This window comes from Mchenga conophoros, linkage group LG15 (genome assembly GCF_057382185.1).
Source record: "Mchenga conophoros isolate Kocher_MC1m ecotype Shallow Benthic linkage group LG15, M_conophoros_male_GT1.1, whole genome shotgun sequence".
Taxonomy (NCBI): Eukaryota; Metazoa; Chordata; class Actinopteri; order Cichliformes; family Cichlidae; genus Mchenga; species Mchenga conophoros.
Window position 1 is genome coordinate 35,814,094 of NC_140540.1, and position 144,179 is coordinate 35,958,272.

The 144,179-nt window shown below is 40.7% G+C and overlaps 5 protein-coding genes across 5 annotated transcripts in view; all 5 read left to right on the forward strand.

Moving 5' to 3' along the window:
* The window catches only part of ccdc124 (coiled-coil domain containing 124), an 8,878-nt gene extending 6,877 nt beyond the window's left edge, over positions 1 to 2,001 (forward strand). Inside the window, exons 4-5 of the mRNA XM_085247851.1 lie at positions 57 to 162; positions 1,425 to 2,001. Coding sequence (XP_085103977.1) covers positions 57 to 162; positions 1,425 to 1,629 — 311 coding nt within the window. The 3' untranslated portion in view covers positions 1,630 to 2,001. The remainder of the gene's footprint in view (positions 1 to 56; positions 163 to 1,424) is intronic.
* A 3,916-nt stretch (positions 2,002 to 5,917) lies between these two features.
* On the forward strand, positions 5,918 to 16,914 carry kcnn1b (potassium intermediate/small conductance calcium-activated channel, subfamily N, member 1b). Its single transcript, XM_085247622.1, has 10 exons — positions 5,918 to 6,112; positions 8,327 to 9,421; positions 9,604 to 10,017; positions 10,201 to 10,296; positions 10,716 to 11,134; positions 11,304 to 11,445; positions 11,654 to 11,764; positions 13,053 to 13,180; positions 13,331 to 13,400; positions 13,651 to 16,914. The coding sequence occupies exons 2-10, from the start codon at positions 8,342 to 8,344 to the stop codon at positions 13,933 to 13,935; spliced, it is 2,745 nt and encodes a 914-aa protein (XP_085103748.1). The 5' UTR covers positions 5,918 to 6,112; positions 8,327 to 8,341; the 3' UTR covers positions 13,936 to 16,914.
* A 748-nt stretch (positions 16,915 to 17,662) lies between these two features.
* On the forward strand, positions 17,663 to 29,381 carry uhrf1 (ubiquitin-like with PHD and ring finger domains 1). The gene is made up of 17 exons (XM_085246302.1): positions 17,663 to 17,815; positions 20,299 to 20,461; positions 20,638 to 20,904; positions 21,680 to 21,831; positions 22,542 to 22,757; positions 23,238 to 23,353; positions 23,485 to 23,671; positions 23,808 to 23,931; positions 24,039 to 24,146; positions 24,281 to 24,385; positions 24,612 to 24,718; positions 24,818 to 24,980; positions 25,090 to 25,227; positions 25,554 to 25,653; positions 25,826 to 25,974; positions 26,376 to 26,474; positions 27,759 to 29,381. The coding sequence occupies exons 2-17, from the start codon at positions 20,309 to 20,311 to the stop codon at positions 27,903 to 27,905; spliced, it is 2,331 nt and encodes a 776-aa protein (XP_085102428.1). The 5' UTR covers positions 17,663 to 17,815; positions 20,299 to 20,308; the 3' UTR covers positions 27,906 to 29,381.
* Positions 29,382 to 29,822: 441 nt separating this feature from the next.
* kdm4b (lysine (K)-specific demethylase 4B) lies at positions 29,823 to 74,235 on the forward strand. Its single transcript, XM_085246427.1, has 22 exons — positions 29,823 to 29,979; positions 32,628 to 33,068; positions 33,431 to 33,606; positions 34,355 to 34,469; positions 34,903 to 35,096; positions 43,471 to 43,520; positions 49,869 to 49,972; positions 51,314 to 51,451; positions 57,455 to 57,651; positions 57,725 to 57,972; positions 58,145 to 58,386; positions 58,803 to 58,923; positions 60,528 to 60,688; positions 60,819 to 61,017; positions 62,608 to 62,684; positions 63,014 to 63,069; positions 63,247 to 63,355; positions 68,264 to 68,452; positions 69,463 to 69,639; positions 70,100 to 70,219; positions 71,833 to 71,925; positions 72,041 to 74,235. Exons 2-22 carry the CDS (start codon positions 32,655 to 32,657, stop codon positions 72,584 to 72,586), a joined length of 3,726 nt encoding a protein of 1,241 aa, XP_085102553.1. The 5' UTR covers positions 29,823 to 29,979; positions 32,628 to 32,654; the 3' UTR covers positions 72,587 to 74,235.
* A 1,509-nt stretch (positions 74,236 to 75,744) lies between these two features.
* Positions 75,745 to 87,508, forward strand: LOC146558806 (uncharacterized). The gene is made up of 2 exons (XM_085245916.1): positions 75,745 to 75,805; positions 86,769 to 87,508. The coding sequence occupies exons 1-2, from the start codon at positions 75,745 to 75,747 to the stop codon at positions 87,506 to 87,508; spliced, it is 801 nt and encodes a 266-aa protein (XP_085102042.1).
* Positions 87,509 to 144,179: the final 56,671 nt, after the last annotated feature.

Sequence of the window (144,179 nt, forward strand, 5' to 3'; positions counted from 1 at the left end):
AGATTCATAGATGATCTAGATTTGTAATTGTGCCATGTTTAAATTTCTTCCCACAGAGAAAAGCCACCTGGAAACTCCATTGGAGGAGAATGTGAACAGAGTTATCCCTGAAGAAGGAACCGTGGAAGCCAGAACAATAGAAGATGCCATCGCTGTTCTCAGGTATTAATTATGTCCAGAGGTGGGAAAAGTACAGATATTCTGTAATTAAGTAGAAGTACAGATACTAGTATTAAAAAATACTCCAGTAAAAGTTGAAGTACCGGTTAAACTTCTTTACTCAAGTAAAACTAAAAAAGTACAGGCTTCGAAATGTACTCAAAGTAAAAAAGGTAAAAGTAGCTCCTTAAAGAACACTTCTACCATCTACTTTTATACAAAGCTAACTGAACCTTGTTCTGCATTAATGTGACAATAAAATAATATTAGTATGTAGGAAAACAAACTTAATTTTAGTCTAAATTTTAGTTCTAATAAAGGTATTCCGCTCAAATCAGTTAAGTAGAACATCAGGAGAGAAAAAGAGGAAAAATTTTAGAGGGTGACTTTGCTTCAAACAGGAAGAGCAGGTAGAGGTTAAAGTAGATCCAGCAGGTTGGGGAACCCTGGAATTGTTTATAGAAAAATAATTTCTACACACCTTACACACCTGATGTTTCATGAGTTGTCCTGACTGATTCTCATCCTCTACACTGACAGTATTCTGTTTACGCTGTCGCTATATTAGACGCAACTTACGGACACCTGCAGTCACTCTGCTGTTGTGGCAAAAAAGAAATAAAAACACAACCCACTTTAACCCCGGACTACTGAACACAGTTTTGCCTCTTTCGTCTCTTTTTATGTGACATCCTTTGGTGATTAATAAACGAACTAGTGCTGTCAGCGTTAATCTGGCTAAAATGACGTTAACGCCATAACCGCATTAACGCAGCAAATCTCCGTTAGCGCGGATCGCCCCGTGCGTGAGGCTGCACGGCCCTAATGCGTTAACGAGCTCGTTAACGTATTAGGGCCGTGCAGCCTCACGCACGGGGCGATCTGCGCTAACTCGATAACAGAGATTTGCTGCATTAATGCGGTTATGGCGTTAACGTCATTTTAGCCAGATTAACGCTGACAGCACTAAAACGAACATGACTGCCTTTCATGTGTTTAGGTTCAAATCGGTTTGATATTTCGAGGCCTTCAGTGATGTGTAATAATAACTCTCCTCAAATGCTTTAAAGCAAAAGTAATGAGCCTGTTTTAAAAATGTAAGGAGTAGAAAAAACAGGTACCTGAAAATTCAACTTAAGCACAGTAACAACGTATATGTACTAACCCTACCTAACCCTAACCTCTGATTATGCGTGAGGCTTCCTGTTGTACTTGTGCAAATGTTAACAATACACAATCACTCAGTGTGTCTTCCTGTGTTTCAGCGTGGGGCCCGAGGACCTGGACCGTCACCCGGAGCGCAGGATGAAAGCGGCATTTGCCGCTTACGAGCAAGAAAACATGCCTCGTCTAAAACAGGAGAATCCCAACATGAGATTGTCACAACTGAAACAGCAATTGAAGAAAGAATGGGCAAAAGCACCAGAAAACCCCCTCAACCAGCGCTTTTCCACCTACAACACAAAGTGAAATCGTGTTCACTAATGAAAACTGTCTGCCTATACACACTGGGGACTTCCATTGAAAAATTAAATAATTTCTTTGGGGGAAAAAATGAGTTCTGCTGACGAGAGCTTCACCGTTATCAGTCTCTCCAGTGCCACAGGACCTGACTTATTTTTTCATTCACTAACGAGGAGAGACTCATCATGACCCATCAAATAAAAACTGATCCTCATGTTTGTGCACACAGCCTCTAATGAGGCATCTCAGCATCTAATAAATGTAACTGCTTTTCTCTCTCTCTCTCTCTCTCTCTTTTTTTCCCCCTAGCACTCCTGGCAAGGTGGGAAGCCAGATGTTTTGAGAATAACTTATTAAAGTTCACTGCTCAATCATCAATATCTGTCATTCTTTGTAAATGCAGTTCATACTGTTAGGAGGCACATACGTTGTTCCATATGCTGAAGTTGAATGCTTTTTGGCAAGTGCTGTTGTGCAATACATATAAACGTCAGAGAGCTGATATTTGACCTCACTGAGATGTCGAGTTCTAGTTTTGTACTCGCCAATGACGAGTACATTCTTTGGGAATTAGATTTTTTTTTCTTTCTTTGCGTTGGAAAGTGACTCACCAGATTCTTCAGAATCTAGTGTATCAAAGTTTCCACGTATGTGGGTATGACGAGGTCTCACTGCTGTAAATTTTATAATCGGTTGGAATGTCCGTGTTCCCTCCAGCATTTTGTGACCACATGAGCTTGTTTGGCCATGAATCCTTCAGGTGGACTTTAAGCAGGGCTTGGAGGGTGGAGTATCAAAAAATGTCTTATCTGTACTGTCCGCAGCTGTCACCAAGTGGGTATAATCTCAGCCTTAGTATTGAGGTGTCTACAGATTAAGAGACCCCTGAATACAAGATAAGATAATGCAGTGAAAAGTACTTTATCCCAAAGATGGGAAATTCCGGCGTTAGAGCAGCTGAACTATCAAAGGTGCATAGACAGGAAGTGAGATTTCTACCACAATATCCCCACTGTGGTTCAGATGTGTAAGAACACGGCCTGACTTTGCATTTGCTAAAAACCTACAGGATGGTGAAGTGGTTACAGAGATCAACTGTAATAACGCCCGCTTACTCCACATGCTATCTTTTTTTGGCTCTGTGATACACGACCAGAATGAGGAGTGGCTATTGCACCATCACATACAGCACCAATCTAATGGCAAAATGTTGAAACATTGTTATGTTGACACAAGGATGGTGTCTTCACTGGCTATTCAGCTTTACCGCATGTAATGTTTAACTGGTTGTTGCTTTTATTTTCAGGCGTCTATCGCATTGCTTCGATTGTAACTGCTGAGAGTCAGACTGCTGTTGGTTAAGTTTTTTTTTTTTTAAATCTAGGTTGGAGCAGTGTCAGACTGCTCCAACCTAGCAGTCTGACAGTCTGATAAGGGAGAGACATTAGAGGAGTGACATGCATTAAAGTTTCAACCAGCTGGGAATCAAATGGGAGTAAGTGTTCAATGTGTACCCATTTGGTATGTAGCCTAAACACTCACTTGGAGTAGCTCCTTATGCCCCTCCAGGTGAGCTAATAGAAGGAAAAGAACATTAGCCAGTTGTCTACCAGGCTGAAAGTTGCTCAAAAAAAATTATTGGTACTTTTAATATTATCTAATAAGACTGAGATATAGAATTTAGTCATTTTTTTAAACCTCCTCAGACTTTGGTCAACAGCGGGTGCATCCCTTATCTATTCTGCCAGACCTGTTGGCTGGAAGCCAGCAATGACTTATTCTTTCTTTTACAGAAGAGAGAGTCTGTTGTGACCCCTGAAAGCAGAAGCCTCAAGTTATCATCAAACATGTAGAGCTGTGTTGGTGCGAATATTGTGGCCTCATGCTCATGTGTGTATGTAACTGATGCAGTTTTGCTTTTAGTCATCATTTACAAACCTTCTTTTCAAATAAGTCGTTTAAAATGCAGAACAGCAATGGCGTGTGCAGAGGGGCCTCTGGTAGTGCCAATACAGCTTCAATTTATTATTAATTAATTCCCAGAGGAGTTTCTACTGTCCAAGTTTTCTCCACTTTAGGCCTTTAATCTCGTGAAAAAGTATTTATCTCCTTCATAATCTCTTAGTTTTTTGCATATTTGTCACATTTGTCACATTTCTTCTTAACCGGAGAAAATACAAAATGTTTTTAATCCTGGCCTGATTTCTGTCAGACCTGTTAAATTAAGAACTAACTTAAATAGAACCTGTCTGACAAAGTGAAGCAGGCTAAAAAAGGTCAAAAATCAACACATCATGCCATGAGGCATGCAGGGGTGGGGAAACTCTCAAGGGCCGGTGTCCTGCAGGTTTCAGATGTGTCCTTGATCCAACACAGCAGATTTAAATGGCTAAGTTACCTCCTCAACATGTCTTGAAGTTCTCCAGAGGCCTGGTAATGAACTAATCATTTGATTCAGGTGTGGTGACCCAGGGTGATATCTAAAACCTGCAGGACACCAGCCCTTGAGGCCTGGAGTTCACCACCTCTGATCTAAGGAAACCCCTGAGAAACAAAGTCACTGTCATCTATCAGTCTGGAAAGAATTGCAAAGACTTAGTTAAGGTCGGAGTTCATGATTCAACAATAAGAAACAGACTGGGCAAACATGACATCCACGGGAGAGTTCAAGGAGAAAACCACTGCTGACCGAAAAGAACACAAAGTTTCATCTCACATTTGCCAGAAAACATCTGGATCATCCCCGAGACTTTTGGGAAAATGTTGTGTGGTCTGACGAGACAAAAGTTGAACTTTTTGGAAGGTTAGAGTCCCGCTACATCTGACATAAAGCTAACACAGCATTTTCTAAAAAGAACATAAAACCACCATGGTGGTGGTGACTTAAATCAGACGGAAGCGCTTTGGCAAGACCTTAAAAGACTATGGAGGATTTTCATGGTTGGAAATCGTCCAATGTGCCTGAATTTAAACAATTCTGCAAAGACGAGTGGGCCAAAATTCCTCCACAGTGATGTGAATGGTTCATTGCCAATCACTTGATTGGAGTTCTTGCTGCTGAAGATGGCACAACCAGTTATTAAGTTTAGGGGAAATTACCTTAGGTAGGTTTGGATAACCTTTTTACCCTTAAATGAAATCGTCATTTAAAGACTGCACTTTGAATGTATTCAGGTTATCTTTGTCTAATATTAAAATCTTAAGTTTGACAAATATGGAAAAAATAAGAACTCGGGAAGGGAGAAAATACTTTTCATGCAACTGTGTCCATGTATCAGTTGTTGCTTTCAGATGACTGTGGCGGCCATTTATTTGGCCTGTGACAGCAAGCAGCGCTCCTGCGGTCACAAAGGTTTTCTCCAGCACAGCAACATTCACGCTGAGCTGCTGAGGCAGCAAGCCAGAGTTCGTCTGATGCCAGGTGGATGGACAGTAAGCGCAGATAAAACAGAGCTGAAGCTACCTAAATATAAGTATTATATAAACTATAATGCGTATTTATATTGGGGGAATGGGATTTTCGCACATAGCTCTCCCACAGACTGTAATAAATAAATTTTTTGGGCAATGTTGTGTGTGCTTATAAATGACAAATTCTTCACATTGAGAATTATCAAAACTTTGCAGGTTTTTATTTCTAAATACAAACATAATAGGCTACATACAAATACAACATCAATGTCTATAAGCAACACCGGAGAGGAACAAGGTCAGAAAGCAACACCACTCCTGCCAAGTAAATTTGGACGTTACACTTCTCCACATGTATATAAATATACTTTTATTATAAAATTGCTCGCGCAGTTTCATTTCTTAGATCTTTTCGTGCCCCATTGATGAGACGTCGCCCTCGCTAGCTCGATTGATTCAGAACCAGATTTAAAAATGGGCACTTTTGTTCTGCAGGCTCTTCTGGTGGACGAGATAAGAGAACGTGCGAAGGCCTTTGAACCAAAGAGCTTCAATGACAACTTCAACTGACCTTTTATATTCCGCTCTGCATTGAAAGCTACAATTTCCTTTTTGTTTTCCCCTGTCAACCCAGCAGCCCACTCCCATTTAATGTCTTTGAGCTATATGTGTGATGTTCCGCCTTAACACGCCAGTCTGATGTTCCAGATTTTTTTCTCTAACCTGTTGCTGCACCCTCCCACTCTGTGTCTTTGCTTGGCAACCCTTTACCAGGCCAGCTGCTGCTGCCCTTTCCTTTCTTCGTGTTGAATTCTAATCATTACTTTCAAAGGAAAGCGTCTCTAAAGCTCCTTTATCGAGTGTTTGTACCGGGAGGAGGGAAGCCGTGTCCAACACCCACTCTGACTGCTCCTTTTCTTCTTAACACTTGTGTTCTGCAAATCAGGAGCACTTTCCGTCTGTAACCTGCTTCTTCAAGTCTGGAAAAAAAGTAACGTATGGAAGAAGATGGTAAGGAGCACTTGTGCACTAAGTGCTCTCCTGGAAATGACTGGCTGAAGTCATAAAGGAGGTAAAGGTAAGCTGCTGCAGATGCCTTTTGTTTATAAGTGACTATTTATTATATATTCAGAGGTTTATTTAAGGGTCTACCATTTGATTGAGTCTGTTGATGGATAGTTGGCTGGATGGATATGCACATTTTTGTATTGTGAATTTAGATTTTATTCAATTAATCAACAAAATCATATCCTTAAAAATTTGAAATGGTCTAACTTCTTCTACAACTAAAATTCAACCCTGTAAAAGGAGGAAAAAAAGAGAAAACCAAACCCTTAAAGATACTAATGTAACTCCGAATCTATATCTGTAGTTATATAGCTATAGTGTAATGTAGTGTGTGAGTCTGCTCAGTATTATTATCTGAGGCTTTCTGATTTTGATGCACAGTAAATAAACATGAGCGGGGGTTCACATCTGCTTGTGACAGATCCTTAGAAAAAACACAAACCTGTGACTGAACATGTTTTTTTTTAATCTAGTGTCAGATTGCCTTGAATAACTATTTTAAAAAGCAATAAGTTTTAAAAAAAAATCTATTAGACTGAATTTGAAGATTTATTTTTGATGAACTTTTTTTCCTTTCATGCTGAACAAATGGCCTCATTAAAGCTAAAGATTCCTAAATGACAGAAGAGTTGTGAAACATCTTATTTCTGGAGTCAGTCGGTATCGATTTCTTTGTGGAAAGTTCATCTACTTAAGTAGCCTATGGTACTTCAGGATTGATTATTTACACCTTATTACTATGCTGTAATTTTTCACAACCACTCAGTTGTATACAATGTGAAACTTGCCACATTAATTTGACAGCTTTAGTTATTTCTCCGTGGTTGTAGTGCAGAACCACCTTCAGCTGAAATAATTTGAAGTAATCATTTATGAGTCTCTCACATCGCTGTGGAGGAATTGTAAACCCATAATTCTTTACATTGTTGAGTCACTTCATTGAGGTTTGCCTTCATTTGTTTTCACTGTGTTCTCTTAAGATCCCTTGACAGCATTTCAGTTGGGTTGAGGTCTGGATATTGACCGGTGCATTGCAAAATCTTGATTCTTTTATTTTTTGTAGATTTGCTGCTGTGCTTGTGATCACCGTCCTCTGAACGATGCTGTTTCTGTGAGACAGAATTTGTCCCGTTTGTCACCCCTCCACCAGCATGTTTGACAGTTGGTGTGAGGTGTTTGTGTTGGTATGCTGTATTTGTTTGTCTCCAATTGTGGTGCCGTACATTATGGCTAAACATGTCTACTTTGGTCTCGTCTGTCCAAAAGACTGAAACTTTCAAAAAAGCTACGCTTGTTCAGTTTTTTCTAATTGTGCACTCTAACGCAGGGAAACTGTCAAACTCATTTTACACTGAGGCCCACATACAGCCCACTTTGATCTTAAGTGGGCCGGATGAGAGAAACTTTCACTTTCTGTTGGTGTAAAGACGTTTAACTACACATCTTATCCCTGACATGTTTAATATAAGATAAAGACGTGCATTTTCAACAGTACATCTCAGTTTTCCTACATGATTAAATTGTAAAATTACAAAAATATTTTTAGTACATCCCTACCCAGACTGTCCTATATTTATAAAACGTACATTTTTGATTTTCCAAAGCTATCCAGTGGACCAGATTGAAGTCATTGCAAGGCTGATTCTAGCCCCCAAGCACGATGTTTGACACCTCTGCTGTAACATTTAACATGCTAAATGAGGCCTGCGCATTGCGCAGTCTGACCTTTGGCACAAGACTGTAGATTATAATGTTCTGTCAACACACACCTGAATACTCCAGACCAACAACCTGCCAAAACATCTGCTTTTATAGAGGTGCTCACACTTACTGATGAGTTAATTAACTGGATTTGATTAAAAGCATCTTTCTGTGACTTACTTTCCAATTGCTATGCAAGCAGTAAGGGGGTAATTAGTTAACATGACTGTATAAGTAAGTCTGACCACTTGCAACATTCAAATCATGTTCACATTGAAATATCCCTCTTCATCTGTCCATCCACCCATACATCCATCATATCTGTCTTCCTGCATAATCAATAATGTTTGAATGTATGAACTCCTTCTGCAGTTGAGTCTTTTCACCACTTCTTGAACTTTGTGGGGGAAAATAAATAAATAAACCAAAGTGATCAGTGTAAATGTTTTCAGTTATATTTCAGGATCTTTGTTTCATTTCTTGGTGACATTTCAAAAATGATCAGTGTATGGTGTCATTTCAGCCCTGCATTGATGCCATGAGGCTGATTCTGGTTAAACCCACCAATGCAACGCGGCGCCTTGACTCAACAGGTGAAGTCTTCCACGAAGGTGGCCATGAGCATTGTACCTCAGGATGCCCATCCCCTCCCATAAAGACCCCTGAGGGGAAGCATGATCCATACAGAGGAACCTCGGTTGAGACACCTTTGACCCCACAGGAGAAAAGCCAGTGCTGTGTCTCATCTTCACCCCATGAAACATGCAATGGACTCGGCCCTCCAAGAGGTTCAGCCCAGATGTCGCCACTCAAAACTCGAAACCTAACCTTATCGCAGCTAAGCGATGAGGACTGGCTGCTCCTTTGTGGCCATGTTGGCAACGCAGGAGATGAGTCGCCCTCAGCAGAAAGAGCAGGCACCAGTGTGGGACATCCAAACCACAATGACAGATGTAGATGTCCCGGTCCTGATGCCTCTAGTTTTCAGCCACAGTCAAAACAGGACAGGGTCCAAGACTGCCTTCCCAGGGTAACAGCTAAGAGAAGCCTTTTATGTTCACCACATGTTCAGCCTTTCTCTCCCAGCAGCCACATTTCAACTACTTGCCAGGTTTTACTACAGCAAACAAACCAAAGTGAGCTTTTGAATCCTGCAACAAACCGTCTCAAAGATCATTTCATGCCTCAGTGCACTAACCAAGAAGGTGGAAAAGAACAGCCCTGCAATCATTATAAACTGAAAGACAGCAGCCAAGCAACAAATTTGTTCAACATTCCTCTAGACTCAGTCGAGTGTAAACAAAAACTCCAAAAGCAGCCTCATCCTGCTGCTGGTGCAGATGTCAACTGGAGAGACCTTTTCGGTAAAGAGCCGCTGTTAGTTCAGCAACAGCGAAAGCAAGAGTTCCACTGCCTGATCGCAGGCGATCAAACATCTGGAGATCCGTCCACCATCTTCAAGTGCCACCACCTCCCTCACGACTCCCTGACAAGCCAAATAAAAAGATCGTCTACACCAGTCGGCAACAAAAGTGTCACATCTTTCTCCATCAGTCAGTATAGTTCCCTAGAGATTCAAGATTTAATGGATGAGAAAACAAGACAGCGACAAAGTCAGGTGCATGTTTTGATTCGGCTGCTTTAAACGTTTAGTTTTCATACTTAAATTGGAACCATCAAAAGTAGGTTTAGCTAACCTGTGTGTTTCCATACCATGCCAATTCTAACTGAACCATACACTGTAACATGCTTTCAGATATATTACATGCTTGTTGTTGACAGTCTTATTTTATTTTGCAGACAGTCTCTCAGGGGTCTAAAGTCTCCCTTCCTAAACACACTCCTCCGCCTCCCGAAGCCTTACAAAGCAGTGGCATACTTAACGGGGATGCAGTCCGACCCCTGAGCAGCCATGGCACTTTGAGATCTAGTTTTTCAGATCTTCCTTCAGGCCAGCAGCCAATCCAGCTTCTTCACAGTGCCATCCTGGAGGACGCCTTTTCCAAAGTCATCCGAGAAGACTCCAGTAAGACCAACGGTGAGGAAGGTAGCACACCACCGAAGAAGACCAAGGATATCAGCTACAGGCTGGGTCAGAGGAGAGCTCTGTTTGGGAAGCGCAAACAACTGAGCGACTACGCCTTGGTCTGTGGGATGTTTGGCATTATTGTCATGGTCATCGAGACGGAGCTGTCAAGGGGATTTTACACCAAGGTACACTCAGAGCAGAAACACCAGTGTCTCCAAATAAATGTGTTTCAACAAACAAATGAAAGCGGCGTCAACATAGTGCCATTAAAAGTTTTAACTTTGAGGGCCCCCTAAACAGTTTTACTCACAGATGGTCTTCTTTTTATTAGTTTAATAGTTTTGTGTCATTGTCTCTACCATTTACAGGAATCCATGTATTCATATGTTCTAAAAGGCCTGATCAGCATTTCTACTGCTATTCTGCTGGGACTCATTGTGATGTACCATGCAAGGGAAATCCAGGTATGAAGAAACAAACCATGACTTTGCCAACATGAGCTGCGTTATCATTTGGATCAGATAATTCACGTGAAGTAAGGAAACTAGTCTTAAAACCCCCTGAATTGGAGCATTGGTTTAGCTCAAGGGGTTGAGCAGACAACCCACATACCTGAAATCTCCCCAGAGGCCATTTACTACGTGTCTTTATCCAAGCTCTTCTCTCCACTATCCTATAACGATAAAAGTTAAAATACCCCCAAAAATATATTTAAAATTGTCTCTTTGAGAAACACCAGAAGATAAAACATTCATTTTCATCTCGTCAGAATTATCCAAATTAAGAAAACAAAACAAAAAACTGTAATCCCAACAAAACGAGTTCATCACTCATTATTCTTTCATATTCACGGTCTAGAAATGTTGCTACTTTTCTTCAACAGCTCTTCATGGTGGACAACGGGGCTGACGATTGGAGGATAGCAATGACTTTTGAGCGACTTGTCTTCATCGTGTTGGAGCTCCTCATCTGTGCCATTCATCCAATCCCAGGGAAATACGTGTTCACCTGGACGACTCGACTGGCCTTCAGCTATGCAGCATCGGTGGCATACGCCGACGTAGACATCATCCTCTCTGTGCCGATGTTCCTTCGCCTCTACCTGATTGGCCGGGTCATGCTGCTGCACAGCAAGCTGTTCACAGACGCTTCCTCTCGCAGCATCGGTGCACTCAATAAGATCAACTTTGACACTCGTTTTGTCATGAAGACCCTAATGACCATCTGTCCTGGCACAGTGCTGCTAGTCTTCAGTGTGTCCTGTTGGATCATTGCTGCGTGGACAGTGCGTGTTTGTGAAAGGTATCTTAAAGGTTTTTGTTTTTTTTAAAAAATGTGTTACTTAAAAATCATCAAGAAGATTTTCAGCGTTAAACAAATGCTGGATAAAAATGAAAGAAACTTAAATCAAGGGTAGTCTCTCCAGCTTTAACATAAACTGCTTTTACAGACAGGTGTCATGTTTAAATAGGTATCACGATGCACAGGAAGTAACCAGCACTTTCCTTGGAGCAATGTGGCTCATCTCCATTACCTTCCTGTCCATCGGCTATGGGGACATGGTCCCTCACACCTACTGTGGAAAAGGGGTTTGCCTGTTAACTGGAATTATGGTGAGTTTTATACCAACACAGTGCACATGTAGAGAAGAGGCAGATATGCAAATCACTCACAGTGATTTTTTTCTGAATAACCCCAATTAAATATCTGTTTAAAAATCCTTTAAAATCCTGGCCTACGTGAATGATTGGTGTGGTTTTTATACTAGCTAACTACTAACTAATAACACAGTCATGCTAACACTTCTCTTCTTCTCATCAGGGAGCAGGTTGTACAGCCTTAGTCGTGGCCGTTGTCGCAAGAAAATCAGAACTCACCAGAGCTGAGAAACATGTCCACAACTTTATGATGGATACCCAAATCTACAAAAAGGTGTGTTCTTACACATGCAGTGATTGGACTTTATTTTTAATATTAAGACTACATGATCAGTCTTAAAAGTAACAGCACTTTCTCTTTTTTAACCATATACACTACTGCGCAAAAGTCTTGAGCCACCCTCAATTTCCTCCAATTAGATTTTTTTTAAAGTTGCTCCAACGAGGTGATTCCCAACAATCCCAACAAGGCGATTACTGAAAATTTGTCATGTCTTAGCATGGTATGAAGTGTGAACTTAAGTTTTTGGGATAACAAAAGAACAAGTGGTAGGCCTAAAAAACAAAACTAACAGATGAAATGTATCTCAAAGCAATGTCTTTAAGAAATAGGGCAAAAATCTAGGAAAGAGCTCAGGTGATATTCATCTAGCCTATCATCTAATCATCTACTTTTAAGTGAAGCCTCAGAAATGATCTCAGTAGAAAGGGGTTTAATTGCAGCTACCCGTAGAAGTCTTTCTTGAGGAAGAGAAATGAGGAGAAAAGACTGAAGTGTAACAAATTTAACAAGAACTGGACTAAAAATCAGTGGAAACAGATTTTATGGAGTGATTAACCCAAATTTGAAATTTTTGATTTAAAGTGTCATCGATATATTCAGCAGAGGTCAGTAGAGAGATACAACAGTGAGTGTCCACAGCCATCTGTTAAGCGTGGTTGAGGCTCTGTCATGGCTTGTGGCTGCAATTCAGCCAGCAGTCTTGTTAAAACTGATTGAATTATGAAAGGCAGAAAAGTACCATCCGATTTTGATACTATCTGGAAAGCATGTGATTCATTTTTCAGCATGACAATGATCCCAAACACAATACAAATGCACTAAAAAAAAGTGAACAATAGAAGTGGAACAATATCATACTTTGGCCTCCTCAGAGCCTGGACCTCAACATTATTGAAACAGTGTGGGATCATCATGATAACAAAAAGCAGCCAACATCTAAAGGAGAGGTTTAAAAGTCTGTCAAGAGGCCTGGAGAAATATTTCTAAAAGATTCTCAAAGAAGATGTGAGAAAGTTTGCCTAAAGCCAGTTTAATCTCTGTTGTAGAATTAGCATTGTCATACTAAATGTTGACTTTTCAGGTCATTAGAAATGTACAAACTCTGTTTATTCTTTAAACACTGCATTTCCGTGCAGGTTTTCACAGAAAAACATAAAGAAATGAGGGATTGCTCAAGACTTTCCTATAGTACTCAGGCTCATTTTAGTTTCTGTTTGACTTAAGCTTCATTTATGTCTCTACATTTCTGTTTTGCCTTTCCATTGACATACTTCCACAGATCAAGAACACAGCAGCAAATGTGTTGAGAGAGACATGGCTCATTTACAAAAACACAAAGCTGGTCAAGAAGATTGACCATGCCAGAGTACGCCACCATCAGCGTAAATTCTTGCAAGCCATCCACCAGTAGGTATCGTTATGCCACCATCAGGGGTTTCAGTAAATGCTGTTACAGTTTAATTTGTGGCTCTGGATTATGTGAATTAGGATTTACTGCATGTTGCATTTATATTATTGTAGCACAAATGTGACTATAGTTTTGGTTTACAACTTTAGACTGCGACGAGTGAAAATGGAGCAAAGGAAATTAACTGACCAGGCCAATACAGTTGCTGATCTTGCAAAGGTTTGTGCAAACGTTTTTATTTGCCTCAGTTTTACTAATATATAATAGGAAATTTTACCCTCTGACTGATGCTGAGAGTAATTTGACACAAGGAATTGTAATTTTTATCCAGTATGAACCACATTTTGCCTCTTTTTCATTATCTTTTCTGCATTTTATGACTTTTATAATAATCTAAACAGTGAGAAACCCTGACTTGCTTATCTCCTGATACTTGAAAGTGACCTCAGCATGTTGGTGATGATTTCAGACTCAGAACATGATGTACGATCTGGTATCAGAGCTGCAGCATCGAAGTGGTGAGCTGGACAGTAGGATTGTGGCTCTGGAAAAGAAACTGGACTCCATCCTTCAATGTGTGCAGTCGCTGCCCGTTGTGCTTTCTCAAGCAATAGCAAAGTTACAAAAGGATTTCCTGGATGACTTGGCTTGCCATGTACACTTCCTATCATCCTCCCTGAGCTCTGAGTGCTGCTCAGTGCCGGCCAAGCAGCTTTGTCCAGGATCCACTGCACCGGAGACACCATACAACTGAATGGCCGTTCCTCAGTGCTTTTCCTTTTAGTGTGCAACCGTTTACAATACTGGGATGGACTTTTTCAACAAGAACTCTGCTACGTGTTTATGGAGTCATACACATTCACTCCTGGGAGTTGCAGCTGCACCACCAGTGTAAGGGGAAGACCCTTTGTAAGGGGACTTTAGAGGAAAAGGAAAAACATTATTCCTTCATTTCCTCTCCCAAGAGTGGGGACTGTGCAGAAGACAGAGAGATGTTCATGAACGATTAAGAAGTGAAAAAAAGTTTTTTTTAAAAAAAATGCTCATTTTGTTTATTAAAATTAAATTCTAAGACACTCAAATAATCTAAAAGAAAAAAAGCCCTGCATTTCATGGGACACTGTGGTAGTCTCTCTGTGCTTCTCATACGTGATATAGTAAACAGCTTCTGAAGATTTTTAAGTGATTATTTTCAAAAAGTGGCTCAGCATGGGTTTATTTAATGAACTAAACATTTGTAAAATGGAAATCATTACAATGAAAACCGATCAAATACCATGAATAATATTTACTCTAAAACTAATCTAATGACCTGGTTCACAAAGTTTTCTAGAAGCATGTTTGTCACACTTAAATATTTCAGATCATCAAATTTAAACACAAATAGAGACAAAATGAAGTTCCTAAATCAAGGTTTTTATTATTCAGGGGAATAAGTGTGGTGTATCATAACTTTGAAAAGCTGAGTTCAATTTCTCCTGCCAAACCCAGGCCTGATTATTGCCACACCTGTTCTCAATCAGAAAATCACTTAAATAGGATCGCCATTAGTGGGAGTGGGTGGCCAACCAAATTTACCCCAAGAGCACATCTGTTGGATTGAGTGACGACTCGTCCAAGAGTTGACAAAAGACCACAGAACAACATCCAGAGAACATCAGGCCTCGCTTACCTAAGTTATGGTCAGAGTTCATGACTCCACCATAAGAAAGAGACTGGGCAAACATGGCCTGCATGGCAAAGTTCCAAGAAGATACCTCTGCAGAGCAAAAGGAACTTTTGCCAGAAAATATCTCGATGATCCCCAAGACTTTTGGGAAAATACTCTGTGGACTGATGAGGCAAAAGTTAAAGATTTTGGAAGGTCTGTGTCCCATTACATCTGTCTAAAAGCAACACCGCATTTATGAAAAGGAATATCATAGCAACAGTAAAATATGGTTTTAGGCCTTTTTGCTGCCTCAGGGTCTGGAAGATTTGCTGTGATAAATGAAACCAAGAATTCTGCCATCTACTAAATCATCCTGAAGCAGAATGTCCAGCCATCTTTTTGTGACCTCAAGCCTAAGCGCACTTGGGTTCTGAAGCAGGACAATTATCCAAAATGCACCAGCAAGTCCACCTCTATATGGCTTTGGAGTGGCCTAGGCAAAGTCCTGACTTGAATCTGATTGAGATGCTGTGGCACGACCTTAAAAAGGCAGTTCCTGCTCCAGTATGGTTGAATTACAACAATTTCGCAAAGATTAGTGGGCCAAAATCCTTCTATAGCACTGTAAAAGTCTCATTGCCAATTACTGCAAACACTTGATGCAGTTGTTGCTACTAAGGGTGGCCCAACCAGTTACTAGGTTTAGGGGACAATAACTTTTTCACACAGGCCCATGTAGATTTGGTTTCGCTCCCTAATAATAAACACCTTCTTTTAGAAACTGCATTTTGTGTTTACTCATGTTATCTTTGTCTAATATTTAAATGTTTCAAGATCTGAAACATGACAAAAAATATTAAATCAGGAAGGGGGGAAACACTTTTGACACCACTGTAGGTATATAGACTAAATTTGATTTAAAAAGGGTAGAAAAGTTTGTTGACATTATTTTAAAATATTATTTAAAAAAAAAACGATTTTTCCTCCCTGTAATCATACTGATCCATTCCATAGATTCTCAAACTGTGTCAATAGTGGTTGCTATAGCAGTGCAACATCCCACTGAAACCAGCAACTGGTGGCAGCGCAATGTTGCTGAAGAGGGAATGGGTGCAAATGCAGAACAGAAATGAGCTATAAGAGAAAGTTTAAAACACCTGTGACTACAGTACAATTCAAGAACTAGGGTAGTAAGTAGGGTAACATTCTGACCTCTTAAATGCAAGATTTTATCTGCTTCTTTTAGAGCAGTTGGCTTTTAACTGACTGTCGTTATCACAAAGTGCAAGTAAAACTTTCACCAAAAATTCAGCTTTGTATGCAGGTGTATATCTAACACTTTTCACATTTCTGGGTCTTGTGGCAACGCATCTTAGATTTTTAAAACATCTGTCAAAATAAAGAATCTTCAAAGTAGTCAATTTTCTTGTTTTTATCACATTCAAAGGAGGAACTGGTTCCAGTTGTGTTAACTTCTGCTTTCTGTTTTTTTTTCCATGTATAGTTTCAGTTGCTTTGCTCGTGTTATTTACTTGTTCTGCTGGTTGTATTGTGTTTTCCTTATGGCTTGCTTCACTTACCACCCTTTGTTTTTAAAAAAAAATCCCCCCTCCCCCCCTTTCCCCTAGCATAGTGGGCCCTTCTCTGTATGAAGTTTGACTGCGGCTGCGTAGGTTCTCACCAAGTACTCTGGTTTCCTCCCACAGTCCAAAAACGCGTGGGTTGGGCTTTATGATTCTAAATTGTCTGTATATATAAATGTAAGACTCTGTGTCAGACTGGCAGCCTGTCCAGGATGTACCCAGCCTCTGCCTTGTGATAGCCTCATCCCCCTACAACCCTGAACTCGTTAAGTAGAAGAAACTTGATGGACAGAAATAATTATGCCCGCTACTGACTGGAATTTATTTATATTTCACATGTATTGTAGTTTATTTTGCAACCTGCACATAGTGCTTATTTTTTTTTTAATAGAAATATCTAATATGTGGTAATAAAGATATTTGTCAGCACTGCATTTTTTCCCATCTCATTTATTTAAAGTGATTAAAAGAGATTTGGGTTAGACAATAAATCGTGCCTTAACGGGAACTAGGAAAAATAAATAATCTTGAAACATTAAAATAAATACTTTTAATTGACTATTAAAGATTGACGTCATGGCCATATACACAGATCAGTTGGTCAGAAGGTGACCTCAAACGCATTACTCCATACTGAACAAACATAAACCGCGCTTTAGGACGGAGTTTATTGCACAGTGGAGGCTATTTACGTGTCAAGTTCAAAGGCAAACAAACAGCATGCCTCAAGTGTGCGCAAAAGCACATATTCCTCCCACATACACTTGTCATTTTCCATGCTTTCAGGCGCTTTAACTGAGTTGGTCTCATTAACTTTCGGCTCCCGCCAAAATGAGGGGGAGGTATCTTAATTGCACATCATTAATTAAGCTGAATCATAGGAGTCTAACGGGTGGTCTGCTTATTAAAGTCCACCAAAAGGTTCAATGCATTTAGTTGATTAGTTTGAAGACTGGAAACTATTTCTAAACACAAATACGAAGCCGTGATAGTTCAGACACAATCAAAAAGCTCTATCAGTGAAGTTGTTTACCAGAAGCACCATCTGTCTCTCCGGGATACCGGTTTTACATGGCGCCGAATAATCTCGCGATAAATACTCGGAGGGCAGTTGTACTCACGAGATTGTCGTTTCGCGCGCTGATGATAAGATCCAGTCACATTCCAGATTGACAGCTCTGTTACCCAATGGACACGATGTGGTTAGAGGAAAGTAGCCAATGGTGAACCTGAAGTGCGAGAGCAGGCGGGATATCAAAGTCTTGAAGAATAAGTCATTGATCAATCTCCACCAAGGCATAGAATTGGTCGTGCCATCCCTTCTAAGGAGTTAATTGGGGAAAACGTGCACGTTTTCCCTCAAAAGTAAATTTCTTGTTTTTGCTTGGACGGACAAACAGGTAAAGTGAATTTCAGCGTTTTTTAATTACTTTTTAAAAATTGTTCTCATTGATTTAGTCACCCAGTTGCTAGCAAACTGAGGTTAGCTAACTTGGCAAAGTCCTACCTCCTTTCTTTTTGGCTTATTGCACCAAGTTACTCAACCAGTCAAGTGTAAACGTCAAAATTAGTCAAATCTGATAATCTTCGGGACAGTATTAGAGCTATTGACTGTACTCTGGCTTCCTTTTGCTAATATAGTATTTAAAAGCTCTGCAAAATAAATTGTAACGTGGTTTGCTTTAAGCACTGATATGGGTGGGCGATGAACTTGTGAACTTTTAACTTGTTATCCTTCGGAACGTCCACATAATCTGCAAAAAATGTGTAAACCGAGTTAGCTTTGCAACTTCACTGCTTCTCTTTAAGAAAAACAAATAAGCTAACGTCGGGCTGTTTATTTTCCTGTGTGGCTGGATTGGTGTGGCGTGACGTGAATCTCATTTTCGTCAGCATCGTTTAAACGTATTAATTTGCGCAGGCAAAATGGTACCCCTTGGATGGGAACAAGTAGTTTGTTTTCGAGGTTTTGACTTATGTTTTGTTGACTGCGGCTGGTTTATTTCGAGCCAGCAGAGCGAACAGGATCTCAGCTGAGAGCGCTGAAGTAAACGCGCAACCCCCGCTTAGCTGGCCCCTTGCTGTTTTGTAACAACAAAGGACGACATATGCGGATAAAAAGCCACTGTAGTATTATAATAATCGGTTTAAAAGTACATGCGAGTTGGTATTTAGGTATGTTTCATTGTCAGGGAGCGAAGGCACATTGTTGGCTAGCGCTCCCTCGCGTCCGGATGTGCTTTTAAAAGAACTGGGAGTGGCCTACAGCTTAGTTTCCCGCACTGTATTTAAATCAGCCCGTTCCCTCCCTTTTCTCATATTCTGTTGAAGTGACAGTGCTGACAGCAGTACAATGCACTGAGTAGGGAGGGGAGACGGTCATATTTCTGCTGCTGGAGACCGTTTCGTCTTAATTTGTTGTGATCACTAAACAAAAACAGCCAATCCTAGGGATGTATTTTGCAGATGTAGTGTTTTGACAATCTTCCACGCAGAGCTTTTTACGATGCAAATTCTGAATCACTGCAACTTTCTCAGTTAGATGAGAATTTGATTATCATATAAACTCGTGAAAAAAAATATTCAGCAATGCGAAAGCAAACAAAAACGTAACATACAGTAAGAAAATCAATTAATATTTAGAAATAATTATGAAACAAATTTTTATATGACTTGCGTAATCTAAAGCACAAGTGATACTGCATATATATATATATATATATGTGTATGTATATATATATGTGTATGTATATATATATGTGTATGTATGTATATATGTGTATGTATGTATATATGTGTATGTATGTATATATGTGTATGTATGTATATATGTATATGTGTATGTATGTATATATATATATGTATATATATATGTATGTGTGCGCGTATTTATTTATTTTAGGGGGCAATGGTCCTGATAAGGAAATACTGAATGGTAATTTCCATATATGCACAGAACATGATAAGATAAGATAAAACTTTATTAATCCCTCGGGTGGGTTCCTCTGGGAAATTCGGTTTCCAAAAGCACAGCACCGACAGAGGTTACAGAATTTTATATATATATATATATATATACACACACATATATAAATACAGAGATAGTTATATTTAAAAGGGGAAATGGTGGGGTTATTGTTTAACTTTACAGCAATGTATTTAGCAAATGAATAAGGTCCTTACTATGTAGAAAATGCCAAATTTAACAGCACCATCTGCTCCACTGTTTGTATTCTGCTACATGTGCTGCAGACAGTTGTGATCAATGTAAATAGTCTCTGGGCGCTCTCTGCTGGATAAACGAAGTAGTTGCGTTGATTCCAAAAATGAGCCAAATCATATTTTTGGTTCCTTATCTTATAACATATTTCTTGATATAATATATCTGTTATATGCTGATATCAGTCTGGCTGTTGTCTGAATAAAGCTCAAGTTGATGATAATTGTCTGTCTTCTGATATGTTATACAAATGCACATATCAACAATTTGGTTTAGAGCAAACACATTCTTTATTAATGAATGCAGCTAGCAGAGAAAATGACTGTCATAATTTTTTTTTCTCCAGTGAATGGTGAAACCGAAAGTTTGGTTCACACCTTCAGATCTTTCTAGATAAAGCTCAAATATGTACCATGTAGTACTATTCACTATGAAATGCATTTAAATACAAATGATTAGCAGATATGTTTTGGTTTTTCATTTAAACTTCACTGCAGAAAAAACGAGCATGGCACTCCTCTCACATTTCTATTTGTACTATGACAGAGTGTGTACTACTGCTGGATTAAAAGATGAAATGAAATCTTTCAGGAAAGACTTGTTATTAGTGTGCTATTGAAAATAACTAGCTATAATGGGAGTGGTGTTTGATTGTTGACACAGGGCAGCTGCAATGTGGATTCAAGTCCGCACAATGGATGGGAAGGAAACCCATCGGGTGGATTCCCTGTCCAAACTCACCAAGGTGGACGAGCTGCGTCTCAAAATCATGGAGATCTTCAAGGTGGAGCCAGAGAGACAGAGACTCTTCTACCGGGGCAAGCAGGTGAGCCAGCATGGTTGGTGTTAATAAATGACTTTATTACATTTTAGTGCAGTAGCTGAAATGATCTCAGTGATGGTTGTAGCTCAATTGTCAGCCCTGCTTTAGCATTTAGTCACAGACAAAATGTAAAATGCTATAAATGATATCTACAATTTTTTTTTTCCTGTTTATATCAGATGGAAGATGGCCATACTATATTTGATTACAATGTAGGCCTAAATGATATAGTGCAGCTGCTTGTTAGGCAGCAGTTGCCCCCTGTTGATGTCGTCAAGAGCAAGGACAAAGAGGCAGAGCTCTCAGACTCTGATTCTGGCTGCGGCTCAACCCAGAGCGAGTGTGACAAGAGTTCGACTCATGGCGAGACAGAAGGTCAGACGGCGGGAACCTCTGCACAGACAAACGCCCCAGAACTCATCGACCCTGGATTTGGACTTTACAAGGTATGCGCTAAAGACTGTGGTCACATTGAATGTGATGTGTATTACTTCCTGTTTAAGCCAGCTGTGGTAGGGTGGCGATACAATGTAGAACTGCTACCACTGTGATGTTGATGTTTCTGGCTACAATCTTAAAAAAAAAAGTGATAGGGATTAAGAAAAAACAAACTCAAAACACAATGCAAAGAGAAATTGGATAAGATAAATTGGGAATATGTAGCCCGAAAAAGTCGTGTAAGCAATGACTACTCCAGATGTTTGTTTAAAAAAAAAAAATATATATATATATATATCTTTTTTTTTTTTTTTTTTTAATATGCATTCTGTGCATTTATGCAATATTATATTTTACTTTATCTTATCAGTAAGAGACTTCTGGATGCAGTTTAGGATTTGCTGTCTTCACTTTCCCTCTGATGTGATTGTGATGGTCTTCCAAATTGTCTACAAAAGTAGGCAGTTTGGATGACATGTGCATGGAGTGGATGGAATGAGTTCTGTTGTCCAAGCTTCAAAAAGGGCAGCGTGCAAAGGTTTCATTTTTACAAGACATCAAATGAGCCACTTTGTAGTGAACTTAAACTATTTTTGGGTGGGGAATAGTCAAAAGACATTTTATGAATTATTCTGAAAAAGTGACTGCAGTTTTAAAGTGTCAAAAGTTTGCTAACTCTTGGTGTGTGTGTGTGTGTGTGTGTGTGTGTGTGTGTGTGTGTGTGTGTGTGTGTGTGTGTGTGTGTGTGTGTGTGTGTGTGTGTGTGTGTGTGTGTGTGTGTAGATCAATGAGCTGGTGGATGCAAGAGACTTGAACATGGGAGCATGGTTTGAGGCCCAGATTGTAAACGTTACCAAGACTACAAAGACGCCCAAAGAAGAGGCTGCAGAGGCAGAGCCAGCTGAGGATATACTGTACCATGTCAAATATGAAGAGTAAGAATCATTTTTCGTACTAATGACTAATTTTTTTTTTCTTTCCGCCCATCACATCACTGTATCAACGCAGTATTTGTCATGTAGCAGCACAGAGCAGAGTTTCTGTACTAATGGTCATCATTCAGCAGTTTGAGCTCTGATTTTGGTTTTAGTGGGTCAGGTGTTGTAATTCTACAAACCAACTTGTTGCAGCAGTGAAAATGTTAATTGAAAGATCTAAGAAGATGCAGCTAAATATCCTAACAAATACATTGACACGATGTAAGCTACTTTAAAAGCTCTTCTCAAACACACTGGAGATGAAAACTGATGGTCCTGTTTAAATTTGATACTGCGAGCAATGCAGTTGTTACATTGAAGAATGTTTTTTTAAAAAAATTTTTACGGACTCTGAACTGTAAGTTCTCATTTTGCTCAGTGAGACTGTACAATGAAACAGGTTTTCCCATTTGTTAAATAAGTACAATATATATATAAAGGGAAGGCATTGCTCTGTTGATATGTGCCCTCATTGAAAGGTGCTCTTGTTTATTAGATGGCAAGCACATTAGTGTTGGAGGGAACATTCATGTGAATGGTGTATTGGTTCAAACCTGCTGCAATGACTACTGGTCCTTACTATTCAGACATGTTTTTTATGTTTTGGCCATGCTGCAGCACTGCTTGTCTTTGAATTGCAAAATCATTCATCGTTTTTACTTTCACAGCTATGCAGAGAATGGTGTGATTCAGCTGCTGGCAAAGGACGTTCGGCCACGTGCTCGTACTGTGTACCAGTGGCACCAGCTGGAGCCAGGAATGGTTGTCATGCTTAACTACAACCCAGATGAGCCCAAGGAACGTGGCTACTGGTATGATGCTGAGATCCAGAGGAAGCGGGAGACGCGCACCCAGCGAGAGATCTATGCTAAGATTATCCTTGGGTAAGGCCATCGTTGCATACAAGTTGGAGTTGTTGTGCTTTGTAGCATCTGTTACGACTTGTCACATATAAGAACATTTCACTAGGTCTGTTGTAACAGTATCTCATAGTTTGGTTTTTGAATGCCGCAGCAGCAGGTGTGTAGAAGCTAATTTCCTGCTGTGGTATCAGTGGATGCCACTGAAACAATTTTTGACAGTTTAACCAACTGTGTGTATGGTCGTTTGGAGGATAAATGGCTTTCATTAACATTACGTCTGATTATTGTATCTGATATCAAACGGGTTTAGTTTTGTGTTGATGACGACCTAAAATATAACTAACCTTTTTGTACATGCATCGGAAGCTTCCTGTTATCCTCATGTTTGTCATTTCTTTTACCTTCTGTTTAAGCTTGGACAACATGGAAAGCAGGAGGAAGTTAGATTATATTGTTTGACTATTCTAACAGGCTCCTTTATGTTTTTTGTTTAAAATGTAGTGATGCTGGTGACTCTCTTAATGACTGCCGCATCATGTTCGTCACTGAAATCTACAAAATTGAGGAGCCTGGCTCGTTGGGTGACGCCCCTGCTGGATCTGAGAGTCCACTAAAAAGTGGGTTTAAAAACTGCATTTAAAATTGCAAAGATGTGTAGCAGTAGTCATAATCTAGAAATCTGAACTTAACCTTTCACTAAGGAATGTTGCAGAATGAAATGCATAATCAAAATGAATGCAATCTTCAGGATCAAATGGACCTGAGTGCAAGCACTGTAAAGATGATCCCAAAAAGAACTGTCGCTGGTGTAACTGCCACATCTGCGGCATCAAGCAGGATCCTGACAAACAGCTGCTGTGCGATGAATGCGACATGGCCTATCACACCTACTGTTTGAATCCTCCACTCACCACCATCCCTGAGGATGAGGACTGGTAGGTAGATTCAGAAATCCAGCATTCATTTAAAATTGAACAGAGCCACAAAATCATCAAATGTTAGAATGGAAGACTTAAAAAATTATCATCAGTGTGTCAGGCTCGGGTTTACCTTTTACTTTACATTTCGCAGGTATTGCCCAGGTTGTCGTAATGATGTCAGTGAGGTTGTGCTGGCTGGAGAGAAGCTGAAGGAGAGCAAGAAGAAAGCTAAGATGGCTTCTGCTAGCTCCTCGAGCCAAAGGGACTGGGGCAAGGTGAGTGCTAACACAATATGAATCTTAAACTTATCAGCTTTTTTTTTTCCTCATTATGGGAATGACAATTACACATCATAAATGATTTGCCTTATCTCCTATTTTAGGGTATGGCCTGTGTCGGTCGAACCAAACAGTGCACCATTGTTCCATCCAATCACTACGGCCCAATCCCTGGCATTCCTGTCGGTTCCCTATGGAAGTTCAGAGTCCAGGTCTGTTTTGTTTTTTTTGTTTGTTTTCTTTTCCTTCCTCACTTCATGGCTTATCATCGTTTGTGATGACTTATTCCTGTACCTTGGAATAATAATGGTATAATAATAATAACTGTTTAATTTCCCACCCTTAGGTCAGTGAATCTGGTGTTCATAGGCCTCATGTAGCTGGAATTCATGGCAGGAGCAATGATGGTGCCTATTCTCTGGTCCTGGCAGGAGGCTATGAGGATGATGTGGTATGTTTTTGTATGTTCTATAAAGAAAAGCAAAGTAGTGAGAACATGTTACTGGGGGGGGGGAGCTTGCTGTTTGTTGTTTTGATCAAAATGGTGTCAAATAATACTGCTTTTCAAGTGTTAGCAGTTATATTTGAAAACACTGTATTTATTTTATGCAATAGCCTGATGAGAAACTTTGTGAAGTTTAGTGTTTTTAATATCTTTGGTGCTTCTTAAACTATAGGATGATGGTAATGAGTTCACCTACACTGGCTCTGGTGGGCGAGATCTGTCTGGAAACAAGAGGACTGCGGAGCAATCATGCGATCAGACACTTACACACATGAACCGGTATGACAAGGCTATAAAAACTTACTGGTGTTAATTTTCAATTTGTCTGCTTAGATCTTCCTTTGCATATGTAAATCATCTGTTTTTGGGCCTCATCAGGGCGCTGGCTCTCAACTGCAACATCCCTGTGAATGACAAAAATGGAGCAGAAGCCAAAAACTGGAAGGCAGGCAAACCAGTTAGAGTAGTACGCAGCTGCAAGGGACGCAAGCACAGTAAATACTGCCCCGAGGAAGGGAACAGATACGATGGAATATATAAGGTATGAAGGAAAACTAGAATTTCTTTTTTGCCTTTGGTAAAAAAATCTGCAGTGATTTCACAATATTGCAACTATTTTAGTTTTACTTGAGATCTTTGTCTTACTTTAGGTGGTGAAGTACTGGCCAGACAAAGGAAAATCAGGCTTCTTGGTCTGGCGGTACCTGCTAAAGCGTGATGATGACGAACCAGCACCATGGACCAGAGAAGGCAAGGAACGTATCAAGAAACTGGGTCTCACCATGCAGGTAGAGATCATTAGATTATATTGTCCATACAATTTTTTTTTTTTTTTTTTTTTTTTTTTTAATTTCTTTACTTTTTGTTTGTTTCTTTTCAGCAATGGTGGATATTTTTTAGTCCTGGTGCTGGATAAAATAAACATTGTGTTCTTCTGTATTTTGTTGAGAAAATGAGCTTCTGCATTACTAAAAATATTAAGTTTAATGTAATACACTTAATGTAGCCTTGTAAATAAATGCATTACATCTTAGATGTTTTCAATTCATTAATTACCTGCTGACTGTTACATATTGTTGTAGTGTAAACTAATAAACTACTTTTATTGTTCCAGTATCCTGCAGGCTATCAGAAAGAGAAAGAGAACAAAAATGAAGTGGAAGAGGAGGCGACACCCAGCAAGGCTAAAAGGAAGAGAAAATCTCAGGGCAGCGGTATGTTGTTTGTCTATGTGGAAGTTGCTAATATCATAACTGTGCTTTGTTTTTGGAAAATGTAAAAAACATGATATTGCTCATGTATTTGACATTGTTTTTATGTAGCAGCTTAACTAAAATTGCATCCTAGAAGCTGCTTATTAATGGAAAATGTCTTTGTTTCTCTTAGAATCCTCAAAGACCCCACCAGCCAAAACTCCTAAGAAAGTCAAGGTAGAGATGTACAAGCTGTCCCAGGAGCAAAAGGCACTCATCAAAAATGACAAGCTAAACAAGAAGCTGTGGGATGAAGCCATGGAGTCACTGTCACTTGGACCGGTAAGAATATCTGTACATTTGTTCAAATTACCACAATGTTTTAATAGTGTTTTGTTGTCGTTGTTGTTTTTTTGTAAACATTTACTGAATTTACTATTTGGGAAAGTGCTTGTATGAATGGGTGAATGTGCTTTGATGCTCAAAGTAGAAAAGTGCTTTATAAAAACCATTCACTTTACCAATATTATTGGTTTGTGTGACAGTTGGCTGCTGGGTGGAACCTCTTAGTGCAACATTTTAAAACCACACTGTGCTTTTGCAAGTGTAATCACTTGCAAATTTCAAACTTATGTGCATAGTAAATGCAACTTGAAATAAGAAGCCTGTGTTCCTCCGTAAAACAAAAACCACTGAAACTGTCTATAAAACTGATCTAATTTTTATTTTTATTTTTTCTGCAGAAATTCTTGAACAAAGTTGAAGAAGTTTTCCTCTGCATTTGCTGCCAAGAAGTGGTCTATCAGCCCGTCACCACAGAGTGCCAACACAATGTCTGCAGGGTAAGAAACTACTAATGTCCCGAATCTAGAGTTGTTGCTCTAATAAATTTACCACTTGGTAATATTTATTCTGTAGTATGTTGTAGAGATCATGTTTAAATTTTGTGTGATAGTAGATACCAGTAACAGCTAAAACTGGTTTATTTTTGCTAGAAATTGGGTCAAGGTCATTTTTAAATGTGAAAATCAGTAAACACTTTATTCATCTCAATTTTCTATCACAGTAATACAAAATCTTCAAGCTTCACAACAATATACTAGGCCATTAGGAGACATGAGTAACTAGGTTGGTTAATCATTTGACCTTAACCTTTATTGTTAGTGTCCAAGGTCAAAGTTGACCTTGGAAAAAATTCCAAGAAATCATGTAGAGTAATATATCAACTGCTTTACTACACACTTTATTTTTGCAATTTGATGCCCAACGATATCCGTGACTCCATAACAGGCCGACATCATCACCTTGTAATGGGGGGAAAAAAAACAGACTGACTGAAGTATGTTAGCCCTTGCCTTTCAGGGGTGCTCTTGTTACTTTAGCTTTAAACCTTTACATATTAACTTTTGTATTCCTCATAGTTGTCACGTAGTAAGCTACTTAACAGAATAATGTTGTCAAATAAAGCAGAATGCAAAGCATTTATTAGTAATGGAGTTCACAAAGTTTTGTTGCACCTAGTTGTGATATTTTATGGATTCATTCACTAATGGTACCTCCTGTAGCACCATTGCAGGTTGAATTTCTTCAGCTGCTACAGGAGGTACATCCTCTGCTGCTTTCCTGATAAGGGAGCTGATTAGGTTGTGTGTTTAGGTCCTGAGAGATAATTGTTCCCAGAATAGGAAAGTGTCCACTGGCAGCGATGCATGATGATGGGCTGGATTCTTCCTGAAGTCCTGTTATTGCCACAGTTACTTTGAGCTCCTGGTTGTTTTCTCTGCACCAGGTCACTAGATTGTCAGACTCCTCTTTATCAGAGCCTGATTAGGGTGGTGTCGTCTTTGAACATTAGAAATTTGGCAGACTGGCTGGAGGTGTAGCTGTTTGCCGTATGGAGCGAGGTATTATAATGGGGTTTGCTGAGAATGTTGAAAGGCTCTATATGGATGTTTTTAATGAGTGATGTTGTGAAAACTTATTGTATTGCAGTGATAGCATTGATTGCTTTGGTGCTTAGAGTATCTTTTTGATCTACTAACACCTCTGATAAATGCATCACAAATTGTTATTTAACAAAACCTGCTATTGTTTAACAAGAACTTGTTCTACTTTTTTTCCTTCAGGAATGCCTTCAGCGGTCCTTCAAAGCAGAGGTGTACACCTGCCCGGCCTGCAGGCACGACCTGGGCAAGAACTACTCCATGTCGGTCAACAAATCCCTGCAAGACATTCTAAATCAGTTTTTCCCAGGGTACAGCAACGGGCGGTGATCATTGGTGCTACTTACTCAGCCCTCGAGGAAATGAGACGTAAACTGTAAGGGCCGTTTTCAGTAGAGGCAATAAAGAATCAGTTTCTTTTAATATATTCTATGATTATAAAACTGCAATATTTGTGGACTTCAATAATATCATCACCTTGGATCTGCAATGATGTGGTGTTAAAAGATAAATTTAAAAATCCCTTTAACTGGCTGTACCGTTACTCCATTAATACCTTCAACCTCGACTTTTTTTTTCTTTTCTTTTTTTAAATTCCAAGTGCTTCAGTCTATTTCATTAACTAATGCTAATGTTATCCATGATGTAAATTGTATCATTTTAAACTAAATATCTGTGTTTAGCTCTTTTAAAAGAGGATGTTAAGTGGTTAAGCCATTCTGTCCAACTTGTTTGAAGATTTTTTTTTTTTTTTTTGTAATTATTCAAGGATTTTATTATCATCCAGTCTGTTCTGCTTTGCTGTGAGGTTGGCCCTCATTTTGGTGCAATTTGTCTTAATTCTGATCACGCAGTTGAGATTTTAAAAAGTTTGTGTTTGTTTTTCCTGGCTTGATTACATGATTAAAATCTCACTGTTTCTCTTGGATATAGATGATATCCAACATTCAAGAGCAAACTGACCCAGATCAGTTTTGTGTTCCTGCACTTGAGTCTGAGGCCAAGTAGCCTAGTCATCAGATGTTGGATTTTCTAGCTATACTAGTTCCCTGAATGTTTTGATACAGGAATGTTTCTAGCTGTATATTAAGTTTGTAAAAGTTCTTATGAATTTGATAAAACATTCAGATGCCAAACGTGATAGATTACTAAAGAAATTTTATCCTCTGGCATAGATTTGGATATCCCTTGTTTTGAAAAGATTCACTTTATTAAAGTCCAAAGAAAAAGCAGTGCTTAACCAAGAGTTTAATGTAGAACTCCCATCTATCAAGCTCTCTAGATGTCCCTGACACGTAAATGTATTTGTCTAGAAAATTGTATTTTTCTTAAAGTTTAAAAGTGTACTTTTCATCTTTTTATAATCTTATTTCTGCCATCTATGTAGGGGGTGTTCAGTCAGCCTTTTGTGTCTCCAGTGGTCACCTGTGTTATCTGACCTCATTTAAGGAAAAAACCAAACAAAAACAAAACAGAAAATGCTTGATTTACATGTTAAGGAAATTCCACATGCTGATCCTGAAATTCAACTAAACTGAATTTTACTGCCTTTTGTCTTTTTTATAAATGCAGTTCAGTGAGTTTCAGCAGCAGTGTGTTATTTATCCACGTGCCAGCACTTCGGGTTTTGATGGAGATACAAATATTTGCATAGACTGGGAAATGTATATTTTCTGAAATTGTATAATTTTTTTTGTTTTGTTTTTTAGTCTGTAGTTTTGATATGTAGTTTTAGAATTGCACATATTTTGTGCAGAATTTTTGTCAATGCATTTTCAGTGTTATTCAATAAAGTAAAAAATTTGACACGTGTTTTTGGGGGGAAATGTTTGGGGGGGGGAAGGCACATATTACCCTTTTCACAGTTTTTAGTTAAAGTAGGAATTTAAATGAAAAACAATGTTCGAAATTGATATGTGACTTTACATTTAATTATAATGTCATGGTGGGAAGCTGTCCTAACACTAACATTTACAATTTAGATATGAAACTTGAAAAGTGATACAAGTGTAGTCAGGACGGCTGAACGTGTTTACCCCTGCTCTGAGGGTATTTTATTTTTCTCTTGGCCAACGGAGCATAGCAACCTTGAGCAAACCCGGCAGTGTGTACGTGCGTGACGTACACATTGGTTGCGTGAGAGCCACGGAAACCATGGAATAGCAAACGTCTGATTTAATTGGTTACTCTGCGTGTCGGTAACCGAGTAAACCAATCATACGTTTCCTAGTAACCGTCCATCACGTGTTTAAACCACTCAGAAGGCAATTGGTGAAAGTAGGCGCGTCCTCAACGACAAGCCCAGCAAGCTAATGCTAGAAGAAAATCGATCCAGGGAATCTGTTCTAAACGAAACTAAAACGACTGAACGAAACAGGGACAGGGCTATAGTTTGCCGCAGGAGGTAATATTTCCTTACTTATATTTATTTTAGTAAATTGCAGAGACCATACTCTCGTCTATTCACGGAGTGTGTTCCGTCGTTGTTGTTTTGTTTTTTTCCTTTCTAAATGCAGATATGGAAGTAGCTAAGCAGAAGCTAGCCAGCGTTGGCTAGGAATACATTTGCGTCAGGACACGATGATATGTAGCTCCTTAAAATGAAATGGTTGATATGTGCCTATGTGCTGCTGTTGCATTAAGCGATTATACAGGCAGTGCAATTTACGGACCTTAAAGAGCTTCGGCTGGCTTTCTTTTGTTCACTATGTGGGTTAAAATGCTAATAGTTATTGGCAGTTGTGCAGGGCTATGGTCGCCTTTAGCAGTAGCTGCCAATAATAAGTTGATACTATGCAACCGAGCAGCGCCGTTTTACACTTACAAAGCCGAGAAAGACCCACCTGGGTAACTGATATATTTTATGAGTTTTACCCTCTCGAGGGGGCTGCTTGCTGCACAGTTGAATTAAGTTTTAGGCCTAAATGGAGTTAAAGGCCCCTGTTTGTTGTGATGAGCCAGCTGGGGGTCATGTGGCCTCCATTCACTTTAGTAGGTCAGTCTCAGTTAGAAAGAGGGTCCCGGCGTCTAAAGCAGTTAGTCATTGGAAAGATGTAATAAATCCCTTTCCAATCAGTCAGAATTAATTTTAAAGGTAAAACTAGTTTGAAATTGTTGCTCTGGGCTTTGAAGAAATGAATGCTTTGAAATGTGTTATGAAATGTCTCGGTCACTGAGTAGTTGTATTTACGAGGATTATATGTCAGTTTCAGCAAAGCAAACTTAGTTAGCTCTTATCCTTTTTTTTTTTTCGTTAATTTCAAACTTGGCTGCGCTTAAGGCTACAGCACATTTCTTCATATGCACTGTGGGCTTTTGTGCTTCATGCAAACGAAGCGCAATTTGCATTATCTCGTGTCAGAAAGTCGGAGTGGGAAGTACACTACTGCTGTTTTAACCTCGTGGGCGTAAGATCTGTTTGAAGTTGTGAATGAGGATAATGCAAGGCACATTTAGCAATGCAGCAGTGTGTATCTTTTAGTGCATGTGCAGCGCTGAAAATGGTTACTGTTCCTTGACCCACCAAACATAAAGCTAAAACGCTTCTATAACTGTGATTGAACAGTGAACATGCTGTCTGTAGCGCAGATGGGGACAGTCACTGCAAAGTTGTGAAGTGAACTGCACACGTGTTGTTCACAGTGCCACAGTTGATCTTCCAGCAGATATTAACTTCCTATCAACAGGGTGTTTGTTGATAGCCTTATTAGGTAGTTGTTTGGAGAAAAAGAAAAATGTTTGATTTATGCACCTTTTAAGGAACATGGATGCATTGATCACTGATATTGTCTTATGTTAATATGTATAACATGATTAGATTAATGAATACGGAGTCACATAAGTGATGGATCAATTAGGATCAGGTTATTGTTATTCTAAATGCAAAAACTCAAATCCTTATTTGTATTTCTTTATTTTGATCCTAAAACGTCACACTTGCACAATTACTGGCTGGATACAATTTTCTGCCATGAGGCAGTGATGGTATTGCATAATGAAGGCTCAACCAACCAATGAAAATATTACTTAAAGGTTTAGTTAGTCCAACAAAAGTCACAATGTCCCGTCAGTTTATCCAAAGTCTCACCCGTTAATGTTGTCTAGCCCTGCGGCAGCGACTTGCAAATTGGAGAGGTGGTTGGGGGAGGTACTGTCCACCAATACAAACTGCTTAGGTACTTTAGGCTCTGTCTATTTATCCACTGCTGCTGATGAGAGGGCAGTGAATGATTTTTATCTTATTAAAACAAGTGAATCTAAGTGGACTGCTGGCAGCTTAATAGGTAAAGCTTTTAAATGATGTTTTAAAATGGTTATAACATTAAGTTAATTAGCTAAACTGAAGGCTGTAGGTTTTGTCTTACACAGAACAAAAAAAACAACAACCCTAAATCATGGTATTAAAACTTAGCTTGAAAATGTAAACAGTGGTAATTAAAAATGCTTCTGAATATTCAAAAACACTGATATAAAGTGAAAGTGCTGATGAGAGAAGATGGTTTAGAGTGAGTTTTTTGAATGAAGTTTTAGTGCTTGCTACTTTCTGGTGTTTATGTTCACATTTGGATTTTAAAAAGTCTGTGGTAAGCCTTAAGAGAATGAGAGCCATTGAATTTGTTTGACACAAAATTTGACAAGATGCAGAAGTGACACTTCTAAAATGTAGGTTAGGAAGTGCCTTCAGTAATGTTATGATCAAGGACACCCCTATTTGGTGAAGGAAGTGGACCGGTCTGCTTTTTTTGTGTTAACAGCTGTGTAGATTGCACTAAGATTGAGTTGTTTGGTCTTGTTTATTTTTAAAATCAATCTTTTAATTTTCCATATTTTTTTTCAGTATTTAATTTTTTGTTTTTATTTAAATGTACAAAAATAATCACACATTGTAGTCAGAAAGTTGGATTTTTCCTTTTTAGAAAAATATTTTTAAAACATAGATTCCTTTTCTTTCACTTGCAGTTTTGTCTAATTTGCCTTTGCAAAGTTCTCAGTAATTTGAATGTATTTGAGGCAGACTGTGTGTGCCCTGAACACCACTGATTTCCTCCTCAGGTTTACCTGCAATCTTTCCAAGAGCCAATGGCTACCGACATGCCCATGGAAGATGTGTTGGGTCCTCACCCCGCCCCAGCCTCTTCCACTCCTCCTGACCCAGTGTCTCCCCCTACTCTCAGCTCAAATGAAGCCCAAAACCAGATTCCCACTCTGGAGCCAGCAATAGCTGAAAACCTGAATAAAGTGGTAATCTCTGAACACAATGCTGCTCCACACCTCAATCCAGTTCAGCCTGCAGACCCAAATGTGGCCCCAGAACTTGTTCCAGGTGCGGAGGTGTCTCCCGTACCTTTGCCGGCCCCCCTGCCGCCAGCTGCTGCCAAGAACCCCAGCTGCAAGATCATGACTTTCAGGCCCACAATGGAGGAGTTCAAAGACTTTGCCAAATACATCGCCTACATGGAGAGTCAAGGAGCTCATCGCGCTGGCCTGGCAAAGGTGATTTCAGGACACAGGCACACACACATATATGTACCCACATATCCACTTCAGTCTTCTTACTAGATGTTTTTTGTTTTGTTTTAGTGAAGTATTGCTGTAACATTTTGAATCCTGTGCATCTCTTTTAGTTTCCTACCTGTTTTTGCATAGCCAAGGTTCAATCTAACATCATTACTAATGTTTAAAATGATCAAAGCATGTTAGAAAATGCTTGTAAGAACCATTTATAGTTTTAAGCTGATATCAGCAGAATCCACCATCTAAATTTCCAAAGGTTTAATCTGCATACTTTGAATTTGAATAGATTTTGAATCTGCTGACCTTGTAAAGGTTAAGTGTCTTTTTTTTTTTTTCTCCAGGTGATTCCCCCTGCGGGATGGAAGCCACGCAAGTCCTATGACACAATCGAGGACATGGTGATTCCAGCTCCCATCAGCCAAGTGGTGACGGGTCAGTCGGGTCTGTTCACCCAGTACAACATTCAGAAGAAATCTATGACTGTGGGTGAATACCGCAAGCTGGCCAATAGCAAGAAGTAAGTCGGTCCCAACCTCAGGGGCTTCATTCGTAAATGATTGCATACAAATGCAGTATCTGACGTGATGTTTTGCACGATAGTGTCCTTGTAAGCTTTGATGGTGCAATTATTGCTCTTACTCAGCATGGTTTAAAACATGAATGTTACTAAATATAGTGCAACTACGATGATGGAGAACATAAATAAACAATAAAAGTGCATTCTAATATTTCACACTAAATCAGGAATTGTGTTATTTGTACCTACAATTGGCATCAGGGTGCCAGAAAGAACAGACAGGTTTTCTGTTTTAAACTAATACTGTTTAACACCAGTGCACAGTATTTTAAAAAGCTGAAGGTTTTGTTTGTCCTGATAACCATGAGTTTGAAAATAATACTGTCTTAAAATAAGTGAAATGGGTCATGGTGGGTAGTGGTAGCTGTGGTGCTAGTGACGGTAAAAAGCCAGTTCAAACTATATTATGTTGCTGTGTTGTTGTTTTTTTTAAAATTTTATAAACATTTTCTTTATAAATTGTCGTGTAGATGCTATAACTATTAAGGCAGAAGAATAATGTAACAAATGAAAACCTTGGCACTGTAGCAGAACTACTACAAAAGCTCAAACTCTTATATACATTGGACTTAAATTATTTTATTACAGTCTATTTGCTGATTGTAAATGTTTGCACAGTGCTTGTTTGAGGGTTTAGTTGAAGGGCACCACACTGCTTACAATACAACCTGTCCTGTTCTGTTTGCAGGTACTGCACGCCACGACACAAAGACTTTGATGACCTCGAGAGGAAGTATTGGAAGAACCTGACGTTTGTGTCACCTCTTTATGGTGCTGATGTGAGCGGCTCCATCTATGATGAGGTGGGTGAAGTTTGTCTGGATAATGACAATTTTTATTAAGTTTTTAAAATATTCTTGAATTTGTTTTTGTTTGTTTGTTTGTTTGTTTTTAAATAAAAATAAACCACTTCTGGCCTAATAGGTTTATAGTAGTTTATTTTCCATCAATGGGCAATTTTCAGGGTTGTTTTTTTCACCATTAGTAGTATTATTATTATTATTATTATTAGAACTTAATTAAAATGCACCATGTAATTGTGATAGAAAGCTGCTTTAGGAGTTTACAACTTTTATATTTCAAGATTTTTGCTGCTGTTGTAACTTTCAAAATCGTGCTCAGTGAGTAATATGACTACAGCACCATCTGGTGGTCATTGATGGAGATTGATGGACTGATGAAAGTGTAGCGTGCAGGTTCCCTTGTACTTGATATTCATAATTGCATGCTCTCCAGAACATTGAAGAATGGAACATCGGCCATCTAAACACACTGCTGGATATGGTGGAGCAGGAATGTGGGATCGTCATTGAGGGTGTCAACACTCCATACTTGTATTTTGGCATGTGGAAGACAACCTTTGCTTGGCACACTGAAGACATGGACCTCTACAGCATCAATTACTTGCACTTCGGGCAGTCAAAGTCCTGGTGAGTCACTTTGTTTTCCTGACCTTCTATGAATGTGACACAAATTGCCACTTGAAGTTCCAAGTTTATATTCTAATTAAAATGGGTGTACATACATACATACATACATACATACTAGAGATGGCACGATACCACTTTTTTATGTCCGATACCGATACCGATATCATAAATTTGGATATCTGCCGATACCGATATGAATCCGATATGGTGTTTTTTAATCAACAAAACTGTTTTTTAAATATCTTGCTGCATTTTGTATAAGTTCATACTCAAGTTTAAAACAACAACTACACTAAAGCTATTCTGTTATACCTGTATGCAAAAAAAAATATTTCATAGTACAGCAATACTGATCAATCTAATAAACTTAAACCTACACCATCCTCCCTATTCTGGTATTTTAAAGAGTACTTAGCATAAATATTAAGCAACCTAACTAATAGGGTTCCAACTCCCAGCAACAACAAAAATAAATAAATAAAAAATAGGGAACCACCCCTCACGCTCCACCTCATGATGCTTAATCGCCGTAATCAACCTTAATTTGATGCAGTGTGAAAAAAAAATGCACAGAAATCAATTATTTTTCAAGAAATATTAAATAGATTCAACATCTTTCTTCAACAAAATTGCAGACTGCACAGATGGTACCTTCCCAAAGGAAAAAGTAGTATAGCTTACTAGGGTATATTAGACTTAATAGTTACTATATACAGTAATGGACTTCTATTCATTTTGCATCAAATTAAAACTTTGGCTGTCAGATAATTATTTATTAAAAGCTAGACATTTTAAATGAGAATAAGAAAGAAAAGTATGTCTTTGTGCCCCCTTTTCCTTGTTAATGCCCTATCGGCCCCCCTGGCTAAACTTTGCTAGATCCGCCCCTGCACAGTTACCAGCCGTCAGCTACGTAGAAAAAGATCCTCGAGTAGAAAGTAATATTAAATACATTCTAACAACAGCTGATCAAGCTTAAACGTGCTGCTGTTGTTCAGCCGCTGGTTTCCTCTTTCTGGTGCAAAGTGGGCCAAAAGCAAACTAGAGACACGGACTCGCGACAGAAAAGCCGATCAGCTGATCGTTAAGCAGTTTCATGATTGAAGTAGCAGCAAGAAGAGGCAGTCGCTTGTTAAGCTTAACGCAGGAATGCTTTACAAACATTCAGAGATGGACTTACACACTTGCTTTACTTCTCTCGGGATAACTTTGTCGGAGATGAAATGCCGGGTTGCTAGCGAAGCTCCAAATGCTATCCAGACCACCACAGGTCCCGCATGCCACAGCCGCTCTATCACGTGATGCATACTGCTCCGACGTGCTAACCTGAGGTGAGTTACGGCGTGTTGCAAGTTTTGTGAGGTGCTTTCGTGATATTTAATGGATCGGATTACATTTTTTATTTTTCTCCGATATCCGATCCAGTAATTTAGGTCAGTATCGGACCGATACCGATACGTAATATCGGATCGGTCCATCTCTAATACATACATACATATAAATGGATAAGGTCCCAGATCAAAAAGATGAAGCCATTTGTTGAAGTGTCTTAAAGCTGTATTCTTTCTCATGGCTAGCACAGGACGGTGACTTTGGTTTTGAAAAAAGAAGTCATATTATAGTATTTTTAGGATCAATTCTCATTTAATCTTAAGCAGAAAAGAACATAAAAAGCACAATTAGAATAATTTTTTATTATTTTTTTAAAGAAAAGTGGAAATTAAAACAAGCTGCCGTAATAAGTGACCCCATCAGCGGTTAACTGTTTGTACCATCTGTCATTCTTTTTTGTTTTTTTAATCTTTAATATTGCAGCAGTTTTATTGGCCATCGAAAACAATGGCTTGTGTGTCTGTTTCACTTAATGCAGGATGAGAGGGACACATTTGTCATGCAGAAGTTTGCATTTGAAGCTACTGCTGTTTCAGATGGCTTCACTGCCAGCCAGTTAGCCTTGGCTGTATGTCACTGAGTGCACTGTTTCAGTGTAACTGGGGAAACTTGCCTCCAAACCACAGCTCCTCTACCTCAGTTAAGCTGCTGCAGGCTGTGAATGTGCTAATAGTTCTGTAGCCAGGATCACACTGTGATGGAAGCAGGGACTGAGAACATTTGTGTATTTTTATCAGGAAATGGTTAAACATAAATTAATAATAATAAAAATACAGATAACTGGAAATGCTGGATAAAAATAGAACATTTAATCCACAAAACAAAATTTATGACAGTGATCAGAATCAGAAATACTTTATTTATCCCCAAGGGGCAATTAAGATTACTATTCAGCATCACCATAAAGTGATGCTTACTAAACAGTATTTAGAGTTCAAAGTGTGTGTATAATTTCTTACAGTTTGTGTGGGGACTACAGAATCACTTTACTTCTTCGTGAGTGTACCGCCACATTACAGAGTGATGCTTCTCTCACCCCATGAATGATCTTTAAGTGCAGAATGTGCTCAGCCAAAGTCTTGTCAAAGCCCATTTCTCCACCGGCTTTCTAAAAGGCGGTGAAACAGCGAGTTTCGTTTAAGGCTTGTCACGAAATGAACATTGTATAGCGACAGCTTGTTCTTATTTAAAGTGACAACAGTGACAGCATAGGCTGAAAGTTGGATTCTGCTACCTGAATGCCTGAATTGTTTGCAGTGAGCTTTGCGAAGGACAGAGTGAGAGGGTGCTTTGCAGATTTGCAGTCATTTGCACGCTAATTTTCACCTGATTATGTAAATGCAATGCTTGTCCTGGATAGCTCAAATGTGTCTATATTTACACATGGATGCCTTATAACTTGAAATTTGTGTCAAAGTCTTCACTACATCCTGTTTATTATAAGTGTGGACAGTAATGATTGGCAAAATTTTCAACTCGTTTCACTCCTTAATCATTCTTTAGAGACACAACTTGTCTGCCTTTATCTGACCTGATTTTGGGTCCAAACTGATGTCTATGTACTAAGTCTCCAAAGCAGAACATAGCAGTAAAAACTGATGCTGGGGAGTGATTAGAATATATAGCGTAGTTTAGTTTTTTAGCTGTCCTTCCTCCCTCTTCCTCTTTGGTTCTGGTATCAGGTTAGCTGTGTGTAAAGTTAATCACAACTGCTACTGCGCTCGTTGCAAACCATTAGCCACGACCCCTAACTGGTCCCGGCAGATGGCTGCCCCTCTCTGAGCCCGGTTCTGCTGGATGTTTCTTCCTGTAAAAATGAAGTTTTTCCTTCCCACTGTCGCCAATTACAGTGTTGGGTCTTTATGTTCCTTAAGGTGACTGCTGTTTTGATTTGTTGCTATATAAGTAAAACTGAAATTAATTAAACTATGTTTTCATTTAAACATTTTTTTTGCCAAATCATTCATCTCGATGAAATTGACTAATTATGTGGTTTGGACTCAAGCAAATACAAATTGAAACTGAAGCTTGACTGATTGGTAATGCCAAACAATAACAAAGTAGTGTTTCTTTCTGTTCAATGCCGGGTAAAAAATGTTATTTGTTACATTTTGTGTCAACAGCAGGCACAAAAGTTATTTCTCTTTATAATTGCTAGTTGTCACTTTATCTTATTCACATGATTTATTTTTCAATTTCTAGTCTGATGCGGTACTTTGAAGAATGGTAAATTAAAAACAAAGATATAAATTTTTGTCTCATTGTACCTTGACATTTGGGAGTTGCTTAAACTCTTTATAGAGCCTGTTGTACAGGAGAGGTAGTGCTGTGATTCAGATTTATGCTTTTCTTGCCTGCTGTCTGTATTTCCTTCTGTCACATGGTTCCTGAGGGGAAAATGTTTTTCTTCTTACCTTTTCTGCTCCTTGATTGTCTTTTGTGTGTGTGTGTGTGTGTGTGTGTGTGTGTCTTTCCCTCCACCTTGTTTTCCATCCATATCACTGCAGGAGGGGAGCAGTGTCATCTCAGCTTTCAGAAATACAGTATTGCTTCTGTGTATGTGTGTGTTTGTGGGTTTTTATTGTTTTAAAGATTTCCTTCTCTGTTTTCTTTCTCACCTGTCTTCCTTCTTTTCACAGTATGCTTCCCCGCCACCTTTTCCCCTCTCTTGCTTGCCTCCTGAAGTGGTATACCATGTGTCTATGTGTTATAGCTCCCCCTCTCTGTGATGTCACCTCATTAAAATCATCTGTCTTGTTTTCACACCTCCGAGTGAGCATGAGTATATTTCACTACGACTCAGTGTCAAAGTGCGTGTGGTCTGACAGATGAAATTACATTCATCGAGCTGCAGTGTTCAGTCTGGTGTTACATGTTCTGGACCTCTGGCACTGCTGCATTGCTTATGGAGGTCTGTGTATGCAGTATTCCTTTGTTTGAATACACCTCCACGGTGTTTATTAAATTGCTAAGAAGGTGTGGTGTTTCTGTCTTTCTCTTGTATCCGTGTTTAAAGATTATTATGGAAACAATTGTTGGTTACATATTTAGGGCTGTTTCATAGATTTTTTTTTTTTTTTTTTTTTTTTTAACACACCAAAGTCGTATAAATCCTTTTACAGCCACTTGAGGGCAGTGTTATTACTGTTGTCGTCTCCCTATCTGAATTTATTAAATTTCAGTAATGTTCTTTGTGTAGCCAGAGAGGTATGCAAATCATAGCCAATGTGAGACCAGTTTTGCTCACTATAACAGAAATGAACTGGTTTTAATGTACAAGACATATTTTAGCAGAAAGAAGTTTTTTGTTTTGTTTTTAAAAAGACTGCTTCTTCCTTTTGTGGTCTTTTTAAAAACGCTTTCTGTAACTGTTCATTATGAATCCAGCATCTGGTTGGGGTCTATTCCACCTGTCATAGGCCAAAAAGGTTACAGTCTATTACAGAGCTAATACAGAGAGACAGGCAACCTTTCACACTCACATTCACACCTATAGCCAATTTAGAACTACCAGTTGACCTAACCTAAATGTCTTTGGACTGTGGAGGAAGCTGGAGTACCCAGAGAGAACATACATAGGCACGGGGAGAATATGCAAACTCCACAGAGTCGGATGGTGGATTCAAACCCAGGACCTTCGTGCTGTGACGGATTCTGTTTTATTTTTTATTTTTTTTAACCATTATCAAATTGGGTAATCGAGAATCTTGTAATTAAAAAAAACAAAAAACAACAACATTATTTTAACATCAGTCTGACTAATTGATGCCCAACTAAACAGATGTACGAGTTTTATTTCCTCTCTCTTTTTCTTCTCCCAGACTTTTTATGCTTTTGTTGAATTCTCTTGTCTAATTCTCACCAAGCCCACCCACCCGCACTCTCCCCCCACTGAAACTGAATCATTTTCACTTTTATACTTGTGTGTGGTGGGGTAATTACAGGCTGTTAAACAGAGCACGGTCCTTTAAAACACACACTCTCTTTGTCTTTCACTTCCTCTCCTCTCATAGTGCAGCCGATTGTGAAATTAACTCCGTTTCCCCATGCAACTCTGCTCCCATCAAAGTCAGACCCTACCAAAACTACTAGTGCCAATCGCACACATTCTAGTGGATGTGTGGAAGATCTCACCCTTAGCTGCCAGTCACTTTCTTCCCATCTTTATCCCTCCATCATTCTCTTTTCTCTTTTCAGTGCTGAAACCCTGTCAATCATCCATCTACCCCAACACACAACAATAGATATGCTGTCAGTTAAAAGATTAGCCTCTGAGCATGCAACTAGAAGATAGGGAAAGGCTGACGAAAGAGAATTGAAAGGGATATTTTGAAGTGTAGCCCAGCTGCAACTTCCCAGGAAGGGTGGAGTTCATTATGAATCCATCAGTTTTCAACCTCCTCTGTAGTCCGATGGTTTTGAAGCATTGTCGTTTGACAGTTCCCAGAGGAGAGGAACGGGGAGCTGAAAATCTGCATAGAAGTTGAAATGCAGCTGCAGTTCGGATGTTGAGTGGGGTGTTCTCAGCGTTGACTTGATTTTTTTAGTAGCTGAAAGTTCCTTTTTAACGGTGCCATAGTTGTTTACAGATTTTTAAAGAAGTGTGTGTGCAACATGTCTGCAGTAGCGCACTAACACATGCATTGGCACTTCTCGGGCTGTCAAGGCTCCCCCCTCTATCTCTACCTGCCTGGAAAGGTGTCCCACCTTGGGTAAATAACACTCTTCCCCAGAGAGGTGTAAAAGTTCAAGCCTTCATTTGCCGTGCGTTGTTTTGTGCGTTTCTCACCGTGCCAGCAGAGTGACATACGTGTTGTTGCCATGGAAACCTCAGCCTTCGGATGGAGGGGAACAGGAGGACTCACGCTGATCGTTTGATTTGTTTAGTTTGTCTCTGGGATGGAGTTCTCTGAAAAATGTACATATTTGCACAGAAAGCTCTGATGTGATTTTACCTCACGCAGAAAAAAAAACAAAAAAACCCAAACAGCTTTTAGAGGTGGACTCCAAAACTTCGGTTTAGATGTAGTTGTTTTCTGTGTTCCTGAGTTGGAGGAAAAGATCGATATCAATTTAATCTTCAGCTGAGAGGTGTGGGGATGTATTTAGCCTAGCTGAACACAGATGCTGGAATTACTCGAAGCTCATTTTGTTTTCGTTTTGCTGTTCGTTTTACAGTTTGTTTCTTTTATTTCTCCTTTTTTTTTTTTTTTTTTGGAGCTGCAGCTAAACTGCGTTACAATGCTGCACTCAGTTGTATCCGTGTGTATACCGTGCTCGCTATATGACCCAAAACCCGAGTGATATATCTGGTCATAACTCATAAGAATTCCTGCAGAGCTTTGTGACAACATTAGCCCATAACCCAATGTCAGGTTGGAGCTAAAATCTATGCATAGCTTTTAGTGTTTACAATAAAACACTGAAGGAGGCTGCAGCTCCAGCTACGGTCTAATCTTTTGTCTACAGGTGGCAGTGTGGCGCCATGTTTCATGGCGTCTCTGACTGGAATGGACTTTCTCTTTATGCTTCCTTTTATTAATTATTTTCATTCCTTCCTCTCTGTGAGTCTTATTCTCTTGTCCATTCTTGTCTCTCATTAGGTGCGATGGCCTCTCACCGTCTCTCTCTTTGTTACTTCTTTCTCAGTTTGTTTCAAACATCTCTCTTGTTGTTAAGGCTTCTGTAAGAAAGCAGAGATGTAGGCTTTTTTTTTTTTCTCCTCCCCCCACCCATCTTCATTTCTCAAGGTCTATGGAGGGTTAAACAATACCGAGGATTTAATTGCTGTAATAAAGAGTATGTAATAACTTCACAAATGAGCAGATTATAGTTTAGCTCTGCTCCCTTCCTCCCACTCTGTTTTAGAAAGAAATTTGCTTTCTAAGTTTAGCATATGACAATTGGTGTAATGCCACGTACTTTGCAGTGCCTACCTCATGTATTATCAGCACGAACACTGCCAATAGTAATACCTCGCTCTAGCACAAACACCAAGGCCAAAGGGTTACTGTTACAAAAGGATGTAAAATATTGAGGTGATTTAAGAAAAACAAAGAAACAAAAAGAAGGGCTTTTGCCAAATGCACAGATATGTCAGTTACAAAAACAAGAATTTGTTTTAGGGAGGAATAGTGACGGTTATGTCATGGGCAGTTTCATCAAACCAGTAATTGCTGAGAGGTCAGAAATAACCTAGCACTCCCAAAACACTAATATCTCCTGGTCCTGCCCTTCACCGCTCATTTGATCTTTTCCACTAACCTCTCCTTCCCTCCCAGTCTCACTATAAATATTTTTAATGATAATTGTTTTCTTTCGCTGCTACAGTGTTTAGATATTGACATTTTTTGTTCAAAGTTTTCTTCTTAATTGCACCAAGTCAATCACTAGAGTAATGCACATATAACCATGAGCCTCCGTGGTGTGTTTCTGACAGCTCTGACTCTAAATCGTATTAAAACCGTAACAGGTTGTGTGTTTTGTTGTTTCCCTCTAGCATCTTACCCTGTGTGCTCATCTGTTTGCTTTTAATACTACGGTGAATCTCAAGTCAAATTGTCACATGGCCACATGCTTGCTGTTTGACATTTTAACACGTGCATTGACTTTGTATACTATAATATAAATACCTGTTAAATATGCTTTGTGTTCATCTTAAGCAATTGATGAATGAATTAAATCATCAATGAAAATAATGTTTCTGTGATATATTTAATGCTAAGAATGCAACCCAGCTTTATCCACACATCTGCTTTATGAGAAGACCTGAAGTTGCAGATTCACCTCAGCAAAACTGCAGATTCCTTTTAAGCTGTTAGTACAAGCAAAGTGTTCACACTAGAGATGTAAAAATATTCTGTACATCTTGATTTCTTTTAAGATAATTGGAAGAAAGAGAAGGTGAAAATTAGGTTAAAAAAAGTTCAACACAAGTCAGAGGTGTCTGACTTTTTGTCATCTTTTCCTCTTGTCTCCACAGGTACAGTGTCCCTCCTGAGCATGGCAAAAGACTAGAGAGGCTGGCACAAGGTGAGGAGCTAATTTCAATTAAAATCCATTTAAGTTTGTTTATTCACCACTTCAGCACGCTTTCCTGCCTATCTCTTTCACTCACATGCGTTAAGTGACAGAGCAAGTGCTTCCGCCTGTAGAGCACACGCCATTAAAATCATACACGCGCTGCACACTTAACACATCCCCTGAATACACACAAGCACACATTCAAAGCACGCTTATTGCCCCCTCTTGCATCGTTTAATAGAAAACAAAGCGGGACTTTTGAGCTACATCTCACCTTCTCCTCTCCCAACCGCAGCATGGACGTCATTGTTTAGCACTCACAATAAACAACCTTCCCGCAGCTTTTCCTCTGACAAACACAGTGGTCCTTACCATCAACAGTGTGGCGCATATGCACTGAGTTAGTGAAAAACTTTGATAATGCCACTTTGCCACAATATATAAAATTATATATTTTTGTTTTTTGGTCACTTGGTTGTGCTAAAATGGAGCAGCAGATGAAAGAGCAGCTTGAAGCACTTAACGTGTGCAGTCACTCATGCTAAAAAGATGAGGATGGATGCTGAATTTTATAGTAGAAGCTGTCTGAAGTGACACCAGCAGCACCTGTTTGTTCTGCAGAAGTAATGACGGAAAACTTGAAAAACTCACACAATCAAGGCCAGTTGTTCTGGACTATGTTTTGATGAATGTTTATTATCCCGAGGAGGAAGTGTTGGCTGTAGATGATTCATGAACGGTCTTAACGCCTGTCAGAAATCTGTGGAAAAGTGAAAACGTCAAACATATTTCAACTAGGGTGAAAAAACAAAAAGTAGAACAATTTCTCAGCATTATATTCTTTGTTGACTTTTATAGTCAGCGCTTTGACATGAGGATTTCATCTGAAATCTAGAAATCTTGTCTAAGGTGGATAAGAGGCAGTGAAGTGATACCATTCTGCCATCTTTCTTTGACACAAGATGTTTCCTTTTGTTCCCCATTCTTTTCCAGTACCCATGTTCTCCTTTTACTCTTATTCTCTGTTTTGATCAGTGAGGATTAACCTTAGTATCGAATGTTTCTTAGAGTGAGGGAAAAGATATCGAGGTGAGAAGAGAGACTTGCTTTAAATAGACACACTCTCCCAGTTATATGCTAGTTATCACTCTTGGGTGGAATTTAACTATGTACCATTGATCTATGTGCAATACATGGAGTTTGTCTCTATGCACAAAGGAAACAAAAGCATTCAGACAGTATTTCACTTCCTGTGCTTATAAGGAAAAACTGTTATTGATGAACTAAACTCAAAAAGGTTCGGTCACATAATAGTGAGGGGCTGAAAGACAGCTCGAGGAAGCTGGTTTTGCATTTCCAGGTCTAAAACCTTTTCCTGTGGGCTACACACACACGAAGTTAAATAGGTTTCCTTATAAATATGCAGAATCTGTAGGGCAAGGAGTGAGATGCTTTGGGCTTTAGAGTCGTATTGACCAGTCACATTTGAGCAGCCTGTGGAAGGAAGTCCATGTGGAGGGATAAGAGGAGCACATTTGGCAGCTGTAATTTTGAAAGCATCAGCTGTCACGCTGCAGTAATTTAGCTTTTTTTTTTTTTTTTTTTTAAATAAGTGTATCTATATTCATATTGTAATCAGTGACTGACACACAGGGAAATGGACAGTCTTGGCCCAGATGTCCTTTATCCATACATCTGCTGGTTACACTGGTAAAATGTTAAAAATGACATTAAATGCTACTTTTAAAACCACCCGCAGAGTAGCCTGGCTTTGGACATTAAAACTGAGATCCCATTAGCGCCAGCTTTTATAGCAGGGTGTTCAGTCATACATTGCAGCTTAGCTGGCTTATCCAGCACCTGCCTCATTTGTAAAATACAGCTGCCGAGGGTGAGAGGAGAGCTCACTCCTGGAAGTCAAAAACATATCAGTGTTTATGTTCTACTTGTTCAGCAGTTTGCTAAATTGCTCTGAGGCACTTTTTGGAGAGGATTTTAATTCTTATGTTTTTATTCTCATTTCTTATCATTTCACCAGTGGATTTTCTTGTGGTGTTGGCCTTTAATTAAGCCTCGCCAAAAATTCCTCTGTGGAGGAACTCCCTGGCTATCTGCACAGTGCTGTGCCAGCGTTGGATAGGGGTTTGGTTGTAGCCGTTACTGCGCTGGTATAAAGGGAAAACACTTAACCAATCTACTTAATGTGTTTATGGAGCGTTTGCATTAAAATTTCTCCACAAAAGAAAGCTGGAGAAATAACCAAACATGTTTGACTTTGTGTTAAAGTTCTTCTTATGTACTGCTGCTTAGGGCAATGCAAACTGGAGTGTCAGGCTTATGTCTATAATGATAGCTCATTATCACGAAAGTATCACACAGGCCACCTGCACTTATTTTGTGGTTTTGGCTGTAAAATTGTAAATTGAATCCCATCTTTTAGAAACTATGTGAATTTTCTCTCTAGCCCAAAATGGTTGAGGAGTTACATTAATGTAAAATCTAGCCAGAGCTGATTTTTCTGTCTGCGTTCAGACCGTAGTACCTGAATCTTCTTTTGCTACCATGATACAGATCCCTGTAAAGCTTTTGTTCTCCTCTCCCCAAAACCACTTGAATTTTTTTTCTCTAGCACAGTTTGTAACAGAGTTACGGTCATTTAAAGAGTGTTTGTCAAATGGGCCCACCACTGGGCTTCATTCATGCAAAAACTTGCTCTTGTGGTTTGAAAACGACATGAAAAAATCCACAGAAGAATCTAAGATTAAAAAACACCTTGTAATTATTCCAAATCCTAAGTACAAATCAAAGAGAGCCTCATTCTTAAACACCCTAGTTCTGTAATCTCTCAAGTAATACTTTTACAATTAAGTATTAAAAACTAAATAAAGGGGGAAACCCTGCAAACCCTACCAGTACTAAACACAACTGCAGCTTTGGCATCATTTTATTCAGTTGTTTCAGTTTCACAGCCCTGGTGTTCACATTGACTTACTGGCCCACCTAAATAGAATGGAGTCCTAATTACTGTTATTACTTCCGTCTGTGCCTTTTCTAAAACACCAGTCAAAAAGTCTGCTGTGAGATGGGCCCATTGTATTGACGGCTTTACTCACAGACCATGTTGAAGTCTTTGCTGATAATAAAAAAATGGGCATTTTGTCTTACTTTTATCTGCCTGGTTTGGCAGTTTTAGGACAATACTTGGGAATTATGCATTTCAATGTATGCAGAATTGTTTAATGTTTTATTTAAATAACCTCAACATCTCTGATCTCAAGCAACATGCTTTCTAATTACATTGTATATGTTGATGCTCTTTCCTGTCTTCCTCTCTTCTTATCTAACCAGCTGGCAGTAGGAGGACACCACTGCCACCGTTATTTAACAGGCTCTCACTGACCTATCAAAGCCATCCTCCAGGCAGCCAACTGTTTATGGGGTCCTAAAAAGACAGTTATGAGTGTTGCAGGGATGCTAAATGGGACTGGGACAATGGTTACTTAAAACCTCCTCTCCAGACATTTGACAGGGTAACAGACGTCACTCCTATCACTCCTCATTTCTGCCACGGCGGGAGACTTTTCGGTTAAGGTGAAGAGGAGGGGAGGGTGTAGGGTTCGAAGCAGGAACTTAATTTTCAAACTCTAAAGGACAGAATGAAGCCTTTAAGTTAATATTACCCCATGGAGAGCTCAGAAAGCCAGCTGCATTTTAATGGGGATTAATACGCAGGCTCTGTCGGCACATTATTCACCTTTATCAGCTCCAACGGGCAGGCAGGCACTGGGAGAGTAGAGAGTCCCCCTCTCCCTCTTTTGCTTTGTAGGGTGGAACAGAGGCTGAAACAATGCAGTGAAAATGAAGGATGAAATGGGTGCTGATTATACTGTCAGTCACATTAAAGTTTAACTGGGTGGAGGCATGGATGGACCCCCCTTTGAGGCACTGGTGGGTACATGCAGTAAAGGGGGTGGAGAGTGAGCGATGGAGGAGAAATTCATTCTTTTGATTATGCAGAGTCTGTCTTTCTGTCTCCAAGAGCAGAAGTGAGCCTTTGTTTTAGAGAGTGAGTCGGGGCTTTGAGATCATAATATACCTCTGACATTTTGGGCTCTCAAAGCGGGCGGCGTTTTTAAGGAATTGAGTTTGTTTTATAATACAAGATGGGTATGATTGGTAAATTACTCCAGCTGGAAAAGTCCACATTGATACAATAGCAAATGCAGTTTCACATTTCCTTTAGTGCAGTTTGAATCCTCTCATAAAGTACACTGACTTGCAGTAACTTTTATTAGTGACGGAAACATCGGTAATTAATGCACAGCTCATTGTATTGTTTTCGGATTAATTACACTGCAGTAAACAGATGAGACCATGGTTTAAATAATCAGTAGCCTCTGACTGTCACTGTTGTTAGTGCTGCTGCTTCTGCAAATTAATAACATGTTTTAAATAACCCCACAGGTTTTCCTTGTTTCTGTTTGCATTGGTTGCACTGAACTGGATCACAATTTTACAGAGAGACAGCACCCAGCTTCACTTTTATGCTGTTGCATCCCTTTACACACAGTGACATCCATCAGATCTCCCCAGAAATCCAACCTGGAGGCCCACAATCAGTGAATTTTCATGCACTGTGGTAATGTGATTATTCCACACTTTGGGCAGTGAATTAATTTCTGCCCATGTCAAGGGGAAACCGGATTTCCTTTTCCAGGTTGTGGGATTAACAATAACAAGATAAATGGTTGCATTTCAACTGGAGATGGCTGTTTATTTGTCAGTGTCGAAATACACTTATGGGATTATATTACACATATGAAGGGATCATAGAAATCTATTCTCCAATCACTGTTGTATAGTAATCAGGCTAATGCAGTACATTCAAATGTGTTGATTTTCTCCTTTAATTACTCTGTAATCTGTTTTTTGTACTTTACACAAAGCAGTTTGTGCAAATTAATATATTCAATCTAAATTCCAGTAAAGGCTGACAAGCTTCTTGGTAATGGTTTATGCTAGATTGTGGTCGTAATACTACTGCAACATACTGTTAGTTTCTAATTCAGACAGAGTGTGATGAAAATATTGCATCACGATCGGAGAGTGATTCCATTCATGTCTCGGACACCCGCATGCTTCACAGCATAACCTAATTTTAGGCATGCTATTAGGGTGCTGTAGTGATTGAGAACAGAATAAGAGAAATAATTAGGTTTTTTTCCTCCTAAAAATCAGAGTAAGCAATGATGCTATCAGTGTACAGTAGCTTCATCTGTAAATTTTGTCACCCATTTCCATGCAGTAGTTGATGTATTCAGTTGCCGTGTCATTTTAAGTTTTCTTCTTCTCAAAGAAGTTCACTTGTGCCAGCTGACAGGCAGGGGACCACAGGGGCATCATGATGACATCTGGGGATTGTTGGCCCAGGAAATGATTATGATAATTAATGGCTTTCAGGAACAAGTGCTGCATTGGTGTCAGCTCTTAACCGATGTCCTTGAAATTACTGTTCATGCTCAACACTTCATTGCTAGTCAGTTTCTCTCATAGTCACCGCATAATTGCTTCCGTTCGTAAAATCGGTGACTCGATGATTCAGGCTTATTAAGTGGATTTAAAAGAAGTTTCTGGTGAGAACAAAATCCATTTTTAACATGTACCTGATGGCTTATGAGTGCGGTTGACATATTGTCTTTAGTGTTGGTGTACTTCAGTAGGCTGATGTTTTGGCTCATCCACCACACCAGATACCTGACGATAAACAAAACAACCAGCTGATCTAAGCAGAGTTGAGTCTAAATGAATGAAACTACACATAATCAGTTTTTTTTTTTTTTCTGAGCATTTATTGTTTCCTATGTATGAAAGAAAAAAGTTGCCAATCACCAAATATTGGTATATGGGTTTCGGCTTTGCTTATTAATCTTCTTCTCTCACTAACTCTGAGTTTAAATCCAGTTATTCTCCTGTTGCTACAATATACAGATTAATCGTTTACATAAACATAAACTAGCAAGAGTAAAAAAACAAAACAAAACGTGGGCTGTTTTTGAGAGGCCTGCAGCACTTTCTCAAAGTCTTTAATCTGTCTTTTGTGGTGATTGAACAAAACTCTGTCATGGATACAGATTTTGCTGAATGTGGCTCATGAAAGAAACACAAAAAGATAACATAACATTGCTTTCAGAGGTTGATGATAACATGAACATATATATACATGTATGTATGTATGTTTACATATGTGTGTGTGTGTGTGTGTGTGTGTGTGTGTGTGTGTATACCCTACGATTGTTGTAGTAAGATGATGTTGTGGTTGTCAGTAAAATGCCCTATGCTCACTCTCACCCTCTGCAGGCTTCTTTCCCGGCAGCTCCCAAGGCTGCGATGCCTTCCTTCGCCACAAAATGACACTGATATCACCATCCATCCTGAAGAAGTATGGCATTCCCTTTAACAGGGTGAGTAGCCGCTGTTTCCCTACACACACAGTATAAGGTATCCATGAGGTAATAAAGTAATGTTAACAATTTCTGTGTTAACTGTCATACAAGCTTCTTTACCAGTGCTGGCTGAAGTAGCAATAGAGTCCCTCCCACCCACTTGCCTTAAACTGGCTGACACTGTTTCACCCTTTAACACCATATAGAAGAAAGCTGTTTGCCCTGACTCTAACGTCTATCTAAAGTAGGCAACCATTATAAAATGGAATAAAGCTGTACCCCAATGCTTAAGCACACACGCATCTTCAGCCTCATAATGATCAGAGTGGAAATTGTGATGCAGATATTGACATTAAAACAATGAGGAGATTTGAAATATTTAGTATCAGAAGATGGGAAGTGGTGCATTTATTCCCCCAGTTCTCCAAGTGTGTCTTGCGTCAGCTGGAGAAGAAGTGGGCTTTTATTATTAACTTATACTGGCTCTGAAAAATTAGTTTGAGTCAAGATATTGTGTCTGTCGTAGCAAATTGTTGGGGATCATTTCACCTATCGGTTATTGTTCTGTTCAGCAGTTCAGTCTTCAAATTATGGCAGATTGAGGAAGGGGGAAAAAACGCTGACATGGAGCAGGCATCTGATGTTCTCCAGAGTCAGCATAAGGGTTCCCCTCTACCCCCATTTATCTCATTTCTCACCCCTTAGGACATCATTATCACAGTGAACGTTTGACTTGTTACACACCTACAGTGTCTTTCCTGATTTGAGTGTAAAAATAAAACTTGTGTTCTTGCAGTAGAAAAAAGGGACTTTTGATATCTGAACCACTGCCTTTAGTTGAAGAAGTTTATCTCCCACTTTCAGCCCCCTACTTCCGTTTCTCCTGTCACCTTATCTGGCTTGATGTGTCTCTTGATTGCCAAGATCCATGCTTTGTAAAGAAGTTGAGATCCGCAGTCAGATATATAGGGCTTGGGTTTTAGGGCCACACACACACACACACACACACACACACACACACACACACACACACAAGTGGTTAAAATGTGAGGACAAGTAGAGCACATTTGCAGAATAACACTGAGCTCATGGGAAGGAATTCAGTACTCGGAGCAGCAGCCATGTTTAGTCGAATTAAGTTAGAAAAACAGGGACAAGATGTTTCTAAGGATTCAAACTCAATGTTTATCCCTCAAACCTTAAGTCAGCGGTAGCCTTTGTGCAACTGGTGGTAACAATAAAATATAGCTGTAAGAAATAACTGGTAAATAGATTAATGCCTTCCTTGTGCACAGAGACAACTGATAAATTCAGCCTTCAGACATTTAAAAAAATGTGTTTTCTTGTCTGTGTGAACAGATAACTCAGAATGAAGGGGAGTTCATGATCACCTTTCCTTATGGCTACCACGCCGGCTTCAACCATGGCTTCAACTGTGCAGAGTCCACAAACTTTGCCACGCTGCGCTGGGTGGACTACGGCAAGATGGCTACACTGGTAAGATGAGACTGATTGCAGAGAGGTTAAGTCACCGTAACAGAGAAATTTCAGTCTGCTGTGTTAACGTGTCAGCAGTGATGGGAAAAAGTGATTTGGGGGATTTTGAAAACGTTTGAAATGATCTCACAAAAACATCCAAAACAAAACACTGATCTGGCTAAAAGAAAAGCAGTGATGCTCATTAATGATCATGTTAACTTTGCAAACTGGGCACTCCATCTATATAACACGTCTATCCATTTAGAAAATAGGTTTTTATCTAAATTTTGTCAGCACTTGTTTGAGACGAGGTCTGAAGGCCAGTGTAGACACTCCACTTGAATAGTTTTGATCGGATGTGTGATTCAGAGGCAGCTTTGCAGCCTTCCTGCTCTGGGTGTTTGCTTCTTTGAAGGGATGAAGTAATAGATCATATCGAAATATAAAAGCAGCGTCTGGTTCTCTGCTGCACACCATCTGTTACCGACACTAACTGTACCCTTGCATCCTTGCACTGACGCAAACTGCCTCTTTGCCCGTGGGCTGTTGAGCATGAAATTGACAGGGCATGGGTTGGTTGTGGAAGGGAGCCCAACGACAATGTCCTCTGGAAGAAACTCCCCTCTTTTCTTTTCTCTATACATTCCATTTCATGTTCAGTCCTCTGTCTCTGTCTTTGTGTGTGTGCATGCCCCTTTTCCCTGGTTTCTCTCTACTTGGCTGCATGTCAGATTTATGAGGTGCCAGTTTGCAAAAGCACATCACCCTCCCTTCTCGCTCTTTCTCATTTTCGGCCTTCCTACTGTACCCATGTGGCCACTTGTAATTTAAGAACCAGTAGTCGAGGCTCCAGCAGTCTTCCCTTCACCAGTGCTCAAGGGAGCATCTCCACTGCGCTTGTCTCAGTTTGTTAAAGAAGAGTTTTCCATTCAGCACGACTAATCCGAGTCGACAAATCGACAGCACAGCTCGGCACGTGGAGCTGGAGGAATGTGGAAAAATACAACAGCTCGACCAACGAGCAGGGCTCTTTCTTTCTAGCCAGATTTCTCTCTCACTCAGGCGTCTGTACTCTTTGGGTGTAATGGTTATAAAGATTGTCCCAGAACTTGTGCTGTGTAATTTACAGCTCAGTAGCAGACGCCTCATAGTGAATCATTTGGACCAAGCAGATGAGTCTTTGGCTAAAATGAACCAGAGACCAGGACCTGCTGAAGGCGTTTCTTTGCCTTTTTGCTCACTGCACAGATCTTGCGCTGAGCCTTGTGAATAAGTGGATCCTAAATGCCTGAAAAAGTTGAAAGGTTTTTCTATATTTAGGTTGTCCCTCTGTATATAGAGGCGTACATCCACAGGGCCATAATTATTCGAATTTCTTTTCCTTTTATTCCCCAAATATCCTAAAAAAATTCAGTTCTTATATTCTCTATATTCTGTATCTTGATATAGATAGTAGTTTTAGATGGCTTAACTATCCCACCTTCTTCCTGAGCAATAATAGTCTCATTTTCTCTTAATCTTTCTCTTAACTCCGCCATCTTTCTCTGTCTTTGGCTTAAGCAGTCATCCATTAACTCATCTCCCCTCCCCTCCCCGCCTTCCCCCTGCTGAGCCCTAGTCTGTCAGCATCAAACAGGACAGTGAACGATGGGGCTCGGTATCGAATCTGTCACTGTTTTCGGGCTGGTGGCACACGACAGACTGAGAGAGAATTTGGGCGTGCTTCATGTCTCAGTCCTTTTTAAAGACAAGCTCCTTAACTGCTGACCCATCTGTTTGGCTTCCTAAGTGAACACATCTGCGGTCAGAGCAGGTCTATTGTCAGCATTCCTTGCATGTTCTGTGTGGGGTTGTACTTCTATTGTTTAAGACGTGACAGTTCTAATTAACCTTCTTCTCCACCTCTGGCTGTGCGTTAGGTGTTGGCCATTTAATTTTCTTTCATTTTTTTTTGCATTTAATGGATTTAGTACCTCATTCAGAGCATATCAGAAAAGCATTGAAACTCAAACAATTTCATTTGAACCATAGATCTGAGTGTGGAAATGGCTAGCTTTCTTTGAAATGACAAGAATAATAACAGCAGAAATCAAAAAGAAAGGTGTTGCATGACTAGCTACAGTAGGATTTTTCTTTTTTTCCCTTCTTTTGCACATTTAAGGGAAGACGGCAAAATGTAGACTCCACTGACGAATTGAAGTCGGTGAAAAAGATTCTTCATATTGTTATACTTACATTTGCTGCAGCATTATTTTTCTGAATGTTAAAAGTTTGTCTTCTGGGGTTGTTGTATTCTTGGTGAAAGCCTCTCTCTGCTCGTTTGGTGCTCAGTCACACTTTGCTAATGTTCCTCCAGGCTTCCAGGGTGATATATATATATATTTTTTTTATATCCCCCCTGTCTAGGAAATGAACAAAAATCATCCTCCCAGGTCCCGGGCTAAATCACATCACTTTTTCATCTAAAGATTCAACTACAGATGACTCGCTTCATCTTTTCTGTATTTGTTTGCAGGCTTGTCTGTTTTTTTGTTTTTTTGTTTTTTTTTCTATGAGACCAGAGAATATGTTTTTATTAGTCGTATTCATCAACTTTGTCCATGATATAGTTCAACATTTAGCATTTTTTGTGCTACATTTATTAAAGAAAGGACTGTGTCAGTGTTAATGTAGCAAACACTGCCTGAAACAAAAGAAGAAAAGAAGTGTTCATTAAGATGCAGACTAGATTCTTGACACTGAGCAACAAAATCAGGCCAGTCATTAACAAAAACAATCAGAATTTGTCCACAGAGTTTCCAAAATCAGCAGTAAATTTAGCTCATATGTAAAACACAGACATGTTACTGAGATTTTCATTATAACATTAGGAAGCTGTGTCAGTGTGGGCAAGGTGAATTAAGATGCTATAACTACAATTACCCTAATGCTGCTCATGAGAAACAACAACAAAAATCTCTTTGCCATTTTGCATTGCTGTGCTAAAGTAATTTAAAATTAGTTTAATTTTTTTCACTCTGAACAGCTTAATGAACCTTCCTGCTGCTGAGATTTCTTTCTGCCCAGATGTTGAGGAAATTTGATTAATTTAACCATAGAAAGATCATCCATTTCTAAAACTCTATAGTCATATTTGACTTTATATTTTTGCTACTTTATATATAGCTAAAAAATGCACAGCAGCCCGAGCTTCGACACTCATGCTGAATGTATATTTGCTGCAATGGCAGTTAGTACAATGTAGAAGCAACTACATGCAGGAGGACATACAAATGATTTTTTTTTTTTTTTTTTTTTTTTTGGTTTATTTTTTCTGACTTTAAGGACAGTTTTTACTCTGGAGGATAATAAACCCCTGACTTACGGCCACACAGATTAGTGAAGACCATTAAATATCGCTGAGAAATACAACAACTTGCAATGTAATCATAAACCTGGCTCGTGCCACTTTACAGTTGTTTTACCACAGTTCCTAATGAACGTTTGTACTGTTTTGTTTTAAATCTTCTTGTTTTGTTCAGCATGTTAAGCAGCTGATCTCATCTGGGGATGTATGTGAGGAGATAAAGAAGGAAAGGAGGGGAAAACTGTGGGAGTGGGAGAAAAATTGGAGCAGTTTAGTCTTTAAATGTGTTCAGCATTTTTATTTCTTGCTAACTGAAGCAAACAAACAAAAGAAAACACAAAAAAACACCAAAGTAGTGGTTTAGCTTTGTGTTGCTGTACTCTGTTTTCTCAGCAGGTGGGTGATCTGCAGCCCTGTTGTACAGCACATTCAGAATTTTGCATTGAAAATGTTTTTAAATACCTTTGAAATTATTCTCCATTCCTATTAGCATCTTGAAGGTTAGTTTTGTTTCATCAGAAGAATGAACAAAATAACTGGATGCTTACATTTTCATGCAATCTCATTTTGTTTTATACTATTGGATATACTGAGAAGTATCCCTACACTGAAGAACTTTGAAAAATAAAGGAAGACTGAAGCAAGTGCTGTGCATCCACAGTGAGTCCCCGGGCTTCAGGTTTTCTGTGGCTCCTATAATTAAGCTTCATTAGGAGCCCAAGTATACTTCAGGGCTCATTGACTCCCTGCCTCAGAGTGGGTTTTTGTTTTCTGAGATCTTGTGCATCTCCAATTGAGTTTCATCTAATTAAGTTTTTAGATGATAATAAAGTGTAACTCATCCTGGCCCTTGAGGATGGCAACGATGTCCATAACCTCTTAACACCTTCCTAAAAATAAAACAAGGCGCTGACTCTTTAGCAGTGAAGAATGCACATTTTGCTAGGTACAATCAGGGTAAGAGCAATATTTATCTCGGTGGCTGTTTTTTGATGGGGTTTTTTGTTAGTCACGTCCTGTTCCCAGTAAAAGTTTCATTGTGGTAAAAATCAGGTGTTCCCATGCTTGCACTTGCACCCCCTCTTTTTTGCCCTCCCATTCCCCATTCCATCACCAACACAGTATTTTAATGTCTCTGTCTGTCAAGTGGTGTCTAGATGAGATGTAGGCTGGAAATTGTTTTGCTGTGGAGGTGTGGGCTGTTGTGTTTCTAGTAATTGAGCACAAGGCTGTCAATACAGATCAGGAAATAAAAGGATTTGAAAGAAACACAGCAAGCGAGGCACAAAAAATATCTTCATATGTCTCCTTCCTCTTCTTTTTTTCCCTTTCATTACACCACCCTCCATTTGTTTCCTGTATTTCAAAACTTCATTTTGATGTCCATGCCATTTTTCACTCCTGCACCACTGCAGTTTTTTAATGCAACAGTTCCCCTCTCTAGTAAGCTCAATGATTCAATAGTTCTGATGACTCAATGGTTCTGTCTCGTGCCGTATTTTAGTCATTATCACGTTTTAAGGTATCTCAGGTCAGTGGTTTATGTACAACACCACAGTGGAACAGCTGGTTGTTTACTGTATATTTAAAGCCTGTTTGTCAGGTGTGGCCTTTGTCGCACAGGCCTAGAGACCTGCCGGCAACTGTCTGGCAACCACTGGTCGACAGGGAAAAGTGTGGATCCTGTAACTGGTGAGTGGCTGCTGGAGGTTGCTCGTAGTCCCTAAGGCATTGTCCTGTACTGAAAACCTCCTGACAACTACTTTGATTGCTATCATTGCGCTTACTAGATTGCATGGGAGATATGTCTGAAAACAAAGTTGTGAAAAGTGAGGAAATGCCATTGTTTGCAGACAAACTGGCATCTTTCATGGAAATTATGAGTGCTATTAACCAAAGTTTTTTGGTACAGCACCATCTTTGTGACCGATCCTCTACACAACCACTTGCTAACAGGTTGGGGTCTATACATTTTTCCATAGAAAATAAAGGTTGCTGGGAGATCGCCACCTGCAGATCTCTAGGCCTGTGTACCTGTGACCATTAAAAGCAAGTTAGGTCATTTTGTAGCTGTATTGGTAATCCTGATGGCCCTTTTTGATGCTCGTGTGTGTAAATTAACTTTGTTTGTGGTCACTGTGACATAAAATCTGCATGCCTTTTGAGTCAACAGTCAAATTGGATATAATGTACTTAAAAGGTTTGCTGACTTCTCCCCAAAAAAAGGTTTTAACAAACTTTTTTTTCCTCCAGAAGCTAAAACTTTACAACCATCTTTGCTCTTACAGATTAGATTCAATTCAGCATTGTTTGGGTGACTTCTCTCTCTCTTAGACTGTCTCTGGTTTTAGTAATTTACAGAGATGGAAGTAAGAGATTTTTATTATCTAGATAGACTAATCCCCTTTGTAAAGTTTGATTTGTTTACTCTGAATGGTTACCTCTGCTTTTGATCACTCCTCACTTACTCTTTTGAGTTTTCAGAAATCGGATGTGTAATATAATCTGTAGTCCTACGGCTGTGGGGTAGTGGGTTCTGAAAGACCTTAATAGAGATGCTTATCTAGAATTTCACACCCCCCCCCCCCCCCCCCCCCCCCCTTTATCACACAGAAGTCCCATCTTTACAAAAGGTATTCTCTACTCTAATGTAGAGCCTTGTCTTTTCTCTCCAGTGTTCCTGCCGGAAGGACATGGTGAAGATCTCCATGGATGTGTTTGTGCGCCGCCTGCAACCCGTGCGCTATGACCTGTGGAAGCAGGGTAAAGACACAACAGTGCTGGACCACCTGAAGCCCACAGAGCTCACCAGCCCTGAGCTGGAGAGCTGGAGGGAGCATCGCGTCGCCCAACGGGCAAACCTCCTGCGAAGGTTTGTATTATGAAATTCTTCATGTGTTCAAAAGTAAATATGAGGGTTTTACTTAGCTGTCTAACTATGACAGGGCCATGCAGAAGATGAAGCAATTCCGTCGTCTGAAGCTCGAGGAGGTGAAAGTCCTGGCAGAGGAAGGCATTGAGCTGAATGCTGTCGAGTATCAGCGTCAGGTTGAGGAGCGTGAGGCTCAGCGTAGGAAGGAGAAGGAAGCACGTCTTGCCCGAGAGGCCATGATAACTTTGGAAGCCCTGGAGCGCGAGGAGCAGCAGGCTGCTGAGGCCGCCGCTAAAGTAGTAGAGACTCCAGCTGCAGAGGGTGAGGCAGATATGAAAGCATTTCTTTCAGTTCTATCCTCAGTGATAGAATCTTCCACTTTAAAAAGTCATTACTCAGGCCACACGGTAGTTTTAACCTCATTGCCTCATACAGACATTTTTAATGAGCCAGTAGCACTTCTGACTTTATCTCCTCATCTGTTATTTTCCAGGACAAGAACAAGAAACCAAACCACAGAACTTGACAGACGACATTGAGAAAAAGAAGCAGAGAAAGCCGAAGAAGATCTCCAGTGGCCAAAATGCCATCACTGGATTCGAGGAAGCGTTTAAGCAGTTTGCTACATCTGACGACAAGAATTCAAAGAGGGACACGGCTCGTCATCTAGACACTTTGTCCCCGAGACACAGCGACATCTTAGCAGACAACAAGATGGATGTGAGTGCCACCCAGGTGAGTCCGATCTTGACTGAAAGTCAATAGATTTGTCCTTTACTCTGTCAGACAGGTTAGCTCTTTAAGCGTTTGTAATCCCCACTTGGTGGCAGTTTAATACTTTATTTGCTGTGAGCTTACATCACAATAGAGTAGACTCTGAATTGGCTAATAAAACACAAGCTAATTAAATCTAAAAAAATCCACAAATATTTGCTGTAATAATCCACAAATGTAGGAAAAAATGTTTTTGCAGCTGTAGTCATTACTTGTTTTTCCATTTCCTTTTTATCCATTCTGAAAAACAGCAGTTTATTAAATTAATATCAAGTTTGAACATGTTCAAATTACTTTTTATTTGGAGATAAATATTTTAAGGTTAAACACATTGAACAAAAATAAGACACACACTTTTTAAAATTAATTTATTTTAGGCAACCTATCCCAAGAGGAAAATACCTACAGAAATAAAAAAGAGTCGCCGCCACCCCCTCAGCAAGCCACCCACGCGCTCCCCTCTGTCCATTGTCAAACAAGATCCAGCTAGCGACAAAGGTATGTGGATATCCGTCCTTCACTTCAGTTATTTATTGTAAATATTCTGCTATTAAAGTCTCAAACACTTGTTCAGAAACTTCTCTCGCAAGCTGCTAGTAGATCTACAATTTTATCTTCCTGGATGTCAGTTGAAACCTGTGCTGTGCTGTACTTGCTGTTTTCATGTAGACATGAATAAATTGTGGAGGGAAAAACAGCAAATAATACAATAATATGTTTGATGTAAAGACCAGAGGGAGCCACAGAAGAAAAGAACAAAAACTGGATTTTCAGGAAACAGATTTGTTGTAGTTACTTCAGATTTGGCACAGGTGTCGTCTCTACGGCGTCGTGGTTTACACATTCTAGTGAAAGCTCCACAGTTTGATCCCGGGAGGAGGCACATATCCACTGCGTCAGGAAAGGCATCCGGCATAAAAATCTGCCAAATCGAACACGCAGAGCTACCTGCTGTGGTGACCCACCGTGAATAAGGGAGCAGCCCAAAGTAGTTAGCACTTCAGCTTTGCGACAGATTTGTTTACTTGGACTCAGAGATGAACTAATTAGAATTTGAAGGGTGCCGCAAACCCACAAATTTAGACGGCATCATGAAATTTCACAAATATGTCAAGCATCACAAAGAGACATGGCATGATGTTTATATATATTTTTACCTAAATGGTAATTGGCCATCGTCACTATAATGGTGTAGTGTTCTACAAAAACACCTTTTTGGCCATAACACGGGAAGCAGGGAAGGAGAAATCGGAAATATTGTGATCATTTTCAGTGTTTGAATTGAAGTTGCTAGTCTTTGGAACCCATCTAATAAATTCCTAGTAGTCACTACATAAAAAGCATTATGAGTCTGGATAGACTGCACAGCCAAAGGTTCATCCAGCTCTTGTACATAAAAACGAATAAGATACTATTGTTGTTGTTTTGTTGTTTGTTTTTCTTATTGATTCGGGGGAAGAAAAACAAGCAGGTCTGAAGCTCCCCATGGAGATAATGAAATCAAGACTACTCTCTCTTCAGTGTTTTTCCTTTCATTTTCTGACTGACACTTATTGATCAGGGGATCATGACTTCCAATTACCTGCTTTCAAAGTCACTTTGAGTTGGCAGCAGGGGACCCGACTTAGGGTTTGTTCTTTAAAAGGGTGGGTGGGGTGACAAGGAGAAAAAGAAGACTTGTGGTGAAGGGTGGAAGGGGAGGGGAAAAAAACACTTAAATGGGAAGCTTGTGAAAATATCTTCCTGCCTTCGGTCCAGGTCTGACAAAGTGTTTGGATCAGTAGCTTCAAGGCATCACTTTAAAATTGATTCCTGACTCTGGACAGCATATTATTGATGTCAGTGCTGTTTGTGTTCATCAGCCAATTATATCAGGAGTGGTGTTGTTATTGTGCAGGACCAGAATGTGCTGTTCCCGTCTCTTGGCGAGAGCTCCCTTATGAAAAACATTCTGGAGCTTCTCTCAAAATGCTTGACGTGCATTTTAGAGAAAAATAAAAATCATTAGCGGTAACAAATCTCTCAACACGACTGCAGTATGTGTTATCCTCCCCAGCTCCGTCTAACAAGCACACTCATGCATTTGAATTCTTTACCCACAGATATGGCCTCCCCCATGCCAATGGATAGCGACATGAAGAAGCAGGAGCACCTGTGGCAGAATCACTCACCTAACTTCCTGGCAGAGAAAGCCTTCAATGCTGCAGTAGCTGCGCTCAAACCACACTGTGCTGTCTGCTCACTCTTCTGTCCGTACACAAAGGTAGGTACACTCCAGGCACATAGGAGTGGTTCATATAACAATGGCAGGTCAGACCCATTAGAACAGACATAAATAGTGGGCAACAAACTAACATTTAACTTGTCTTTTTTCCTGATCTTTCCAACCACAGAAAGATGTCTCCACTGATAACGAAACCCTGGGCGCTTCATTTCCCCGTCATGGCAGCTTGACTCGTCCACTGGTCCCAGAGATGTGCTTCAGCGTCGGAGCAGGAAACACGGAGCCACCACCCACCAACTATCACATTGGGGAGGATGGAACCAGCCTCCTGATCTGCTGTTCATCTTGCCAAATGCAGGTTCATGCTAGTAAGTATAAAACTGAAAAGATTTTGGCTGTGTTGGTTTAACATTGGGACACGAGCTCATTTGTTGTACCCTCTGTGTGATAGAGAGCTTACTAGTACACCTGCGGACATCTGTACTAGTTGATGTTTTATTAGATGAGCAATAAAAATAAATCTGATGGCAACACACTGCCTCTGTGCTAGTAATGAAATTTAACACTGTTGTTGCAACAGAAAGCTTTCCAGCAAAGACAATTTTAATATGGCTTTTGATTAGAGCCAGTTAGCATTTGTATGCCTGCTGAGACATCGGGTATCTAATGGACACAAGAATTTGATCTTTTGACTTGATTTTCCACGTGCACATTCAATCAGTGGGTAAAACACAAATCTGAAACTGTATAATAGATGTTAATCGTTGTAAAGTAAGGATCTGTAAGTGTGGAGACTTCTTTTCCCCCCTCAATACTTTGTAGATTTCAAATTCTTTTTCCTCTCTGTGTTGTCAAAGAGCTGAATTTGATCCAGTTCATCAGCATTTAATTCATAATGCGGAGAATGTCTGTTTTATAAATTAATGCCAACACGGACCAGCAAGTTTTACACATAAACTTCAGTCTATCTAGTGCTCACAACATTTTCTCACACCTGAGACCCCTGAGAATAGTTTCAGGAAAATGGGCAGAGGCACAGAGGATGAGACTTCAATACAGCAGTGCAATAGACTGCTCAATTCCCTGTTGCCAGACTCAGTGAAGCTTTCTAGTGTAACTCTTCTCAGCTCTGGTTAAACTGGCTAAGAGGCTGACAAAGGTCATGCAAAGGTGTCTCTAAAAACCAACACACCATACACTTCCCCAGCTCATATTTACCCTGCCTTTCCACTATATAGTTGACTTTTAACGGCATGTTGCTTCTGTCGAAGCGAAGCATGAAAAGACAGGCAGTTTGTTAAGATTCTGTAAGACTGAGTCATCCCAGGAATCTCTCTGTGCGTGGCTCTTCTTTTTATTGCCAAATGTAAGGACGTCTATCTAGACTGAACATTTTTAGTAAAGTTTTATGCTGTAAACGATGCAGATGAACGCATTGACTCATCAAGTGTGTCGCTAATCAGCCCTTCCTGGAAATGTATGCATAAATGGATGTTTTGTGCCACATCACAACATCGACCCTCCTCTCCTCGGTTCTTATTATCCAGTTCATTAGTTATCCAGGGACGAGTTTGACTCAGTCTGGGGAAACGGCGCAGATGTTCGTAAGAGAGCACGAAGCAGAACGAAATCCTGTCAAAACACCTTTGCTCCTCATTGTGCTGGAGTAGACATCTGCCTAAGAATCATTCACACGTGTACAGGTGTTACATAAACCTGCATGCCCTTTTCTTCAGAAGCTTAAGCTGGAGATGGTGATGGGCTGAAAGTGTGAACAGAATGCTTAAAAACATGTTTGGTGAGAAGTAATTTGCAGAAATGTGTACAAAATCTGTTTAAAGAAATAGAAAAAAGGCGGTAATGTTGCCATGCGCTGTCATCACTGAATATCGATGCATTGAAATGACATGAAATGATGAAATGGATGAGCACAGTCAGTAGCATCTCTTCTCTAACAGGTTGTTATGGCGTGAAGCCTGACTCTGTTGGTGATTCCTGGATGTGCTCTAGGTGTGCAGCGGGAGCCTGGACAGTGGTGAGTGGTGGCTGCAAATGAGCCAATCCCATCCCACCCCCACATAAAATAAAACCACTTCAGGAATAGCAGTTATTCTCCAGAACTGCAGGTTTAGTTGAAAATGTTTATTAGATCTGACTTGAATTAGAGCCTCTGAGGACACGTTGACCCTACATCTCTTCTTCTAATGATTGCTGCTAGGCAACATGACATCAATCACAAGTCCAAACCAAGCTTTGTTTAGAAAAGACTGATTTGGCTAAGGTGTGGGAGGAACGGTGTCAATGTGTTCTCCGTTTCTATACTTAATCCTCTTTTTCTCTGTTCTCGTATTATCTTTTCTTAAGGAGTGCTGTCTTTGTAACTTGAGAGGGGGAGCTTTGAAGACTACCACAGACAACCGGTTAGTGCCACGTGTTTGAGCTGATGGAAATTCACAAATTACAAAAATAACAAATAATGGTTCATCAAGCTTATACTCAGAGCAAAATAAAGATTTTCATATAAAAAAAATCTTACAGTGAATCTATATTTCCCTGTTTTGAATTTGTTCTCGCCAAACTATTCATTGCTTCACCAGGTGGGTTCATGTCATCTGTGCTATCGCCGTGGCTGAAGCTCGTTTCATTGATGCCATTGAGAGGGGGCCAGTGGACGTCAGCGCCGTCCCAGAAACCCGCAAGAATCTAGTAAGATCAGACGGTGACAAATAAGAGAGTTACATGTCTCTTTGTGTTGTTATGTAAAGTGAAACGGGCAGAGAGCTACTTTGAAATACATCCAAGATTTTTACCTAGTTTCTTTTTGGCGAAGGTTTATGCTTCTTAGTGTACATTGTGCACTGTAGCTGTTTTGCTTATACTGTTTAGGTGAATTTCAGGCTTTTTTTTTGTTTGAATGGATAGATATTTTTTTTCCTCCTCCTCCTCCTTTTTTGGAAGCCAGGGGTGATATAGGGTAAAAACAGATGTGCTGAGGGGCATGGCTGAATAATCAGCTGTCATTTCTCGCTGTGCCAAACGAACTGCATCGATCTCGTGGGTAGCTCCCCTTCTCCATTCACCCAATCCTACTTCACAGTAAGTAGCAGTGCTTGCTGGTGCATTATCACAAATCTGCAAATAATGTCACCTCTTTCCCTCCCCGTCTCTCTGAATAATCTATCAAAGGACAAGCTGGGTGACATTTGCATCTGAGTGCTGTCTAAGCACGTTTCCTCAGTCTCTTCTTAAAAGACTGTGAGCAGAGAAGCTCTGCGGTCTAATGATTTGGATGACTGCGCTGATCAAATGTGAATACGCATGCTAGGAACCAGTTTATATTGCACTGTGATCAGCAATCAGTGTTTTCCCTCCCATCTTTGAACACTGAGTTTCCAGTGATGGAGAGATTTAAAACTCATTACTTTTGTCTTCGTTATTTTGGAATTTCTCAGGTAACACTGTTCAATTCCTCAGCTGATGCATCTTTTGCATATTGTGTGTAGAGGAACTGCGATTTTTGCTCTTGTGAGAAAACCGTTTCAAGCTTAGAGCTGCAAGTCACTTAAATAAAATGTATAAGTGTCTTTAATGACCTGCAAAACTTTAAAACAGGCATCGGCAACCAGGCTGGGATTTTTTTCACACACAACTATCACAAAGGTTTGCAAAAATATGGCCTGAAAAAATTCTTTGCAATTCTTTGTGACAATGCCTTATTGATGCAAGGGGTTGGGGGAAGAATGGCAGCAGTTGCATTGGTCGCCACTCCTGTTGGCTAAGAATGGGAAACAGAGACTACACTTTGCAGTAGGTCACTGGACAGAAGATCTGAAAAATGTTGCGTTCAGAAGCGGAGACAGGGACTGCTACAGAGAGGCCAAGTACAGGTTCACTAAAGAAGTGGACATTGCTAAACATCAGCACTCTGAGAAGATGCAGCAGCAGATCTCAGAGAATGACTTGGCCTCTGTGTGGAAAGGTTTTAGGAATATCACAAACTACAAGCCTAAAACCCCCCACTCCACTGATGACTTGCTCTTGGCCAACACCCTTAACGACTTCGACTGCCGTTTTGACGAGCCATCAGGCAGCCTTCACACCTCCAACGGCCCCAACAATAGAGACACTTTGGACACTAATTCCCCCACCTCTCCCCCCTACATAGAGCCATCACCACCTTCAAACCGTTCACCTACAACACCCCCCTCCTCACCCCACACAAAAGAGGATTTCACACCACCTCCTCCCACCACAACTCTTCATATTCATGAAGCAGATGTGAGGAAGCAGTTTAAGAACCTGAATGCTCGGAAAGCTCCCGGCCCAGACGGTGTGTCTCCTGCCACCCTCAGACACTGTGCAAACGAGCTGGCCCCAGTGTTTTCTGGCATCTTCAACTCCTCACTGCAGGCATGTCATGTGCCTGCCTGCTTCAAGTCCTCTACCATAATCCCTGTCCCCAAGAAACCTAGGATCACTGGACTAAATGACTACAGACCCGTGGCTCTGACATCTGTGGTCATGAAGTCTTTTGAGCGCCTAGTTCTCTCCCATCTCAGGACCCTCACGGCCCCCCTCCTGGACCCCCTGCAGTTTGCATACAGAGCCAACAGGTCTGTAGACGACGCCATCAACATGGCCCTACACTTCATTCTGCAGCATCTGGACTCCCCAGGAACCTACGCCAGGATCCTGTTTGTGGACTTCAGCTCTGCCTTCAACACCATCCTTCCAGACCATCTCCGAGACAAGCTTTCCCAGATGAATGTGCCTGATCCCATCTGCCGGTGGATCACTGACTTCCTGACGGACAGGAAGCAGCATGTGAGGCTGGGAAAGAATGTCTCGGACTACCGGACCATCAGCACCGGCTCCCCTCAGGGCTGTGTTCTTTCTCCTCTGCTCTTCTCCCTGTACACCAACTGCTGCACCTCCACCCACCAGTCTGTCAAGCTAATCAAGTTTGCAGATGACACCACCGTTATTGGACTCATCTCGGACGGGGACGAGTCTGCCTACAGGAGGGAGGTAGAACGTCTGGTGTCCTGGTGCAGCCACAACAACCTGGTGCTGAATGCCCAGAAGACAGTGGAGATTATTGTGGACTTCAGGAAGCACACAGCCCCACTCCCCCCCATCATCCTGACTGACACCCCCATCACCTCTGTGGACTCATTCCGCTTCCTGGGTACCACCATCACCCAGGACCTGAAGTGGGAGCCCACCATCACCTCCGTCATCAAGAAAGCCCAGCAGAGGATGTACTTCCTGAGGCAGCTGAAGAAATTCAACCTGCCAACACGGACGATGATGCAGTTCTACACTGCAATCATCGAGTCCATCCTCACCTCCTCCATCACCGTGTGGTACGCTGGAGCCACTATCAGGGACAAACAGAGACTGCAGCGTGTTGTGCGCTCTGCTGAGAAGGTGATTGGCTGCAGACTCCCATCTTTGCAGGACCTGTACACCTCCAGGACATTGCGGCGTGCAGCTCGGCTCACAGCTGACCCTTCTCACCCTGGACACAGTCTGTTTGACCTGCTCCCCTCAGGCAGGAGGCTCCGGTCCATTCGCACCAGAACCTCTCGCCATAAGAACAGTTTCTTCCCCTCTGCTGTTGGACACATGAACAATAACCATATGACTGTACCCGCCACTAACACATGACCCTACGCTGTGTCACTGCATCATTCCATGTTTGGCACTGATCACCACCTGCACTCATGTATATATCTATCTACTTAGCACTCTTAATTCTTATTCTCATGTATATATCTCATGTATATCTCATGCACATATCTTTCCACGTAGCACTTTTAATTCCTATCCCTACTTTTATTTTTTTCCATGTCTATTTAAGTGCTATTTATGACACTATGTTTGCACTGAAGCACCGCAGCAATTTCCTAATGTTGTAAACCTGCTCAACATTTGGCAATAAACCCCTTTCTGATTCTGATTCTGATTCTGATCTGGTGAGTCTTGATTTGTGCTGCCAACATTCAGATGGCAGGGTCAGAATTTGGTGCAAAGATGAAAGCATGGGTCCGTCCTCCCTTGTATCAATGGATCAGGCTGGTGGTAGTGTTGTAATGTTCGTGTGGGCCCCTTAGTCCCAGCTGAGCAGTTTAAACCCCACAGTCTGCCTGAGTATTGCCCCTTTATCACCACAGTGTACCCATCTTCTGATGGCTGCTTCCAGCAGAATAAAATACTATGTGGCAAAGCTGAGATCATCTCAAACTGGTTTCTTGAACATGACGGTGACCACTGTACTCAAATGTCCTCCACAGTCACAGATCTCACTCTAGGTGAGCATTTTTTGAATGTGACAGCAGATTCACATCATGGATGTGCAGCTGACAGATCTGCAGCAACTGTGTGATGCTGTCATTTCAGCAGGGACCAAAATCTGCAAGGATTGTTTCCAGCACCTTGTTGTATAATTATAATTTGCAAGCACCAATTTGTTCTAAAACACTGTGTGCAAAGATAATTTTGCTATGACCACATCAGAAATAAATAAATACAGTTAACAATGAGTTCATATAATTTGATCCCAAAGTCAGCTCAAAGATGGTTTTTCTTTAAAATTAATCTTCTCAATATTAATCTGCAATGCACTTTACATATAAATAAATCAAGCAGCTAATGTTTCTTGAGCTGCTGAGTTTCATCCTGTCCTCTGCTCTGGTGCCTACCTGCCTGGGGAAAACCTCACCAGCTGGCAAAGTAGCTGCCTTGCACCAGTAAAAACTGAAGTTTGACTTTTTAAATTTACTTTTTTATTGATTGGCACCACATTACAGCTGCACATAAAGGAGGAGAAACAGGAAAAAAAAGATTTTTTTCCCCCTTTAAACTAGGGATTTCTTCTCTGCTGTTTGAACGATGCACGCATAAGAGCAGTCAGCACTGAGAGTTGTAAGACTTTAATTAAAATAATGGTTGTGGGTTTGCAGGGATCATGTGTTATATTAAATTGTCACAGAAAAGGCAAAGAGTTTGCAGACTGCTGGGAATTTCAGACCAGAATTAAGAGATCTGGAAGGAGAGAAGAGCAATGAGGCTAAACAAGCTATGGAAGATGCCAAAAGGGATGGAGGGAGGAAAATGAATTGGCATAAATGAACTGAGTGTCAGAGTGACAGTTCAGTTTTAAGACACAATTGTCACCACTGTACAGACACTCAGCCCAAAAGCGTGATAACGGGAAGACTGAAAACAGCCATTCTCTTAATGAGTGAAAACTTGTAAGAACACCAAACAGAATCAAAGATCAGACAGAAGAGAGTTCATGGTTTCATTGCTGGTTTCTCCACCATCTTTATTTCATGAGAGGTCCTACAATTACTGCAATTTCATGGCGTGCCAGGTTGTTCTGGAGGACTGGAGTAGTTGTTGCAGATGAATTGTTTTAATTGTTTTAACCTTGTTGGAATTGTGAGGGTGAAATGTTAAGAGTTCACATTTAGTTTACTTTACTTCAGTTCAAACTTTTGGACAACTCTTTCCTTTGTCAGCATCAAAGGAGGCTTATATATAAATAAGCGGAGGAAGTTATAGGGGAATGGAGACGTAACAGAAGCTTTTTATTTGCTTTTGTTGCAGAAGTGTGTGTTCTGCCATGGAAAGGTTGCTAGTCAGAACCGCGGCGCCTGCATCCAGTGCACGTATGAGAACTGTGCAACGTCCTTCCACGTCACCTGTGCCCAAATCGCCGGAGTAGTCATGACACCTGCTGATTGGCCCTACGTGGTGTCTGTCACCTGCCATAAGCATAAAAAGGTCACTCCAAAGGTAAGTGCAAAACCAGGAAAATTGGTCAGTTATTAAAGCTGCAGATTTTAAAAAAGGTTTTGTAAAATTACGGTCAAAAGTCATATATTGAAATATTTTTCTTTTAATCATTCTTCAGGAATAGCTGTTTGATTTAAAAAGGAAAAAAAAACCCAGTATATCTTTTTGTGTTTTTCTATAAACTGAATATAACGAGTGTTGGGCTTTGTTTTTTGCTTAAAAAATGTGTCGTGGAATTTTTTTTGTTTTGGGGGGTAAAAAGAAATCACACTGATGACGTGTAGAAGTCTCAAAAACGTTCAAAGCACACGTATCAAATATGATATTATTGGCTTTTGAGGGTTAATGAGTGTAAGGGCCACACTGACTAGCATGTTGCACCATGTGGCACAGTGGGTTTTAAATGCACTGTCTGTATTTCTAAAGCACTGTTGGCATTTTTATTTCTGAAAATTCTTTGTTCAAAGGGCAAAATATATATGGAGACGTTTGCTGCCCTTTATTGCATCGATATTTAATGCTAAAAAAAAATAGCATGTCTTATTTTTTGTGCTTGGTATTGAAATTGAAAAATGTTTAGAAAACAGTGTAATGATTGTGAAACTAACCCCAGGTGTGAGCGCTGTTTGGGTGTTGCACATCATTATACCCCGTTTCCGTTTCATAAATCTGACCCTAAGTGGTTTAAAGTGACACACGAGGAGAAAAAGTCCTAAAGACTTTTTCTCCTCGTGTGTCACGAGGCATGGAGTGAACTTCCACAGTTACGCTGATGACACGCAGCTGTACATCTCCGTGTCTCCTGATGACACCAGACCAATGGATGCCCTTTTTAACTGTATCTTGGATATAAGATCTTGGATGGCAGAAAACTTTTTACAGCTTAACCAGGACAAAACTGAAGTTTTAATTGTCACTTTTTGGAATAATGACAGAACACGCAGTGTGTTCCTGCTGAATGAAGCCACATATTTCCAATTAAACCCCCCCTTTTTCTTTCTTTTCTTAAGCCTCGACCAACACCCAAAGGCCCACAAGAGCCAACCCTTGGGCAAAGGGTGATAGGTCGCAACGCCAACTCCTGGTATTACCACTGCACCGTCATTGGCATGGCCAGACAGACGTTCTACGAGGTCAACTTCGACGACGGCTCATACTGTGACAACTTGTACCCGGAAAACATAATGGTGAGTTCTCTCGGAGTCAAGGCAGACACCTACATGCGTGCAATCGACACGGGTTAAAAATAATCTCCTTTTTAAATAGCTGAAAGAAATATCCTAGCAACTGTTACATGCTTTTGTAACTTGAGAATCTGAACAAATGAAAACGTAATGACTGAATGTAAACTCGCATAACCTTTAATGAGTCAGTGCTGTAAGTTATGAACAAACATGACTTTTAATAATGTGAAATCTGCTGAGAAACTTGATCAAATTTAACTTTAAAATCAATTGTGTGTAACCTACCAGAACAAGCTGTTTGAATTGCAGAGAAATGAAAAAGTCAACCCACATTTAATAACAGCAACCAGATGAAAATGTTAGCCTCAGACTTTATTAACTAAATTCTTGTTTGTAAAATGTAACACGAAGATGTTTTGAGCACTTTTTTTTTTTCTTTCGCTCATCCTTCCCGCTTCTTCAGAGTCATGACTGTCTGCGCAGTGGCCCTCCTAAAGTGGGAGAGCTTGTTGTGGTCGGCACACACGAAGGCAAAATCCTCAACGCTTCCTTTGTCAAACCACATATCCACAAACTCTACCAGGTAAGAGAAGCACAACACGAGCCCTCACATCTGCTAGAGTTTGGAGCGTGTGTGGCTGTAGTTTGCATCATTCATAGATAAACTTGTGATGTCGTTTCTTAATAACTGAGTGCACAAGAAAATAAGTCGGATTTCTGAGATGCTGCTGTTCAAACACCTGCAAATTTTTTTATGGTTAGGGTACATGGCTTGGGGAAAGCATTATGTCAATGAGATGCCCTCACTAAGATATGAAAACGTGTGTGTGTGTGTGTGTGTGTGTGTGTGTGTGTGTGTGTGTGTGTGTGTGTGTGTGTGAATAAATGTATGTGTAAATGTATAAACCTTTCCAAGTCAAACCAGACCGTGAAAATCATCTCTAAATAAAGCTTTAAAGCTTGGCTGCAGCGCAAAAAAAATAGAAATCGACTGTTAGGTGAGGACTGTGAGCATGGGCATCATTTTCCATATTTTATCTGATGCTCTTCTGCAGCATGACTCAAAAGTGAGTGAACATGTGAACTTTGGGATGTTCTGTGTAATTGCTTTGCCCCACCCTCTGCTTTGGCTCTCGATTCTTGGAGATTCAGTGTGCAAGAAGCCAGGCGGCCCTTCTAGATTATGGTGGAGCGTTTTGACTCGGGCATTAAAAAATAAAACTGGAGAGATCTCAAATTACTGCTACTTTAAGGGAAATTTATAGGGCAAAACTGCAGAGCGCTTACAAAGTGGAAAATGTGGGATCGAAGAGGATTGTTGGGACAAGAGCGAGCGCATCCTGAAATGTACTTGGACACAAACACATGGGAAAGTGAGGTTGTTTGATTCGAGCCATGATGCTGATTTTGGGAGTGCATCCATGAGAGCTCATCTGAGTGACTTGCAAATAAACAGTGTTTATGGGGAATGCATCCAGTCACTTCACTTTTGGAGTTTAAGGAACTCTTAAATGGCTGATCTAGGGTGGTTTATATTTACTGCAGATGTTTGCATCAGACACATGTTTACAGGGTTATAACATCTGTTAATACACCACCACAGACATCACATCATTTATCGCCACTTTTCCAAATCCCTCTTGACAGAATCATTCAGTTTTGTATCTTTCCACGCTCTTTTCACGTCTCCATGTTAACCCGCTGGCTGCAGCACCGAGAGCCCTCTCAGAGATGAGAGTACAGCTGTGATTAGCTAAAATCACGCCTCCACTTGATCACAGAGTCGGTGCCACAACCCTGACCTTGCTGTGCCTCCCCTTCGCGCCATATAAATATATATAATTTTTTAAAAATCTACATTTACATTTAAAGTGGTTAACTGAAGCTCTTATCCAGTCAGTGAGCAGCTTTAGGGGTCAGAGTCATGGTCAAGGACATTTTGACTGAAGCACATGGTTGTTGATGGAACCATTTGTTATGCCTGAGATCCAACCGGTGACTGTCTGGGTGCAAGTTTTGAATTTTCAGTGTGCTTTATCAGTGATTTGTCCTTTTTTTACCTCCTGGTTTAGCCTCTAATAATTTGTTATATTTTATTCATTTTTTTTTTAAATCTGCCTGTGTGTCCTCTGCACTTATAGGTACAAATATTGAAAGGGTGGGTTGGTTAATCCATTGTGGGTGTTATCTGTCCAGGTTGAGTTTCAGGACCAGAGTCAGTTGATGGTCAAGCACTCGGAGATCTTTCAGCTGAACCAGGAATTACCCAAAAGGGTCAGAGCTCGACTGGTGAGTGTTTTACTCAAACTTTAAAATAAAACTAAATTAGCTGTAGATGAAACAACTAGTACTTGAAAAGTGATTTCTGTGTTCCCCGTCTAAGTCTGTACCGGTCTGTTCTCAGGCGTTACCTGGAACACAGGAAGAGGTTCCCTCAGTGGACGAAGCCCGAGCAGCCAAACGGCGCCGCCTGACCGCGACTTTGCCCCCTCCAGGCCCCGCCCCTGCCAATATCCCCATGGAAACAACCAACGCAACCCCTTGCCCTCAAACTAAAGCTCCAGTAACAAAGCCAGCACCAGAAAATCACAGTATTGGTACACAGCTAACCTCACAACCTCTGTCCCAGCCCCCAATGATCCAGCAGGATGCTCCTGCCCCAGCTAGCGGTATTCAAATGGACGCTGAGACCCCAATGGACATCGGCGTTGCCCTCACCGATCCTTTAACAGGGTCACCTCTCATATCGGATCCCCTCTTGAGTTCAGAGTCTGTCCCTTTTCAGTCCACCTTAAACTCTAATCCCCTGCTGTCTGCCCCGTCCCTGCCTTCCCTTCCGGCTCAGCACATGTCCGACAGCTACACGCCCAGCAGCGGCTACGTCTCCTATATGAAGACACTCCTCCATTCTCATTTTCCTCAGGAAGATGGCCCCGAACCCTTGTATTAAAACTCCACTATATTATTACTCAGCCGGTGGAGGCTGAGCCAATAGGAAGTAAGCTAATGGTGTTGGATTTTACTGAGTGCTGTAATAATGGACAACTTATATCCTCCACTGGCTCTGAGAGCTCAGAGTAGGAGCAGGAAAAGACACGGACATACGAGCACTCTTTTAATGCATGTTACTTTTCTATTTTTGAGTTAATGTGTCTGCAGTGGTGCTTTAGCCTGCTCTGAAGCAGCAGCTAAAGAGGACAAGGCTTTTTTTAACATTAATATGTTGTCTTTTCTTTTTTTGTTTTCTTATTAAATACAGATTTCCTTTTTGTTCTCAGTCAGCTGCTGTGCTTTATTTTCCTCCATAATGGGATAAGTCTCTGGGTGGCATCAACCTCCATACCTCGTTGCATTAAATCAATAACAGCACACTCCCATTTTCTTTCTACGGGAAGCTAATTATTACGAGGGCCTCTCAGCTTTGGGGCCCCCGATGGACTTTAAACTCTCACTTCTTTTTAAAAAAAAAAATAATGAAAAAAAATCAAATAACCAGCAACAAGATATCTATTTTTCAATCCAGCCACTCATGGCTTTGAAACTGTGTGGCGGAACAAAAGTATCACACTATCCATCTGCAGGATCTTTTCACGAGGGTGTTTTCTTGTTGGATCACAAGAGGTAAATGGAGAAATGGGGTTTAAAACACAAAACACACAAAAAAAGAAGTGTATTGTAGCGGGAACTCAGTATTTAAATGTCTTAGTCAAATATTGAAAGAATTATTTGTAATAGAACAAACATGTTGAATGCAAACACTAGTAGACTTGTCTGCAGGATGCATTAAAATTTTGTGAAGATGTGTCACAGTAGTTAACAGATGTGAACTTTATGTATTGACGTCATTTGGCGGCTCCTCTTTTTACACCAAAACGTTCTCAGGGTTCCTACATGTGGGAAATAAATGATGTTTCAACATCCAAGTCTTCACGTTAAGAGCATACCCGATACACCTGCTTATTGTTATCTTTGCATTTGCTCCCGTTAAAGGTTCGTCTACTATACAGAGTGAGATCTGTTTACTGTCACACTATCGCCTTTCGGCACACCAACTAGGCAGAAGAGTTCAGTCAGTTTTAAAGAAGGAAGGTTTGAAAAATAAGCACGTTATGTAGGAACCCTAAAATCAGGAAATATTCTACCCTTCTTGGTTTAAACTGTGTATGTATATATACAAATTAATATGGTAAAATGTTATCTGTTTTTCTATTACTGTACTGTATCTTTTCTGTGTTCATTTGCCGAACTGCATTCACGAACTTGGCCGATCTCAAATATTAATACTTTTAATTTTGGCAGGTTTATGCCAGCATATTACATGCGTTTCTACTGATAACTACGTGTTTTCTTTTGTTTGTTTTTGTTACTGTTTGTGCAACAGAGGTGCTACATATATAAAACTACTGATGAACTGACCCCCCTCCCTCCCCACTGTCACCTTGTATATATCACAGGCCTTGTATTGTGAATCATATTTGTAAATGGCACGCTTTCCTTTTTCCCTTTTTCCTGTCACACGAAACAGATGTTTCTGTATCCAAATTAACTCCATGAAGAAAATTTGAATTCCTTGGGATTAAAGTTGGTTGTGAGTCACCAGCTCTTCGTGATTTGTGCATTTGTAGAGAATTTAAAAAGTATATTGTGGGTTAGACCAACTATTAAGATTAAACTGACGAGCTGCTAACACCTTCCAGTTATCAATTGTACTGTTTAAATACTGGGGGGTCAATGTATATGCAAATATATTCACTGGTCACTTTATTAGTTACACTTGTAAATGCAAATATATAATGAGCCAGTAAGTTCAAACTGAGCATCAGAATGTGGCAGAAATGTGATTTAAGTGATTTTGAACATGGCATCTTTGGAGTATTTCAGAAACTGCTGGGCTTTTACAGATGAGGGTCAGAAAAAGAGAAAATGTCCAGTGAACGGCTGATGTCTGGGTGAAAATGACTCGGACGACAGACTATTGGAAAAAACAGTTTGATGTAAACAACATGAAAGCATGGATCCATTCTATATGAGTATTGTTGCTGACCATGTCCGTCCCTTTATGACCACACTATACCCATCTTCTGATTTTGGCTTCTAGCAGGATAACAAAGCTCACAAAGTCATCTCAGGTTTCTTGACATGACAATGAGTTCAGTGTACTCAAATGGCCTCCACAGTCACCGGGACATTCGGGACGTGGTGAAACGGGAAGATTGACATCATAGATGTGCAGCTGGCAAGGAGCAACTGTATGATGCTGTCATGTATTTAAGTGCTAAATCTCTGAGGAATGTCTGCCTGTTAAGTCTGGCACAAAGAATGAAAGCGTTCTGAAGATGAGTCCAACCCAGGACTAGGAGGGTGTACCTAATAAAACGTCCAGTGAGTGCAGTTATTAGTCGTTTTATATAATATTGGCCCTCCATATACATGCAAATATATATTTCATTGAGTATATTTATATTAGGGCAAAGTCCAAATTGACAGTAGTGCAGAGTAATAAGAATACCTCTATTATAACTCTTGTATGAGAAACGAAAAGCCTGATGGCTGTGGGTGAGAATGATTTTTGGTATCTCTGTTTTACAAGTTTAACGTACAACAAAATGGCACTCAGATAGGGAACCAAGCATAACAAGCAAATACAATTAATTAAACATACAAGATCCAGAGACTTGAAGTAAACCAATAAAGACAAAAACAAGCGAGCTCAGTGCTTGATAATGTCGTGTATTGTGAGAGATATATTTAATTTTCTGGAAACTCAAGTCTTGGACAGATTAGGATGTGAACAATTTAAATAATTTATGTTGCTTCACTTCACTTTCACCCCCAGTTATACAACAAGCTCCAATATTTGCAATGCTGACTACAATGGCCTAATACAAGCTAAGATATGAAGGTACTGGCTTCTTCGGATTAATCTGCATCACTGTACAGGTCCAGTAATATTTTTTTGCCATATTACACCAACTGTCAGCGTCTCCAACGTTTACCAATTCACTAGCTGGGACCACATCCTCATTTTAGGTTTGACAGCATTTCTAGTAGGTAGTGGCATATGGCTTGAACATGAATTGAGGCTCCGGTTTGAGGAAGGCCTCAGAGATGACTGACGGCGGCACCCGGGCCGTGAAGATCCCCAAAGGCTTCCCCTCCAGTAATAAGTGTACGTGTTGCAAAAATATAACTTGTTTGCTTGCAATGATAAGTGACCTGTGACCTCGATTGAGTATTCAGGGATTTCACTGAGTGGAGTGGATGCGTTGGCAAGGAATGGCTGAAGAGGAGATCAGAAGAAATTCCAGATGGCAAAAGACCTTGATAGAGGAATGAGGGGAACCTCAGTCAGGTAGTGACGTAGCTTGACTGTGAACAAAAGCTCTGGTGGTGAAGCATGCTGGGATTTTTGAGGCTCTAGACAATGGCACGATGGCTCAGAAAGGCTTAAGTGTGAGTTTGTCTCAAAGTAGAAGATGGAGAGGCGGCTGCCTGGCTCGGTAAGGTAACGATAACTACTGTGTAGATTTCAGAAACAAAGAAAGGTTTCTTTGGAAGCAAACATGGCTGAACCTCATAGAAGATGATGCCATTTGGGATGGCGAGGAGATGTTGCCAGAACCTCATTTCAGCTTGGAAGAGCTGTACTGAAGGAGAGAGTTTAGTTGATGGTAGCGAGAGCATGTGAGAAGTGAAGGTATGCCTTGGGGAATTATGCACACGGCGGAGTTCAGATGTCCTAAAAGGAGGCACAGCTGTTATTTGTGTGAGAGAGCAAAAAACAGAGAAACCTGTAACTGGAAAATGTTGATGGTTTGTGGAGGCATGCTGGACATATTCCTAAAGAAAGAATATTTTCGGAGACTCTGCTTGAGCAGTTTGATTTGCTTCTGGTCCAGTTGTTGCTGGCACCGATGGTCTTGTTGCTCCCAGTGACAAAGATATGTGTGAATATCCTGGTTGGACATTGCTAAGTGCATTTGTTCTGGGTGAGCTGGGTCATATGTGTTCTGAACCAGCTGATTGTGTTAAACTGGCCGCATTAATGATTGACTCTGTTCCTGAACCAGTCCCTCCAAAGACTCTGTTTAGCTGCCCAGAGCCTGCTTTGTCTTAAATTAAGTCTTGTACCAATGTGCGGGCAACTTTGAGGGACTGTTACTCTGTCTTGGACTGCTAAAGACTATTGTGCCCCCATGCCTGCACCTGTAAAGACTGTTTCTTCTCCTGTAATAATCCCTGGCCTACTCCGTCTGTTCCAGCTCTCAGGATGACGTGGACCCACGTGGTCTTTCCCTGCACCTGTTCCAGTTAAGCAGGTGAGGGTGGCTAGGGTCCAGCTGCTCCCTGCCTCTGACCTAGCAATCTCTTTCTGTGTGGTTTAACATAGCATGTCAGACTATTTCTTGGCTAGGAAACCAGTTCAGAGATCTCGTCTTCACTAGTTCTGCTAAGAGCTGCAGTGTCATATTTGTTGGAGACATCTGGTGCAGTGGTATAATTTGTCCTATACAGCTTTCAGCAAAAAGTGAGTTTTGCAAAACTGTAAGAGCGTTGAGATCAAGGCGTATTTGTAAGCTCAACACTGTCCCCTCTTATGAGTTCGCTCTGGTGTTTCAGCAGTGGATTACTTTGTGCAAACTTTGACTGTAAAGAGAAGAAAAGCTGATGCAAGATGTGACAGAGCATCAGTAAATGTAAGAAACAGGATGAGAGGGAGAAATAAAAACAGTCTGGTAAAGAGTTCATTAATTGAAAAGGGTAATTTCTCAACGTCCAGTATCTCATGTAAGTAGAGAAATGAAACCCTTAAATGAACAAAGCTTTTTGCACAGATTTGCACAAATGTTATCTCGGAAGTTTGTAATTATTTAATGTAAATTAGAATTTTACAATTATTTATTCCAGCCTTCAGAGAGTCCTCATTTAACATGACTGGAAGCCAACTAAAGAAATACACAGTGTAGACTGTAAGACTACAGGCTGAGATAGTGCCAGATTTGGCATGGCATTGGCCTTACAGCTGTGATGCGTTCCCCCCTTACAACCTCAAGAAACCCAAGTTTTTCCTGTTGATTCAATCAGTAATGGTGAAAATTTATTAAAGCCATTGGGGTTGCCCCGGCTCTGTGGTCTGTGGTCTCCTTAATCCACGACCTTCTGCCACCTCCTCAGATGAGGAGATTTTAAAAGTTCCAATAATTGGCAGTGCAAACACCAGCGCTGTTTATTCCTCACTGCAGCGGCTTGCTGGCAGGAATCCTAGCTCCTCACATTAAGCACACAGCAGGGAAACATGTTTTTGCCGCTTCCTCGCTGGGTTATTTTTAGATGATATTTGTAATTAGCAGGAATAACCATCCAGACCAGCTGAATCTACCTCTGAATAAGAATTTTGCTATTTCCCCTTCCTTTCCTTTCTTTTCTTTTTTATAAAGAAGAATATATTACTCTGTCAGGGAGCCTGAGTCATGGATAAGGCGCACTAGCTTTGTGCTTTCTTGTATTTTGGTGTGGCTGTTCATGTCTCCTTGCAGGCAGTTTTCCACCAGAAGGATGCATGCGATGGTTTGCATGTAGCAGTGTTCAATATTGAGACTTTTTTCTGCTTTTTTGCAACATCAACACGTGAAGGTCAAAAGGTAAATCAGGTAATCCTGTTTAACACGACAAAAAATGGTGAGCAAGATGGAAAAAACAAAAACAAGCTAAGACTCGGAGTAGAGAGGCCTCTGCACAAAGTGTCCTTTAATGTCATGAGCGCAAGCAGCCACTTATCAGGGAGGCTGAATGAGGCGTACACATGCTCTCAAATCCACCTTGAGGTATTCAAAATTTGTGCTTTCTTTGTGAACAGACTAGCCTTAGAAGCACACTCAGCTTGTTATGGGTTAGGTGCTAAATCTTTCCATTCCTTTTACCTGCAGATCTTTAAATCTGTTTCCAAGAGACAGAACATTTTTTTTTTCAATCGATTAATGAATGAGCAAAACGAAGTGGCAGGTGGTATCCTGAAAATTTAGTAAACTGCTTCTTGTCAGTGTGTAATTTCCAAATCCATCACAGCAGAAGTGAAGAGCGGGGCTCTTACTTGTTGATTGTGCAGACCTGAAAGTTTTTTTCTTCTCACATTGACGTCAGCATAGCTTTTGTTAAAGAAAATGACATCACGCCACAAGGATAAAAATACCCCTATGACACAACGGGATCAGCACAACCTGTTTTTAAAACACTGTTGGTGCACTAACAAGATTCCCTTTGACTCTTCAGTGTTAAAAGCTTCTGAATTTCAAAGAAGCCCAAATGGTGAGAGGATAGAAGTGGGGAGAGGGAGAAGGTCACCGAAAAACAAGAAATCTGTGTCTCATGGACAAATCGTTAATGTGGGCACAAGCTCTCTCCCTTTCTTGCACACACACACAGACAGACATGCAAACTTGCTTTACCCCTGCTCGCTGTGCGAATGCCAAGTCTGCATTGCCCTCGCTGGATCAGGGTGGCCATTAACATTCTGAAGTGCCTGCCGTGTCTTTGCAGAGGAACTGGGGATGTGCCAGCTTGGCAATTACTTTAACAACTCTAGAGTTTGATTTCTTTATTCAGTTGAACCCAGCCAGGGGTAAAACTGAGGAGAACAAAAAAAAGAGGAAGAGGACTCTAAAGGACAAAAGTTTATGCCGACCCATCTGTAGTTTAGCACAAAACTTTTGGTCTTTTAACGTCGTCTAATGCTGTAACTACAAGGGTCTCGGGGACAATATGTATTGTTGAGGTGGAAAAGCCACACGTCCCTGAAAAGCTGTTTTAGTGTCCTTGAGGATGACATCGAAACCTCTAACCTGCTCAGTGACTATCAGACAGCTGAATGGCTTACATGGAAATTAAAATCCGTGAATGCACTGGGATCTAATTGCAGGTGGAAGAGGAAATTATGTTGACAAGCTGTTGATATGACAGGCTCCATTATAGCCTTAAGCTTTTATTACATCTCTGCCTAGTAAATCACATCACTGAAGCAGTATTACCATAATGACTTAGTGGAGCTCAATCTGTCAGCTCTGCCCCTTGTTTAAGGGGATATGACTGAATTATTGCAGGTGAGGTATATTTATGCACTCCTCCAGTCGCCAGAGACTTTACAGTAACATAACTGTTACTAACCCTAACCCTGTCTTGTAAACATCAAAAACTACACATCCTTCCAAATAATCTGCCTGGCAAGAAAGCGCTGTTTTAAAACAATCGGCTGAATTTAAAGGGTTAATTTGCCTGCTGTTCATGTTTAAGCATCTCTAATGCTCCACTGTTATTGACACAGTAGGTTTGCCTGCTGTGCTTCATTTATCAACAAGGAATAGCAGAAAAGCATTAACGTGTTTCAGCCTTGTAGAGAGTGATCATCAAGGCGGCTGTGCTCATGAAAGGATGGAGCAAGATTTACTATTGCTTCAGATTACAGCTCACAACTTACAGCGTAATTACTCCAGAGATATGGTGTAATATTTTGCGCTAATGGCGTAGAAGTACAACACATACTGTTAGATATAGAGATGGGCCAGTGGCTATTTAGCAGAGAGCCCAACTGGTGAAACTGCATCCCCCGTGCTCCTCCCCATCCCACTGAAACCAGTGGAAAAGACCTCATAATGGTTTGTGAACACAGTGACAAGTAAAATAGGTCTTTGGTAGGGAGTTGGGGTGTTTAAAAGAGACAAAACCCAGCCAGATATTGAATCAGTGTTGTTACACCATGCTATCTTTCACACATTGTGCTGTAACTTTTTATGGTGACATTTAACAGGACTGAATGAGTTGGTGCAGGAATCTCTGATCACAGTGACATGCTTTTGTTCGGTTATTGTGCAAGGTATAACAGCTGCAGTTGTGTTTGAATAAAAAGGGTTTTTGTTGTTGTTGTTTTTTTTTTTAATAGTTGAAGCCGATTCTCTAATTGTGACCACAGGAGTTAAAAAGTGATCATTTTTGGAGGGTGCACGCCTTTGACTCTGGGATTGGAAACTACACTTAGGAGTTCACCAGAAGTCTGAGCTTCTAAGTGTAGTTCTTCAGGTCAAGTATGATTGGCCAAAGTTGAGGGGACTGTCTCCATATTTGGGTCAATTACTTAACCTGAAGCAAATTAACAATAACAGAGAGATGATTGCCTCCTTTTAATTTAACATGGCATGCACTAGGGCTGGGCGATATGGCCTAAAATTCATATCGCGATATAATTTGAAGCATGTGCGGTAACGATATATATCGCGATATATTCTTTTCTTCTGTATAACGTATTTTCCACACTATAAGGCACACTTAAAATCCTTTCATTTTCTCAAAAATCGAGAGTGTGCCTTATGTACGAATTCTGGTTGTGCTTACTGACCTCAAATCGATTTGGGCGTGCAGAAATCTGTTTAAAAAATGTTTTAGTACAACTTTGGTAAGCCGCACTGCTTGATGGATTGTCAGAGCATTGCGGCTGCTGTAGTGAGGAGCTTCGCGGAGTACTCTGGGTCCAAAACTGAATCCACTTCAGGTCCCAAAGTCAAACGAACACTAAGAGTTACAAACAGTCTAAATTTTTTCATCTTTAATTAAATCATCAGCATCTCTGCTAGATCTGTCAAACAGATGTATTGTTTTATAAAGATTTAACAGTATGAAAGATTACCAGTGTGTTAGAGCAGGTCCTCTGGTGTTCGTCCTGTAAGTGGTGCACAGGGTAGTCAGGATTATCCATGATGGATAACAGTGTGTTCAGTGACCTCTCCATTACAGCTTCAAGTTTGCAGGTGTTTACAGAGCCAGCCTTCCTTTATTCAGTCTGTCAGAGCATCACCAGCTCTGATGCTGCTTCCTCCAGCAGACCAGCAATGCAAACTAGACTCGCCGTAGCTGAGCAAGAGAAAATTTTTGTGCACATGTTAAAAGATCTTAGCTTTCTTCACTTTGTGCATACATGCCCTTGTTCTTCTGAAGTCAATCACCACGTCACTGGTCTTATTCACATACAAACCTTTTCACAAAAACATCCACTACATTCATTGCACTTCTCCTCCTGAACATCACCCACACTTTCAGCTACTGTACAAGTACTGTACAGAGTATTTCTGTTACTTTCTATTATTTATATTATCATATTTCTGTTAAATCAGCACCTAAGGAAAAAAACACTCTTTACCACCTTTTTTTTTTTTTTTTTTTTTTTCTAGGGGAACTAGGGATCCATCACTTCACATTAAAATCATTGCCACTGCTCAGTGAAACTTTTCAGGCACCATGTAAATGACTCAACACCTAAAGTGCTTTACTTTGGTTTTTCCGTTAATTTATTTCTCATCTGTGCATATCTGTGTAGGTGCCATAATGTATAAAGTATACATTTCATTAAAATCCAAAGTGCCACAAATTTTTTTTTATTTGATAAATGATCGTGGGGGTCTCGTTTGTCTCTGCCCTCTACAACATAAACCAATATCAGTTTACTGTATAATGGCACTTCAAACGCACTTTCAAAAGTGTTGAAGATTTATGTATCACAGTGCAGGACTCAGGGTTTAATAGGTTTGACTTGAGAGTAAGAGAAATGGAGACCACCAATAGAAACATGCCAGGGTTCAAATAGTGTTCACACAGGAAAGGGTTGCCCAACAATATCACTACTTCACTGCCTTTAACGGGTACATTAAAGTCAATGTTTTTAAAGTTGTGTAGTTTATTAAAATAAACAAAAAAAGAAGTGATGTCTGCAAAATATTTGTCTTTTTGTAACTGGTACACAGAGAAGGGACCATTGTCACGTTCTGGTGTGTGGTGAATGGAAAGAGAGGACTCAAATGCCAGACTGCTGAGAAAGTGCATGGGGTTTATTGACTATTGACTGAACTGATCATAAATGACTGAATGACGGGAAAAACACACAAGAAGTTGTCGACGACTGACAGAAACTGACGGCTTAAGTAGACTAGATAATAAGGATTGGAAACAGGTGAGAACACAGCTGGAATTAATCCAACTAGTGGAACAGTGGAAGTAAAACTATACATAATGCATACGGACTAAAGGTTCAAAATAAAACAGGAACCATACAAGGGAAAATAAACAGTGACTGTATCTACTCTGGTCAAAAAAATCCACGCTTCGTACTGATGCCCACAATTCCCTTTTATTCCTCGCACAAACATGGAGGTCTAGAAGAAAGTAAAATAATATCAATAGTAGATATGACATCCTTCTCAGACACTTATTTCTTTGAACAAAGTGCACAAATATCTAGTGATGTGTTGGTCGTGAACGAAACGGCTCTTAGAGCCGCCTCATTGAAGTGAACGACGCCAGCCGGCTCCTCATTGGGAGCCCGCACTTTTTTTTCCGCTTCACTCCGCACGTGAGCCTTGTACTTGCGCTGAGCAGAGGGGGGAGGGGCGGTAGTTACACTCGCAGTAGCACAGGAACAGAGCGGGAGTAAAAGAGAGAGAAAAGCGAGCCAGGGACAACAACAAGAAAAACATCACATTAGAAAGGTATAGTAATCATCCACAACTATTTTCAGTTGCACACGATAAAGGATTCAGAAAGTTTATTCATGTAGAGAATCCTATTTATGCAATTCCAAGCAGGAAAACACTCTCCCAAAAAAACATCCCAGGCGTATATGACAGAGATTGTGCATCTTCTTTTTGTTTTGCATATTTTAATTTATATTTTATTGTGTTGTGGTTTGCAGTGTTTTGTGTTGTTTCACTTTAAATTGGTTTAAAAGGAGAAAGCTGAAAATTGAAATAATTTTTGTATTTTAAAATTTATTTATTACATTTTATGTGGAGTGAATAAACAAAAGTATATTTATGGTGGCCCCTAGAGACAAAGCATGTACAAACTCCAAAACACATTCTTTGTGTTTATTCTGCATTTACTTCATTATAATGCATAAATTTCAGTTACAAGCATAAATATAAGGTGGAAAAAAAAGTAAGTGCAACCAGGGTATTGATCAAGTAATTGCGATTAATTACCAAAGAATTGTGAGATTAATTCGTTAATTTTTTAATTTATTGACAGCACTAATATATATATTAGGGGTGCAACGATACACAAAATTCACGGTTCGATTTGATACTTTGGTGTCACGGTTCGATATTTTTTCGATACAAAAAAATGTTCATGCCTTTTTAATTTGTCATTTATTAAAATTATAAATACATATTTTAACTCAAAAGTACAGTTTTTAAATGTAATGTTGCTGAAACAAAACAAACAAAAAAAAAAACTGTTTTACTTTTGTCCATGACGTGCTTACCATCAGGGTCATACTTCACATGAAAACCAAGATAGTTCCAAACGCCAGATCTGAATGAGGGTGGGGGAGATTCAATTTCGGCTATCGTTGAGGCAGTTGCCATGTTGCAACAAGCTTAATTTCTTCTTGCGCTGCGCTCAGTGGATCTGCGCTCGACAGTGCAGCCTAGGCAGAATAGTCGAACGCAGATCCACTGAGCTCTCAACACAGACATCGTCAGAAGAAAAGTTGATAAAATAAATTACAAATTTTGTATTGTTCGATACATATGCGTACCGAACAGAAAGCACTGTATCGAAGTGTATCGGAGTATTGTTGCACCCCTAATATATATATATATACATTCATATATATATATATATATTAGAGATGTGCAAAGCAGCTGGTATTTGTATCTGTATTTGTATTTGTTGAGGGGGGAAAGTATTTGTATTTGTATTTGTATTAAAGTAAAATTCAAAATAGGCATAAAAATCAATTTTTTTGCATTACACTTCTAATTAACATTATAGTGTAAGTATTATTTAGTTATATCCATTATAATAATTATGGATATGCAATATTAGTTGTTTTCGCATAAATCCAGCAATGAACATGTAACAAGGAACATCACTGAACAGAAAATAACAACAGCCATTGCCTCAAAGCACGCACAAACTCCAAAACTCGTAAAAACTCCAAAACACGTAAAAACTCCAAAACACGTAAAAACTCAGAAGCACGTACAAGCCCCAAAGCACATACAAACTTCAAAACACATAAAAACTACAAAACACGTACAAAACACAACAGAAGTGCTCCAGAATGCTAGGCGCAGTGTTGAGCTTTTGTTACCTAGTGGCTACACAAGCAAGGAAGTACCAATGATTGGATTTGGTGTGTGGTAGTAACAGGTAAATGAACATTTTTTTAAAATTATTTGAATATATATGAGTGCTTGTGTATAAATACACAAACAATACACATATGCTTTCAATTGTGTAATTTAAGTGATCTAGGTAGCACTGTTTTGGAAGTTCAGTTAACGCTAGAAATGTGTTTTGGAATTTGTACGTGTCATGGTCCTGGGTCGGTGACCCAGTGTTTTTGGTTGTGTACTTTTACTTTTGATAGTTTTTGTATTATGACTATTGTTTTGGGTTTCCTAGGGTTTAGTTGTGTTCCCTCTGTTTGGTGTCTTCCCTGCTTGTGTATCCCCTTAGTGTAGTAGGTCTCTATGTTTAGTCCGGGTCTCTGAGTCTGTGTCATTACGTGTATGTGTTTCCTGTTTTACTTTGAAGGTCTCTGTCTTATGTCAGTCTGTTCTAGTTACGTTTCCCCTGCCTCGTCAGCTGTGATGTTTTCCAGGTGTGTTCCCCTCCTGTTTCCCATCCCTTGATTCCTGGTGTGTGTATTTATAGTGTGTGTTACCTCGTCCTCGTTGCTGGTTCGTCTGCGTTTCTCCCCCCCGGTCATCCTTTGTGGTTTTTCCCTATGTTCTCTTCGTCTCCCTGCATCTCGGTATCTTATCTCAGATTTCAGGTTTGTTTTCCTTAGTTGTTTAAGTTTTCTTAGTTTTAAGCTCACCCTCGCCATCTCTGTTTGTATTTACTTTGTTAAATAAACTCACTTGCACCAGAGCTGCCGCATTTTGGGTCCTAATATATTCTCACACGGCTTGCCCCGGCAACCCGTGACAGTATGTGCTTTGGAATTTGTACGCGCTTTTTGGAGTATATACGTGCTTTGTCTCTATGGGCCACTGCATGTACTTATATATAAACATATATAAATAAAACCACGTTTTTTTACATTAGTAATTCCTTTTGTGCATAGTTTTATATTATTGTTAATAATAAATTAAGTAAAGCAACAAAACAACCTGAAGAGCCGGTTGGGAGCCGAAAGAGCCGGCTCTTTTTAGTGAGCCGAGCCGAAAGAGCCGGTTCACTAAAAAGAGCCGGAATTCCCATCACTACAAGTGTCAACTACAGAGCCCCGCAAAGGACAGTGGAGAAAAAAAATAAAATAAGGATGAACTTTGGCAAGATGTCGGGAGATCTCGCCAAAGTTCATCTTCATTTTTTTTCCAGTGTGCCTTGCGGGGCTCCTTAGTTAACAAATTAACCAGCATCATTTATTTTTATTTAATGTACTTTATATTATCATTAATCTTTTTTTTAATTTTTTTTTTATGCGTCCGCCTTGTAAACCAGCAGTAGAAAAGTTGAAGAACCCTAAAACTTCTGGTTCCCGCAACTCACAGAAGAGGTGACTGCTCCACAGTCACTTTAACAGAAACATTCTTTGTAAGAAAAATGTATCAAGGGACTCATAGATTATCGTTTACACTGTACACAAACATGAATAGTAAATAAAGGAAAACAATTAGAAAACAATATAACGATCTCAGACGCTGGGTTCTGGTGTGGTCATGGCAACCCACGCAAACATTTCAGCATCAGCTACAGTGACAAAAGTCCAAACTGAGAGCACTGAGTCAACGACCCAGGTACTCTGAGAAGTATATTATTCCCGTTTTATCCTCGCTATACTGGCTGCCTGTTAACTTTAGAGTTAATTTAAAAATTCTTTTATTTGTTTTTAAAACATTAAATGGTCTTGCCCCACACTTTCTCTCTGAGATTCTAAATTATTTTATGCACTTCCATTACAAATTAGAAAGGCCTCCTGAGTCGGCTTGGCTAGAGCTGGTCTATAATGTGACATCATAGAGGTGTATATCAGATATCTGTCGCCCAGAAAACAGAAGAACCACAAATAGAAATGACAGAGAATTAGCAGTGAAAGCAAGAACATCAAGAGGTGCCTCTTCCACTGTCATGTTAAGACCTCAAGATCGTGGGAGAACATTCAAAACCACACAGAGACGAAACCAGAGGAAGACACAGCAGAGGGATACCCAAGAAAGTACCTCAGATATGGATCATTGGATCAAGTTACATAAAGCGAGGAGAATGGGTAGCATGCCAGATGTTTGGAGAAAAGTTTGGACTTGATGCAAATGTTCACTGGTATGGAAAAGGAGGGATGCGCTGGAATGACGTCCTTCCTTGTTTTTATTCAGAGATTTCCACACAGAGTCCACCTGATATTTTGGTGATTCATGCCGGCAACGACTTGGGACTTGTATACCCCCTGGAACTTTCCTCTGCAATGAAAAAAGAACTGATTGAACTGCATGCAAAGTTCCCCTCCATGACTATCATATATTCCTGCATCAATGAACGCCAAGTGTGGAGGTACGGAAATCCAAAATACACCAATATGGAAAGGAAAACTTTAAACTCAGGTATGAGAAAGGCAGTTCATTCCTTTGGAGGCTTCATCGTTGAACATCCCTCCCTGAGATATTATGATGACACCATATTTGTACCGGATGGAATTCACTTCAGCAAGAAGGGAAATGAAGTGTTTCTGACCAACATCCACTATGCCATCAAGAAGATCCTTCAGAATCCGTCTCACAGAAAAAACTTGAGAAAACACAAATTTCAAATAAATGAAAGCAAAAAAACAAAAAAAGTGCCTAGAGTCAACCTTTGCTTACAGATTATGCACAAAGATTAGACACTTCCTGTCATTGTCACGTTCCCTCCATATAAAGCTTACATGATTTACTCATGAAAGTGGCCACTTTCTCATTACTTTCATACATTGTTTTAGTAAGTATCCAAAACATACAAGTTTCATTATATAATTTTTCAAGGGATCTTATATCCGTTTTCTTTTTTCTTTTCTTTTTTTTTGTGTCCCGTTTGGATCTTTAGCCATCAGAATTGTTGTCTTAAGGCCAAGAAAGATGCCAAGCGGATTTATTTTACCAAGTGGATCATCATGGCCTTGCCATATTGGTCCATTTGATTGACCTTTATTATAATTATGAATTTATTTTATTTTCAGTTGCTACAAACGGGACAGACATGACTGGGGGATAGGACAGGGAGAAAGAATGAAAGAAAGAGAGGGAGAGAAAGAAAACCAAAGGGGAGAAGAGACGGTGAGAAGGGGGGGAAGAAAGAAAAAAAAAACACAAACAAACAAAAAAACAAAACACCTGGGTCACCTGTATGGAGAAAAAAAAACAGAAGAGAAAGCAAACAACAAAGAGCAACATAATAAAAAAAACAGCACCATCACAATAAACTAGCTAGCAGTAGATATCAGTAGATACTAAATAATAAATGATATTGTGCAGCACACAAGATAGACAGCGCACAATGTGCTTTGAGGCAGCAGCCAAGAAAGCTGTAGTCCGCGTCTGTGAATACCCGTGTGTACACCTGTGTGCATACCTGTGTGGATCAGCATGCTTGCATTCCAAAGGTTTCTTCATGTAACGATCTGCTAGGGAGTGTGGGGAGCCACAGCCCCGTCCTCCAGGGTATGAAGCAGGTATGGAGGAGATCAAAACTCCAGACATCCAGAGGCCCCCAGAACACAAGAGACCAAGGAAGACCAACAGAGGGGCAGCCGCGCCACTGTCCCGGTAAGAGCTGAGGAGAGTCCCAGATGAGGGCTCACTCAGCAGCCGCGGAGCAGAAGCCAGGGGGAGTTGCAGTGACGCGCCCGTGAGCTCCGCCGGCAGCCAGCTGTGCCTGAGTGACCGAGCCCCAGGCCGAGAGGCCGGGGGCACCCCACCTCCGAAGTGGCCCGAGCGAGCCCCAGGCTCCAGGCCCCGATAAGCGGCCGCCAAGGAGTGAGCCGGTGTGTACCCGGACGCCCACCCTCAGACACAAAGAACCACCAACGCACCGACACCTGAGGGAGTCCGCCACTGGCAGGGGAAGTGGTGGTGGGTGGAGATAGGCCTCCAAACCTTGGAGGGCCTGAGATGTCCCCAGAGAGGTGGCGTCTGATACCCAACCTGACATATAGACACAGACATACAGGCACACACAGACACAAACATCCATTCCCACCCTCATGCTCTCATATGCACTTACTCCACACTCAACCAACGTGGAGACAGATATAAAGAGACGCTGTACACACGATCACACTCCCCAAGCGTACTCTACAAACCGGGTCTAGGTACCCTTGCCCCTGGAGGGGGGAACTGCACCCAGACCCAGGTGGTGTTACCCTTTTCCCTGCGGTGGGGAGAGGCAGACCGCCCCGACTCCGCAGCAGCAGGGAGGCCCCACACTCCAGACCGCAGTCGGATGGCCAACTCCTCCTAGCAGCAGGCCGCAGAGAATGGGGGTGAGAGAAGACTCCAAACCTCCCTCCACCCGCTCATTGTAGTGTTGATGCATGTGTGTTCTAAGGTGCAATTAAAGTCCAGGAGGGCATGGAGCTACCTGCCAGAGAGCAGCAGGTAAGCGCATAGTCCCTCCTGCTAGCCCTCAATGTCTACGTGTATTTAAAATTGAGAGGTGGGCAACGACGCCAGGGGTGAGGTGTACACCCTGATGGTAATTTGGACTCCGTGTATCGTGCCCACCCCCAAGATCCTATATGTATGTGTAATGAGAGTGTGAGTAATGTGAATGTCTAAGTTGTGGGATAAAATTGAGGCAGAGGCAGCCAGAAGGGGACGGGGGGGGGGGGGGGGGGGGGTAGCCTCCTCTGCACCCTGGTGACATACCCCTACTCCATGGCCCTGCATGTGTGGGTGGTTGTGGTGGAGCCGGAAGAGGGAGGCAGCTGGAGATGGGGAGGGAAGGAAGGGAGGGGCAGGTGACCCCTCCCTGGGGCCAGCTCCCCCGCTGACCCCAGTAGGCACTCCCATACTCCGCGACCCGCCAGGGAAAGGGGGCCCAGGCCCATCCAGACCGGGGCCCAGCGCAGCAGCGCCCCCCGGCCCCACAGAGCCCGGGACAGTCCACCCAACCCCACCACAGAGAAAACTGCACCCGCCCCACCATCCACTCATCTTCCACACTACATGAGACAATAGACGCCCAGGCTGAGATCTTCCTCCACCTCTCCTGTATCTCCCCCTCCTGCAGAGAGTTCCTGAGGAGAGGAAAGCTCCTGCAAGGTGTGACAATCTCCCCCACCAGTTGAAGAGCCCCCCAGGTGGCTCGACGCACCGGCGGCACCCTGCGCCAGGGATGGGCCCCCATGCACCCACCCGCCCACAACCCCGGCAACACACAAACCAGGACCCAAGGCCCCGAGGCCCGGCCAGGGCCCCAGCCCAGAGACGGAGCGCCCCCAGAACCTCACGCCCATCCCGGACCCACCCAGACAGGCTACCAGGTCAGTAACCCACGTCCATCGGCACAGACCCTCCCCTAGCCCCGCTGCACGCAGCCACGAGGAAACAGTCACCCGAGAGCCAAAAGAGCCGCCAACCGGACATGACCGCTACCCCAGGTTGAGCCCCCCAAGGAAGATGCCTCCGGGAAACCCCCTGACGCCCTAAGCCTGTCCCTACCCCCACACCAATCACAACAGTGAAGGCGGGACCAAACTATGACCCCCCACCCCCACTAGGTGATGGAGCTGATCAAAGGAGCCCAGAGCAATTGATCTGATGTGGTGGCAGAGGCTGTATCAAGACTAATGTAATCTAATAGATAATTTCTATATTGGTTAGAATTAAGATTGTTTTTATTTTTCCAGTTCATGAGGACAGTTTTCTTGGCTATGCATAGGGCAGTGAAAACCATATGGGCTATATTCTTTTCTGAAGTGACATTATCTAAGCTGCCCAACAAACACACTAAGGGGGAAGTTGGAATATTACATTTCAGACACTTCGATAAGTCGTCACATATCTCGCGTCAAAACTTCTGCACTGGTGGACAGAACCAAAGAGGGTGAATGTAATTGTCTGGTGTATTGCCTTGACAGTTATTATCTTATACTTATATCCATTTTCACTCTTATATGCTTTTCATACAAGTTTCACACAAGACAGATACAAACTTTATAAGATTTATATATATCTTTTCCATATGGGTGTGCAGGGGCGGATCTAGCAAAGTTTTGCCAGGGGGGCCAGGTAGGGCATTAACAGGGAAAGGGGGGCACAAAGAAATACTTATTCTCATTTCAAATGTCTACCTTTTAATAAATAATTATCTGAATCTTACAACCAAAATGGTCATCTGATGTACAAGGAATAGAAATCATACATCTATACCAACAAGACGGTGTACATCACTGTCACAACACCATTTGTTTTCATTCAAACGCTTTTCCTATAATACCTGGTGGGCCAGTCTCGACCCCTGACAGTGACATCTGCAAACACACGAAACAAGGTTGAAAGTCAGTATTTGGTATGACCATCTTTATTCTCCAACACATCCTCAACTCTCGTAGGAAAGCTTTCTTTAGGTAATCTTCAGGAAAAGGAACAATCAGAGCTCTTCTTTGGATGTTAGCTGCCTTTTGTTCCATTCTTTGCCCACACTGCTTTAATAATTTTGAGGTCGAGGCTCCGGGGAGGCCTATCCATGACTGATGGTGTTTATTTGTGTGTTTTTGTCCAATCTATGACAATCAGATGCTTTCCATGGTGCATCAGAGTTTTTAAGAACATACACATCATACTAAGATAAGTTTTTTTGATTAGTTGCTCTTTGGGAATCACCTTCTTGGTGCAAAAACACTAAACAATACTAATAATGCATAATAATAATAATAATAATACAAAAATACTGATGCCTTCAGACTGTGTTATTTTTGGTTTTCTCTTTCTTCTTTTCTTTTTATTAGACTCAACTAAAGAAATAGGAATAAATGATGTGTTTTTGAGAACAAAGGTCAGCATTAAGTAGCTTAACAAACAAGCTACAGAATTGCAAATTATGAGTCTGAACTCATGGAAACTAAATATAAAGAAATGCGGGTTAACTCAAAATGTTTGCACAGTGTTGTAAGAAAAATATTCCTCAAATGTGTGAACCAGGGGATAACATTTGACTTGAACCCAAGATGCCAAAAGATGCTGTGCTCATGTTCTTTAATTTTAATCAATAGGTGAAATTCTAGTACTAGTTAAATTGCGATGTTAGCATTAAAGGTTTCTTTTACTGTCTGCATACATGTAGTCTATGGATCCACTTTACTAACACAGAAGGCATAATAAATCAGTGGAGCCCCCAGGTTTGTCCATGTCCCCCTTTATTAGAGCCTTGACTTGTGAATTTGGGCCACAAAAGGAAAAGGGTGGCTCTGACTGCGACCCAGCCTAAAGAGAACCCTGCTTTATTATCCTATTTGAACTGGACCGAGGAGCATAATTCACCAAACAAAGTTATATTCTGAAAGCATTAAAACAAGCAGTTGATATAATAAACTAAGGAAAGTGCTTCCGCGGTCTGAAGCGTGTGACACAATTGTTTAGGTCTTCGGCTGCATCTCTGTCACACAAGTGTGCATTTTATTTCTTACTCTAGACACAATTAACTGAAAAGGAGAAGGAGGTTTGTTGGAGAGCAAGAGGGGGAAAAAAAAAACAATGTTCGTGAGTGCCTGGCCTTATTAATGAAGCGAATCTTCATCTAGTCACACACAACAAATAAATGGCCGCCCCTCGAAGCTCTTAATCGGCCCATTAGTCTTCGAGCGACCACAGCCTCGTCTTCCCTCCACCCTCGCTGGCTCGTTCCCTTTAGACCTGAGCAGATACATCCATCATCTCATATTTGCATGCCGACCACACGCGCTGACAGAGCTGAGTGCGCAGCTGGAGATGCTACATCATATTTACTCCCTTACTTGAGCAATAAACACTGTTCTCCACATCTCAGGCCTGCCTTCCTCCTCTCCTTCCACATCTGACCTGAAAACTCATTTGTTCAAGAATCCGTTACATCTCCTTCACTTCCACCTCTTGCGCTTGTACAACTTGAGACTTCTCGTATCTTCTCTTTTGCACTCCTTCACCCTAAATGCCAGTTTCTAGGGAACCTTTTGTTTCACCCGCTGCATCAGGTTGCGGTGACTTTTATTTGCAGACGCATGAATTCAATCGTGAGCTTCTCGGCAGAAGAGAATGACTAAATGAATGAAATGAAAGATGAATACGCCGCGTAATGACAGGGTTTGCTCTTCTAAGTCAGCCTAATTAATCACCAGACGGCATCCTGTGTGGCTTAAAGAGCTGCACAAACACAGAGTCAGACTCTCGGAGAGCTGACGTGCTTATCTGTATGTGACCTGCGCTTATTTTCCCTCCATTTCACAGCTGCCGTGCGCTGCACCCTCTGCTAATTCAAATGCTTAAAATCTCATTTCAGACACAATTAGCCTTTAGCCCATCCAAGTGCCGTCGCCTGTGGCGTTTTTTCCCCCTCCCTTTCATCCTTTGTGAACATTTTCTCTTTCATTGCCTGATAAAGATCATTATTGAGGTTACTGAAAAAGGAGTTTTGATCATTTACAGGAGAAAACATATTAAAGGGCCTTTAAGCAGGCCCATTAGGAGACTGTTAAAACCCTTGCTTGTTGCCATGCTGGGGTTATCAGTGCTACGGGGCGGCTTTAATTCATTCCTTTGCCAGAAGTTTTTTTTTTAATTACACTTGAAGGGGGAGATTTTCACTACAGCAGAGCCTGGCCCTGCTGCTGTTATTTACTTTTTGTGAAACTCTTAACTGCAGAGCCTGCTAAACGAAGCTCATCATTTTTACTTTGTGGGTAAGTCAAAACAGATTTTACTCTGGCTGCTCCGAAGCTGCCTCTAAATTGTTTTATTTTTGTCGCACATTTGGTAATTTTTTGTTTGGCTAAGTGCTTAAAATGCATGTGCCTCCTCAGATTTGTTTCAAAAGTTTGTTAGAAGAGACTCGTGCAGATAGGAGATGTACTGTGTTTTATACCTTTCAGCAGAGCACTTTGCAACGAGACTGCCATTTTGTTTCAGTGATAAGATGATTCCAACTTCAGCTGAGGCTAAAAGTGAGTTTCAAAAAAGACTCTTTACTGAGTTGCTTAATAGTCCATCAAATTCAATGCAATTATTTATTTAGCCCCAAGGTGCTTTATAATGTAAGTTAAAGGCTCTTCAATATTAGAAGGAAACCCCACCAGTCCGATGACATCCTATGAGCAAGTACTTGGTGACTGTGGGAAAGAAAAACTCCCATTTAACAGGAAGAAAGAAGTGTGAGTGGAAAGAGAAGGGACAGAAGGCACTCTGTAAGGGGAAATGACAATAACAACAATTTAATGATTAAATGAAATACCTGCATAGCAGTGTTGGGACTAACGCGTTATTAAGTGACGCGTTACAGTAACTACGTTATTATTGTGGTAACGAGCACAGTAACTAGTTATTATGCCAAAACCTGGAACGCGTTACTCGTTACTGGGATTTAGATAGGCTCGTTATTCGTTACTTCGTGTGGTGGCTATCGCTGAGCTTCCACAGATTCAGTAACATTAGCAAGTGGTGGAGGCCAGCAGGTGGATGAGAGAAAGGGGACGCAGGAGGAGGAGAGACCCGAAACGGCCGCCCGTCCGAGTCTCAGGTGGACTGAACTTCAGGTAAGAAGTTATGACCTGCAGTCTATCTGGGTCAGATATAAACCAAGTTTAGTTGGAGTTTATTTTCGTTGTGCTGACTTTTTCGTACTGCGTGCTAGCTAGCATGACGGGGTTTCTATACAGCTGGGTGGGTGCTATGATGTTAATGATGTTGAACTTTATTTTGTTCATACGGTTAATTATTAGAGTTGCCAACCATTCCCTAAAAAACGGAATCGTCTCATATTCAGAGAGATTATTACGCGTTTCGTATTGAGGTGAAAAGGAACAGTTTGTCCCGGACTTCAGCTACAATGAAAAAGACACAAAGCTGGAGTTATTCTTTGTCTTTGCTGCACAGCTGCCTCTTCTTCTCTCATTCTCTCCCCTCCCTCCCCTGTTGCTACTTTAATCATGAAACTGATCAATGATCAGCTGATCCGCTTTTCCCTCTTGTTTATTTATCGTCCACTTTGCGCCAGAAAGAGGAAACCACCGGATGTCGCGTTAAACAACAGCAGCACGTTTGATCAGCTGTTGTTAGAATTTATTTAATATTAATTTCTAGTATCAGCTGATGTTTGCTGGAGCCACAGCTGTAAAGCTGCTGGTCATGATATCGGTTTGTATATCTGGTGAGTGGGAAACCAGATGAAACCAGATGTCCTTACTGAATCATCAGAGCTGAACAGGTGATGGAGAAACAGGTTTACCTTTTAGGTGACATGAATGAGTTGAAGGGAAGTTATGAACTGTTTCTGAGAGATAAATAACACCAGGATCCTTTTCTATGTAGCTGACAGCTGGTAACTGTGTAGCAAAGTGTTGCCAGGGGGCCAGGTAGGGCATTAACAGGGAAAGGGGGGCACAAAGAAATACTTTTTTATTCTCATTTCAAATGTCTAGCTTTTAATAAATAATTATCTGAGTCTTACAACAAACGATTGATAGATTGATATATATATACCATCAAGACAGTGTACATCACTGTCACAACAGTGTTTGTTTTCAGGCTTTATGATATTTGCTATAATGGCGGGCCGGTCAAAGCTCTAGTCAAAATGCCCGGGCTGATTTTTTGTCTCGGAAGGCAGAATTTCTGAGTTCTGAGTACAATCGAAAGCACCACGACTGAAGTTTTTGTGTTGGATGTAAAAAGCGCACATGACGCTGTGACGTAGGCTAGAATCATGGCCGCGGTCAACGACGGTCCAGGCGTGGGATTTCTCTCGTGGAAATATACACATTATTTTTTCCTTTGGTAGGTGGCACAGTGCACTTGTGGCAAGTAAGCAAGAAGAAGACTGGCACTCTTGCTGGGTATCCAGTTAGCAACACATTAACAAGAGAAGTCTGAATAAAACCAAAGTTACTTTTCCTAGTAACTAGTTACTTTGAAAGTAACGAGTAACTTGAAGTAACTGAGTTACTTTTGATGGAAGTAACTAGTAATGTAACTAAGTTACTAATTTAAAGTAACTTAACCAACACTGCTGCATAGTGAAAATGGTTGAAACTAGAAATAAAAGGCTCTGTGTATTACGGGAAGATCCCCTCCCCCCAACCAGCAGCTCTATGAATAAGATTAATTACACCTCTTTGTCGTCCTTTCAAACGTAACAACAACATTAATAGTATTTTTCGAAAGGAGCGCTGCAAGTCACCAGTATTTTATGCTAATCCAACCTTTTAAATTAGCATATAATTACACTAAAGCACATCTGTGGGTCACATTTCTTTTTACACAAGTTTGTAATTGAAAACGTGTGAAGAAAAGTGTAGATACCTCAAAATGCAAGCATTTGCTCAGTGCATGCTGATTTCTTTATGAATTACTGCAGAAAGCCACAGGGTTTGTCATACATTGCTAAGGGAGAAGTAAACTAAATAACTGTTGAAGGTTATAAAGAAAAATCCTAGAGGAAGAGTTAAAAGTCAATCAACTCAAGGTGTGAGGACTGAAAGTTGCTGCATTGTGTGTCCTACCTCCTCCACCCTTCTAATGACTGCCATTTCCCGTTGCAACTGGCAATGTCAGGTGTTGAGCACACCGGGAGAATCCCTGTACGCTGCAGGGAGGAGACAGGGAGGTGCGTGATTGCAACGCTGAGGGTAATTATACACCGAGAGCTCAGCTGCCTAGAAGCTGAGGCATCAGGAATCCACCATGAAAGACAAAGAGAAAGGAGAAGGTTGTGTAGGTGCACAAAAGTGAGAAAGGAGCTTTTGAAAAAGAAGAAGGAAACAGAAATAGCACTGCAGTGAGTTTGGTTGTTTCTGTTAGTGGTGACACATATCATGGAAAAATAATAGAGTTTTTACTATATTATACTCAGTTATACATTGAGGTCAGATTTTATCATTTTATCCTCACCGGTTTTAGTAGTCCTTCAACATAAAGAAAGGAGCTACAATATCGTCACATTTTGGTTTGTGAAAGAAACGAATTGATCAAAGGGTTAGTTCTGGCAGGACAATCGCATATAAGACATGCCATTTAAGCTTGTTTAGCCTACCTATAGTTACTTTGGGTCTTCAAGACTCTTTGCAATCCCTCTTCACCCAGTTGCTCTCTTTTTTGCCTCTGAGTTTCCATTTATGGATATTACAGAGTAGGGAGGTCCCAGTGTAGATTGTGCCAAGATCTTATGTCATGAGATCATGCCACAACTTCATGTACAGTACACAGACATTCCCTAACAACACTTCATATTTCTGCAATCAAATCCACAGACGGATAACTGTGTTGGTAAAGTGGGCACATGCCCAGTGAACTGGAGCCAATGGGAACCCTGTGTGACCTGGATGTTAAAGCTGTTAGTCTAGATACACAGGAGGACTGAAAATTTGAGATATGTTATAGTTGCGGTGCAGGAGTGTGAAGAGACTTCCTGACAGCTACTGACAATGAGATAATCTTATTTGCTAGTGCTTGTGAAAATAACTAGGGATAACATAGAAATAAACAAACATCCTGTCATGTTTGGGTAATCAATCGAAACAGTCTGGCACTTTGACTTTAACAATTTCAAATACTTTCCAGCAAAGAATGACACAGAAAAGTCAGTAATGTAGGTAGGATGTCTTTCACTGTTATTGGCTTGTATATACTTTCCTGTATGTGGGATATACATATAGAACTTGGCACAATAATAGAACACTTAAAAATGTAGCTCCTGATTGCTTGACCTGTCTCTCTTCCTTTTTAGCCTAATGTTTCTTCTTCTGTCTTCATCTGTTCACCTGCCTGCATTCCTGCCTCACTCATCATGCATTTTGTTTATTTTTCCCCTTTAGAGTAATCTGTTTTCTTTTCCACTATTGGACTATTTTTGTCTGACCAGAACTGGACTTTATCTGTCTAAGCCTGCAGCACCTTTTGTGATTCATCCCCTCACTAAATTTAATTAGAAATTTCACCTTGTTTTGCCTTAATTCCCTGTTTCAGTGTTTGCTTTTGAGGCTACACATCACGGTCGCCTTGTCTTCCTCATGAATTGCGCTGTTGCACTTGCCGTGGGTTAAATTCTTATTTTAATATCCTTGTTTCACAGCTGCTGGAATCTTTATTACACAAACATTCTCACACATCAGCTAACTCATGCTGTTGATGTCTAATGTGTCAAAGGTTCCCAAAGGAGACACCGTTCTGTGCAGGAGTGCAATGGTTTTCTAGAATGGAGACCTGCATGTGTGTTGCTGTTATAGCACGTCTCTCTGTGTGTTTTATGTCTGTGATTCTGTATATCTGAGCTTATTCGTGCAGGTGCATAAGCCTTCATTTGTGGACTGGTGGATTTACTATTGCGTCCACCCCTTTGGGAACGCATAGTGAATGTGTGAATGACTGCATGATTCTGTGCACATTTGCGAAAGAGGCTGCATTTTTCTCATAATGCAAGAAAGGAAGAATTTGAAGCTTTTAATTACACTCTTCCATCACTTGCTACATGTGCACCTTCATTGTAGGAATTTCACATGTGAAAAAACTGGATAAAATCAGGGAAATCTTAAATGTGGTTTGCATTTGTGCTTTTTGTCAACGCTTCTTGGGGCCAACTAGGAAATGAATGGAGGGTAAGTTAATGCAATATATACAGAGAAGCCAGTAAATATCACAGGGAGAAAAATTAGATGACTCCAAAGGGGAAACTAAAAGAAAATGCTGTCCAGCAGTGAATGAGTCTGGAATGCAGGGAGGTGAAGTATTAATTTGATTAATTAATAAGGGAAAATTTGCCTTCACACAGGCTGCCAAACCAGTGGAGGTCACCTGAGCATGAACTTGTGCTCTGGGAAAAACATTTATATGATCACAATAAATAAATGGATCTGGCCAGCTTAAAAACGAATAGTTATGTCTATAACTTCTGTTCCCTGAAGGAGAGGAATGAGGTACAACACATAAGTACGGAATATCACGCCCTCGCGTGTCCTGGCTTAAGAAACCTTTATTCACACCTTTAAGGCAGATGACGTGTGATGACATGCACACAGCCCCGCCTGCACATATAGCCGCTGTCATCACAGTCATCCCTCAGTTCAATAGCCGCTCTTCACCGAGCCAAACTGCTCAGTGGGGTCGCCTTGTGTTGTAGGTCGTTACTCTCCTTCAGGGAACAGAAGTTATAGACATTACTATTTGTTCCCTTTGGGACATGGGACATATATACACACCCCGCAAAGCAACCACCCAACCGGAATCAGACCACCACATCCTTAGTGAACGGTAGACCCAGCAGAAAGGACAGTATGAGCCACCGAAGGGGCTGTAATGTCCAACCGATAAAACCGCACAAAAGTGTGCGGTGATGCCCAACTAGCTGCTGCACAAATATCAGCTACAGGCACCCCTTTAAAAAGAGCCCATGAGGTTGCTATCCTCCTAGTGGAATGAACTCTCACCCCCCGAAGCCAAAGCGAGAAGTAATGCAGTCTTATATGAAAGAAATTTCATATCCACAGACTCAATGGGTCCAAACGGGGGGCTACAAAGGGCCTCCAGTACCAAAGACAAGTCCCAAGCAGGGACACTGGACTTAAGCACGGGTCTCAGCCCGCGAACCCCTTTCAGAAAACGTATGGCGAGGGGATGTGCACCTAGTGTCACCCCGTCAAAGCCAATATGACAAGCAGATATAGCTGCTAAATAAACCTTAATTGTCGAAAATGAAAGGCCCTTATCCAGCAGCTCCTGCAGGAATGTCAAAACATCCACAATAGAGCACTGAAATGGGAGAGTGTGGCGGTCCTGGCACCATTGCTCAAAGGCTCGCCATTTGCAACCGTACAAGCCTCTAGTAGATGAGGCCCTAGCGCTCTGATTTGTCGCTATCACACTAGGTGGCAAACCCTTAGCAATCAAGTTTAACCTCTGAGCAGGTAAGCATGAAGGCGCCACAGATCTGGGCGCGGATGAACCACTTCTCTTCCTCCCTGAGAGAGGGGGTCCCTGCGTAGAGGAAGCTACCAAGAACTCGCTGCTAGCAGCCTGATTATCTCTGCATACCACGACCTTGTGGGCCACCAAGGGGCCACTAAAATCAGAGTGAGGGAATGCCGACGCACTCTCTCTAGAACTGGAGATATCATTTCCACTGGGGGAAATGCATACAGGAGCACGTCTGGCCATTGGTGCGCTAGCGCGTCGATTATGGAGAAGAACAGGGGGCAGTGAGTATTTACCCTTGAAGGAAAAAGATCTATTTGAGCCTTGCCAAATAGATCCCAAATCTGAGCCACTATTAAAGGATGTAACCTCCATTCTCTCACCAGAGGACCCCCCCCTGGAGAGAAGGTCCAGCCCCAGGTTCAGGTGGCCCGGGACATGGGTGGCTCTTAGAGACAGAAAATGAACACTGCACCATAACAGCAGAGAGTGAGACAGCTTCAACAGGGGGAGAGAGCGTGTTCCTCCCTGCCTGTTTATGTAAGACACCACTGTTGAATTGTCCGTCCTGACTAAGACATGCTGGCCCTCCAGGACTGGACGGAAATGTCTGAGAGCTAAGAACACTGCTAACAGCTCTAAGTGGTTGATGTGCAGCTTGCGCTGGGCTGCGGACCAGATCCCTCTCACTGATGCACCCTCGCACAGCGCTCCCCACCCTCTTAGGGAATTATCTGTGGACACCACCTTGCAAAACAACACTCTCCCAATCCGAGAGCCCTGATGCAGCAGCCTGGGCTCCCGCCAAGGATGGAGAGCTAGCATGCAAGACGTGGTTACCGCCAGCCTCCTCCGGAGGTGACGCGATGCACACAGGCGGTGAGAGAGAGTCCAGGATTGAAACGCTCTTATTTTTAACAGTCCAAGTGGCGCTATGGCGATCATAGATGCCATCATGCCCAACAAACGTAATATCGTCTGGAAATGCAATCTGCGTCCCAGCTGAAACTGAGCGAGGCAGTGATGAAACATGGCCACTCTGTCCTCCGACAAACGTGTGTGGCAGGAAAGCGAGCATATTTCCAAACCGAGGAAAGAAATCTGCTGACTCTGGATTAGCGAGCTCTTTTGAAAGTTCACAGAGAACCCCAGTGTCTGAATGTGTGACAGAACCAGTGACAGTTGTGTCTCCGCCTGCTCTCTGGAGCAAGCTATGAGAGCCTAGTCGTCTTAGTCTAGGTAGGCTAAGATGCCTCTCTCTCTGAGGGGCACTAGTGCTTTCTCGGCACATTTCGGAAAGGTGCGAGGAGCGAGTGACAGCCCGAAATGGCAGCACCAGGTATTCGTTGGCTACGCCCTCGAATGCAGAAACCTCAGAAACTGTCTGTTTTTCAGGTGTATAGCCACATGAAAATAAGCATCTGTTAGATCGATTGTTGCAAACCAATCTCCCGGGCTGACTGCACTCAAGAGCTCTCTGAGTGTTAGCATCTTGAACTTGTACATTCAAAGGTACATGTTCAAGACTCGCAGAGTGAGGATGGCACGAAGCCCTCCCCCTGTTTTTTGAACAACAAAATAACCGTTGTACCAACCTTTATTTCCTCCCTGAGTATCATGGCCGCCTTGGTGCCGATAGTCGTGTTTACGACTCTCTGGAAACGAGGTGGCTTGACCCGGAACTGCAACCGGTAACCCATGGCAATGGTTCGTAGCACCCACTGAGAGGGGGCGCAAGCGCGCCACTGAGGGAAGTGAGCAGCCAGCCGGCTGACCTGCAGCACCGTCTGCGGGGCGTTGACACCCCCCAGTGTGTCTGTAGGGGAATGCATCACCTGCCTGACCTGGCTCATTCTGCCTGCAGGATGAGCATTTGTGATTGTTTGAGAATAAACAACACTTTTTATTGATTGTAACATGGGAACATGTACATTCATACATTTTGTTGGAGGCACCTTTCCTGGGGCACAACAATGAAAAACAGCGGTAACACGTGATGTGGCCACCTGAACATTTAACACACCTGAACAGGGAGTTACAACCTGAGACATTTTGTGTGCAGGGGGTTTGTGCTTGGGAGACAGTGTTAGGAGAGTTCAGCGCCTTCTGGGGCTGACAACCTGAACAGAACTTAAGCAACTTGGGCGGCAACAGAGGGGTAAAAGCAGCGTTTCCCTGCTGCTGGACCCCTTCTCCACTCAAAACCACAGGAGGCTTCTTCCTCCTGGGCGTCGGGTCCCGCCGGGGGCCTGAGGGTGGGCCTTTGCTCCAGGCCGATTGGTGTGGAGCTTGGGCCGTAGGATGTGCTTTCGCTGGCAGCACACCCACTTCAGCAGTGGTCTCTTGCCAGTCAGCAGAGGAACGGCGAGGCCTGTGAGAGCTAGCTGCGGGCTTGGGTTTCGCCTGACGTCTGGGGATGATGCTTCTTCTTCAGATCAAATCTAGCCTGAATGGCTTCAAGTGAATGTCCAAATAACCCAGCCGCAGACACTGGTGCGTCCAGATATACAGCTCTGTCCCTATCCGGGACGTCAGAGAGGGTCACCCACAGGTGTCTCTGCGCCACTACTGTCGAAGCCATCCCTCTGCCCAGGGAGAGCGCTGCACAGCGAGACGCACGGAGGATGTAATCTGTGGCGACTCTGACCTCGTTAAAAGAGGTGTCAGCGGGATGTCATCAGGAACCAGCAATCCGAGCTCCGCCAGGCACATCGCCTGGTACGTCTGGAGCATGGTGACGGAGCTCATGGCGTGAGCAGTGCCGGCCTGAGCCCGATAAATCTTCTCCAGCTGCGAAGCTGAGACTCTGCAGTGCTTGGACGGCAGGGTTGCAGGGCTGCCGACACCATGGTCATGGGACGGGGCCAGATAAGCAGCCAGAGACGGCTCCATAGGGGGTGAGTTAGCTAAGCCAGCCTTCTCGGCGCCGTCTATTTCCATGTACTGTAAATAGCCGGGCACAGTGACGCGGGTAGACAGAGGTTTGTCCCATGATGAAGTCTGGGAACATGGGAAGGCAGTTTTTGGCCATTGTGGGCTCCGGTGGGAGGAAAAAACCCGCGAACCGTGACAGCTTCTGAGCTGGCAGAGAAGAGGGCCAGTCCACCTGCAGCTTCTCAGCGGCACGGCGAAACAGGGAGAAAAGAGAGGTGTCATCGTGGCCGACCGGCACTGCAGCAGCGGCACATTGGGCTGACAATGAGCTCTCCTGCTCATGCTCCGACAAACCATGGATGTCCAGGCCGATGTCCAACACATCATTGTCTTCCTGGGGAGCGCTGGCGGGCTTCAACCCAGGCTGAAGCCCGACAGCGCTCCTGCATGGTTCCGGCTTGTCACTGGCTAACCCGTCAACATATTCCATGTGGTCAGCCCAGTTAATTAGGGAGGACATCGACCGGATCATCCTCGTCTTCGGACTCTGACGAAGCCGGGGCTCCAGACTCAGAAAGGAGAGGGTCATGCACTTTTTCCACAAATGTTACCCGTCTTTCCAGGGTCGAGCACCGGAGCTGGCGACAAAACGCATAGGCTTCGGGCTCCGTCAATGCTCTCCTAGCCTGGACGATCCCCAGGCAGACAGGGCAGGCATCGTGCTGGTCGCTGTCGTGCAAAGAGAGACCGCAACCCTGAGGACAGGGGCGAACAGAAGATTTCTGCTTTGCTCGTTTTGGTTTGGAGTCCATTCCAAAACGCAAAGCAAAACACTGCACAGGAAAACTTGAAATTAGCGCTCTGTGGGCAGCCTACGCACCAACTGCGCGGTGGAGGCTAACACTGGCAGGGGCAGTTAAGCTAAGTTCAAGTTGGCAGACAACGGAGCTAACTACCAGCAGCAGAGGTGTTCTCAGCAAGGTGAAGAGCGTAAGAACTGAGGGATGACTGTGATGACAGCGGCCGTGCGCGTGTCATCACACATCATCTGCCTTAAAGGCGTGAATAAAGGTTTCTTCAGCCAGGACACGCCAGGGCGTGACATCCCATACTTATGTGTTGTACCAAAAGGGAACTTTAATGTTATAGTCCCTTACTAGGTTTATGCAATACCCTGAGAAAATACTTCCCCCCTTCCCTTTCCCCCCGATTCACTTGACACACTTAAATATTTCAAATCATCAAACAAATTTTAATATTAGATAAAAACAAGTAAATAAAAAAAAATCCACATTTAAAAATGCTATCCAAACCTGAATCTGAATCTATGTGAAAAGTAACCAATTAACCATATTTGTTGGAAAGCTGTCCAATTTCATTAGCCACAGCCAGGCCTGATTACTAGCAAACCTGTTGAATCAATTAAACAGAACTTGTCTGACAAAGTAGGCTAACAGATCTCAAAATGCAACACGATCTAATGTGATCTAGGAAGAGCTGAGAAACAAAATCTATAACATCTGTCAGTTTGGAAAGGGTTATAAAGCTATTCCTAAAGCTTTGACACTCCTTGAACTATGTCAGAGCCATTATCCACAAATGGAGAAAACTCAGAACAGTGGTGAACCTTCACAGGAGTGGCCGGCCAAGTGAAGATCTCACTTGCCTCAGTTAAAGTCAGAGTTTATGATTCAACAATAAGAAAGAGACTGGGAAAAATACCATAAATGGGAGAGTTTGACCCTTTAAGACCTACCATAGAACCAAGTCCGCCAGAGCTTATATTATATTTTTTACATGTTGTGGAGCCATTTTTGGGAGCATTTCAAGTTGATATACATCAATACAACCATTATAGCCCAAATTTTAATAAACGAAAATAAATATTATAATGCAAATTTGCAAAAAAACAGCATATGCATTAAAATAAACTATTTCCAGCAGTGCAATATGAGTCCTAAGCATCCCAGAAACGACACAGAAAGTCATGAAGTCAAACACAACTTTTAAAAACACCAGTATAGGCTCACAAGGCCCTGATGGTAAAAAACTACATTTCCGCAAAACGACATCACTTCCAGTTTCGGGCAGGTCATGGCGCACATGACCTGCCACATGTGACACGCTGATGGACGTAGGAAGTGTTACAAACAGCTGATCGGATCGGCAAAGCATGTTTCTGGAATATTATGTTTTTGTTGCTGCAAGTGCTTTTTATGCAGTTTTTGCAAAGCTATATGTGGAAGGAAACTGTGACTTAGGAAAAGCTGATGGCATAAGATGTAAGTACAACTTCTCCGGTTTCATATGCAAAAAAAATTATTGCGCTAGCTTACGTGGTTGCAGTGCTACCGGGATTTTAAAATTAGTTACACAAAACGGAGCGTGCCCGCTCTGACCGGCTTTAAAGGGTTAGGGAGAAAAGCATCGCTGACATCCGGTGTGAACCTATCACAGCATCTTACCAACAGTCAAACACGGTGGTGGCAGTGAGGTGGTCTGGGGCTGCTTTGCTGCTTCTGGACCTGGACGACTTCTTGATCTAACCATGAATTCTATGCTCTACCAAAAAAATTCCTAAAGAGATTGTCCGGCCATGAGATTGGGCCCGTGAAATTAAACGCACTTAGGTTAGGCAGCAGGAAAATTATCCAAAACACACCGGCAAGTCCGCCTCTGAATGGCTCAACAAAAACAACATGAAGGTTTTGGAGTTTGGTCAATTCAAAGTCTAGACTTAAATCAGACTATTTTGACAAAATCTTAAACCAACTGTTTAATAATAATAATAATGGATTGGATTTATATAGCGCTTTTCAAGGCACCCAAAGCGCTTTACAATGCCACTATTCATTCACTCTCGCATTCACACACTGGTGGAGGCAAGCTACGGTGTAGCCACAGCTGCCCTGGGGCAGACTGACAGAAGCGAGGCTGCCATATCGCGCCATCGGCCCCTCTGGCCAACACCAGTAGGCGGTAGGGTAAAGTGTCTTGCCCAAGGACACAACGACCAGAACAGAGAGCCCGGGGATTAAACCGGCAACCTTCCGGTTACAGATACGCTTCCCAACCCCCTGAGCCACGGTCGCCCCAAACAATTAGACAATTAGAGTACTAAATTTCATGGTAATATCAATTTTACACCCAGTCTGTTTACAGGACTACTGTTGTACATTTAAAAAACCACCACCATTAAAAGGTAAGCGGTAACGCTGTGGGTAACCTTGTAACAGTTACCAGAAACATGTTCCTTATTAAAGAAATGCATCGTCTTGCACTTGATCAAGAGTTATCTCTTTGATTTTATCCATTAATACCTGCCAGTCTTGTTTCATAGACATTCACTCTATATTCAAAATGAGCAGCTTTCTTATTTACGATTTGGATATTCTACCAGACAATAAAAATGACTACTGCCTAATTGAGTATTTCAGAAAAGTTAAAGATTTTCCTCCCATTATGTCTTATTATGCTCGCCTCTGTCAGTGCGCCCCAGGGTGGTTGTGGCTACAATGTAGCTTGCCATCACCAGTGTGTGAATGGGTGGATGACTGGTTGTGTAAAGCACTTTGGGGTCCTTAGGGACTAGAAAAGCCCTATACAAATACAGGCCATTTACCATATTTGTTAGAGCAGGTGCCCCATTTTCAGAAAGACAAATTACCATTTATTTTCCTTTAATGTGCACACAGACACAAAAACAATAGGACTAACATCATGTCTGATGTATTAACAGCATAAAATGGGCCCAAATTGATTATTTTGAAAGCATAGCTGACATCTTAGTCAAATAGCAGATCTCATTTTACAGAGAGAAACATCTGATCCATACACAAATCGATTTACAATTTGACTCCAGCTGTTATCAGAGCCGCCCCGTTCATCAATCTGCTCAGAGAGCTGCATCTGCAGCGTTGATGCAACAGATGATGTGCCTGTGGCAGGAAAATGAGAACGGAGACATCAAACTTAATCATATCTGATTGTCAGATATTTAAGGTGGGACAGCCAGAGTGCACCCTGCCAGAAACTGCCTCTTGCTGTGCTGACATTTCCTTGATGGCACCCCTTCCCGTCTCATCCCACGTCAAACCCCAGATCATTATCACATCCAACACTCCGACCTCCGCCCCCTTCAGTGAGGAGCCTTGTGTTTTTCTTGTTAATTGAAAGCAACAAAAACACTTCCTCTTCTGTGTTTCAAACTCACTTCACACCGTGTGTAAAGAGTTCCTTGGGTGTGTTCTTCTAACGCTCCAAACCGAAACACGACGCTTTGTCCTGTCTTCCGTCTCGTCTGCAGTAAGGAACTCTGAAGTTTAAGAGAGATTTATGTGCAGTAAGCAACACAGGACTTCATTATTCTTTTATGTGAAGGAACTTCAAGAGACTGTAATCATCTCTGTGGAAATTGAGGACTGTCGCACACGATTCACTCTTTCAGTTGGATTCCTATTAGTTTTCAGTCCCCTCAGATTGAGTTTTATAAATAGACAGCCATTAGTCACAATCCCAATTTCTGCCAACAAAGCCAGAAGATAAAACTGAAACACTGAGCAAAAACAGAGAACTATGACTACAATAACCCAAATATCCAATCGTTTCTGTAAGTTCCTAGTAATTACCAGCTTTGACATTAGTCTTGAGCCAAACCTCAAAATACAACGGTGAAGCACTTCATCATTAAAAAAACACCACCTGTATGATGAGTAAAATCAGTAGCACATTAGTTCAGAGGTTTTATATTAAATCAATAGTATAATAACAAAGTACAGCTGTTATCAGAGTGACATACTTTAAATCCATTATGTGTACAACACCGTCTTTCTGTGTCACAGAGTCTTTTACTTTTTGCTGCATTAGACCAAAGGTAGAAAAATCACCAGGCCCTTGTGATTAATGGTTGAAATATTGTTTTCAAAAGGATGTGATGAAAAGGTTTCAGTTTGAACCAGAACAAAATCTTCTCTATGACCTCCAATTTATATGACACAAAAACATCAACTACTTTGCCAAAAACTAACAAAGTTATAAATTTTTTGAGTAAACATCAAATGCAGGAATTACAAAAAATGATCTGACCCAGAATTATGGACCTAAATTTTATTACTCTTTGTGGTATATTTTGTATTCAGCCATCACTCATTTCTTTACATTTTGCTTCCAAGGAGTTCACTTTCCGTTTTCTTCTAGTTTAAAAAACAAAACAAAAAATCAACTTGAGAGATGAACCAGTGTAGTGACAAACAACTTACCAAAAAACCTATTGTGATTTTAGACAGGTACCTTTCACAAAAACACATCATTTCTCCCTATTTTTTAGTTGAATTTATGAAAAACACCAAAGACAACAGTTTGACAGACATAAAACACCATTTTTGCAATAACAAGGTGATTCCCAAAGAGCTATTGAAAATTTGGCCTATCTCAGCATGGTGTGCAGTGTGTTCTTAACATTTTGAGGAAACTGGATAAGTGGAGGACAAAAGAAGAAGTGGCAACAGTAAGCCATGTCCTTAAGAAATAGGAAAAAAACCCAGCAAAGACAGCTCTATCTAGCCTTCAAATTGATTCGTCTACTGTTCACTGAAGCCTCATCATGGATTGGCCTCCCTGGACTTCAGCATATTAAGCAGTGCGGATCATCTTGACAGAGAGGCAGCCAACATTCAAGGACAAGCTTTGAATTCATTCAAGAAGCCTGGAGAAGTATTCCTGGAGAGTAAATGACAAAAAAAAGCCTGCCCATGAGAGTTTAGGCTGTGTTGTATAATAAAGGTGGTCATACGAATTAGAGCTGCTCAATTAGTCGAATTTTAATCACGATTACGATCTGGGTTTTCAACGATCATTAAAAATGACTGAGCCGATTATTAGCCCCTCCCTCATGCTTTACTCTCGCGCTGCTCCGTGTGGCAAATCGAGCGCACCGCTCTGCATTTCGAACACGCGTCACAACAATTAAGAGGACCCGAGGGAAGCTCAGAAAGCTCGGAAAGCTAAGCAGAAGTTATTTGGAGAGGAGAGTGACTGCCGTTGGTTGAAAAGAGGTAAAAAAAACTTCAGTGGTGTGGAAACATTATGGGTTCGCGGAGTCAGACGTGGATCAAGTAGACACAGTGTGTAAACTTTGCTATGGTGTAGTAGCTGCACCACAGAGCAACACTGCAAAGTTCACTAAACATAGATGTTTACATTTTTCATTTATTTCTTATATTGCAAACATTTGCACTGTTATCAGTATTTGCACACTATTTTATATTATTTTTTAAAGTCATTATTCAATACATTGTTATTGTTAACCCATTAAAGCCGGTCAGAGCAGAAAGCTCCGTTTTGTGTAACTATTTTTAAATCCCGCTAAGCTAGCGCAATAAATTTTTTTCCATATGAAACCAGAGGAGTTGTACTTACATCTTATGCCATCAGCTTGTCCTAGGTCACGGTTTCCTTCCACATATAGCTTTGCAAAAATTGCATAAAAAGCGCTTGCAGGAACAAAAACATAATATTCCAGAAACACGCTTTGCCGATCCGATCAGCTGTTCATAACACTTCCTACGTTGAAAAAGACGTCAATGCAAACTATCGCATTTCCTGCCCAAAACCGTAAGTGACGTTATTTTCGCTGAAAATGTAGTTTTTTTTACTTGTAGGCCTGTTTTTATAAGTCATGTTTGACTTTTCTGAATAGTTTCTGGGATGCTTAGAACTCGAATTGCGCTGCTGGAAATAGTTTATTTTGATGCACATGCTGTTTTCTTTGCAAATTTGCATCATAGGATTGTTTTTTTTGTTTTTCCTGCAGTATATAAAAATTGCTGTATCTCCAAAATAAAACTATGAAGACACTCAAAATAAATTTCCTGTTGTTGTAAACTATTTTTTGCAACTTTTTTGTATTTAAAGTTTTGAGGGATAAAGCTCTTAAATATCTCCAAGTAGAAATATATGTAAAAAAAACAAAAATGATTTTCAATTTTTTTCTAGTTTATTGCACTTTTTTGCAATTAATGTAGTTACTATGGACTTAATACATACATATTATTAAAATATGGGCTATAACAGTCGTATTGATGTATAGCAACTTGAAATGCTCCCACAAATGGCATTACAACATGTAAAAAAAAAAAAAAAAGCTCTGGCCGACTTGGTTCTATGGTAGGTCTTAAAGGGTTAAATAAATATCGTCAAATAATCGTGATCTCAATTTCAGTGAAAATAATCGTGATTATCATTTTTGCCATAATCGAGCAGCCCTAATACGAATTCAGTTCAATTCAATTTTATATATACAGCACCAAATCACAACAACAGTTGTGTAAAGGTCTTTTATATTGCAAGGTAGACCCTACAATAATGCATACAGAGAAAACCCCAGCAATCATATGGCCCCCTATGAGCCAGCACTTTGGCGACAGTGGGAAGGAAAAACTCCTTTTTAACAGGAAGAAACCTTTGGCAGAACCAGGCTCAGGGAGGGGCGGCCAAATGCCAAATATTTCAAGCTAGTTTCATGTGTGTTTGCACATTCAAACCTTAAATTCAAGATTTTGAATCACCAATTAACCTAACCCCTCTCACTTAAACACAATGTTTAGATTTGAGTAAAATATACTTTTAACGTTATCCAGCCATTATTTGTCCTTTGTTCACAAAGAGGCAAGAAGAGGAACTGCTCTCATTGGACCACAACTGTAAACTGTAAATACTGTAAAAACTGAAGAAGTTATTTGTCAGCTTATTGATGCTGCTTTATCCCTGTCTTCACTCACAGTCAGTATTTATTTGAGTTTGTGTTGCATGGGAAACAAATATCAGTAGGAGGAGTTAAAGGGCTAAACTCTACTAACAAAGACACAGAAGCCTCATCAGCTCCTCTGTGAATAACGGCGCTTATCCTCCTCCTTTCAAAACAAACACACTGAAGCAGCGACCAACATCCTCTTTGCAGCAATCCTTTTATCATGTTGATAGAATCGCAGCTCCCACTCGCGGATCTGCATTCAACTTTGGTCTTGTGAGTGACGTGCACGCTTTACAGCTCCCTTTTACTTTTTAGTGCATCAGTGTTCACTCTTTTAAATAAGCCGACATTGCCTGGAGGCTCTGTCCCGTGTTCCTTCACCATTAAAACTAAATTCATTACTTCAGCAAAAGGCCACAGCCTGTTTTCCCTCCGTGTCTTTCCTGCAGTGGTTGCTGCTGCTGCATGTCACCACACAGTTACTTTACAAATGGAGCCAGGCATTCACATAATTAAAACCTAGATGCTCGGACATAATTCTTAATTAAGCACTAATGTGATAAAGTGTGATAGAAGGACAAAACTCTCCTTTAAGGGAAGAGAGGCCTTTGTAATGAGGTGATTAATGGACTTAAGAGGGGAAGAAGCTGTAATTGGCTGGTTGTCCCTCCCAGCTGAAAAGGAGGATACTGCTCCCCGTCTGCTGCAGAGGGCTGCTTAAAGTGATGCCGTCTGGCTATAACGGAAAGCTTCTTTCCATTCTATTGGTTTGCACAAGACATAACTTTAATATCAGAGGAGATTATAGTTCTTTTAGTCATCTTCTTGTCTGTTTAATCAGACTTGAGGTCTTCAGGGGTTCAGCAGCTTGTTTGAGGACACAATGTGCGGCACGGCAGGGTAACCCATTCAATATAGTCAAATCAAATCACTTTTATTGTCACATCACATGTGCCGGTACATTGGTACAGCACATGCGAGGGAAATTCTTGTGTGCGAGCTTCACAAGCAACAGAGTTGTGCAAAATACAATAACATAAACAGGCAAAATATACGAATGGCTAAATCTGAAACTAATAAATATATGTACAATATATAATAGTATATGCAAAAAAAAAATTATTTCTGGATGTGTATACTAAATGTTTTTCTACGTGTGTGTGTGTGTGTGTATACACATATTTTACAAATTAAATTGCAAAGAAGGATGTTTAAAACCCACATTCATTGTGTTCACGAACGTAGCAAAGATTTGAACAAATGGTATGTTCTCCACCACCAGAGTATACTTTTGCATCATTACAGAAACAGCTGAAGTGGGGGGGAAGCCCCCAGCAGATGCATCTTTATGAAAAAAAATAAGAAACCTTAACCATCCTTTTTCAGTTTCCAAAAGCTTCTGGCCGTCATTCATGGTAATCTTGTTTGTGAAGGTAGAATTGGTTACACATTTGGAAAAAATTGCTTCACAGCACCTACTGGTCCAAAACTCCACAGGGTGCCACTGAATTTCGAGCCTTAGGGAGATCTGTGTTACTTAACCTGATGAACCAGATGGTTTGTTACATGGAACCATCTGGGAAGCTTTCCTTGGGAAGTGTTGGTAAATGTGCAGGCACTTTCAAAAAATACTTGGCAGATAACTGGATGAACCATCTGTCTGTCACTGTGTATCACGGGTGAGCTTCAATCTGGTCAGTAGACGACTCAATACCACCAAAGCCACTTTGGGTAAAGAGCGGAAAGCATTTTCCACAGGGAAAAGCCCTCAGTGCTCTCTTCATATTGTTTTCTATTATTTCCATATCTAAAGCACACCTACACTTACCGTACTTGTGTAGCACCATAACTACAGCTTATAAAGTCTGGGAAGATGTACTCAGTAAAACTTAGTGTTAACACTAATTTACACAATTTGCTAAACTGTCATAGTTTTAATACTACACATGAAGCTGGATTTAAGGAAAAAAAGTATTTGAAGGTTCAGTTTTTAGAGCATGTGTTGCACCATGGTACCGATTAACACAATCAGAATCAATAACTTAGTCTTCTGGATTCTGTCACTAGTTATCTAACATAGAGTCTATTACCAGCAACCAACCAAACCAGTGACATCACACTCTGCACTCCCACAAGATGGCGCTAGACATGCTCTAAAATGAACTTCAAACAGTTATTTATTAAATATGGCTTACCATACAGCATTAAATCTAAGACAGTTTTTTAAAGTACAGTAAATACATTTCATACATTTACGTTTCATTTGCACTTTAATCAGCAAATTCTCATGTAGAGTCAAACCTCCAGACAAGAGGCAACATGATGTATTTTATCTTTAATGTGCACAGTACGCTTGTTAACTTTCCTTCCTCACACCACGGTGCTTTCAGTGCCATTGTTGAAGGTGAGAGAGTGCTTTTAAAAACGTGTCACCAAAATCAATATCAAGTTAGTTATTATTGTCATACAATGTATTAAATACACTCAGGAAGCAGCTGCGCAACTACAGGACTCAGCTATAAATATGTAAAGATGGTGGGCGGCCATAATTGTTACCTCTTCCCACTCCTTTTCGAGCACCCGTTGTACTAGAGGACAGTATTTTCCTTCCTGTATATATGCTTTATTTTGTATACATATATACATGTGCTTGAAATAAATGATCAATCAATAAATCAAAGTTCTATGAAACGGAGACCAACGAGCATAATCTGATGCTCACACAGGGTTTTGATTTGGGAAATGAAATTGCTGGTTTTCTAAAACCATCAGTTGATCTATTGTAAAACCAACCACTTCCCTTGTCACATAATAACTGCACAGTAACTAATCACCTCACACGCAAATGTGGCCTGAGAGAAAAATCTGACTCCTCGTTATTTGGCTTTTCAGATGTGGTGAAAGACATCTCGTTTGACTTCAGTCTTTCTGGCTCTTTTATTCATCTTGAAGAATCTAATGAGCCAAAGCTGCAGGAACACATTGTCACCATAAGGCAGAAAGTGCATTAATACCTCCTCTTGCTCACTCCAGCTGCAATGTTCTCACCCACTTTTCACTTATTTTGTGCCATCCCGAGGCTGTGTGTCTTAACAGGCATCTTGGAAATCTCCTAATGGCAGCTGATCAAAAAAAAGAAGTTTCTTTTGGTCCTAATTTCACATTGAGAATAATCAACTGTTTACACTTACATAGTGTGGCATTAGATTTAATTCTTCACTGGTTCATACAGAAAGCTTGACTATACAATCCTAATTACCATCTTCATTAGGGTTGTAAATAATGCAGGGATGGAATCAGGAAGCGCATCTCTTTAACTGCATACAACAGCTGCTGCTTTAATTGCAAGATGTAGACTTGTTCGAGAAGTATCTGAACTGTTTTATCAAGCATCATATCAGAAGCAGATTCATAACCGTGACTGAACTGGAGAAAATCTGGGGGAAAATGAGGAACACCTTATGAGCTGTTAAAACTACACAGGTGATTTTTATAATGTAATTACCCACCACTGGAGCAGTATACATGGACTGAACTTCTAATTAGTGCTGACATCACATTACTTGATTGGCAAATAATTGATTGCAGGAACTGGAAAAGTCAATGGTTTGATTTGGTGATATGTTGCTGCTTCTGTCAGTTTCAGTGTTGGGTTTTGCATTGTTGGGCAGATATTTTGAAGACGCCACCATGGCCCATCGCCAGTGATGAAAGCTAATTAGTCAACAGCCGAAAGCTCTGTGGTGAAGTCAGACAAGTGAAATACATGACACCACATCAGCGAAACAATCAAAATTCCACTAATGAGATGAATTTCTTTAGCATTTAAATCATTAAATAACCCATCCTTGTAATGCTTCTTTGGACATTATACTGTAAAACAGCGGTCCCCAACGTTTTTTGCGCCACGGACCGGTTTATGCCCGACAATATTTTCATGGACCGGCCTTTAAGGTGTCGCGGATAAATACAACGAAATGAAACTGGTACCGGTACTGAAAAAAAGAAAATTTATTCATAACACACGTGAAAAGACCCAGGAAAACCGAGTAAACTATAAAAACGATAACAAAATAACGCTGAAAACCGATAAAAACCCTGAAAACTATACATTTCACACCTGAGCCTCAACTCTCGCGGCCCGGTACCAAACGACTCACGGACCGGTACCGGTCCGAGGCCCGCTGTTGTAAAACAAAACCAACAGGCGCAGTACTGTGCAAAAGTCTTGTGCCAACCTTCATGTATTTATATTTTGCTAGTAAAATGGCAACTACGCTCAGCGATTTGTTGAAACATATAAACACAGGGTACATAACATAAGTATATAAAAAACATGGGCTGTATAATTCTAATAGAAAGCCAATATTGGTATCTATTAAAAACAGCCTGAACTCTGTAAGACAAGCTTTCATTTAATTTCTTTAAGTTGTTTTCAGCAATAGTTTTCCAAGATGCTTAAAGGACATTTAAAGCTCTTCTTTTGTTCCATTATCTGTCAAAATGATCCCACACTGCTTTAGTAAAGTTGAGGTTCAGGCTCCGTGGAGGCCAATCCATGACTGATAGTGCTCCATTTTGTGTTTTTACAGCATTAGCATAGTGGTTTAGGTAAAAAAGCCTTTACCACTCAGATGCATCTAATCCAGTGGTACTTTCTGTGTTTATCATTCCATCAATTGGCTGAAATGCATCCCCAAACCAAGACAGAGTCTCCACTGCTTTTTTCAGATGGCTCTAGAGACTCACTGTTGCAGCGCTCTCCTGACCTCCTCTGTATATACTGGTGACGATTTGAACCAGAAATTTCAAATTGGGATCACTGTTGTCACTGATTCTTGTGTAGTTTGGCATACCTCACCCTTTTCCTCCCAGTTTCCCTTCCTTATAAATGGCTTCATCCAACCAACCTTCCACCTTTCCACTGAGTCTTCAGTAAACAGTGTATGGATCAAATGAAGGACCAGGCAGCTCTCTCAGGTCCTGTGTGAAGTATTTGTTCTTTGTAGGATTCTTTTCACTATTTTATAAGGACATTACTTCAGGCACTGTTGTAGATTCTTCTTCGTATTTTTTTTTTTGCTTGACTTGTCCAGCTTCCTCAAATTTTTAAGAACTCACTGCACATTGTGCTGAGATATGCCAAGTATTTAATAGATCATTGGGAACGAGCTTATTGTTGCAAAAATTATTATGTGAAACAAATTCTGCTCGTAATAATAAAGACACAATTACATTTTTTCTTTGTGCTACATTGTCTGTTATTTGTAGACAAAATACTGACTTTGGTGCCTTCATGGCTTAATTCAATTCAATTTAATTTAATTTAATTTATACAGCACCAAATCACAACAACAATAGCCTCAAAGCGCTTTATATTATAAGGTAGACCCTACAATAATACATACAGAGAAAAGCCCAGCAATCATGACCCTCTATGTGGAGACAGTGGGAAGGAAAAACTCCCTTTTAACAGGAAGAAACCTCCAGCAGAACCAGGCTTAGGGAGGGGCGACCATCTGCTGGGACTGGTTGGGGAGAGAAAAGGAAGACACGCTGTAGAACAGACACAGAGATTAATAATAGTGAGTGAGAATGGTGGCTGAAAAAGAAATACTCAATGCATCATGGGAATCCCTCAGCAGACTACACCTATTGTAGCATAACTAAGGGAGGATTCAGGGTCACCTGATCCAGCCCTAACTATATGCTTTAGCAAAAAGGAAAGTTTGAAGCCGAATCTTAAAAGTAGAGATAGTGTCTGTCTCCCGAATCCAAACTGGAAGCTGGTTCCGTAAAAGAGGGGCCTGAAAACTGAAGGCACAGCCTACTTTTAAATAATTATAGATAAATTAAAAAAAAGAAAAGAAAAGCTTAGCTCAAGGCTTTTGTTTTCAGTCCCTGGTGATGACTGTATAACTTTCATGTTCCGGATCAATACATATGGTGTTGTTTTAGATCTGTAGAATACAAGACACAGCACTTTTGTGCACCTGCCTGAACGACCCTGCATTTTTCTGGAGTTCAATACAGCATGAGCACTCTGGTCACAGAAGCCCCACCGTTTCCAACAGTTTAGAAATGCCAGTCACACCTCTTGTCCTCTCTGCTCTAATGAAAATGTTATTTAACATCCCACAGGAAAGAAATTTATAGCTTTCATAGAAAATCCAACAGCAACCCTCCCAAATCCAGTCTTATGAAAGAACAAAGCAGCTTAATGTTGCTGCTGTTTCTTCCCAAATATTCTGATGTTTAAAAGAAAAAAAAGGAGCCACACAATAGCTGTGATAAGCTACAGGATTTGCTGAATTTCTGCTTGCCTTCAGAGCTGCTTTGATAGGGTTATATCTGAAAAGAACTCTCACCTGTAAGCATCTTTAAAGTGAACCAGCAGAGGCCAATGTTAAGGCAAAACTCAACATTTCTGTCTAAATATTCTACCAGTGCACCAAAATATCTCTGATACTTTTTGATCTCAATAATGTACCAATTTAAAATCTCCAATTAACTGTCTTTGAACTGCGAGAGCAACTCTGAGTACCCAGAACAGGCACAGGAAGTTCAAACCAGGAGACTTCTTGCTGTGAAGTGACTGTGCTAGACACCGCAACACTTTGCCATCCTTGTTATATGTAATTTTTGTTAAATTACATTTATGTCCACTGCACTATAAAGACAGCACAACTTAGAGAGACTTGGAATAGAAAATGTTTATGAGATTTTGCACATCAAAGAGTTTCTATGTTACTTCTCTGTGATGCTCATCAAGCTGAACAAGTTCAGTTACATTTGAAATGACAGGTATTCATGCATAATTTGCAAATTAATTCTTTTTTTTTTACATTTGCAAAAAAAAAAAAAAGTAGGAAAGAAAGAAAAAAAGGAAAAAGTGAAACTCCTATTTGCCTGTGTGAGGCTAACTGGACTGCAGACATATTCATATATGCAGATTATGGGCACTCTAGAGCAGTAGCTGCTCTTTATATTTGACCTGCAAACCTCAGCACTGAATCAGGTACCACGCCACCCGGTCCCACCTAGAGGGAGGGACTGAGAAATGGCAGAAAGCCCCGATGGAAAGAAAGGGTTAGGTTAACACAACAGCGGATGCCTTGCATGCTTATGTAAAAGGAATTTGTGTTTGTAGTGGCGTTGAAAAACAATCCAGAAGTGCAGAACAGTACCTAAAAAGATCCTACATGTGAGGTCAGTAATTTACTACTGAGCATACACATTAGTCTTTAATCAACATAAATTTTTTATTTGATCTGAAATAAAGTATTTGATCATGTTTGTACTGGTGACACCCAACAGCTTAAAAACATTACCTGGAAACACCTCCTGAGCACATCACACCTTAAAGGAGACATCATTAAATTAACATTGTTCTAAATAAATTAGCATTTAGTGAAATAAGTCAGCAAACGCTCATGATGTAGCATGAATGCATAACAAAGGTTACTTTTACCACTCACTGATATATTGCGTTGACACACTACTTTGCACCATTTAATGACCAATTAAAAAAAGAGAATGGCAAAAATATCAGTTACACTTGCAGTTACATCACAACTTGTTTTTAAGCCATCACAAATCCCATGAATCAGAGAACTTGCCTCATTTAATTGCTCTAATGCACTAATGTCTTTGCAGCTATGCAGAAATGCATCCTGTCAGGTTACACATGTTAGATTTAACTTAGAGTTCTCAGGCAGAAATGTTCCATGGACTCACATCAGTCAAGTGGACACTCGCTACTGTATCTGTGTAATTGCTGCAGACTCTCCAAATTTGCATAAAGATGAGTTCAGCTCCTCTTTTGGCACCTCACCACTTCACTTGGAATTTTTTGACACCCCCCTTCACCTTACCATAAGCCCCTGCAAAACATTTGCACCTGCTCTCATTTAGTTAACAAGTGTGAGTAGAGTTGATGAATGAATTTCACACAACAGGAAATACAAATAACCAGTGTAAAAGAATAAATGAATGAATGAACTGAAGAAATGGCTGAATTATTGTGTGAGTGTATATGCAGCTCAGCCTCATCTGAGTTAATCCCTTAAGTGTAAAGTCTACATGGCATCCCTGTTCATGTGCTCAGTCAAAAAATAAAGATTATATATTTGCATGGTCTCACATCACATTTTTGTATTTCCTTTTCTTGTTCCATTAACCAAAAAAGTGGAAAATTTAGCCATTTGGGGCTCAACCTGTCTTGTTCTACCACTCTTATTTTTTTCCTCTTGGTCAGAAACTATTTATAGCAGCTGCACAAAAAGAAAGAAAGCTGGCAGGGAAGGAGCTAACAAGGGTGGAGAACATAATACACTTTACAAAGCATTTTCATTGTCTATCATCTCTGATGCTGTATGGCGCTCACGTCCACCCATACAGCGTCTCTTTTACCTTTTGCAGTTATATAAAGAAAATTAACAATCGGTGCAAGATCACGATCTGTAATTCTGCTCTGCATCTTCAACACTCATTCACACACACATTGCCACTCCTTATTTTGCATGCCCTGTTTCTATATGTTGTCGCTAGGGGGCAGTAAAACTCCACATGTTTCCACATGATAGCTCTGTGAGTTGTCTGCCCACCTTCTGTCTTGCTCTCTCTCAAACATACACGTGCACGCACATGCATGCATTTATTATAGTGCCCAATTATTTACAAATGTCTATGTCAAAAGCAATGAAGTTATTTTCAACATATCAGTCTTTGATGGTGTTTCCAATGTAGGTGATGTTATTTTAATTTACAAACTGATTTGAATCAGTTTATCCCAGCTGTCATTGGGGGAGAACAATACAAACAGGAATATGTGGGGAAATTATATTACAAGAAAAATATGAGTCGAGCCTAAATTTGAAAGAAAAAAAAGAAAGATTTCGTCGGTTCTTTATACTCGCTATTGGATCTAAAACATATTCATATTCATACGGGAGAGATTCTTGGTTTGTGTGTGTGTGTTTGTGAGGGCAGTAAGCAGCCTTCTCTTTGGCTACGGCATGGATCTCATTTCAGGAGGTGGAATTAAAGCCGGCTGAGACCTAATCCCAGCGTAATACCACCCACCCACCCCCCGCCCCATTTTATAAAGCAGGAAAAGAGTGTCGAGGAGTGTGAGAGAAATTAGAAACGGAAGAGGTGATTTGAGGGGTAGAGGTGAGTAAAGACACAGGGTAGGGTAAGATGAAACGGAGATGAGAAAAGCTACACGAGGTTCATGGAGTGCAGTACTACCAGAGATGGGATTTTCAAAAATGGTCAAGTGTGCAGCTGGAAAATATTAGGTATCTCTGATAATGTTTGAATTGTAACTAAATGAAGTGTATTTATGTGTCAAGAGGATAACAACAGGAGAGGTCATTTATAAATCCTGTAAAATTTAACGTGTCCATTTCAAATAACCGAGGCAGGCAGGACAGACAAGCAGGAGAGGTGGATAACAAAACATCTTTATTGACCAGAAAGCAAAACCAGAAAACACAGAGTGAGTTTGGGGCAGAAGGGAGAAATTGGGGACAACAATGAAGCACAAGAAGCTGGAGCATAAACAGATGCCTTAACAAAGGAAAAGATAGGACAAAAAATACACAGTGGATTGATTGCATAGTGAGACACAGGTGAAGACAATAAGGTGAGAACAATGAGGGTGGGGCAGACGATCACAAAGGACCTTGGGTCAATTAAGGTCATCTGGTGGTGGAGATAATCTCTTGTCTTGATGATCACAAATTCAACTTTACCCTAAAAAGTAATGCACTAATAGGAATGCTGTAATACGCTTGTGTGTGTCTAAGCGCACTGCAGCAGGATTGATGTCACGTTCAACGTTTTTATCCAATGGCTGTGCAGCGGTTTTTTGTTTTTGTTTTTTTGCAAAAGCCTCTTGCACTGAGGCCCCTTCCCCAAATCAAGGGACGCGAGTTTGTCTGAAACAGACCTGAGGATCGTTAACCGTGATCCAAAATATGTGTGACCTAAACAGATCCAATTAGAGAGAGAGAGAATACCAACATAGCAACAGCTTGATGCACCACCAATTACTGTAATGAGCAGCTGCAGTGCAAGCAGTAGCAACACTGTTTTGCGTCAGTAAGTAGCCCCCCCCCCCGACTTCTATGACGATTACACCCCACCTCAGTCCGTGATGCGATTGCAAGTTCGTTCTGGACGTTTGACGGTACAGTTGGAGCCTGATGTCGGTTCAGGTGATATTGTGTAGTAATGCACATAGTAGAGTAACAAAATTGGCTTTTTCCAGGGAGTAACTGTTCTATTATTGTATGTTCCTTCATGTAAAAAGCCATTGTCACAAAGGCCAGGCAAAAGAATGTCAATGTCTATGGGTGTTTTAGATGACAGAGAGGTGCTTTGTGAAGGTCACCGATGTTGGGCTCCTCTGTTATTTAGGCTTTCGTGGACGAGATCCAATCAGATCGCTCTAAAGCCGTTTCCCCCCCGAAATCCTCATCACATTATGTCGCAGCATAAGCCCTGTTGAATCAGCGGCTATTGGACTAGCAGTAATCAGCTTAGCTTAGCCCCACTGTAAATATGCAAATAGTATTTGATGATTAATTGACCCCAGTTGGCGGTGCAGCCAAGCAGATGGAGGAAGGGAGAGCGCGTATGAGGGCGAGGGAGAGGCAGACAGTCAGTTTAGAAGAAGAGTACACGCGGCAATATAGAGGGATATCCGAGAAATCCGTGTCACTTAATTGATTTTTCTGAGCATGCCAGAGACTCGAGTTGTTTTCTTGATCGCATCAGTGTAATTATATCAAGTCACATTTTCGATGTAAATCAGCGTTTGCTGCTTTACAGCGTTTTCTCTGACTAACCTCCCACTTGTCACATTTTTCTGCATTCAAAAATACATTTGGTGTTGCGCTCGATAATTGCTGTTCTGCAACCAAGCCACTTGGAATTAAAAATAGGGATGTCACCCCACCAACTCCCCCCGTGCCACAGCAACAGTAATGGCAACATGGATCAGTGCAGCCATACAGACTGTCGCACAAATAATCCTTCTCGATCACCCCTCTGAACCGCACAGGCAAATAGTAACTGTTCTTAGCAAAGGCTGAATAAAAATGATGTCAGCAGAGAAGACAGTACGGTACAGAGTGACAGCCTCTCTTCTGCAGGCTTACTTGTTGTTCCTAGAGTATTTAAAAGTAGAATGGGAGGCAGAGCCTTCAGTTTTCAGGCCCCTTTTCTATAGCACCAACTTCCAGTTTGGATTCAGGAGACAGACACTATCTCTACTTTTAAGATTCGGCTTCCAACTTTCCTTTTTGCTAAAGCATATAGTTAGGGCTGGACCAGGTGACCCTGAATCCTTCCTTAGTTATGCTGCAATTGGTGTAGGCTGCTGGGAGATTCCCATGATGCATTGAGTATTTTTTCTTCAGTCACCATTCTCACTCACTATGTGTAATTAGACCTCTCTGCACTGAATCCTACTTGTTATTAATCTCTGTCTCTCTTCCACAGCATGTCTTTTATCCCATCTTCCTTCTCTCGCCCCAACCGGTCGCAGCAGATGGCCCCGTCCCTCCCTGAGCCTGGTTCTGCCGGAGGTTTCTTCCTGTTAAAAGGGAGTTTTTCCTTCCCACTGTCGCCAAAGTGCTTGCTGATAGGGGGTCATATGATTGTTGGGATTTTCTCTGTATCTATTATTGCAAGGTCTACCTTAAATATAAAGTGCCTTGAGGTGATTGCTGTTTTGATTTGGTATTGTTTAAATAAAATAGAACAGAATTGAATTGAAAGACAGTTAACATGACTCAAAACTGAAGATACAGTTCAGTCTCGTTATAAAGTTAGCAAAAAGACTGTAACGGCAAGTGAAAAACAAATGAAAAATACCAGCTGAGTCTGGCCAGTGTATGAATTTACCTTCTTATTTTCATGTGATTTGTTGGGTCTGAAGTGAGAATGAAAACACATTTCTCACTCTGACTGGAAAAGAAGAATATTTTGGCAATGCACACATGCATACATTCTTGTTCTTTTCTTTTAAAATTTTAAATATCAGCCCTTAAGAAAAAGAAGCCACTTGCAAAAAACCCAACAAAACTAGACCAAGTTAAATCTTAAAGTTGAAGCCCTAGTTTGAAGTTGGTGCAAAGCTGAGATTCTGTCATGGATTTTGATTGTTTTGCATCGTCTGCACTGGAGCCAAACCACACTGATGCTGCTGTGTAGTGGATTACAGTGGACAAAGAAAGGGAAAGACGAAATGTGTTGTAGAAGAAATGATGGGATATCTCAGAGGGAGTAAGTAGGGGGAAGAAACACTGTGGGGCAATAGTCACACACCAACCTCCCTGCTGACACACACACACACACACACACCCAAGCAAACAAACAGTGCCCCCACCCCTGCGGCTCAAATGTCAACAAGGAAAATTGGAAATGAGTAATTCTTTCAGAGTGTGAAATAGATTGCTTCTCATATACGTATGTCTCTGAATATGACAAATTGATTCTTGGGGAGAGGCGAGCGGCAAATCCAGCAGACAACTTTTATTGTATATTTTTTTGAATTATGATTATTAATTTATTTTGCTTTTTGCCAAACACAACTCTCCATTGTAATTGAAGTCCCCTCGCCCACAGGGGATGTGTTCCTTCCCCAACCCTCTAATTTGTTCTTTTAGCAGCCTTGATTTTCATTCCGTCGATAAATCTGGGAGTTGGAGAGAGGGAGGGTCGGGAGAGAGCAGCAAAGAGAGAAATGAGGGAGTGATTATTCAATATTAACATGCTGGAGCCATCTGAGATGTTTCCTTCGATTACAGTATTCATAATGTACCCTGCTGTCATTCCCATGGTGTGTGTGTATGTGAGGTGAATCAAATCGATTAGACGTCTGTACAACCCTCTGAAATTGTCTGCTTTCTGGTTGTGCATGTGTGTTTGATTGCCCAATTTTCCATCTTCTCATTTTCTGTCATGTTTCCATACACCCAACCTCCTCCCGGACACGCGATCAATTCCTTCTGTTATTCCTTCTGCTGTCGGCCTCCACCTCTCCTCTGCTCTGTCTCTGGAGGATCAGTGTTTTATGAAGTTGGAAGCTTGTTGCTCTGTGGATAGAAAATTGGTTTGCTAAAATTGCTGCTCACATACACATCAATTGTTTAGTCTTCTTATGCATAGTTTCTTATACCTACTGGTCATTCTCCAAGGTGATCAAAATGTGTTAAAGAACAAACGCTATTGATTAACCTGGCACTTTTCACTCTTTTCTCTCAGAAAGTGCCCCTGAGGAAACCCAGCAACTCCCCACATAAGCTCACACTTTCTTTCATTTCATATATACTGTCTTTAAGTAACTATATATACAGTGGGGCAAAAAGGTATTTAGTCAGCCAACGATTGTGCAAGTTCCCCCACTTAAAATGATGACAGAGGTCAGTAATTTGCACCAGAGGTACACTTCAACTGTGAGAGACAGAATGTGAAAAAAAAATCCATGAATTCACATGGTAGGATTTGTAAAGAATTTATTCGTAAATCAGGGTGGAAAATAAGTATTTGGTCACCTCAAACAAGGAAAATCTCTGGCTCTCACAGACCTGTAACGTCTTCTGTAAGAAGCTTTTCTGTCCCCCACTCGTTACCTGTATGAATGGCACCTGTTTGAACTCGTCATCTGTATAAAAGACACCTGTCCACAGCCTCAAACAGTCAGACTCCAAACTCCGCCATGGCCAAGACCAAAGAGCTTTCGAAGGACACCAGGAAAAGTATTGTAGACCTGCACCAGACTGGAGGAATGGGCCAAAATACCAGCTACTGTGTGTGCAAACCTGGTAAAGACCTATAGTAAACGTTTGACCTCTGTTATTGCCAACAAAGGTTATGTTACAAAGTATTGAGTTGTATTTTTGTTATTGACCAAATACTTATTTTCCACCCTGATTTACGAATAAATTCTTTACAAATCCTACCATGTGGATTCATGGATTTTTTTTTCACATTCTGTCTCTCACAGTTGAAGTGTACCTCTGGTGCAAATTACTGACCTCTGTCATCATTTTAGGTGGGGGAACTTGCACAATCGTTGGCTGACTAAATACCTTTTTGCCCCACTGTATATATAGTTACTTAAAGACAGTATATATGAAATGAAAGAAAGTGTGAGCTTATGTGGGGAGTTGCTGGGTTTCCTCAGGGGCACTTTCTGAGAGAAAAGAGTGAAAAGTGCCAGGTTAATCAATGCGTAGGAACATTAAATATAATTCACATGGAGCTGCTGAGCAAAACGAGGCGTACCAGACAACAAGGCAGCTGTAATTAAAACGTTGATCGCAGAGAGTGAAGGCTTTAAGAAGGCCTGGAATGGAGTGGAAGCTTACTATTGTTGGAGTTCATGAGCTTTTTGGGTAGGTGCCAAGAAATGGTGAAAGTTTGATAAAAAAAAGACAGATGTAATGTGGATGAAAGATGTAAAAATTTGTGACCACCTCCGATTAACTAAAATGCTTTCTTTTAGGACTTTGATCTTACTAGAAGCTTTTACAGTACCTATCAGATTTTACTCTGTCTTAAAGTTATATTTTGAGTTGAATAGTTAGTTTGAAGAATCTTACTGTACACAAAATCTGACTGTGTGTGTGCGTGTGTGCTTCTGTGACCACCACCTCCTGCTGTACAATTGGGAATAGAGCATACAAACCTAGCCCAATCTTTGGCCCCTGAAGGTTTTCATCTATATCAGATTTTTTTATGTTGTCGTGTTGCATAGCAGTCATCTAACAATGGGCTAAAATGATCTGCTTTTAGCATTTATGCACCTATAGTGCTGTTTAAAAACATAATTTTTCAAAATCACATATAATATATATCTATAAAACTATGATATACAATGATACTTCAGGTTGCCTGGCAACAAACTAGCAATAGGCTACATGATCTGTTTATAGCACAAATAACACCTTATGAAAGCCCTCAATTTTTTTGCTTTTCTAAATATGATTAAGTCTATGAGTTTGCCAGCAGCACAAACAGAAGGCAAACAGTACTGTAGCATAGGTATATAGTGGTACAATGTATACAAAACATTTAGACTTTAATCCTACCAAACATTATAGACATACCTCACAGCCACATCCTTACTTACTGTATCACTGAGGAGCTTTTTCTCAGTTGGAGCACTTATCCTTTTACTACCCAACAATTGTTATCTCTTAAATTTTGAGTTGATTTGCAGTATCACAACAAACATTTTTTTCTGTGCTGTCTGCATTTTATAGTTTTATTTTTCACACAATTTATTCTCCGGTCCATCTGCATGATGAACCAGACATAGTTGAGATTTGTGTCGCAGCTGCACAGCCTCTGTTTCTGACTGAACAAAGCTAATGAAAGTCCTGAAAGTACAAATCAGCAGCATAAGACAAAGGACAACAGCAGAATAAATGTTTGCGAACATCGTGTCCAACTGTGTTTGCTACAGCACGTGCAATGAAAACAAAATATGGCAGGCATGTTGCATTCTTGTTGTCTGCTGTACAAGCCTAGTTGTGCATTCTGGTGAAAATACACCAGTATCAGAAAAAATACATTGAGTAAAATATGTATATAGCATAAAATGAGGGATAATTACTGTATATATTAGTGTTATTATTATTGCTACTTTAATTTCCTCTGGGATTAATAAAGTATTTTGGCTTCTGATTGTGAAAAACTGAAAAGTGCTTTTTGTCACTTTTCTGAAAACCTGAAATGTAGCCTATTTATAGGCAAGCTTCTATAAAAACTTAATACTAAAACTTGAACAAAACATAATAATAATAATAATGCAGTTTGCACCCACATTTTCAAAGCAGCTGCACACACAGATGTGTTTTTGCATTTTAAGTAAGGACAGGACCGTCAGTGAGATGCCTTAAATGTAAAGGGAACAGGCATAAAAATAAAACCACAGGTGCATGTTTACTGCCAACCACGCATGCATTCATTTCATACAAATCACCATCTTGACACCCCACTCTTTTCACAGTTCTTCTTGCCAGAGTTCCAGATGGTGACAGGGTCGTATTTGGAGCTAAAACATTATCTTTCTGCTCATTAACCTTCGACAGGGTTTCCATTCCGCCCGACTGATTCCCCCTCCTTAGCCACCTCTGTCTTCACCTCCATCTCTTTCCCCTGTCGTTCCTCTCCTCCCTATTTGTCGAGGCACTCACCCGAATGAGACGGGAGCCTTTTAAAATGTCTGGCAATGCTTCATGGTACCTCTCCTCGGCATTGGGGATCGACTTATCTGGACAATTTGCCAAGACACTAATGAGATCATCTGCAGCAAAGTTTTAGGGGGCGGAAGTTACAGCCGGAGAAAAAGGCTTTCTCTTACCATTTTGGTGCTCTGAGCAGTGGTGAGCCCCTCTGCCTGAAATAATGAGGCAGAGCCCCCCCCCCCCCCCCCCAACTTTAATTATTAACTATTATTAACAATTCAATCAAATCAAAGCGAAGGTTAGAAACTATGGAACGCCAGGACTGCCATAATGAATTAATTAAATACACCATTAAATAATTAATTAAATGTGGCAATAATTAATTAAAATTGGAATTAATTAATTAAATAAATAGTTATGACACATGTAATTAATTAATTATTGACACATTTAATTAATTATTTATGTATTTCACATTTTAATTAATTATTGACACATTTAATTAATTATTGACACATTTAATTAATTATTGACACATTTAATTAATTATTTAATGATATATTTATTTATTTCATTTTGGCAGTCCTGGCGCCTGGCTCTCATCATGAAATAATTTTATCTGTCAGCCTCACCCATCAAACTCAGGGGGCGGGGTTAACGCTGCCCATGCAGCTTCTCTAACATTTGATTGGTTGCCGTGCAAAGTAAGTCAAAACAGGTCGATCCTAGATAATCTATTGCTTGTGTAGACTTGGGGCAGCCAGGTATCCCAGAATGCAGATCAAATCACAGGCAGCAATGGTGGTGGTGTAGTTTTAAAATACCCCGTTTTTCTGTCACCAGCTACACTTTTAACAGTGTTTTAGCCGCGAATGTCGCGACTTATGTCTGGTCAGGTTGTCAACATAGAACATGTTTGCAAAAGTGCTCAGATGTTTTCAGAGATTTCACTAGCTCTGCTAACAATTAGCATGCAGAGTGCACCGAGGGGGTACGTTAACCGGTTTGTTTACATATTCCACTCTCCTTGTTCCACATGTTGCATTCGCAGATTCTCATTTTCACCGAATGATCGTCTCTTTCCGCCTGGTCTTGTGTCTCTGTGCTTCTGTAACATAAAGAACGAGCTGACATTTTTCTCACGAAACCAGCGATCAGCTCAGCAGACCCTCAGTTTACCTGCATGCATCCTCCTCCTCATCTGTCAGCTGTTTAACACCTGCTGCTGATTCAAGAAACACGCCTAGTTACCTGGTGATAGTCACAGTTTAACTGGGCAGCCGGTGCTCGATATAACGCAATGTCAGCGCATTTTTCTGCACAAGATAAGTAAATATAGTGTTTTCCCCGAGCGCAGAGCTGCTGGAGCTCGTTTCCTTACAGAGCACTTTATAGGCGAGCCAGCTTTATCAGCGGCTGATGTCCAATCACCGGCACACAGCTTTGAAACCTCAGCTGAGTTTTAGCTCTCAGTGGTTAAACGCTGGACTTCATTCACTCAGGTTCTGTCTGTCGGGTCACGTTTACTTCGCTGTTTTATTTACAACTGAGCAAATCGGTTTGGCTGAGGTTAAAGTTACGTTTCATAACTGCATAGTTTCACAGACGTTTAATGGTTCACTGGCACATGTGTTAGACTGAACTATCATCTAAATATCATCTGTTTTTTAATAGTTATTCAACTGTATTCTAAGCACCAGCTGTCTGTTAGAATGTGATTTTTTTTTTCTCTCTCTGTTGGCAGACGTATAAAAATGCGCAGGAAAATCTGACGTGCATGGCGAACTTCACCGACGATATTTAGGGAGGAATAAACACACATCAAACATAAATGAACCATTTGCCTGTCTCCATAATTGAGAGCATTTTCTCTTCTTATGTCAACTCTCTCTCTCTTTTTTTTTTTGCTTTTTCGGTCATGTTATGTTTACCTGTCAAAGGCTTGTTACAAACTATGAAACACATCGTGCAGACTTCTGGATGTTAGAAGAAAACTAATACTGCTCATGAATGAGACTAAAGGCAGGAAGGTGTCCTTTAAGACTAAACATGTTAATAGGACCTCCCTGTTTATATCATAGTTTATGATATAGCACGTGTATTTCAGTAATAGCCTGCTGAGGCCACTATACGTGCTGGCCTCATATCAAATGTGAAGGCAGACTGAGTCTATGTTTGACGTTTTTTATATCTAATCTTCCTTTTCAAACATTTAAACAGCAGCGAGTCTGCAGCTGAGGGAATACAAACTCAAATTGTCGGAACAGGTTTGCTCGTTTCTTGGATTCATTTGGTGATTTATTAAATGTATAACTGTTATTCTAATCTGCTGCTGAGTCTCTTACACTTTTCTTTATGCTGTATATTTTCACGTCTCTGGAATAGTTGGCAGTTAGATAGTCAGCTGGGAAACTTTGTGTTAACTCATGGAGCTGAGGATATCGTGGATATGCTGACCTCGCTGCGTGGTGTACAGAGCGAGGTCAGCATGATTAATATTCACAATAAAAATATTAGCCGAACATCATGAAGTCTGTATGTGTTTCATAGTGTCGAACAACCTTTGTACAGTTAAAGCCAGCAGTTACTACATGACGGAAACACCAACGTTATCTCTTTTATGTGTTTATACACAGGTCACGCTGATTACTGAACAAAAACCCAAAGATCAGATGTTAAACAGATTTATTTGCTCTCTCTCCTCCTTAAACATGTTTTTAATGTTAGTTATAATTCAGAATTGGCGACTGAAACACGTAGGACACATAAGAACATCAGGAAATAAAACACCGATAAATATAACCTCAGTAAAAGAAGTCAGCGGGGGATACTACAGCTGTGTACTGGGGCCTGCGCTTTGTCGGTGGGATTGCTTGCGAGGCGAGCGGGTCTATCCCACGCTTTGCCGTGAGACTGGGCAGACATCTCCGAAATCATCGAAACACTTTTGCAAAGAGGCTGTATCTTGACAAACCGACCAGACACATGAAGATTAAACCACTACATTCTCGGCTAAAAAAATATTAAAACGGTATTTGGTAACACACAAACAGGGTTTTTCAAAGCTCAGTTCTGTTAGCTTCCACATGCCGGTTGTTGTGTGCTAGAAACAATGGCCACCAGGCCAAAGCAATGGTTTTGACTCGATCAGCGTTAACCCCGTCCCCTGAGTTTGATGGGTGAGGCTGACAGATAAAATTATTTCATGATGAGAGCCAGGCGCCAGGACTGCCAAAATGAAATAAATAAATATATCATTAAATAATTAATTAAATGTGTCAATAATTAATTAAAATGTGAAATACATAAATAATTAATTAAATGTGTCAATAATTAATTAATTACATATATCATAACTATTTATTTAATTAATTAATTCCAATTTTAATTAATTATTGCCACATTTAATTAATTATTTAAAGGTGTATTAAATTAATTCATTATGGCAGTCCTGGCGTTCCATAAGAAACAACTCGTGAAACACCAAAATGCACCATGCAAGTTAATCTTTATATTTCAGTCCCCCTTTCCTCCTCTGCAGAGCTTTTATTGTTTAAATATTTTCATGCCTAAATAATGTATTCAGCAATATTTTAAAGGCCCAAAAGTCACACCAGGTAATGCACTCTGACAATGCCAAACCAGAGTGACCCAACTATACAGGTGTCGTCCGCTACCTGGCAGCTTCACAGGTCACCAGGCAACCAAAAGTTCACACCGGTTTTCTGGTATTTTGTTTCATGTAAGAAGAGGTTTCAAATTTTCAGCTCAACCTGCTTTGACCCACTGTGAACCTTGCACTTTCTGATAAAAAAATAAATTCTTTGCTTCTGCTCCCAAAGTACACCACTACTTACACCCTCATTGCATGATACTGCAAACACACACAGCACAAATCTTCACAGTTTTAACTGCTTTCCCACCTGACAAATTCTGGTTCTTGAGTCGGTTGTGCCCGTAGAATCGGGGGAAAATTCAACCAGCATTTCCACCAGTTTTTGTGAACTTAAATGAGCCCCAGCGTGGCTAATGCTCCAAGATAAGTATGTGCAAGATTATGTAAAACATAAAAATATTATTTTCAGGTCCGACTACTGCCAAATCAAACAACCTTCTCTGGTTCCTTTTTTTCTTTTGATAGAAACGTAACTGTTCAATTTTAGATTCACGAACCAGGGCTGAATCTGTCCTGTGCAGCTGAAGAGGTCCCTTTTATGCTAGCATTACCTGACTCATACTTTCAAATGTAACCCCCGAAGTCTTGCATAAAAGGTCTTAAAATGATGCAAAAAAGAGGATAAAGCTGTTAGTTTGAAATTGCAGAAGGTAAAAATGTGGGTAGATGTGGGAAATGAAAGAAATGTGCAAAAACTCTGAATTTCTCTTTTGGAAGAAATATAAGAGAATAAAATGTTCCCCATCTTTCCATGTGAGGACAGTCAAAGGGCACGAACACACACAATATTTTTTGCAGCAGTTGAGGACATTGAATACACTGGTTGAAAAACTCATACAACAAGCAAACACCATTAATGGCTGTCCATGCTGCTTTGGCATGATGTGAACATTATCCTCAGTTTACCTTGTACTGAATGTGTTTGTGTCACCACAAGTTTGTTCTCATCTGCGTCTTCTGCGGGTTACTCAACAGCAGAGACCAGCTCCTTTTCCATCTCTCCACAAACAACATCATTACACTAATACCTGAGGGTGATCTAATGTAGGCGCTTTGGTGTCACGTTGGGTCAAATCTGGACCTACACTGGGAAAATTATTCCTTTTAACACATAATGAGTTATTACTTGATAATGAAAGCTTGAATTATTTAGGGAAACAAAGTCTGTCATTAGGCTTAGCAGTGTGAGATGGCAAGATGAGGGACCAACTGTTTTATATAAATTTGGGGTATTATCTCCACAACGGTGATGGTCATTTCTTTATTTTTATTGTAACTGTGTATACCAAAATGTCAAAACACTAAAAAACACCACCATACATTTTCTTTTCTACTTATGTCCATTTAGTTTGGATTTCAGTATCAACTCTGAAAGTCTGGCCTTGCTTTTCTGTACCTTGATGTTCATAGTTGTAGATGTGGATGTCAAAATGTTGCACAACCTACCTTTTTCCCCCATATTATGTTGGTAATATTTTTTCCCCAACTGTTACATATTTAATACAGCTCCAGTAGGAGGCATGACCAATCCATCCACATTTAACTGCACAGCAAGCCACATTACCTGTCAATGATCCAACAGGGACCAAGACCACGAGTCTTGTGAGTTACATTTACTTTATTACGGTAAATGTAATTATTCATCATCAAATACTCGACACTCTGGACATTAAATCTTTTATTGGAGATTATGTATCGGAATTTCAGGAGCAGGACCACGCCTCCAAACATGCTCCTTCCTGTTGTCATCTATATAGGTTCCCCCCGTTCTGCAAGCTGTTGATTCTCGTTTACGTGCCCCACCCTCCCTCCCTCCTTGTTCTCAATTCTTTAACTTCTTCACTCCTTTTAGTACACGGGCATCTGCCAGGCCCGGGAGCCGTCGCCAGTCCCCTTCGAGGCCTTCCCCAAACCGCAGCTCAGTTCATGTTCAAGCATTCACCGTTACCCACTGAAACGCAGTCAAACCTAAAATGAGGTCGTGGGCCCAGCTAGTGAACTGCGCTCACATATGTAAAATGACTTAATCACACTTGATGTATTTTTGAAATACCTACAGACAGCTTCTTGTTTTTTCTCACCGTCAGTCCTGAAATAGCACCTGGTGTCGTGCCTGCAGCTCTTACCTTAATCCTGGATGTCTTGTAAACTTGCAAAGAGATATGAGTTTGTACATTTAAGCTTCTTCACAACAATGGCAAGTTCTTTTAAAAAACAAACGTGAGAAAATGTTTTACTTGTCCCTACAGTACCCTCTGAATATACACAAAGTATTTTCCTCTATTAGTACTCTATTAGTACCTTCAAGTGATTGATATGGCTGCAAGTAGATTGCCATGGTTGCATGCAGGTTTTCATGCTTGTAAGCAAATATTTGCTGACTACTAGCCAACCTGAAAAATTTCAAAGCAAACTGGAGAAAGTTCGCTTTCAAAATAAGAGCATTGTGTTTCACTTTTGTGTCACAATTTTCAGCTTCTCTGCAGCTCAGAGTTAGCTGGGCAGTGTTTAGTGGCTAGTCATTATCTCCATTGAAACTACAACCAAAATAATAATAAGGAGTGTTTTCCCAACCATTCCTTTTGGGGAATAGACATTTTTCCATAGCAACAAATGGTTGCCATGGGGTCTCTGACTCGTCTCTATACCCGTGTGACTGGAGTTGGGGTATAATCTTTTTTTTCTCTCATTGTCACCATGATTGTCATACATCCAAAATATGGACAAGTAAAAAACCTGAATAGGCTAATATAAACCGTTTATAAAGGATGCTTATAATCAACATGATGGTTATTCAGAGTATATAGGTGCAGGTTACACACAAACGACTGTTAGTTGCAAATTAATGCTGAGTAACAAAAGAAGAAAAAAATACTAGACTTTAATGCTCTATATATGCGGAGATTGATGAACTAACTAGATAAGTTGAGAAATGATCACTAATTCTTCGGCTGAGAAAAGACCACTCTAAGCACAGTTTTGACCCACTTGAATTGCTCATGATATTATTATGATTGTGATTATTTTTTGATCATTTTAATATGAAAAATTAATCTGCCTGCGATATGACCTCAAGAAAATTCGACATATTGTTCTAAGTCTCAACCATCCAGACGAAATATGATCCAATATCTCATTTAGGAAGCTGTGGTACTCTGGTGAAACGCTGGTTTGTGATTTATACCAAAGCAGAGTCTCTCAATCAGCTGATTAATGAATTAATCTATCCCTTCATGTTGAAATAGTTTAAACTTCTTTCACTCGAGGCGCAAGCTGCTGGAGAAGAGGAGCGTATTGACAACCTGGAGGATGCGGTATTGATGTGTGATCACTCCCACTTAGTGAGGGGAGCCAGTGAAGTGTGACTGTGAATAATAAGCCTTAGCAGTACATCACCACCACATTTTCCACCAGCGGGGCACACATGCCCTCTGGGATGGTTGTAAGCAAAACAAGAAACGGTAATGTTTTATCTGCTGGCCACAGCGACTGGTGGAGTTCAGGCTTAAAATCCTACCAGAGAAACAGCAAAATGGACTCTGATTCACTTGTAATCATGTAGTAAAAAGCTTTGACTACAAATCAAAGGGGAAAAAGGAGCCTGCATGGAATATTTTAGCAATTAAAGAATAAAAAAAATGTACAAACTGTGTGTAATAAGTACCACAGTAAAAAAAAACAAAAAACTACTGTAGCAGGAAGACGGATGTTAAGGTCAGACCATAATGTGTATCTGTAAGGTGGGTTTCTTTTGCCACATTCAGTACTTGTGATGTGCTTAATGGAAAGGATTTTACATTTGATTTAACAGCAGGCTGAGTCACATTTCTTAACCTTGACTGACACGTTGCTCATGTGAATGCACTGACACGTACAGATCCACGTGCATCACCTGTGAAAAAGCATTTCACATTTCTGTCATCCTTTTCTTCTTGTTTTCGAGCGGCGTCAGAAACTATGTTGCTGAATAAAGATTTTGCTTTAAAAAAAAGGCATCTTTTTAAATATTTGTCTGCTGTTACTTTGGGAAATACATTCAATTTTATGCCTTTGACAAGGTGGGTGTTGACGAGCAACTCAAACGAACAAACAAAACACAGCCCTTTTTAAAAAAACTGCTTTCGTTCTTATTAGTTTTATAATATGCCATCACGGCTGCTATTTGTCACAGTCTTATCTTCGTGACTGTTGAGAAAAAGTGCTGTGTAACTCTAAAATGTATTACTTTTACTCATATTTTTGTGTTTGCCGAGTTTCCCCTCAGCTTTGTTCCCATTGTCACATTTAATGAGAAGATTGCAAAGCTCAATAAACTATTAAATCCCTTGTAACTCAGACATTATTGCTGTTGGCTAAATAAAGGGAACACTGCTGGAGTCAATTTATATTTCAAGTGTTTCTCCTATTGTGAGGTGAGAGCTGTAATAGTGGAAAGCGAGAGCTATATCAGTGCCTACTTGTGATACTGAGTTGTAATTCTCGTCTCAGTGGGGATCTCTCTTTACTGTTTGGATCATTATTTTCTTCATAAGTGTTTGCATTATACTGATTTGTATTTTCACGGTTCCAATTTTCACATGTCAAGTAACGGTTTGCTCAGAAAAGTGCATACTGGTGCATTTCTGGAATGCAGATATTCTTTATACTGGGTTCATATCTCTATGTGCATACCTTCTTTCTGTCAAGAATACATGGATGTTTTGTTTTTTAATCTACTGCCCTACCCGACACTCATGCAATTCAGCTGATTTGAATGGGCAATGCTCCCTCTTCCCATTTAATAATGTGCTTGTATGTCTCTGAAAGCTTATGAAAAACAAAACTTTCAGCAAAATGCTAACGGGCTCACAATAATTGATGTTTTGCAAGCATAATTATTATAATAGTTGGTCTCTTAGTTTAGCTAATGTTACCACTAATTGCCACTGATATCATTAGTTAATTTCAGACCCCTTTCCAAAAAAAGTTGGGGTGCTGTGTAATGGCAGAGAGTGTTGTTGCATTTCTGGATCTTTCTGTGTTTTATTTTATTTTATTTCTTCTATTCTGGCAGAGTTTTCACTTTTTTGGAACAGCAACAAACTGTGTTCACTGACAGTAGTTTTCAGCAGTGTTCCTGAGGCCATGCAATGATTTGCACTGTGTAATTTCCACATTCAGTGGTGGAGTTTGCCCTTTTAACTAGCATTCACTCAGTCATTTAATTGTTTTATTTATTGTAGATCATAAAATCCCCCAATTTTTTCCAACTTCTTGTAAAGAAACATTTTTCCTAAATTGCCGTGGAATTCATTCACAAGCTGAACAACCAATTTTTTGCTAGTTAACATAATAAGTTGTGAGATATTCCACCAAAAACAGCTGCACAACCTTTTTGGCCTTTTTTTGCTCCCTCCCTGGGACAAACCATTTTTTTAAACATGTTGTTAGAATTTAAAAGAATTAAAAAAGCAATATTTTGTTGGGAAAGCTTGGCTCTTTCATGTGGTTCTTTTTTTTTTTTTTTTTTTTCAGCCTGTCCCGTTTGGATCTTTAGCCATCAGAATTGTTGTCTGAAGGCCAAAAAAAGATGCCTAGCGGATTTACTTTACCAAGTGGATCATCATGGCCCATTTGATTGACATTTATCATAATTATGTATTTATTTTATTTTATTTTCAGTTGTTACAGACGGGACAGACATTACTGGGGGATAGGACAGGGAGAAAGAAAGAATGAAAGAAAGAGAGGGAAAAAAGACAAAATAGAAGGGGGAGAGAAAAAAAGAAAGCAAATGTGGCAAAACAAAGCAAACAAACAAACAAACAAACAAACAAACAAACAAACACCTGGATCACCTTTCAAGAGAAGAAAAAACAGAAGAGAAAACAAACAAAAAAGAGCAACATAATAAATACAACATCATCACGATAAACTAGCTAACAGTAGATAACAGTAGATACTAGATATTAAATGTTATTGTGCAGCACGCAAGATTGACAGTGCACAATGTGCTTTGAGGTAGCAGCCAAGAGAGGTGTAGTTTGTGTCTGTGAACACATGTGTGTACACCTGTGTGCACAACTGTGTGGATCAGTATGCTTGTATTCAAAAGGTTTCTCCATGCAACGATCTGCTAGGGAGTGTGGGGAGCCATAGCCCCGTCGGGCCACAGGTGCCAGGCCCCGCCAAGCTGCAACCAGGAGTGAGCTGCATACATGAGCTCCCAGCCCCAGACACCAAGAACCACCAACGCACCGATGTCTGAGGGCATCAGCCACCAGCAGGGAGTGTGGTGAGGGTTCAGGTACCCTCACCCCCAGAGGGGCAAACCATACCTAGACCCAGGAGATGCCATTAATTTTGAACCATTTTTTTTTATGTGTGAACATGAAACAAATAAAATAAAAAGTAAGTGACAACTGTGATGTCGTGGTGGCACTAGATCAAAATCAGGAAAATTCATTCATAATTTGAATAGACTTTATTGCACATCATCCTAATGGAGACATTTCACTATAAACAATACAAACATCCTATGAGGAACCATAAGTATCTGTACAAACAAAACAAAACAAAGAAACACTGAAATGCTTGGTGACTGGCGTTGCTTTCTATTGCCCAAAACCATTTTTCTATCTTTAACAATTCTCTCTATGTTGCCTCGGTTTCTTGTTTCAGCAGACGCATGAGTCATAGGAGGTTGGCACCACAATCAAGGGAACAACCAAGGCTATGGCTGTGGCAGACACAAATTACCCCAGCAATAGAGCTGAGGCGCCCCGTGTGTGCAAGGAAATGGAGGGCAGCAGCCTGAGAGTTAAAGGAGCAGAGGGAAGACATGAACTTCCCAGAGGTCTATTTCTCTCCTTTTTTCTCTTTTACTCCTTCCACCACTGCTCAGAGAAGTAACCAGTCAGCAGAAAGTGAGTGCTTTGTGGCACTGCAAGGTGATGTGAACAAAGAAAAGGAGGCATCTTGTCAGGCATGGCTTCCTGTTCTTTGATTGTGGTGACAAATAGATGGTAGACAGGGAGCGAACAGGGCCTACTGCCTATCTTGAGACGGTGAGGTACAAGCAGTATGTCTGCACTTAAAGCAGAAACAGTAGCGAGCACATGTACTAGAAATATGCTTATGTTAATAACAGTAGCACAGTGTGGCCACAACACATGAATACGCTCCTTACAATGCCTTGTAAGTGGAAGGCAATTGATTTTTACCCCCTAGGTATTTCAAAAGGAATTTGTGAGTAGCTGTTTTTCTGTGAACCAGAAGAAAATTGGAGGGAAAAAAACCACACAATTAAAACAGCTTTTGATGGAGGCCACGGCCTTGCATTATTCAGGGCTCAGCTGCTGGCCTTAAGGATGCTGTCCAAGTTTTACTGACAAGCTCCTTTTTTTAGGCTTTGCTCAGCTTTAATTGGTTTGAAGGAGTTTCTTGGAAGAAGAAACATCCATAGCTGACCTCTGCTAAGCAGATTCCACTGGCAAAAATAAATACAAAATAAAAGCAAAAGCATTTCTTTTTAGCACTTTTGTTCTGCTGGAACCTTTGGAGAAACACTACGCAGTAATGTATGTATATAATCATGGTTTATGCTGTGAAGAATGTTTTCCAACCAATGTGAAAGCAAGAGGAAGAAGAATGACATTAAAAATTCAACACGAAATTGGCTTTTATAACAGTAAGCCAAATGCAAAATTGCTACTGATTTCTCAAGGTTATTCAATAATGTATAATACATGTTAAATATTACATGTCAATGTTACAATGTTATAAAAAAATGACTACAAATATGTGGTCTTTATTTAAATTATTTATCACAATGTTGCGCATGAAATACGATAAGACTTTCATCAAAACGTTCCAGGAAAACCTCAAAAGAATAACACACACCCACACTTATCAGACTAACACTCTGACTGCACCACCTAATCCAGAACCTTTTACACGGAGCTAAATGTTTACTATCAACATTATCCTTGTCTTGTTTGCAAAATTTATAAAAAAAGCTTTTATTTGCAGTGGCTGTAAAAAGCCATTTTCTCGATTGATGAGGTTTTGTTTGTGAGCCTACTTGCTGAAATTGAATCCCCCCCCACCTCTATTTTGCGGTTCAGTATGACACCTCAGCAAATGTTAGAAAAATTACTTCAATGTGACACTTCACTTACCTTTGGATCTAATGTCAAAAATATTATCTACAATTGGTTTGAAATATATTAAAGGGGCTAAGTGTGCAGACCTGATTCTGCCCGGTGCTCTGTAATATGTGGAGGTCCGTGCTGTCATCCCAAAAGCCACAACTTTTATGTGGGTATTCCAGCCAGCAGCAGTCCATAAGTTTATAGAGACAAAAACAAAGGGATGTTTTTGTAGGTGGACCTATGAAGCAATCAGATGATTCTGATTTATATTTTCTCATAAAGTGCTGCACAATAAACATTAGAAATATCATGACAGGCTGAAAAATGATCAGTGGTAATCATTTTATCAGTCACTGTACTCAACAGTAGAAATGCTGCAATCTTATTACAAAGAAATATACAGCCAGTGTGTGACTATATAGTGCTAAAACAGTTTTTTCTTGACATACATTGTGTAACTTAAAAAAACACTTAAGTTTTTGAGAGGCACTATCTCCCAGACGGTATTTTAAAAAAGTAAATATTTTGCTTGAATGACACCTGGGGCCCGTTCTTCGTACCTCGCTAAGTAAGTTAGCCGGATTTGACTGTTGACGATTTCGCGTGATCCTGGATCGTTCGGTTCTTCGAAGCCCATCCGGGACTTGCTGTCATAGCAACAGAGCCGTAAGCGTAAACCTGCTCGGGAGCAGGTTTACTTTATGTAAACAGGATTAGATCGCGGCCATTCAGGTATTTCCGCTTCATGTATACGAAAGCAACAGCGATATTTTACCACTGTTGTACCATAAATAAATAACATCAATGTAACTAAAGATAATGCAGCACTTGATCCTTTTATTGATGTCACACAGATACATACAGGTCATTTCCTAAAAAAGGGAAATGTACTATTAACATTCTATTACATGTATGTGATTATTACAGATGTAATTCATATTTCAGAGTAGTAATTGCAATTTACTTCGTGTAATCAAGATGGGAGACCACGGCTATAAAAGCGAAGGTGGATTTGGGAAGCCTGTTGCAGCCATGTCCTGTCCGTATACGCGAGCCACCCATTGCGGAAGGTGCAAGATTGATAAGGAGAGTCCTCAGAATCCAGCGTATATTGCGGGACAGACAGGATCCTTTAGCTCAGCGCGACAGTGTGCTCATAGAGAGATATCGATTTTCCCGTGAGGGTATTATTCACTTAACCAACTTGTTGACGAGGGGGTGCAGGACCACCACCTGTCTTTTTTTGCGCTGCCCCTTTTCTTGGTTGCTGTTATAAACAAACAAACAGATTATTTCAGGGTCTCTGTCCAAGAGACGAAAAGCAATATAAGTGATAAATATTACCATTCTGTAGAATATTCTTATATTTCCCTTTTACTTGTTCCCATGTTCTAGTGGGTCCTGTTGTGGCGCTAATGTGAAAGGGGATATAATATAACATAATGTAATATAATATAATGTAATATAATATTGGATAATATAGTGTGATATGACAAATCTACCCTACCACCTACTGGTGTTGGCCAGAGGGGCCGATGGCGCGATATGGCAGCCTGGCTTCTGTCCCAGGGCAACTGTGACAGCTACCAGTGTGTGAATGTGAGAGTGACTGAATAGTGGCATTGTAAAACGCTTTGGGTGCCTTGAAGAGCGCTATATAGATCCACTCCATTATTATTGTTATTATTAAATTACTTACGAGTTTAATTTGTCAGCAACTTTCTGCCAGCCCTCTCTCCTTGCTTTTGCAGCCTTTGCAGTGTTCCCTTGCGTTTTAATTAGACTCTGAAACTCCTAAAATCCCTCACTCAAGAGTTCTTGCTCTGCTGCCGAAGAATACCGAGCCGAGCGCGCTCCTTCGACATTTTCGCCGACCAATCAAAGGGTTGCCGATCAATGTTTCTACTATCGATGCGTAGCCCCTGTTGGGCCACCCAGTGATCTCACATTACTTCATCCAGCTATACTAATCGTCAACAACAGGTGTGTTCGGGGAACCGGAATAGCGAGCTCAGAGTTAGCGCGATGATTTGATCTTGGATGTGTCATTTGATCTTGGATGTAGTAAGCGACGTACGAAGAACGGGCCCCTGGGCTCCAACCAGAGCGTTACCAGATCAAACATTGGAAACTGTAAAACTGTACCAGTGGTGGTTTCTACCAGCGAGGGAACACTTGCAGAATAAAGATTTACAGTTTGGTCTGTAATTTGCTGGATAAAGACACAATTTGTAGTTTTTGTCCTCTCTACACTACCACAGTGCATTTTTAATCCAACAATCAATATGATTAAAGTAAAGACTTTTAATTTTAATTCAAGGGTTTTTAAAATGTGCTAATTACAGTCATTTTTATAAATATTCTCATTTTTCTGTGGCTTGACATTAATCGTCACCTTGCTATTTCATGACAAATTAAGCAGACAACACAAAGTTGATTCAAAGTGTTGGGTTGGTATTTTAGAGCTTTTCACTATTAATTTTACATATAAGGTCCAAAGAGATGTGAAGGGGGGTATTATCCATCCATTCGCTTCCGCTGATCCTTTTCAGGGTTGTGGGGGGTGCTGGAGTCTATCCCAGCTGTCTTAGGGCAAGAGGCAGGGTACACCCTGGAGAGGTCGCCAGTCTGTCACAGGGCTAACACATAGACAGAGTCAATTATTCGCATTGTATTGTTTCCAATTAACCTAACCCCACTAAATGCATATCTTTGGACTATGGGAGGAAGCCGGAGTAACCGGAGAGAACCCATGCAACACAGGGAGAACATGCAAACTCCACATAGAAAGACCCTGGCCTGAGGGTGGAATTGAACTCAGGACCTTCTTGCTGTGAGGCAACAGTGCTAACCACCGTGCCACCATGTAGAAAAAGAATGTGCTTATCAGCTCAGTAACACTAAAAGGCCAAAACCTACAACAACCATTAAAGTGGATGATCACAGAATTATTTCTATGGTTAAGAAAAATAAGTTCACAACATCTAGATAAATAAAGAACTGTTAAAGAAAAAGGTAAGTCATTGTCATGGTCTACAATCAAGTGAAGCCTTCTAGAATAGAAATACAGAGGACTGGTGCAAACCTCTGGTTACACGCAACAACAGGAAGGGGAGAACATTGCTAGAAAAGATCTAAACGAGCCTGCACAGTTCTGACAATCATGTCTGTCAAGTCTTTTTGGACTGATGAACTTGTAACCAGGATGATAGGAAGACAAAAGTAACAGTGAATCAGAAACATACCAAACTATCTGTCAAACATGCTGCAGAGATAGTGTTTAGAAATGATATGACTGCTGATGGAGGCAGCAGGTGGTGCACAAAAGCTACATTAAAAAAAAATTGTGGTTTCATCTAATGAATCATGGAGCAAACTGTACCTGCCAAATTACTGAACACCAAGTACTGTTACCTTTTAACTTGTGGAATACTGAATGCTGCTTTAGAGCTACAGCAATTAGCTGTACTTCCTTTATACTTAAGACTGTATAATTTATATGAGTGTTGAAAGATTTTGAGTTTTGTGTTATGTTTATTTGTAGCTTCATTTAAAGGAAGAAGAGCTTGTGAATTGGACAATTGCAGGAAAAGGGAGTGAGACATTGTGTGCAGAAAAAATGCGCTGTGACAGCCAAAAAGCTACCTCCTGTTTCAACAGATAAGCTCCTGTTTCAACAGATAAGTTAACGGTCTCTCCTTTTAAGGAGTTGTTATTGAGTTCTGTACATGCCACACCTATTGCTGTGAAAGCTTGTTTGAGTACAATTAAAGGATGCACTGAGAGCCCCGTGCGATCCCCTCTGGGTCACATCTGTTGTGCACACGTTAGTGCAGAACAGATCGGACCGGGTCGGGGCGTCGCCCATGTACATGTAAAATCTTTGAGTCTGTGTTTCTTGCCTCCTAAGAGTTTTCTCCTCACAATGAGTATATGGTACTTGTGGAAAGTACCAAAGTACTAGATTTTGACTCACATTTATTGTGATTAAAAATGTAATCCTGTGACAGGTATTGGTATCTGCTGCAAAGTGATATATGTATGAATTCCATGTATTTTGAATAAAACATGATGCAAAATCTTTTCAGCAGGTAATATTGGTCAAAGGCTAAAAACCCTGTTTTTTCTATTTATATGTGATGATGTGCTCTGTTCTCACATGCTAACACACTGATTATAAGAAGAGCTTCTTGAATACATTTTTTACAAAGCCTGAGTTAGAGAAACTATCAATGACACTTCTACATTCCCTTTTATGAGCCTTCATAAATAGTTGATATTGTGTTGCATGACACACAGATCTGTTACATCACTCTGACATGCAGCCAAGGCCCCAGGAAAACGTGTCTCATAAGTAAGCTTGTATTTTATGCCACTGAGTTCCACACTAAGCGAATATTCATCTGTGCAAGTCTTATTTTGAATCGTTGCACAAGGTAGAAAAGGTTTTCCAGCGGGACCTAATAACGTGTCGGGGTGAATCAAATCATGTTTTAAAATACGGTAGAACACTTTAATGTAATTTAAATAATATTGCTTATGAAAAGTTTTACAAATATGAAACATCACATTCAGGCTAAATCTAATAAAGAATGATTTAGCTCGCTTGTTCTGGTCAAGTCCAGTCCCACGGGCTCATTTAAGCTATAGTAATGTGATAGTTTATTGATCACTGCGGGGAAATAATTTTATACACCCACAAAGCCCACACTCTCCAGGGAAAACGGAAGCTGGGTTCAGCTCCACAACCGCATTCCTCAGCAGACCGGGATTAATTACATACTTGAAGGTTATCCGGTGTTGATTGCAATGATTTTACACAAAATAACTTATCTTAGCAGCAACACTCACAGATATGTTTGAGCCAAATTTATATCATATCCTGTGCAGCTGAATGGATACATTTTTTAAAAAGTGTGCACTCATGCTACCATGGGACATTTGGAATTAAACTGTCTAGCAAATGGCAGCTTCAGCAGTGCAGTGCAGCTTGACACTGGAGAAAGATACCACACAACATGATGTGGCCTAAATGCAATAATGATGAGAGTGAACATTTTTTAAACATGGATCCACCATGCATAATTAATACTTGATGTTGTGAAATCCATTTTCTTGCCTCAACTGAATTGATCAAATTCAGAAATAACAACTTCCCTCTACAGAGCTGATGCTGGACTCATCTGCATTTTCTGTTTTTAAGTAAGCGTCTATCGGAACAGCTAATATGCTAAGTCATGATATACTGTAATAAAGTACATTTTTATAAAAATCACCTTTTTTATTCATTGTGTCTTTAACTTACATAAACTTTGAAACTATCTCTATCTCTACTTTTAATATTAGGCTTCAAACTTTCCTTTCTGCTAAAGAATATAGTTAGGGTTAGGTCAGGTGACCCTGAACCCTCCCTTAGTTATGCTGCAATATGCTGCTGGGGGATTCCCATGATGCACTGAGTTTTTTTTTCTCAGTCACCTTTCTCACTCACTATATGGTAATAGACCTCTCTGCACTGAATCATACTTGTTATTAATCTCTGGCTCTCTTCCACAGCATGTCTTTTATCCTCTCTTCCTTCTCGCTCCCCAACCAGTCGCAGCAGATGGCCCCGCCCCTCCCTAAGCCTGGTTCTGCTGGAGGTTTCTTCCTGTTAAAAAGGAGTTTTTCCTTCCCACTGTCTCCACAAAGAGCTTGCTCATAGGGGATCATATGATTCTTGGGTTTTTCTCTGTATGTATTATTATAGGGTCTACCTTAAATATAAAGCACCTTGAAGCGACT

Bases quoted from the DNA above. Each gene is read 5' to 3' on its own strand.
- kcnn1b (XM_085247622.1), top strand. From the start codon at position 8,342: ATGAGGCTGATTCTGGTTAAACCCACCAATGCAACGCGGCGCCTTGAC. The intron at 10,297-10,715 runs GTATGAAGAAAC...TTTCTTCAACAG, and splicing joins ACCATGCAAGGGAAATCCAG to CTCTTCATGGTGGACAACGG. The intron at 11,135-11,303 runs GTATCTTAAAGG...ATGTTTAAATAG, and splicing joins ACAGTGCGTGTTTGTGAAAG to GTATCACGATGCACAGGAAG.
- uhrf1 (XM_085246302.1), top strand. From the start codon at position 20,309: ATGTGGATTCAAGTCCGCACAATGGATGGGAAGGAAACCCATCGGGTG. The intron at 22,758-23,237 runs GTAAGGCCATCG...TTTAAAATGTAG, and splicing joins TATGCTAAGATTATCCTTGG to TGATGCTGGTGACTCTCTTA. The intron at 23,672-23,807 runs GTAGGTAGATTC...TACATTTCGCAG, and splicing joins ATCCCTGAGGATGAGGACTG to GTATTGCCCAGGTTGTCGTA.
- kdm4b (XM_085246427.1), top strand. From the start codon at position 32,655: ATGGCTACCGACATGCCCATGGAAGATGTGTTGGGTCCTCACCCCGCC. The intron at 60,689-60,818 runs GTAGGTACACTC...TTCCAACCACAG, and splicing joins TCTTCTGTCCGTACACAAAG to AAAGATGTCTCCACTGATAA. The intron at 70,220-71,832 runs GTAAGAGAAGCA...TTATCTGTCCAG, and splicing joins ATATCCACAAACTCTACCAG to GTTGAGTTTCAGGACCAGAG.
- LOC146558806 (XM_085245916.1), top strand. From the start codon at position 75,745: ATGACTGACGGCGGCACCCGGGCCGTGAAGATCCCCAAAGGCTTCCCC. The intron at 75,806-86,768 runs GTACGTGTTGCA...TGTCATGTTAAG, and splicing joins CTTCCCCTCCAGTAATAAGT to ACCTCAAGATCGTGGGAGAA.